The following is a 144179-nucleotide window of genomic DNA, read 5'->3' as shown; positions in this document are numbered from 1 at the left end:
TTTTGGGGTCAAATTAGAACCAGCACAATTGCGCTGGTCCGTCCTCAAGCCGGTCGGTGTTCTCTAAGTAATTGCTAAAAATTGCCAACTTTTAGGCGTTTTATGATACAGAAGATTTATTGTAATTATTAAATCAGTATAATTTCAAATCTAGGAACACGAGATCAGCTTGATAGGGTGTTCAAATCATAGAAGTGAATAAGAAGAAGATAATAAGAACAGCAAATCCGTGTACCAATCTAATTCACGATTTCGATATTGTGGATTTGGAAGAAAACCGAAGAATGAGCATCGCTCAAAATTCACTGCATTACTAGCGAACTTAAGGTGAGATGAGACGAACTTTTCAGTTTGCGTTTTCGAAAAAAATCAGATCGACATTACCAAAACAATTTGTCTTATTCACAGCGGCTAGCGTACCGTTTCGCCTTAATCACCAACACCACATGCTCACTCACGCAAAATTTGGCGCGCTCGCACTGACAGACGCCCAGGTAGGATAAAGTCGTGGTTGTCGACACGGCGTCGGACTGAAAACGAAAACATCAGGGATGCATGTCGGGTCGGATGAGGAATGACAGAAAGTTCGCTGAAAACTTCGCTTCGCTAGTCCAACTGGCGAACTCCGATTTGGTGCTGCGAGGTCAATAATATGGAGTAATATTATTCACCCAAGTATTCAAAGTTCTTTAAAAAAAACTCGTAAAAACTGATATCGTGTTCCTTGAAATAAAATTATACGTCTAAGTTTTTACAAACTATCACTTTGTAGTGATTTAATAATTAAAATCAATCTTCTATACCATGAAATGCCTAAGAATAGGAATTTTCCGATAGAATTTGGACCGCCTTGGGGACGGAACAGCACAATTGTGCTGGTCCCACTTTGACCACCCAGAAATATTGTGCTTTTCAACAAAGCACCGCTTTTTCTTTGCCGTTTTGTAGAACTACTCTTTTTCTATCGATTTGTATCTCTGCATACCCGGATTAAACTAATATTCATAAAAATACGACAGATAAAACTTTGTCAACTCCTAGGGTGATAGTTAACTTTTTGTTTAACTTATTGTGGCGTTTTTCATAAACAATTCCAACCAAAGCTGAGGCTCAGAAATACAAGTTAGAGTAATAACTCGATCATAAAAAATATTTACATCACATATTTTGAGGAAAAAACAATTGAAAAAAATGTGCAAAACCAATGCTGAAAAACAGCACGATTGTGCTGGTTCGTCCCGAAAGGGATATGAACTAAGCTTGTTCTAAGCTTAGGAGTGAGTAATGTACATTTCAGTGAATAATTTTAATCACTGAGTTTTGTCGTTTGAAATTTTATATGAACTAAGCTTGTTCTAAGCTTAGGAGCGAGTATTATACATTTCAGTGAATAAAGCATTGTCCAGTTAGAATCCGGACGCAAAGTATAATTTATTGTGACGCTCTCAATGATCATAATCATATTTTTTTTACAGCAGTCTGATCATAAACAAGTCCTCTATTGATGGTGAAAATTTCATCGATTTTCTTGCTACGAGTGAAAAGTTATTTCAGATTGAAGACATGTGAAGGAAAAAAATCTTGCACAAACACGCTGAAAATTAAGCGTGGTCAGGTACGACAGTCGCGAAAAATGTTAATGTCTCCATAACCATTATGTGTGATGTGCACAGATGTTGTTAACCATGTCATGAGGAAGTGCCCAAGGAAGATTGAAGTTTATGTTCATGGATAAATCTGCTTGGAATTCCAAGATTTGCCAGGAAGTTCGAGCTCTGGACATCGTTTTCTCACATCACGATTTTGACACCAAATGTGTACAAAGATGATAACCTCAAGAATCGCGTGCTGCTTTTCAAAAATGCACACAAGGGATCTGTAGAGGTTTGAGCTAATTTGGTGAGCTATCACGACAGCCTGAGATGTGTAGTGGTGTCATCACTGTTGGATAGTGTTTATTAACGAAAAAAACACTCAAATTTCGCTTCTTTGGAATTCACTGAATAGCCCATAATTTCGCAAGTAGAGAAATATTTGGCAAAGTTTCTTTGGAATCCTAATCAAATTGGTAGAGAGTCTCATGACACTACAGAGATGACCTGATTGTTAAACAAATCCGCCGAAGGGGTTGATGTTAAAATTTACTACCATTGTGCAGATTTTTAAGGAAGTTTTAAGGAATCACGGAAAAAATGAGAAAATGTATTAAAAATTAAATTAAATAAATTTAATGATATTTTTCCATGAAACTACAGTAAATTATCTTTGTTTTGAGGGCTTCACCTTTTCTGTATGTTATTCCACCTCTGAGATATAAGTGATTATCTGCGTCCGGATTCTAACTGGACAATGCTTTAATTTCAATCACTGAGTTTTGTTGTTTGAAATTTTATATGAACTAAGCTTGTTCTAAGCTTAGGAGTGAGTAATAATTTAAAAACCTCCTGGAGTTCCCCGGATAGTCAGAAACTTCTCCAGGAGTTCCCCGGAAATATCTCCAGAAGTTCCTCGAGAATTTCTTGAGCAGTTCATCGGCAATTCTTCCAGGAGTTCCTCATAAATTCTTCCACTAGTTCCAAATTGCTCCAGGTGTTCTTCGGTAATTCCTCCGGGAGTTCCTCGGGAGTTCTCCAGAAATATCTGTTGGAGTTCTTCGGGAATATCTCCAGAAGTTCCTCGGGCATTCCTTCATGAGTTCCTTGGGAATTCCTCCAGGAAATCCTCGGGAATTCCTCCAGGAGTTCCTTGGGAATTCCTCCAGAAGTTCCTTGGGAATTCCTCTATCAGTTCATGGGGATTCATTGAGGAGATCCTCGAGAATTTATGCAGGAGTTACTCGAGAATTTCTTCAGGAATTCGCCAGAAATTTCCTCAGGAGTTCGCCAGAAGCGGATATTTCAGGTGTTCGCCTGAAGCTGAAATATCTGAGTTCTTCGGAAATATATCCAGAAATTCCTCTGGAATTCCTCCAGGAGTTCCTTGCAAATTTCTGCAGGAGTTCCTCAAGAATTTCCTCGAGGATTGATCCAGGAGTTGCTCAGAAATTCTTCCAGCAGTTTCAAATTGCTCCAGGCGTTCCTCAGAAATTCCTCCTGGAGTTCCTCGGAAATTCCTCCAGAAGTTCCTAGGGAATTTCTGCAAAAGTTCCTTGGGAATTTTTCCGGGAGTTCCTCAGGAATTTCTCAAGAATTATCTCGAATATTCATTAAAGAGTTCTCGGGATTTTTTTCTCCGGGACTTCCTCGAGAATTCCTTTAAAAATTCAAGCGGAATTCTTCCAGGAGTTCCTCAGAAATTTTTCCAGCAGTTCCAAGTTGCTCCAGGGGTTCCTTGGAAAATCCTCCAGGAGTTCCTCGGGAATTCCTCTAGGAGTTTATTTGGAATTCATCCAGGAATTCTCCATTAGTTCTAACATGCTCCAGGAGATCCTCGGGAATTCCTCCTGGAGTTCCTCGGAAATTGCTGCAGAAGTTCCTCAAGAATTTCTTTAGGAGTTCTACAGAAATAACTTCAGGAGTTTTTCGGCAATATCTCCGGACGTTCCTCGGGATTTCCTCATGGCGTTCCTTGGAAATTTCTCCGGAAGTTCCTCTAGAATTTCCTCGAGGATTAATTTAGGACTTCATTAGAAATTCTTCCAGCAGTTCCAAATTGCTCCAAAAGATCATTGGGAATTCCTCCAGAAGTTCCTCAAGAATTCCTCCAGAAGTTCTTTGGAAATTCCTCCAGAAGTTCCCCGGGAATTTCTCCAGGAGTTCCTCGGAAATTCCTCCATGAGTTCATTGGGAATTCATTAAGGAGATCTTCGGGAATTTACGCAGGAGTTTCTCGAGAATTCTTTCAGGATTTCCCCAGAAATATCTGCAGGAGTTCTTCGGAAATATCTCCAGAAATTCCTCGAGAATTCCTTGATTTTTTTTACAATAGTTCCTCAAGAAAATCCTCGAGGATTAATCTAGGAGTTCCTCGGAAATCCGCCCAAGAGTTCCTTGGAATTCCTTCAAGAGTTCTTCGGAAATTCCTTCAAGAGTTCTTCTGAAACTAGAGACGAACCAGCCAAGGGCTGAAAGTCTCTTTAATAAAGACAAATCAATCAATCAATTCTTCTGAAACTCCTCCAGAAGATCCTCCAGGAGTTCTCCGGGAATTCCTCCATGAGTTCCCCGGGAATTCCTTCAGGACTTCCTCGGAAATTCTTCCAGGAGTTTATCGAGAATTTCTCCAGGAGTTCCTCGGATATTCCTCCAAGAGTTCCTCCTTCAGGTGTTCCCCGGAATTCCTCCAGGACTTCCTCGGAAATTTCTCCAGAAGTTTATCAGGAATTTCTCCAGGAGTTCTCCAAGAGTTTCTCTTAAATTTCTCCAGTAGTTCCTAGGGAATTCCTCCAGAAATTCCTCGGGAATTCCTCCAGGAGTTCCTTGGGAATTCCTCCAGGAGTTCCTTGGCAATACCTCCAGGAGTTCCTTGGCAATTCCTCCAGGAGTTTTTTGGAAATTCCTCCAGGAGTTCCTCGGGAATTCCTCCAGGAGTTCCTCGGGAATTCCTACAGGAGTTCATCGGGAATTCCTCTATCAGTCCATTGGGAATTCATTAAGGAGATCCTCGAGAATTTATGCAGGAGTTCCTCGAGAATTTCCTCAGGAGTTCGTCAGAAGCGAATATTTCAGCTGAAATATCTGAGTTCTTCGGAAATATATCCAGAAATTCCTTTGGAATTCCTCTCGGAGTTCCTTGCAAATTTCTCTAGGAGTTCCTCATGAATTTCCTCGAGGATTGATCCAGGAGTTGCTCAGAAATTCTTCCAGGAGTTTCAAATTGCTCCAGAAGTTCCTCGGGAATTCCTCCAGGAGTTCCTTGGATTTTTATCCGGGAGTTCCTCAGGAATTTCTCAAGAATTATCTCGAGGATTCATTCAAGAGTTCTCGGGATTTTTTTCTCCGGGTCTTCCTCGGGAATTCCTTTAAAAATTCAAACGTAATTCGTCCAGGAGTTCATCAGAAATTCTTTCAGCAGTTCCAAGTTGTTCCAGGAGTTCCTAGGAATGTCTTCCAGGAGTTCCTCGGGAATTCCTCAAGGAGTTTATTTGGAATTCATCCAGGAATTCTCCACTTATTCCAAGACGCTCCAGGAGTTCCCCAGAAATTCCTCCTAGAGTTCCTCGGGAATTGCTGCAGAAATTCCTCGAGAATTTCTTTAGGAGTTCTGCAGAAATATCTTCAGAAGTTTTTCGGCAATATCTCCAGACGTTCCTCGGGATTTCCTCCTAGCGTTCCTTGAAAATTTCTCCGGGAGTTCCTCTAGAATTTCCGCGAGGATTAATTTAGGAGTTCCTCAAAAATTCGTCCAGCAGTTTCAAATTACTCCAGATGATCCTTGGGAATTCCTCCAGGAGCTCTGACAAATTTTCCGGAAGTTCATCAAGAATTTCCTTGAGGATTCATCCACAAGTTCCTCTGAAATTCCTCCAAGAGTTCCTCTGGAATTCCCCCAGTAGTTCCTTAGTGAGTTCTATAAGAAATTCCTCGAAAATTCCTCCAGGAGTTCTTTGGGAATTCCTCACGGAGTTTCCTGGAAATTGCTCAAGGAATTCCTCAAAAATTGCTCCAGAAATCCTTGAAAATTTCTTGCTCTAAGAGATCCCCGAGAATTCATCCAGGAGTTCTCTGTAAATATCTCTAGTATGTCCTCAAAAATTCCTCTTGAATATCCTCGTGAATTCCTCCAGGAGTTCCTCTGGAATCCCTCCAGAAGTTTATCGGGAATTGCTCCAGGACTTTCATCTGAATTGCTACAAGAGTTCCGCCGAAGTTGCCTCGAGAGTTCCTCTGGTAATACTCCAGGAGATCATCAAAATTTGTTCCAGGAGTTCTACGGGAATTGATCCAAAACTTCCTCTTGTATTACTCCACGGGTTTTCAAAGAAATCCTGGAGAAATTCCTTAAGAACTCATGCAGCAAATCTCGAGGAACTCCTGGAGGAATAACCGAGGAACTTCGGGAAGAATTCCAGAGCAACTCCTGAAGAAATTTCCTCATGGGTTCTACTGGATAAATTTTTGAGGAGCTCGTGGAGGAATTCTCGAGGAACTCCCTTACAACTTCTGGATGAACTCCTGTATAAATTTGAGAAAGTCCCAGAGTAACTCCCGAGGAATTTCCGAGGAACTCTTGGGTGAATTTTCGAGGAAATCCCTAGAAACTCATTGAGAAATTTCCGAGGAATTTCTGAATGAATTTTCTAGGAGCTGCTGAAAGAATTCTAGTGGAACTGCTGGAGTAGTTCCCGAGAAACTACTGAAGAAATTCCCGAGAAACTTCGAAAAACTGGAGGGATTCTCGTGGAACTCTTGCAAGAATTTTCAAGAAACTTCTGCAGGAACTCCTGCAGGAATTCCCGAAGTCCTCCTGCTGGAATTCCTGGAGGATTCTAATACCTACATAATTGATTACTAATAATGTTTATATTTTTCCAGGGTGACAACGCAGCCATCTTCGAGTCAGTGTTGCATTAACCCTGGCGCCGTCGGAATAATCGTTTCCTTATTGTTTCAAAGTGTCAAGATGGCTCGGGGACCGAAGAAACATTTGGAGCGTATGAACGCTTCAAAAAGATGTTGGACCAGACCAGACCAGGTTAACTTTGCCCCGCGTACATCCATGGATCCACACAAGCTTGTGATTTTCTTTCGCATCTGAAGTACGTCTTGACCACCACCGATGTCACCAAGATCTGTAACGTCACATCTAGATCGATGACAAGGTTCGCACTGGCTTCAACTACCCGGTCGGATTCATGCGTTAGATCGGCCGTGGAAGGTGCCGTTCATCTTGATTGGATCCGAGCATCCACCAGAACGATTATTGTCACCGGTGATGGGCGTGTTCAAGCTCGACCACGAAGATCTGTGCGTGACCAACTATCAGAACGGAAGATGAGCGGTTTGCATGCGGGTAATCGCTTTTTTAAAAAGTGAGAAGAAGACCTGTTTTGAATGCTGAAAATACAAAAATCCGTTTATAATACCACTATGAAAGTAAACTGAAATATGTAGAAGAATACGAAAGCCCGCTTAGCCGAAGCGGTATGCAAGCGATGTTCAATTTCCGATCGATTTAGGATAGGGTGACGATGGATATTATCCGCAGGTTCAATTCGTCATGAAGGGATTTTGTCGGCCAAACTACCTGAAACTTGGTCGTTTAATTCAGCTTGGTTGGGAAGGATTTGAGGCCTAGGTACTCTGAGTTCAACAGCTTTTAACCGTTATGTGGCCGGCAAATTTTTTGCTTTTTTCTACACCGTGTATTTTAAATGGGTGCTGGGTACCCGGGTACCCTGCCGGCCACATAAGGGTTAAAAATCCCCCATGACGAAGAGAACAAAACTGCCAAGATACGCAATTTCCCCTATTTTCATATCCCAGTTGGGACGAAAACAATAAAGGAAGCAATACATATTAGTTCAACGCTTTATTTATTTTTGTTGTGTTTATTGATTGTTTATAACCTTCTCTTCTTTGTTCTCTTCTATAGCTGATTAAATTATATTTTTATTCTTTTTCGATTTGAATTTAGTATAGATTTAGTGTTTACTTCAGTTATACAAAATTCCGAATGTAAAGGGATGAAAAGGCAATTTAATCGGCTATAGAAGAGCCTTTGAAATCGTTTCCATTTAACGTCGCTTCATTCACATCGTACAAATGTAGGTACATCGAATAAATTACATCGCAAGAATTACATCGGATCTGTTTATTATATCAACAGCCGCCGAGTACATCGGGCTGTGTAATATTCATCAATCGATGTAACGACCTGGTTGCAGCGATTTCGATGTAATATTCAACAACTTTTTTGCTGTGTATAACATCCTAGTAGAACCCTATACATTTTATTAGGATTGGACATTTGGTTATCGAGATATCTTTCAAAGACTACTTGGGAGTAATACAGGTTAACCTTTTGAGAGATTTTTGACCAAGTGTATCATAATAAATATCTCAGCCGTTTATTTCGATTGGAAATTTGGTTACTGAGATATCTTTCGAAGAGTACTTAGGAGTTATACAACTAATCTTTTTGAGATTTTTAACAAAGTGTATCATACTAAATATCTCAGCCATGTGTCAATCGATTTGTGTTCTCTTGGTACCAAATGAAAGCTTCAACATCCTAGTAGATTGCTCAGAAATTTTATTAGGATTGGACATTTGGTTACAGAGATATCTTTCGAAGTGTACTTAGGATTTATTCAACTAAACTTTTTGAGTGTATCATAATAAATATCTCAACCGTCTGTCAACCGATTTCGGTTCTCCTGGCACTAAATGAAAGCTATAACATCCTAGTAGAACCCTATACAATTTTATTAGGATTGGACATTTGGTTATCGAGATATCTTTCAAAGAGTACTTGCACCAAATGGGAGCTGCAATATCCTTGTAAAAGGCCCTGAAATTTTATTTCGATTCGACATTTACTGAGATTACTGAGATATCTTACGTAGAGCATTTCAATAAATTCTTTTTTTTTTTATTTTATTATATTCACTTGTTATCTTGCATAAGTTTTTGACCATTATATGGGAAATTAGTTTTCAATAAATAATGCTGACCTCATATATAGTGTATACTATACTGCCCCCACTCGCAAAACAGTCCCATATGAATAGGAAACCCAGCAAAGATGGGACTGTTTTGCGAGTGGCGGCAGTATAGCAGGTTATTGTTTTCAACAAAATTATAAATAACAATTACAAATAAACAGGAATTCTATGAAAACTAACAATATGTTAAATGAAAGCTTTGAATTTATATATTGTGGGAAAAATGCAAGAACCGGACAGCCAAAATAATTAGCTAGTTAACTAGCTAATGCCAAAACTGATTAACTTAGTAGATATATCATTTTTGTCCTTTCTACACCATAACCATGAATACCAAGTACTTCGGAGCTAATTTAATAGACTGATTAAGAGATATTAGACAAAGTGTATCTCGGTGATTTTCTTATCCATTTATTTATCGATTCAAGATCTTTTGGCAGTTAACAAAAGATACAATACCTATTCCAGAATATGTAAGCTATTTTTTAAACATTCCATACAAGATTCTAGGAGGTGTCTGGCATTTCTGGTAGTTTAGCCCATGATCCATGATGATATTTTGGAAACCAATCTTCTAGATGCCAAATCCATAATATTTTCTAGAACTTTTGGTCAATAGCACGAAATTAATATGTTAAATACAAATAATACAACAATAATTTCAATAAGTGTAAGAAGGGTTCTGTTCACCATAGGTGGATTAAATCGGGTTTTTAAATTTATTTTTAATCGTAAATATTAACTAAGCTAATTTTTCACTCCTCTACGAATCCTATCTAGACTGCCAACTGCTCACACACGTATTAGTCATATGCCGTCTGAGCGATATCATCATGTTACATGTGATATACATATGTGGAATTCGACAGACTATTGTCCTCATTACAAATCTTAGAGAAGGACATACAGATTAAATACTGACATTAAGGTGAAGATATGACGAAGCCATACCTCGAATTTTCAAGAGCACAAATCTGAAGAACCAAATGTTGATTTTCGCTGAAAAGTCACCACCACCAGCGGGTAACCAATCTATCAATTTTTCAGCGCAAACCAACATTCAGTCCATCAGATTTGTGTTCTTGAAAATTCAAGGTGTGCGTGTGGCTTTGTTATATATTCACCTTAAAAACATCCTCTCAAATGACCCATCTGTAGAAGCAGCCCTGTTACTTTACTTGAAATATACAAAAATACGAACAAATTTAGTTGATAACTACTTAAAACTGAAGGCCCCGACTATAGGACTACAAAGATCACGATTCTCTACTAGTATCAGTAACAAAATAATATCAAACTCTAACTCTGTAGTAACCTCGTAACACCTCTCTAACTGGCCAAGGGACCCTCTACCGTATGCGTGATAATGTTTGCACCATCGTTAAATAACGTTCCAGTTTTACTTGTGAATACAATGTATTGGTTTTATTTGCAGGTGTTTAAGCTATAACTCATGTCATAGGGGCTGTCCATTAATTACGTAAGGGTTTATGGGGGGACTTTCTTTTATGGCGCTACTCGTAGTTCCTGGATGCCATTGGTAATAATGTAAGTTTTTTTTCTATGGTCGAAGGATCATAAAGGCCACCGTAATTTTTCTTTCGATATGCCATGCCATTAAGTAGCTGATTTCGCGTTTCTTTGCCATTTTTCTCATTGAGCGCATATAATTCACCCAAATCTTCTATTTGGTGGCAGCGATAGCCTTCTTAATCCATGGTAACCTTGGACGACCAGTGGACACCTTCGGGAATAGTTGCCCTTGCTTTTTTTTCGGTCTAAGGCCGTTTTACGGTTCTCCTGAACACTCCTGAAATGTCTTTTTTAACATTTGCGCGTGGACAAGTCCAGACTACCGCTGCCACCCCTTCATGGTGCAAATTTTAAACTTAAGAAATCGGATTTTTTTACCCGCAACCTACTGTGATATGAGTTAGAGCTTACGTGCATGCAATAAAAACCAAGACATTGTGTGTGCAGGTGATATGGGTACCTACCTTATTTGTACGATATGGTGCAAACATTATCACGCATACGGTATTGCGCTTCTTTTCCTTATAATCAAAAAGGCGAACCAGCCCCAGGCTGAAATCTGTATAGCCCAATCCCGCCGGTCCCCAAAACTTGCCTGATCCTTCATCAGCGTCAGGTTAACACCTAAATCCTCCAGCATGGGAACGCCCTACTTCAATTCGTTGAACACGTACTATTGCTGAACGCGCTCCATGTGCGAATCTCCCACCGGGAACGACGAACTGACTGATGTTATAGGTCAGCTTCGCCTTCATCATCTGATCGAAGCGCAGACCGTAGCACCAGTAGCCCCACCAGTCGGCTTTCTTGCGCATTTGTCGGTAGAACCAGTCGACCAGCTCGAACAGCTTGTAGCGACGTGGGCCCACATCCTGGCACACTTGACCCTGGCTGTCGGAATCCTTAGTGGCGTTAACGATACCCTGGGCCACGTCCGAGCAGTGGACCGGTTGCTTGACGGTCCTCTCTCACTTGTACCAAAGCAGCATTCCACGAAACTGACGGAACCACAGATGAGCGAGGTAGCGAAGGAAGCGATCTGCATGTCCATAGATGTCCGCCGGACGGAAGATGACGGCCTCGGGGAAATCCTCTTCGTGGTACTCGCTCTTGAGGAGCATGCTGCCCTCCTTGGTCAGAATCGGCTTCGACTGCGGGGTACAATTCAAGCTCGCGACCAACCAGATAGATGACGACGTTCAAATGCATTACTGCCTTGTAGATGGACTCATCGTCACACAGATGATAGGGAGTAAACAAAACCTGGCCCAGATCGCTGACCAGTTTCAGCAGGAAGGCTTCGTAGTGATTTGCCCGATTGGGAATAAGGGAGCTCGTCTTTCCCAACTTGTTGCTCGCGTAGCGGCCCAAAAATCCGGTGGCTCCGAAAACAGTTGCTACAACACCGTTGAAACTCGATCGACCACCAGTGCCACGCCTCATATCAGCCGGATTCGTATTCAAGAGCTCACGGGGGACATCCGAGCTGTAGTCTGCCTTTAGACAGATGATCCCCAGGGCATTGGTTTGCTGTTTGGAATAAATTACCGAGGCCATTATGACCGTCCTGCAATTACACTCGGGTGACGGAAGTATACTATAATATTTTTTCTCGAATATATTGTGCTGCTGCCGTTTTCCGATGTGGTGACAGATCTTTCCCGAAAAATAACCGCAGATATTTTTCGATATTTTCCACAAACTAATATTTATTAGAGCATCGCCACGGGAGTCCTCATCGCTATCCTTATTATACCACTCCTTGTCGGGTGCTATTTTAGGATAGCACCCCACCTTCCCACCAGTGGTTTCTATTTTGGGTTTGAGGCCTTGAAAAACATATTGATGCTCCACCGTGCGTTGCTAAACGTGGTCCTTACTTTTTATCGGACGTAGTACTAACTGAAACAAATTAAATATGTCCTTATGGCTTTTGATGGATCCTGCATAAAATCACAAAGGCATAAAGGGTCACAGACAAACGCACGCAACACTTCTAACGTTTCGTCACAGACAAGCAGACGTCTCCAGTGCCAGTCTCCCTCTAGTAATTTCTTATCGTTTTATTTTTTAAAGAATATTTAAATCAAATATTCTGTAGTTTGCAAATTGTTCGCAGACGGCGCTCACATAATTTTTGCTCCTGTTTGACGTTCGCTCACTACCGGCACCTACTGAGCGTTTTGTGAAATAGCATGTTTGCCATTGGGGATTATGTTTATATGACGATGATTTTAATAGCAATTTCTTTCAAGTGATACGTTTGCTATTCAAAATCATAGTCGCGGAAACATATTCACCCAATCTAAAAGGACTGAGTTTGACCAATGGAGTGGCCAGTCATAAACTAGGTGACAATAGTGAGCGAATGTAAAACTTGAACAAAAACGCTGCGAGCGCCACAGATGGGCAGTTGGCCAACTATTAAATTTTAGCACAGGTGATCCACTGCTTTGCACTGTTCGTACAAATACAGGATAAGTTAGATCATTTCCATTTTTTCGTCAGATGTTTGTATACGTTTAATGAACTATTATGCCAAGTTTGGTGAAAATTTCTCTGCTCGTTTTTGTTCTAGAGCTAAATGATTCAGCAAAAGTCGGTATTTTTCCTATTTTTCCTATTTTAATTCAAACAATATTTAGAGACGAACCAGCTAAGGGCTGAAAGTCTCTCTAATAAAGACAAATCAATCAATCAATCAAACAATATTTGAATATTCAATATTCCGAAACATGAACATTATTTTCAACGGAAAAAAATACCAGCATGCCCTACAGTATGCATATTAGCACAATCAAATACCGTTTCATGAACAAGTTCTTGACAACAAGATCCTTCTTGATCTAACCTGTTCTTTGTTAGCATGTTTGTTTACATCCAAGACATTTGCCATTACTATTAGTGTTTTATGTAAAAATGTCATTATTTCATATAATTATAATGTAATCTATTTAGCGCCGGCAATAAGTCGCAGATTAATCCAGGAGGGTTTATATGGTACGATGAGAGAAGCCATAGATTCGAAGCGAACCATGTCCGAATACCGAACTACTTATGATAACTGCAAGAAGTCCCACAAGTTTCATTAAGTTTTACAGAAGGGCTAGATAAGAATCTCGAGTTAAATAAAAGGTGTAATAGATGATTTATAAAAAAAACATATACAAAAAAAAAACAAAATTTATATATTTGCCTTCAGTGCATCCATCTTCCCAATGGATCACAGGTGATTCACCCCAAAAATCAATTTTTCCATTTCTAACGATATTTTGGAGTAAAACTATACATCTTTTGTTCTGGTGATTTGTTAAGAAACCATTTTATCTATTTTTAAATGTCAAAACACCTTGTGGGAAAGAAAGGGTTAAATAAGCCGTTGAATTGGTGTACGTGAGAATTATTAGTGTTGCATCTGTTTGTTTGTGATAGGGTTCTGGAAAACATATATAGTCACGTAAGACAAAGTGCATAAATATTCACCTTATGCTTTATTGATCCACTGCTGTTCATTTTCCATACCACTGCTCAGCTCACTTCACCGCAAAATATAAATAAGGAAAGTGACGTCACACAAACCATCGGAATAGCAACTCAGTGCAAGATTTGAGTGGGTCCCCAAATGTGGAAACCCATCGCTAATCCCATGTCGCGTCCTTATTTTTCATTCCCGTTTAGATACCACCGGTGTGAACATGGGTCCCTATTCAGGGCCCGGAAATAGGGATAGGGACCCAGATAGGGACGCCCGTGGCGATGCTCTTAGCCCATTATTGGGCCGTGCGTGAGAGGCGCGGTGATTAAATTTTCTGTAGTTTGTTGACGTACGGACAAATCATAACAGAGAACGCAAAATTAATATGACACCAATACCATCATACTCTCATATCGGTGAAACGATATAAACGATATTAGACCAAGTAGACAATTTCGTCAGTAGGCGAAAATCAGGGGGCCCCCAGGTAACCACTAAGCACTGATATAAGTGGTATAGAGGCACTTCAACAGCTTTTCAGTGCCAACAGGCTCTAAAGAAGGTTTTCAAATGCTTATAGGCCTTGTAAATCGTAAGCATTGAAATAAGCCGTATATGGGTATATAACGCTATCTTGTAGTGCTTGTTAGCCCTGTGCTTTAAAGCCTAGTTAGACAGCTGTCAGTGCTGTTGAACGGCTTGTCTTACATGACATTTGACATGACATCCATACCAATCAAAATAAATTTCAATCAAACCAAAACTAAAACCGATGAAAGTAAATCTAACATAGAAGAAAGGTCCAGGCCTTCAGGAATTGAAAAAAGTTATTGGCAAGCGGCAGCATGTAGTACACCATGGATTATGATCCCGGTCATAAATCTGACATCGAGATAGATCCCCTTCAAATTTCCAGATGATTCCCAGCGCAACTTCTATCTCCCGCGAATCTGCACGTCATCGATTAGCGCTTCCTCAACTTCAAACTTTAACACCATTGGATTCATCTGAATTAGCAATATCTTTTCCTTTATAGTACAAACTAATGAGTAGGCAGTGGTTCGAGTAACGTCTTTATTCAGTAGCGGTTGGAATAATAATGAAAAGAAAAAGTAGTTGTCACTTCTGCAGTGGTTGCTGTGATCGTGACCATCGACTTCCGGTTGCTGTGATCAACACCCCTGCTCAACCGAAGAGATTCAGCTTCTTCCGAAGATGTAGGAATGGTCCTGCAGGTAGCCCTTTCGTAAATATGTCAGCAACTTGCTCTTTGGTGGATATATAAACTGGCAGTATAGTTTTGTTCTGGATGCATTCTCGAATAAAGTGAAACCTGATATCCACCCACATGCTTCATTCTTCGATGATCTCGCGGTTCCTCAGCAATCCTTATACATGACTGGTTGTCTTCAAATATTTGTGTAGGTTCTACAATACTGACTCCAAATTCTTGTAATACATTCCGTAGCCATATTGCTTCACAAGCTGCCTGACTTAATGAAACATATTCTGCCTCTGTTGATGAGAGCGCTACGGTGTTCTGTTTCCTGGTGGTCCATGAAACGGTTGATCCATAGATTTGGAAAGTGAAACCTGAGACGGATCGTCTGTCCACGCCATCGTTGCCCCAATCTGCATCTGCATATCCTACCAATGGACTGGAGTCTGTTGCGCGGGAATACACTAATCCAAGATCTCTTGTGCCTTTAAGGTACCGCAAAATCCTTTTCAGGTGATTCCAATGTTCATCCGTTGGTGCTGATTGATATCTGCTAAACGTGTTGACTGCCGCTGCTATGTCTGGTCTTGTTGATAGCATTAGATACGACAGGCATCCAATTAGTTCCTTATACGGGTATTTCGTCACTTCCTGATTTTCTTGAAGTCCAAATTGAGGTTTCTGTTCCATTGGAGTTGATGTTGGCCGACAATCTTCCATTCCAAAACGTTTCAGCATACCATCAATGTATTTCGGCTGGCTGATTTTCAATCGTCCCTGGTTGACATCTCGTTCAACTATTATTCCAAGAAACTGCTTAATTTCTCCCATATCGGTCATTTCGAATTTTTCAGAAAGTTGTGCTTTGATTCGTTTGACTTCTTCGATATTGTTTGTCATCAGCAAAATGTCGTCCACGTACAGCAACAAATATACAATGACATCTCCACTTCGTTTCCAGTACAAACAGCAATCATGATTGAAGCGCTTGAATCCCAAACTCAGCACAAATGAATTGAATGCTTCATTCCAGCTTCGTGGCGCCTGCTTGAGTCCATAAAGCGATTTCTGTAGGCGGCATACCAAATTTCGATCTCCTTCCTCGAATCCATCTGGCTGATTCATATAAATTTCTTCCTTCAAGTTTCCATTCAGAAACGCTGTTTTCACATCCATTTGGTGTATGATGTACTTGAAATGGTTCGCAATACTCAGCATGATTCGGAACGTCGTGATCCGGGCCACTGGAGCATAGGTTTCGGTGTAATCGTAATTCTTCCTCTGGGAGTATCCTTTGGCAACGAGACGTGCTTTATACCGCTCAATATTTCCATCATCGTCACGCTTGATACGGAATACCCATTTGCTTTCCACGATGTTCTTTCCTTCAGGTCTGGGTTCTAGCTTCCAAGTTCTGTTTTTCTTCAAACTCTGCAGTTCACTTTCGATTGCTGCTTTCCATCGGTTCCAATCGTCCCTCTTCTTCAATTCAGCTATACTACTCGGAATATCTTCTACAAAAGCTTCTGCGTTCAAGGCATAGGCCGTCGGCGTTTCCACACTGCTGTATGACACGTGATAATCGTTCATCCAGGCGGGGGGGTTTGCAATACGTTTCGTCACGGGATGGTCGCTGAATGTTTCGTCCATTACATGCGTTCTTTTACGACTCGGGCCTTCACCAGCATCTTGAATGACATCGCCAGAATTTCCAACGGGTTCATCAACTTCGGTTCCATGAAAATTTTCGTTGTTTTCATTTCGAGTTTGAGTTCCATCGTCTTGCTCGTTATTGTTTGGTTCTACTTCAGGCTGCGGTTCCACCTCCTTCTCTAGTTCAAACGATTGTTCTTCCGATCCATCGTCAAAATAGGTTGAGCTTGTTATTAGTTTCCTGCTGTTCTCATCGAAGATAACATCTCGGCTCACAAAAACTTTCCTTCTCCGCGGATCCCATATTCTGTAGCCATTGGACGCATATCCTACCATGTAGTTCTTCTCGGACCTGGGATCCAGCTTTCCTCTGCATTGCTTCGGTACGTGCGTGTGCGCAAATGCTCCGAATACTCTCAGGTTGTCTATATCCGGCTTCCTATTGTACCATACTTCGTAGGGGGTTTTCTGGACATCCAGTGCGGTTGATGGACTCCGGTTTGACAAATACGCTGCAGTCAAGACGGCTTCTCCCCATAAACTTTTTGGTAATCCAGCATCAAACACCATCGAGCGAGCTTTGTCCAGTAGGGTCCTGTTCATACGTTCCGCAACTCCATTTTGTTGGGGGGTATACGGAGCCGTGAATTCCATGGAAATTCCTTCTCCACGACAAAATGTTCGAAACGCCTTGCTCGTATATTCACCACCATTGTCACATCGTATCCTCGCTATCTTCACGCCAAAATGAGCTGTAACCTTCGCATTGTATTCTTGAAAACATTCGAAAACTTCGTCCTTGCTTTTCAGTAAATACACCACGGTAAAATGACTAAAGTCATCGATGAACGTAACGAAGAATCTCTTGCGGTCATAGGTTCCTGGCGTGTAGGGTCCACTAACGTCGCTATGTATAAGCTCCAGTATCCTTGACGATCGTTGTCCTTCACCACTTCCAAATGGTTGACGAGCTTGTTTTCCACTCAGGCACACTTCGCACGGTTTTTGTTTAACTCCTGCCGATAACGTCGCTTTCGTACTCACCATTCCATTCTTCCACAGCTTTTGCAAATTTGCTTCACCCAGGTGACCAAATCTTCGATGCCAGAGCTCAAGTTCAACTTCCTTGGTCAGCAACGCTTCTCCTGACTTGTTCAAGGTGACATTCAGCTGATAGAGTCTTCCACATTTCCGGCCAGTTGCGACAGTTTGATTGTTCTTCTTGATTTCCACTTTTCCACCGGCAAATGTAATGGCCATACCTTTCTCTTCCAGACGACTGATGGAGAACAAATTCAGATGTAATCCAGGAACGTAGAGTACTTCTTCAACAACTGAGAAAATCTTCCTTCCATCTACTTCTCCACAGGTCCGAATAGTTCCAGCATACTTGGCGATTAGCGATTGGCCACTTTTTGCAACGGCGATTGTTATCTCCCTCGGCAAACGGTGTAGTTCTTCGAAATAGCTTCTCTCTTTCACCATATGGTCAGATGCTCCTGAGTCCAGAAACCACTGGAAAGAATCGTTGGTCTTCTCCGTAACTGCTGCTGCTAGCTCCGGCTCGCAGGCCGCAACAAAGGCAATATCGGCAGCTTGATCGGTAGCACAATTCACATTTCCTCGTCCTCTCCGTGTTCCGTTAAACTTCGAATACTCACGTGGCTTTCCGCAAACATCCGCAATCTTCGCTTTGCATTCCGAGCGTTTGTGCCCGACTCTCCCACAGTTGTAGCACTTGAACGAAAACCTCTTTCCAGCAAACGCAGATTCCGAGCCAGGTTCTTCGTCGAGACAATCGTTTTTCACAAAACGCTTCGCTTCTTCTTCAAGCAAACGGTTCTTGACGAATTCCATCGACAGCTTCTCAAATGCCATTGTTTCCAGCGCCGTGCACAGACCGTCGTATTGTTCCGGTAACGTGAGCAGTAGTTGAGTGATGGCATCATCTTCTTCAACCTTGGCACCAGTCATCTTCAGTCCTCGCAATAGCTTGTCGAACTCCAACAAATGATTCTGCATGCTCGTACCGCTCCTCAACTTCAGCAAACCAAGTCTTCTTCGGTAGTACAAACGGTTAGCGAGACCTCGACGTTGAAAAGTTTCTTGCAGGCTATCCCAGCATTCCTTCGCAGTTCGCCTTTCCATCACGAATTCCAGGTAGCTATCGGCAACGCGGTGTACGATCAGACTCTTGCACTTCCGATCAAGCTTCCATTTTTCCTCGAGTTGATGCTTCTTCCTCGCCTTTACCTCCGCAGTATCTCCAGGGCGTTCAGCAAAATCTTCCTCGTTAATGGATTCCTCGATACAACTTGCAAGGCCTTTTTCTTCCAACAATACACGCATCCGATACGCCCACTGATCGTAGTTCCTTCCGTCGAAAATCCACTTCTTCTCGTCCTCCATTTTACTTGGTTTAAAACTCGCTTCTCGTATCAGGGCCAATAACCTAATGAGTAGGCAGTGGTTCGAGTAACGTCTTTATTCAGTAGCGGTTGGAATAATAATGAAAAGAAAAAGTAGTTGTCACTTCTGCAGTGGTTGCTGTGATCGTGACCATCGACTTCCGGTTGCTGTGATCAACACAAACAAGCTCTCAGTTTGTTCTATGTAGTAGATTTCCCCTGATATTTCGCTCGCTGTCCTACCTTTCTACCGAAAACAACCCAAATTTATCATCACTCGATCGATCGAATGTGGCTTCGGATCCGATCGTCTTTGTATCTGATTTAAGATCCGTCTGCTACTCCTGGATGGAAAAATCAACAATGCATTGCTCTTTGCTTCAAATACCATTCTGAGCGTATGAAGTTCACGATGCATTTGTGGAGTATATGGTTAACACGTAGAAATTCAACGCAGGAACATTGAGGACATTGGCCGGAATCTGGATCAAGTAGCAAAAAGATGAACGTCGACGAGAAGTAGAGTATATAGATAGTAGAGTAAACATAGATCCGTGTAGATGAATCCGTTGTATCCAAACGAACTGTCAAAATCTGTATCCAAACGAGCATGACGTCACGATTTGGACAACATCAATGGAGCCCATGACGTCATATTCAACCGTTGCACTCTTGAAAATTACTACTTACACGCTTGAAACATTTTAGTCAGCGGTGTCCGCGGATCTATGTTTACTCTACTATCTATAGTAGAGTAGAAGTAGAAAAGCAAGACAAAAATAGAAGTGTTTTTTTTTCTTTTTTTATTTACATTTGACATTCCTCTCGCCAGAGACTCGGTACGGGAAGCCGCTTATCAGCCGAATAATACGCCAAAAGTGGCTTTTGAGCAGCCCTATTAGATGATATTGTTCCAATTAGCTCTGTTGAACATGTTCTATATTCGACTATAGAACCGACTTAATGCCATTTTTACGGCTTAATGGTTACTTGGGACAATATATGGTTCAAGAGTACATATTTACTCATTTTTTGACGTTTTTATTAACCATAGTTGAAAATATATATTTTTTATGTTTTTAGCCTTTTGTCTCCTCCCTAGCTTAAAACACATACTTTGAGTGTTTTTTTTTCACCGTGTATGTCAGATAGGAACATTTTTGAAATCCCAGTGCGAAAAATGTCGAGCTCAGTCACACAAGGTTGACCTCAAATGTCAAAGTAGAACTATTTACCATTTTACTTATTTCGAATTTTCTCATTATTCCTTTGTTTTTCAAGTTCGAGTAAAGTACAACTCCGATTAGAATACCATGCTTGATCGTATTGTGGATTTACCGGCTATTTGTATTCTACCGGTTACTTGGGTAGCCGTTACAAAGTAGCCGTTTTCATATAAAAATCAACTTGATTGTCAAAAAATGAATGTCGCTGAGTAGCTAGTGGCAAGGAGAAACAGCGCATACAATAAAAATGTTTAAAATAATTTTTAAGTTATTCTTTTTACAAAACGGCTACTTTTGAGGCCATACTAAAGCGACCGGTGGAATACAAGTAGCCGGTAAATCCACAATATTATTCAATATAAACGAGATTTCGTCTTTAATTTTAGGACCCTTGGAAATTCGGATTTTCTCAGCTTAAAATGCTTTCGTTAAGGATTTTGGGGATTTTATCACCAGGAACGCAAAGTACAGTCATATATTGTCGGGCCGCCACCAAACCGGACTTCGCACAATCAAGTCGCGACGCGACCCAACTCGCGACGTTTTTTAATCATGTCAAATGTAGTGCGCATCCTTCCCGTTGTTGTCAGCAACACAGCGCACTAGATGCGAAACAGTTGCGACACTTGTGGACCAAGAAAATTGCAATTTTAGATTGAATGTCGGTCTTGACTCCAACCGGATAGACAATAATATTATGCCTCTCAAGAAAAATCAGAATATGGCGATTATCTGCCTCTGGCTTCTGATATTAGCGCGACAGTCACTAATCATAACAGCGTCACCAAATTAAAAGTATATACAGTGACGATTCGTTCGTTGAGAGCTCGTTAGATGGGCTGTCTCGATGGTTGAATGTTCACTGGTTGGGGCAAAACCCAACTAAAAAGCACTGTCAATGTCAAAATAGATGTCAAAACGAGTTTGACGTCTGACCGCCGTCGCATCATAGTCCCGATTCGTTCGTTGGCGGCTCGTTAAATGGGCTGTCTCGATGGTTGGATGTTCGCTAGCTGGGGCAAAACCCAACTAAAAAGCACTGTCAATGTCAAAATCGATGTCAAAACGAGTTTGACGTCTGACCGTCGTCGCATCGCAGCTCCTGTATACAGACCGTTTGCGCAAGTATGTGAGTGTTTCGTGACGTATTTTTCGTCACTTGCGTGTGTCTAGAGCATTTTGATCAGTTGTCAGTTGCCCCAACGAACGAACACGATTCGCTAATCGGGGCGAAGTCGTGACCCAACGAGCGAATCCTCACTGTATACAGAACGTTTGCGCAAGTATGTGAGTGTTCCGTGACGTATTTCTCGTCACTTGCGTGTGCTAGAGCATTTTGATCAGTTGTCAGTTGCCCCAACGAACGAACACGGTTCGCTAATCGGGGCGCAGTCGTGACCCAACCAGCGAGTCCAGACTGTAATTCCATAATATGGGGTTTGACAGCAAGAACACTCATTCCACTGAGCCACTCTTGCCGTTCGTCACAAATACATTCAAAAACATTTGTCACTTCGCGAAATCCACGTGCTTTTGTTTTTGGCGGGAACACTTTTTCTTTTGTTTTGCCTTGCGACTGTCATGCGGCGGTATGCCTTGCGAGCGTACGTCCGCCGCAGGACTCTAATAAAAGAAGCGCGACAATAGAGCTTGCTGACGTTATTCACCTTTCTCTTTCAAACTTGCAGGCGGAATAGGATTTGTTGTCATCAGGAAAGGTTTCCCGATGAAAACAAATCCTATCCCGCCTGCAAGCTTGAAAGAGAGAGGCGAATAAACGTCAGCAAGCTCTATAAGTGCATTAGCACAGATAAACAGACGTCAAATGGCCACCCGCGGCGCTGGCATCATTTTTACCTTGATTTTTGCTCTTGTTTGACGTTTGCTTACTACCGCCACCTTGTGATGGTCCAGCCAAAGTTTTGTAAACAACAATGCCAAGAAACGTTAAAATCTTATACAAAATCAAAACAGTGCAGTGCCCTTTGCACGGATTTATGCTAGTCTGCTTAATTTCACAGAAAATGTTGACATTTTAGCTCAACTTTTTGTGAGGTCAGCAGGCCAGCATAAATTCGTGCAGGAATCCATGCGTAAAGTTTATGGTATTTTGGTACAGTGCATTTCGCACCCCCTATGAATCATCGACAAAGTAGAACCAACAAAGTGTCTTTTTCTATTTTTTTCGTTCGGCGACGCCGACGCTTGTGCGAAAATTCCCACCACAAGAAAACACAAAAAGGATTCAGCCCACACGCTCGCGTCAGAATACCCATTTTTTCATTGCTATCTCTGTCGCTCTTCAAGAGGCCCCATTTAAAAATACCCATTTTCAAGTTGGGCCGCCCAACTTGAAAATGGGTATTTTTAAATGGGGCCTCTTGAAGAGCGACAGAGATAGCAATGAAAAAATGGGTATTCTGACGCGAGCGTGCAGAGGAAAGTAAAAGTGAAAAACAAGGATATCTTTTGACAGTTTTCAGGTGAAAAAGGTGTTGTGCAAGCGAAAAATTCAACAGAAATGGGTAAATATTCTGTATTTTACATTGAATTTGATTAAATTTTTCTCCGTATGATACGGTGAACCGTGACCGTTGAAACTGCAAAGAGAAAGTTCAAATTTTGACGGAAAAAGCGAAAAATCAAACATGTTTTCAATTCGTTTGGGAAAAACTTGAAAACTGTTATTTTTATTGGGTTTTGCTCGATATTACTCAAGTTTGTACATTTCTTCTGCAGAAATCGACGCGGACTCCCAGAAGCTGGTTCTCGATTTGTCGAAAAAATGCCTAAAGAAGATTCCCAAAACGGACGACGCACAGCAGTACAAAGTGCTGATCCTGGACGACAATGAACTGCAGAAGATTGACAATATCGATTCATATCTTAAGATTGAAAAGGTGCGTATTTTCTTAATGCTAATTTATTTTAGTGGGTTTATTGATTTTTAATTGTTCTGGGTCAATGACCGTGTTATGACTATTCGATTCTTCTTTATTCTTCTAGTTATCGCTATGTAAGAATCAACTGCTCCGGATGTACGGCGTTTGCCGACTGCACTGCTTGCGGGAGCTGAACCTTGCCTATAATGGAATTTTAACCATCGAGGGACTGAAGGATTTGGTTCACTTGACGCACCTCAATCTGGAAGGGAATAACATTAAAACTATCGAGCATCTGAACACCAATACCAGTCTGGAGTATTTGAATCTGTCGGAGAACAGCATCGGAATCATTTCGGACATTTCGTTCCTGAAAAACTTGAAGGTTGAACACTTGAAATGACGATTTGCAAGAGAAGGAATCCTAATCATGTTTGTTTCAGGAACTATACTTGAATGGTAACAGGGTCGCTCACTTGAGACAGTGCGACAAGTATCTGCCCCATTCGCTGGAAACGTTAACGTTGGCAAAGAATAACATTTCCGATCTGAACGAAATGTGCACGCTAAGCCATTTGAATAATCTCAACAGCATCACGATAGCGGATAATCCCTGTGTTCAGATGACTGGGAATTCAATGTGAGTATACCTACTAAAAAGCTAGGATGTTGAATCAGTCCCAAGACATGATTTAACATGTCACGGCTCATTCATACAACGTTTCAAACTTTTCTATATAAAATTGTTACATGAGGAAGAGAGATAAGGCCCCTCTCTCTTACGTGTTTCGTAATCATTGCATTGTTTGTTTGCCTGGAACGCCATATCATTTACCCCTACTACGCCAATGAGGGGATCCAGAGTCTCGTGAGACGAGTTGGTTTTAAGTTTGCATGCTTTATACGAAACAAAAACATTTAAACTGGCATTGAATTCTATTAAAACAATTGGGCAGTACATATAATTAAATTGTCATTTATCTGTTTCAGTGGATTTGACTACCGACCCTTCGTGCTAAACTGGTGCATGAGCGTTAAGATGATTGACGGGTTCGTTGTGACGGCTATCGAAAGTTTAAAAGCCGAATGGTTGTACAGCCAGGGACGTGGTCGCCAGTTTCGGGTGGGTGAACAGGTCGCCTTGGCACGTTACCTGAGCACGGTTTGCCCGCTGTCCGGCGAAGCATTGGAAAACGAAAACGAACGCAAGCTGAGGCTGATTTTGAGCAAAGCTCAGCAACACCAGCGGCAGTTACAGGAACAAAGTTCCGGTGGGGGAGGAGATGGAACCACTACGCCCGTCAGTAACTCACCGTCATCGCTGAGGCGAAAAGGACAAAGCCGAATACAGTCCCCTAGAGGTACGTTGAAAAAATACACTGTGTTTTAAATATCAATCCTGATCACCAATCTGATTTCAGTGACTCGACTGAGCGGTCGTCAGCACTCGCCGGATACCATGTCCAGTAGCTATCACGGAAACACTTCCACCAACTTGATGACCTCCAGCACGATTGAAAACACCAGTGGTGGGAATCAACTGTTTGAACTTACAAAATCGCTTATCGACAACATCACGTCGGATAATATTATGTCGCAAAGTCTCGATCCGAATATGCTGAATACCTCCGGGAACAATAACAGTAACCCTATGACTGCTTCAATGCACGAAAGCATTGTTTTGTCGAAACAGCAAGTCAACGTTGGTGGCGCCAATCTATACAACGGTAGGTTAATTTCAGCTGCACAATTTCACATTCAAAAGATATACTATCTTTTCCAAAGTGCATATAAATTCCATTATACTAAAAACATTTTTTTGAAAATCAGTCACAAATCAACCTTAATCGAACCTCCTTCCAGATCAACCACCAGCCGGTCAGGTCATCATGGGTGGTCCATTGGCAGCCGCATCGAAAATGGTCCCCGTGCCGGAGTCGCTGATGAGTCCGGACTGCGGTCCAACCACCTCGCCGGCAACGATTGTGCAACGGAACATGCAGAATTGTGCCAACCAGCCGCAACCGCAAACGCCGCAGATTCCGAAGGCGATCAAAACCAAAGGTAAGACAGATTTTTTTTATCATATTGGATTGGCGTAGCTCGTTGGGTAATTCAAGTGGTGTCTCAACCGTCGTCCACAAGTTGCGGAATGTTCAGAAACAGGAAAGAGATGGTATTGTTTAATACACGAATTTAAAAACCTTTATATACCGCCATTTGGGGTGACATTGGGCCTAGAGGGTCACATTGGTCCAGTGATCCCACGGATTCAATATAAGTCAGAGAATGCGACGGATGCAAAGTATCTTAGAATTATGTATTCTAGTAGTTTAGCACACATAATGCATCCCCGTCGTATTCTAAACATGCGGAATAGTGGCCGAATGACACCCCGCACGACGGTATTCAATTACATACACTGAAGTTTTTTTTTGCGGCGGTAACGGTACCGCGTAAAAACCGCGTTATTTAAAAAACGTCGTAAAAAAACTGCGTTATTTCAAAAAACGTCGTAGAAAAAGTCAAGTCACGGTAGATGACGAATTTTTTTACGATGGTTTTTGAAATTACGGAAATAACAAAAAATCGAAAAACGTCAAGTCTTACCTCTTGATTCAATTGCTTTGGACTCCTAGAGGCTACGTTCAAAATTTGAACAAAATCGGTTAAGTTTAAAGGGGTGCCCATACAAGCTTGTATGGGAAAACTTGGCGAAATGTATGCAGAAATCTCCAATCAAAATTAAGCCATCTCCAAAGGATGTGCTTAAGGCAAAACTGGAAGCATTTCCTCATTTTTTTTTGGATTTTGATTTTTTATTAAAATACGAAGCAATATTTTCAAAATCGGGTTTCGTGCACATGTAGAGTATGGATCAGGGTATCTTCTGATTTTTTTACGCGGTAGAAAATGTTTTTCGTTTTTGCAGAAACCATTTTTAAGTGAAATTTTGTTCAACAATGGTTTCTGCAAAAACGAAAAACATTTTCTACCGCGTAAAAAAATCAGAAGATACCCTGATCCATACTTTACATGTGCACGAAAACCGATTTTGAAAATATTGCTTCGTTATTTAATAAAAAATCAAAAACCAAAAAATGAGGAAATGCTTCCAGTTTCGCCTTAATGGCGTAATGGCGATGTCTGGAGCGTTCTCTTCAACTTTTACGGCAGCGCTCGAAGTTCGCTTTGACGTTGCCCCACTACACATTCATCTCAAACAATAAGCACTTTCTTGCACTTACCGCTTATTGGTACTCGGTTTACTAGAGGAAACTCCTGTGAACCACAGTTCAACACACACGTCGTTGTTTCCACTTTTGATGAATTGGGACAAAGTTGTCCTTGTTCCAAGTGATCTTACAATTGCTTGTTATTTTCCGTACAGAACATTTCCCACGAAATTTTCTTCCCGCCAAGAGTGGACATCTGAATATCTGGAGAGAAGTATTTCAGACGGCATCGTATGTTACACTGATGGCTCCCTTCTCGAAGGTCGAGCAGGTGCTGGTGTTTATTCTCGTGAGCTAAGGCTGTATCAGTCTTACTCACTTGGTAGACACTGCACCGTTTTTCAGGCCGAAATCTTTGCTCTTATGTGCGGAGTGCAATCAGCACTTCAGCAGCACGTAATGGGCAAAGTAATATAATTTCGTTCAAATAGCCAGACTGCTATTAAAACACTTGCTTAAGCCAACTTCAAGTTGAAGATAGTTATCACTTGTCGAACTCAAATCGAGGAGCTAAATTCAGCAAACGCTGTTCACCTTGTATCTTGCTGGAAATGAATTGGCTGATGAGTTAGCTCGCACTGTAGCATCACATGATTCAGATTGATACCTGGGCTGCCACTCAGCACAAACAATACTGAAATAGTTTGTTGGAGTGATGTCGTCAAAAAATAAATATTGTGCTGAGCTATCTCTAGGGGTGGCGAAGTATCTAACAAATCTGTCAAAGTAGAATTGCAGCATTCTGGTCAAAGCATTGTCTGGCCACTGCCGACTCAGCTATCACATGGCGAATATTCAACAAGCTGATTCATTTGCATGTGATAGCTGTGAATCCGATTATGGAACTTCGTATTATTTAATATGTAACTGTCCAGTTTTTGCACAACTGCGTTTCCGAGTACTCGGCCAACGCCAATTTTTAACAACTTTTGAAAAAAAGACCGTACCCTAATTGGGTTTTTAAATTTTGAAAATTGTACTGGTATTTTGATTTTATACGAAAGAGTACCTATTTCTGAGTCACTATGATTTTTTTCAGATTTTTAGAACTTTATTTTGGTACCTAAAATCAATTTCTTAGAGATTTTTTGAAATCACCTTTTGACAGCTGGGCAGCTGTTTGACAGCTCCGCCCAGTACAAAATGCAACGAGGGGTGATCCAACAAATCGCTCCAATACAAACTTCAATCTGATTTTAAAATAGGTTCCCGGGCATCAAAATTCATGAAAATTTGGATTTCGGCTCAGTTTGACATGCAGATTCAGAATATGGTATGGTCCACTGCACGAATTATGCTGGCCTGCTTACTATCACAGGAAATTTGACGTTTGAGCGGTGCCGACACCGCCCAAACGTCAAATTTCGTGTGAGAGTAAGCAGGCCAGAACAAAATTCGTGCAGTAATCCATTATCTCAACACCGCTAAAGAAGGCAATTGACCTGGTCCGATCTAGTAGTCTGAAGTTACAGTTCTGTCATGTAAGAGGTTCTTCCATTTGGTTATTCAAACCATGTTTACATTTACTGTTTTAATAGATGGTAACATTCCGAGGTTTGTTAGCTGGATTTAAGAACTAATAGTCTTGCATTTTCATACACAGATAATACCCGTGCTGCAGGCATACCGACAAGTGCTACCAAGAGTTCAAGTCCGCGTCCAACAAAACGCAGCACTTCCACCAATAATAGCACTAGCAATAGTGTCAGCAGCGAGCGTTCCTCCCCTTCGCTTTCGCCTCGTAAGACTCTGACCAACGTCAGCAATAGTCACTCTAGGGCGCTATCGGCCCAATCAAAAGGTTCTGCTCACGGTGCCCAGGCCACTCCACCGGACGGTGGTTCCAGTAATGCCGTAAGCTCGGACGAAGACAGCGAGGCTATCAATATTGACAAGCTGAAAACTATTCGGAACAAGGCCGCCCAGCAAAGTGGTCAAACCTTCGTTAAAACCAAAGAGAAAGACATCTTGGATGGTGCCACGATTATCAACAACAAAACCACCGAAAACTCAGCCATAGTCATTCAGAAAATCTGGCGCGGCTATCGAACACGGAAGAGAGGCCAGAACATCGCGGACATTCTGCAGAAGAAGCGAACGCAAGATTACATTTTGAAACTGACCAAAGATATGGAAATGACGAAAACTGCGCTTGAAAACGAGCGCAAGATACAACAGCTGCAGATGCAAGCCATCAACGCGCTGTGGAAGAAGGTATCCGCCATGCAGCCGAGCCAGGCTGCCAACGGAACGACCGACACTATGAAGCTAGATGTGATCAACAACGAAAACAGCTCGGTGCTTGTGGTGCAAGATCTGACCAAGACGTGCTCCATGCTGATGAATCAGGTAGGAACTTCTGGGGAAGTCGCGAATTTATTAGGGAAAAAGTTTTTAAGTAACTGAACTGGATAACCATTTTCTCCCCTTTATTATAGGTGCAACAGTTACAAACATCCGTAAAAGACATTGTAACATGCATGCAGTTCTTTGCCAATGCCAACATGTCCGCTTCCACAATGGCAATGGAAACGTCGTCCAGCAGTCTCAAAGATAGCTGCGAAACGCAAACGGAAATTGTGGCAGTGCACACGCCGCAGGTGGAACAGTTGCCTGCGTTTCCTTTCAAAACGGTGGGCGCCGGTAGCAGCAAGCTGACAAGGCCTTCGTCTCTGCCAATCAGTTCCTCGGAAACATCACCAAAGATAACCTCCCAGGAGGGCAAACCAATCATCGAGGAAGAGGAAGGTGGCTCCAAGGAGGAGGACCTTGTGGAAGTGGTCGAAATCGAAGCGGATCCGGGCGACACCGAGGAGAACGACGACGGCGAACAGAAGGAACTCGACGAAAAGGAACTCGAAGAGACAGGTAAACTGGTGAAGGTGGTTAACTAACTTTAAAGAATTTGTAGTCGTCTAGTGGAATAGTAGGTGGCTTCCCTATCCTTACTCCCACTGCTCTCTGTGTATAATTGACTGTATGTTCTATATTTGTGAATGTGATTGCTTTAACAGCTCGACTTCCAGTTCAGTTCGAAGTGTCCTGAAAAGATGTTTTTATTTTATTGTGTTGAATAATTTTAAGTGTAAATGTAAAACGCAGATATGCCACTGATACCTACTCTGTTGCTCTAATGTTTTCGGATCTCTTAGGAAGTAATAGAATATATCAGTCATTCGAATAATGATCTATTGAGGTAGCGGTTTTTCGTTGAATACAATCAATTTGTTTTAGTTTGGCTAGATTTTGCAAAGTTTCACGAGGGCAGGTTGTACAGTTCGATCGTTTCTCTTTCATTGTTTGAAGCTGATTACACTGAATTCTTTTTTTACACGACTTTTTTTTTACGCGATTTTTTTTTGCACGACTTTTTTTACGCGATTTTCTCGAAATTACGCGACTTTTTTTTACGCGATTTTGGTCATTTGCGGAGAACAAATCGCGTAAAAAAAATTTCCTTTGGATTTTTTTGCGCGATTTCTCAAAGTTACGCGAACTTTTTTTACACGATCTTTTTTTGCGCGAACGCATCAATCGCGTAAAAACAGAATTTAGTGTATTTGCAGCTGATACATATGATTAAAAAAAAGGAAAACTGATTTTTGAATAAACTAGTTACTCATGGCGCCCATTAACATCCTTCGACAGTCCACATCACAACCAATTACGCAACGGAACTATACTAAACCATTAGTCTATCTCAAAATGAAAAGCAAACTTATGTGTCTAGTGTGTCTCTGAAAGACTTCGATCTGCTTGAGCTTGAGAAGAATAATTATAACCTGGTGAAGAACGTTGAAACCACAAGAGAATCATGGCTCCAGAAGGCTTTCCAGGATAACGATTTGATTCTTCGTTTCGGTTTGTTGGACAAACTAATGTCCGTGAAGCTCGAAAAGATTGGATCCGTTGGAGACTATTTTGACGAACTGGGAACGATGGCGCAAAATCTGGGCGGTTGGATTCGAGATACATTAAATGATCATTAATTTCTATCATTCATTGAAAGGATTACCGGATGCAAACTTTGGGCATCAATCTGATTGCTTCTTTAAATTGGTTGAAAATAGTTTCTCAAAACAAAATTAATTTCTAGCCAATCTTTTACATCAGTATATTGTAGCTATAATTTTTAAGATTTGCGTATTATCTAGGATATAAGACATTCCCACAACATAGCTTGATAATTTAACCTTTCCAACGTTATTGCTAGTGCGAATCAAATGTAAGTTTCGCAAAAGCAAGAATTTTAAAGTAGTCCCTTACAAATTTGTTCTCAAACTTGAGAATTAGGTACCTACCTAAAAAGTGCTCTCTTCTTCTCTGGTCGTAGCAAATTCAACGCTAGATATTAGTAAATATAGTAGTGAAATTAATCAAAATAAAAGCAACAAATTATCGCAAACCAAAAACGAAATATAAGCCAATGGCATAGCACCGAACATACACACTGATTTTTGTTTTCGACGAATACAGCATTCCATCAAATTCATGGCCTACACTTGACTTGATGTCAGTGTATGCAGATGATTTTCGATCGTAGATTGGTTCGTTCGTTTAACAATAATACGCGTGATTAGTAAACTTGCACTGAAAATACGCAGGATAATGAAACTTTTTGCTTGGCAAATACCTTACATTCCGATGTCACAGAATCAACTACTAACATGTACTTTAGAAGCATATGAATGCAGATTTTGGACAATGCCAAACATGGAAGAATTGCAACTTTTTTGAACTATTTATTCTACATAAAGAGACCGTTACATGACTTTAATGTATATATAAGTATAAAGCAAACAAAACGAAGCTTGTTTCTGCCTCTCTGTACAAGAATAAACTTCTTATATTTAGTTTGTGGAAATTATTTATAGAGAAATCCGTCGCACCTAATTTCGTTCATCCTCCTCGCTATCATCCGCGCTCTCATCTTCCTCCTCACTGGAATCGTCCTCCTCGACCATCTGTCGGTTGGTGTTCCGCACCAAGCCTTCCTCGTCCAAATCGTCTTCATGTTCACGTTTTCTGGTGAATCGTTTGGGCCACACACCCTCCTGCTCGAATACCTTGATGTGTTCCGGCGTAAGGATGCGACAAATTTCCGCCTTCACCTTGTTTCCCTCTTCTATCGGTTCAACGAGCACGAAATCGCCCCTTTTGATCCAAACATTTTTGCGGAACTTTACCGGCATCGATACGAGAAAGCGCTCGTCCCCCTCATTGGCCGGTTCCACCTCATGAAGGTTGTTCCCCCTGCTGGCCACCACACGGACAATGGTTTGGTTCTCCGTCGGGACATCGAATTCGTTGGCTTCCTGCTCCTTCAGGACGTGTTTGATGCGAGTAACGCGCGACATGATTCTAGTCCAGTAACCTCTCTGATGCTGTTAGTAGGAAAGCAATGAAAACTAAGATCTATACCAAACATAACCATATACTTACTACTTAAATCGGGCAAATAATCAATTTATAGCAGTTGAAAAACTTGTAAATCATTTAGAAATTACTGAAAAAGTTCGAGATCAACCGGATCAACACGCGAAACGAGTGTTTGTTTTGAAAGTTTTATGAGTTTTGTTCTGCTGACAGTTGGCGCGATATTTTATGATACAAAATTTCGATGTTTTATGCTATACACTAAAGCAAAACAGCGCGTTGTACTGGTTAAAGCCTCTGGCAACATTAGACCGGCCCAAATACAAAAATGTCGAAAAATTCCACACGGAACCACCAAACTACCAAAAATTGAGTTCTTTTGACGCAATCCCATAGTTCCGCCCAATAAGCCAAATTTGAGTAAATCGATTAAACTCACACTAGGTAAATTGCCTTTTCCTCCAGCAAAAAAATATACTTAAGAGTAGGTAAATTCAACCCAAGACCCCCCCCCCCCCTCATTCAACCCAAATTTGAGTAAACAGTAGACGTTCGCTCAGTGCAAACGGTTTAACTGCAATACTTTTTAAGTGCAAGTCCGCTAAGTGCAACAATTTTGCAGTTATCGCACCGCTATCTGTCAAAATGGAATGTCAACAGCTATGCGATATTTTTCGCATGCACTTTTGTTGCAGTGCGATGTTTTCTGAATGCACATTGACTGCATTCTGCAGCGACTGACAGTTCTTTGACGTCTGTCAGTTGTTGCAGTTATCGAATTTCATTCGGTAAGTGAAACGTAAACATGTTGCAGTTATCGAACGTCTACTGTACCTACATTTACTCAAAATTGGCTTATTGGACTCAAGGACCCCCATTGGGTAGACGCATCTCTGTTTGTTTTTGACAACATCGGTGGGGGAAAGAGGGAAAGCAACCTAATTTTGGGTAACTAGTTTATTCGATACACTTAAAAAAATCCGCACATTGGCAAAAATCCATCTCACTCCATTATTACAATCTATATGCGCGCACATAAACCTTCTCCACGCAAGGTTGCGTAATTTGAATTTATGTGCGATGCATTTATTTTTCGAGTGCAAAGCTTGATAGCAAAATTCTGTGTGGGCACATGGAAACTAGATGCGGATTTTTCTTAGTGTATACTCAGCTTTGAGTAAAATCGACCCAAAAATTAGGTAGTTTGATTTCTCCGTGCACGGGGCACCCTCTAGAATCGTGCCTTTGGATAAGAAGAACAATCTGGGAAAGATTCAGCTCATTCGGTTGAAAACTGAGCTGGCGCAAATGAGTTAAAGGTTTGTATGGGATGTTTAGTCCAAACGGTCCAAATATATGGGAAACTGGATGACCTCCGGCCTCTCATACAACACGCCGATTTGGCGAGTTCAATTTGACTCAGAATTGAAAGAATAACAGTTGATGCCCTAATGAACAACTTTGTAGAAGACCATATCATAATAAAACTTAATTTAGTTGCGGTTTTAGCCAAAGAAACCAGGATGAGGACATCTTCCCCCGTTTACTCTCGGTTGCTATATGCAGCACGTGTTGGTCGGCCGTAGCTTGCGCGTTACATCATAGGCAGCTATGTAATTCTACATTGTCTCGATACTCATCCACATGCGTGAGCAATGGAAATGAAGGACAAGGGTCCAATAGGGCACTGCATGAAATTCTCTCCTTCTCTTTCACTCTTACAGAAATTTTGTAAACAACAAGGCCATGAAACGTCAAAATCCCATACAAATTCAAAACAGTGCAGTGCCCTATGGAAGAAGGAAGGTTACACTCGCCGTCAGTCCCTCCGAACAAATGTATTTATTTCATCAAAAGATGCTATTAATCATGAAAAAGAGTTTGAGTATTTTATTAAAATAACAAATAAATTACAAAAACTCCGATTTTAAGCGAATAAATAATACACAAGACAGCATTACAACTCACTGAATAATTATCTAAGGATCACAAGTAATATCATGGAAATGCATTTAAAGTTTATCAACAAAATCCAATGTAATGTATTAAAATTTCACGTAATAATCTGTAATAATCATCTGACAGCTGTAGGTAATAAACTAGAAAATCACGTTATTATTATCTGGCAACTGTATATAATTAACCAGGATCTGGCTGGCTTTGCATTACTGGACTCCCCAGTTAGTTTAACGTGAAAAGTATTGTGGAAAAAATCTATGTATGCTTTCACGTAAACCTAAGGTGAATATTTTTTTGGGTGCAGGATTTTTTTCAGTGTTGAGAGGCTCAAGAAATTTCGATGTTTAATGCTGGAGGGTCCAAGGACGAGTTATTTCTGACGGGGAAAAAATGTAAATATTTTTATAAAAAAAAACAAGTATTTAGTCGCCAAACAACTTTTAGTAGTCGCGTCTTTGCATGAATGTTTTTGTAATTTAGTTGAAGAAATTGAAGTAAATTTGATTTATTTAACTGGAAATAAGCCATATGAAATGGACGAAATGGATGGGGTAAGCTATTTTTCACATTAGGATTATAAATAATATATATATGAACCTGTTTAAGCCTTCAGGCAATTTTTTTTCAATACCGTCAGTGTACCAGTAGCCGCTCACTGTTGTAAAAACCAAGTTTTGACGCATAAATACACTCTTTTCGGCGCTGATATTCTTGGACAATATAAATTAGATGAGAGCTAAGACATTTTATGTAAAGTTGACTGAATAACTTGAATGATAAAAACAAATAATATTTTTGGAGCGGCTATTGGGCCCAAAAAAGTTGTGGATAATTTCATGTGTTCCAACAACCGCTCACGCAAAACAATACTTGGGCAAAGTACGTCACGCTCTTTGGGGGGAGGAGGGAGGGGGTTGCTAAAAGTGTGACTAGCAATGTATTAAGTATACGAAAAACCAATACGAAGGGGTGGGTGGGGGTGGTGTTGAAAATTCCCAAATTTTGCGTGACGTACTAAATGGATGCCCCTACGTAAAAATCCGATTTTAGTACGCAGCGCATTTAATCACTATTATACGCTCTCACTGAACAGGAAAAAGTAATTGTAAAAACATAGAGTTGCAAAAATAATAAGGGTACTCACTAAACAGACTAAACTGCTGCGTAAGTCATGATTTTCTGCTTATTTGAAATGTTTCATGATTTTGCGAATGAAATAATCAAGATTGCCTTGGTGATCGCGAAGTTGATTCAGTTTAATCAATTTACGCTGTGAATCCCCTAATATAATTTTTCGGAAAAGTGTATTTAAAAGATGACATAAATTTGTTCGTGAGCGGAATTAGGACCACTTTGGTCTCATCAGCTGTATTAAAATCATATTTTTATGTAAAGCTCTGCATTAGTCTTGACATGTACTTAGATTGATCTAACATAAAATGCAATAACATTACATTTTACTTAACAGTCATTCAACAGATGATGTTTTTTCTGCGAAACTGGCTTTAGATGAGTGGAATCTGGTACCCTGATGGTACTTAAAAGATTCATATCGCCTTTCCCTGTTTCCTTGTTTGTATCACTTATTAACATTATCTATTAAAAGTATATTGGTGCCAAACAAAAACACACTCGACGCAGATTGAATCCAACCATTCGGTGGAACGAGATTCAAACACATGAACTACTAGAGCACGTTATAGAGGAAGTGGGCATTCACCCAGGCAGATTCGAGGTAAGCAGTTTTGAATGCCTAACCTTCATTTTTGTTATGTAGCCCGTGCTTATACTTTCAGAAACCTACAGCCCAGATTTTCTATGCCAAGATTTGTGAAAAGGCTTCGGCTGCTATACGACATCTTAGTTGGCAGATACTGAAAAATAAAATGCGAAATTTGAAGACAACATTTCTGGCCGCAGCAACATGGAAGGCACACGAGGGCGCTAAACTAATAGCAGAGGGCAAGGAATGTTTGTATCATGGTATGTACCATGTACCAACGCATTATTCATCTCATGTTTAATCCATTTCACTCCTTGCATCCCTTTTGTCATACATTTTAATTCATAGAGCAGTATGTTCACTAATGAAATTTCTCTAACCGATTCTTATTCCATGTTTAATTTAACATGATCTAATTTTAGATCACTTAAAAAGAGTTTGTCCATATTTTGACCTATTGGAGCGCTTATACGGACATTTGGTTCAAGCCCGCAGCGTGTCTTTATTAGGAGCAGCAATTTCAAGCGATCTAGACGAGTATACTGATGAAATGGTCACTAATGAAGTCCTTTCCTCGGAGCTGGATTCAATGTCCACTCCTAGTCATGCTCAAAGCGAGATGCCCACTGAAAATGTGTTCATCAAATTAGAGGAAACCGAACCCACCATTACACACTCTGAGTTACAAGAAACTAATTACACCGCTGGCAATGCGGATCCGATTGAAGACTACAATGCAATTATCAATCGGCCACGACTGGAATATACGCCTGAACCATCAACGGCCAGCAATAGCGAAACGGATTTTACAGCAAACCGGACGCTCGTGGAAAGGTTTCCGAGAAAAAAACCAGCCACAGAAATGTCATCCGTTTCGCAGCTGGTGACAATGCAGGAGAAGAAGCTTAAATTTGAAGTTATGAAGCTGCAGCAGCAGTTGAACTTGGAACGACAGAAATTAGATTTGGAGCGGGACAAATTATGCCTGGCCAGAGAGCAGAGTCATGTCGATATGGAGATGAAGCGGCTACAACTCCAGCACGAAATGGATTTGAAAAAGCTTGCTATGGAACGAGATGAAAGGATTGCATTGGCTAGAATTAGGCTAGAAGTTGAAAGCCAGGAACGTATTAGAAAGTATGAGTTAGATTTGAAGGCTACCAAAGAATAAATATGTGTAATAGATTTACCTTGTACAATATCTCCATGTTTTTATCGTTAATTTCTGTATCACATTCATTGAACTCGACGTTATTTGTTGCTGCTGTTCATATACGTTAAAATATCTATGTTTGATTGTTTCTGACTCTCTTCATGCAAATAATTGCAGTTGTTGACAAATGAAAACGACCGTTTCGGAGCTACAGCGAGAGTTGTTGCCTACTTTTTGGCGTAACGTATCAACTAGGACATAGCCTGCTTCACAGCTCAGTGTTCTATGAAGACTTCCACAGTTATCAACAGATGCCAATGACCATTTTACCAAAAATATCCAGTTAGATGCTTTTGTCGATCCATTAAACTCTAAAATATCCATATCAAGTCAAACTCTTCTAGTCAGGGGATATTGTAAAATTTTTCATAGTTTGCGACAACGAAATTTGATCCACTATTGTAGCAATCGAATATTAGACGCAGAAATTTGTCATCGTTTCCCTCCAAGAAGTGCAGAACTCTATCCAAGAGTCACAAAGAAAATAGAAAGTTAAGGTAAAACCAATTTAGGGGCTGTCCATTAATTACGTAAGGGTTTATGGGGGGAGGGGGGGTTTGAAAAATCTTACGCGCCATACAAAAATATTTGGGTTCTCATACAAAAAATCTTACAAGGGGGGGTGGGGGTGTCGAAAAATCGTAAAATTTCCCTTACGTAATTAATGGACAGCCCCTTAGGTTGGCCGACTATCTTGGTGTAACACTGGACCAGATGCTGAAATTCGACTGCTATTATCAATTACCGTCACAAATTTGACAAACTTATTAAAATGTTTTATCCGTTTGTCGGAAAGGGCTCTCGCTTTTATTCCAACATCAAAATCCTGCTAGGTATACAAAACGTTTTCCGGCCTACGGCTTCGGAAGAAAGTCCAAGTTAAGCAGAACCGCTTGCTCAAAAAAATTCAGGATCAAAGCATCTTCCAGCCACTACAGAGGTAAACTGTCTTGCTGGAAGGGTGTCTACTACCTGGAAAAACCTGGAAAACCGGAAATCCTCAGGGAATATCTTGAGTACTCAGGGAAATTTATTCCGACAAAAAAAAAACATTGGGTCGTATGAATAAAAACCTGGTAAATAGGTAGTAAAAATCAATATAGAAATTTCGCTACAGAAATTCCGTTAGGGTTTCTTTCTGTAACTTCGTTAGAAATACCTTCTGGAATGTCTCGCAGGATTTCTTATAAAATTCCTTCTGCCTTTTAGACGCTATTTTTCTTGGTACTCCTTTTTATTTTTTTCCGGAAAGGTATACTTCTGGATTCTTTCTAGGATTTCTGAATTCCAACCGATTTCTTCTGGAGTTTTTCACGGGGATGCTATTTCTTCCCGAAGTTCCTCCAGTGTTTTGCTCAAAGATTTCTACTAGAATTTATCCCGAATACTCTATAGGAATTTCTGTCGGGATAAATCGTGGAATTTTACGCGATTTTCCCTGCCATAATTCTGCAAAGTGACGTAAGCGACATTGATAGTTTTGGCCCATTTTTTGGTTATTATGCATAAAACTCTTGCTCATCCTCTAAGTTTCTTTCTGTTGAGTGGACAGTGATCGTGCCTCATTCGTGTTTGAATAACTGGCAGCACTGCCATCGATGACGAGAAACCCCATCGTGTACATTATGTGTTATTGTTTACCTTTAGTATTAAGTTATCAGTTTCAAGTGAAACATCGATTAAATGTTCTAGTGATTAGTAGCACCAATCTGTGTTTTTCTTTCGCGATTGAACAATTCCGTTGCATATTTTGAGGTCGGCAAACACTGTCCACATATTATAGATTACGACTAGATCTTGCATTCTAATACAGCAGGCATACCAAAGTGTTATTTTTACACCAGATATTATATATAATATACCCAAAAATATCGACATTTTTCATGGCGCTTACGTCACTTTGCAGAATTACGGCAGTTCCGGTGTTCCTCTTGGGACTTCCCCAGAAGATCTTCCCGGAATTTCCTTCACAGTTGCTAAAGGAGTTATTCCTGGGGTTTCTACTAAAATTCCTCCCCGAGTTTCTGAAGGAGTTTTCACGAATTTACTGTAAGAGTACCTCAAGAGATTTCTTTATTTTTTTTGCTGTGATATCCTCAAACAATTGCTTTGGGCTTTTTTCGAGATGTTCTTCCTGGTCTCCTACAGGAATTTCTTAAAAGTTTACGCGAGGTTTATTTTGAAGTTTTACCTGAGATTTCTCTCGAAGTATCTCTTGGAACTTCTCTCAGAATTACGATTTTGGTCATGAAATATCTCACAGAGTTTCTCTTAAATTACCTTGGACTTTCTTCTCTTTCATTCTTTCAGAGCAAGGCTGATCCTTGTAGTTTTACCGGATTTCTTGCAGTGATCAATGTGATATTTTTTTTACAGATATTCTCTGCATTATTCTCAAAATTCTTTCCGGAATTTTAACAAAAATTGTCCCGAGATTCTGGATACTCCTTTAGGGAGCCCTCCCAAAGTTATTACAGGGATTATTCTACGGGTTTTCCTCAAAATGTCTCCTGAGATAACTTTCGAAATACCTTATAGGAAATTCCTAGAGAAATAAAATCTTGCTAGAAACTCAGCAAAGTGTTATAGAAGAAATCTCGACAGGAACTTCAGGAAAAACCTTAGAAAAAAAATGAGAAATCTCGAAAAAAAGTTCTGGATAATAGTAATCCCGAGAAGAAATATTAAGGACATCCAAGGATTATTTCTGAAAACCTCATTGAATCCTGAAAGCAGCTACGGACGAAGTTCCGCAAGGAAAACAAGAGAAATATCGGAAAGCTATTATCCTAAGTCACCCTTTATAATTTTTAGAAAATGGGTTATTTTTTGAATAATAAACTTTCAAAACTTCATCTGGAAAAACCTGGAAAACTCAGGGAATTTTATTTTCAGTTATGAGTAGACACTAGGGCAGTTCGGACTTTAAACATGTCAAAAATTCAAAGCTCTCATATGTTCATTGCAATCCTTGGCGCAAAACTTGAGTCCTGTCAAATTTTCAGCCATTTTCTCTTCTATAATGTTTCCTACGCTATTTCAAGTTTTTTTTTCTATTTTTTTTACTTGTCTGTCAAAATTGTTGCTAGTCGTTTGTTAGTTTTCATCAGAGTAGTGCTTGTTCTATGTTATTGTTGTCCCAAATCTCAATGTTCAATTCCTGAAAACTCATGGTACGCACCGAAAACGAGAAAGTTTGAAATTCCATTTTGCGGGGCATTTTTCTACAGAGCTGCATGTCAAAAAATACAGTAGGCAGGCAGAACGACGTTTGCCGGGACAGCTAGTTAGAAATAAATATCTTGAATACTAGACCAATCTAGTATGACCAACAGAACAGCGGCAGAACCGGTTGTATCTCTCGATCGCCATAATTCAGTTCATGCTATGCAGTTAATATCCTCATAAGTTTATATTGACGGCATTGCCATTGGCGTATCTAGGATTTTTTCCTAGGGGGTGCCTAGGGGGTGCCAGTTTCAGGAAAACACCGATCCACTCTCAACTTCTTAGTACATACAGGGTGTTAGGTTCCTGAGTGCAAACTTTTTAAAGGGTGATAGAGGACCATAAATGGTGAAAAAAATTGTTCTACGCATATGGTCAAATCTCAACCGTTACGTAGTTATTGAACTCCCCATGTTTTTGACTCTTATTGCCTTAACTGGCTATAACTTTAAAATGGTCAAACTTATCGCACTTTTTTAACCCTTATTCGAAAGATTATTGAATTTTCTATCAAATGGCATCTTTGAACCGATCGGTTTAGTTGAATAACTAAGTTTCCTAGAGCAAATAGCCTAAAAGTTGTGTGTTTTAATTTGTTTTTGTCAATTATCTTTGAAAAATGCGTATTAATTTTTAATTCTTTATTTGGCAAAGTTGTGGCCCCTGTTTCACTCGACAATTCGTTCTTTGACATCAAACATCTATCTTTTATCGTTTTCTTGCAATTTCGATTTAAACGTCGCATTTCAGATCAGAAATTTGCAATCGTCATGGAAAGCACTTTTTTGCGCACTGTGCCGCACATTCAAATCAAAATTGCAAGAAAACGATAAGAGTTAGAAGTTTTGTGTCAAAGAACAAATTGTAGAGTGGAACAGAGGCCACAACTTTGCCAAAGAAAGAATTTTAATTTATTACGCATGTTTTAAAGATAATGGACATAAACGAATAAAAACACACTATTTTTAGCTATTTTGCTCTAGGAAACTTAGTTATTCAGCTAAACCAATCGGTTCAAAGATGCCTTTTGATAGAAAATTCAATAATCTTTCGAATAAGCGTTAAAAAACAGCGTTAAGTTTGACCATTTGAAAGTTATAGCCAGTTAAGGCAATAAAAGTCAAAAACATGGGGAGTTCAATAACTACGTAACGGTTGAGATTTGACCATTTGCGTAGAACATTTTTTTCACCATTTATGGTCCTCTATCACCCTTTAAAAAGTTTGCACTCATGAACCTAACACCCTGTATAATGATGCACTGCGTCGCGGATAAAAAAAATTGAACGGAAATTTAAATGCGCTATATATTAAAGAACAGTTTTTTTTTGGAAAATCCAAACTGTTGTACTGATGTGAGGTTTGGAAACTTGATATCTTGATTGCGTGTAACACATGGAATTTGTATTTTGGAAATTGTTCTGCAATTTATTTCAATTAAGACTTCTTTGGCAAACCTCTCAGTAATTCCTTTGGATTTGGCAAATTTCTTCGGTAATATCTTTGGATCCCCTTCGGAAATTTCTTTAAGAATTTATTTGATAATATGTTGAGATATTGATTCTAAACATCTTTCACGCATCTTTTGAAAATTTTATCGACAAAAACTTTGAAAATATCTTTGTCTATTCCATTACTAGTTTATTTTGGCTTTAATTACATTCGCAAATCCTCTGAAATGTTCTCTCGGGAGTGCGTTCTCCAATTTTTTAGTTGTCTTTCAAGCATTGTTTTGTTAATGTCAGCAATTCTATTTATATTTTCTTTTTTAAATTCTTTTAGTAAAGCCTTTGGTAATTCATTCGACAATGACTCTGGGAACTTCCTCACATTTTTTTGGAAATGTCTTTGGCAAATCATTCTACTTTTGTTTTGGGATTTTCGTCTTTTTTGGACATTGATAATCTATGCTATACGGTATTCATTCGCCAATTCCTTCGAAAACTTCTTCGGAAATTCTTTTAGAAATCGCTTCTATAATTTTATTGAAAATTATTTTTAAAAAATCTTCTAGATTTCTTCAGTAATTATTTAAGGCATTCCTGCAGCAGATAGTTTTGGAATACCTTCGGCAATTCCGATATTACTTGCATTGAAAACTTATTTGGGAATTTTGGAATCTTATTTAGAAATTTCGGAATCTTCGATTATTACTTTGAGAACTTCTTTTGTAATTCCTTTGGAAATTGATTCAGCGAATTTCTTAAAGATTTCCTTCGAGAATTTATTAGAAAAAAAAACTTTGGTGGTTCTTTAAAAGTTCTGTCACGGTGATACTACGACAATTACTTTTGGAATTCTTTCGAAATTTTATTCAGGAATTCCTTTGATGATTTCAAAAAATTCTTTGAGAATTTCTTCGAACATTTTTTTGTGAATGTTCGTGAAAATTTTTATAGAATACATTTCGGCAATTTATTATGAGATTGGATATAGCCAATATTTGAAAAAAAGCTTTCATATTTTCTTCAGTAATTCCACTGGTAATTCTTATATAAATTCCATTGCAGCTACTTTTAAAGTTCATAGGTAATTTTGATGGAAATTTTTCTAGAAATTTCTTTGGGAATTTGTCGAGAAGTTTTTCGTGAATTTCATAGGATTTTCTTCAAGCAAGCACCAGTTTAGAATTTCTGAATTTCCAATTCAGCAATTTTCGGAAGCGAAGATATAAATAGAAATAAATCATAAATAATTGCAAAATAAATCGCGATAAAATTGCCTGAGAAATTTGAGAAAAAAAAAACAGAAAAAAAATCTAAAATAATTTCAGGAGAATAGCTATTGAAATTATAAAAAAAATCCAAAGAAATTAAATAAATTAAATTTCAATGAAACTACCGCAGAAATTAAAAAAAAAAACATGCTGAAGAAACTCGCAAAGAAATAACCATACTGCAGTCTAGCGAACACGGAGTCGTGGATTCGAATGCAACCCATCTCTCAATTAGATAATTACACGCAGAAAAATGTTGCTTATTTGAAACAAATGCATTACCACTTTGATTCAAATTCAATACTGTTTTTTAAATCAAAGCAAATTAATATTTGATTCTAATACTAAGTGACTTTGATTCTAAAATAAATGTATTAGAAACAAAGTCCTTGTGTCTTTGATTAAAAAAAATAACTACTTCGAAATAAATATAGCATTTTTCACAAGTTTTTCCCTGCCATTTTGTTTTTGTTGTCATAAAGTGAAACAATAAAATACTCGCCGGACGAAATTGTTGAAGAAGAGGTCGTTGTTTGAAGACTAAAAACATTAAATCAATTTAAAACGTTTGGTTTCTCAAATGCTAGTGGGTGCCTTCATTATTGGTAAGTACAGTAAAGTGAAACTTATGGTTTATGTCTAAAATTCATACCTTTTCTTCTAGATAACGGCTACACAGCTAACCTTGCTCAAGTACAAGGAACTGGAGGAACTCATTTTGTAGCCGTTTTTAGGGGATAAGAAGAAAGTACATGTTGTCATAATGGAGAAAAGTCCTGGTAAGCATCTACTATTCATAAAATTATGTTTACTACGGAAACCCTTTTTGATTGATGGAATCTCCCTCCGCTATCCAGCAAACCTTCCACCAAATTTGCATCTGCAACTACACCGCCTCCTCCTCCACCGGCTATCGCTGATGTAATAAGAGGTAACTGCACAACAAGCTACAAACATCAGCAAAAGGCAGGTCTATCATCGAAAAATATAAAACTGCAAAATTCAGAAAACTATTATTATGATTATGTAATTAGGTAAATATAGTAAATATTGTTCCCCAAAAGTCTCACCCATTTTTATTGGATTATCTGCTTTGATTGAATGCGATATCATAACTAACGGGAGCATTTTGATCACATGCTCTCAGTATTTGTTATATCGCAATCAATCAAAGCAGGCAATCCATTCCAAACATATTTTTATGATCTTTTTGATATATATTACTATCAAATAATACTATTTTTAAAACAAAAAAAATGTATTTGATTCTAAAATATGTACTTTTTGATTCAAAAATAAATATTTTTGAAATAAAGTAGTAATATATTTGATTCAATGAAATTGAATATTAGCATCAAATATTTTTCACTTTGAATTTACATTCAGCCTTATGACAGCTTGATTTTAAAACAACCAAATAAATACTTTGAAACTAATACTCGCTGTTGTTGATTCAATAAAAATTGCACTTAGGCCGTGGATCAATGGTATTTTATTTTTGTTTCAAAGTCGTTTATTTTAGAATTTAATATATATTTTTCTGCGTGTAGCAATATTATGTGCCTTCTAATTTATTACAAGGTTTTCCCGTACATCCCTATACGATTTCACTAGAGGTTTTTCTAGTAATACTTCCTATGATTTCTCTGGAAATTCCAACTATTCCCGAAATTCGTTTAGGGAATCCTCGTGAGATTTATATTTATATAGCTGGAATTTCTAGAAGAAGGCCAAGAAGAGTTCCAGGAGTAATATCATGATTAATTCCTAGAGTAATCCATGAATAAAAACTCTAGAGGATCTCCTGGATGAGTCTTACGAAAAATCCCTGGAAGAATCAAAGACATTTCTGAAAGTATCCAAGGAAAATTGCCTAGAAGAATCCCAGTAAGAATGCCAGAAGAAATCCTTAGAGGGATTCCTGTAGGTATCACAATAAGAATTTCTGGAGAAGATTCCCGAATAAAAGTCAAGAGGGGAGGAATCCAATGATGAATATTTGGAGAAATCCTAGGAACCAAATGCTTTAGGATTTCCAGTAGGAAACACAGAAGGCAAGGCTCATATGAAGATTGCCTTGAATAATCCCAGCAAGTATTTAGAGGAATCCCTGGAGAAATTCTTAGAAGAATCCCTAGAAGAATTCCGGGAGGTATTTCAGTAAGAATTTCTGGAGGAGACCTAGGAGGAATTGCTGAAAGAAACATAGCAGGAATAGCTTGAGAAATCCAGCTGAAATTCCTGGAGGAAGAGTATGAGAAGCTTATGAGAGAATCCTTGGATTAAATATCTTGGATAAAAATTCTGAAGAAATCACAGGAAAAATCTCAGAAGGTATTATTAGAAGGATTCTGGGATGTATCATTGTAGAAATCTGTGCATAAATCCTAGGAAGAAATACTGGAGGAAACTATACAGGAAACGCCCGGAAGAATCCAAAGAAAAATCCTTGAAATACCTAGAACCGGCACCTGCAAGAACCGGTAAAGGTATTTTGAAAGAATTTATAACGAAGGCCCTGAATGAATCGCAGGAGGAATTTCTGAAGGAATCTCAGGAAGATTTCCCGAAAGAATTCCAGCCACAATGCTAGTATAAATTAAATATAGGAATCACTAGAAGAATTCCTGGACGTATTCTGGTAAGAATTCCTGGAGGAATTGCTGGAGGAACCGCAGGAAAAGTTGATTGAGGTATCCTTGGAGGAAGGTCAAGACGAGTTTCTGGAGGAATCTTTGAATAAAATCTCTGAGAGAATTCTTGGATGAGTCCTTGGAGAAATCCGTGGTAGAACAATCAAAGAAATTTCTGCAAGAATTCCAGGAAGTTTGCCTGGAAAGATCCCAGCCAAAAAGCTAGGAGAAAGCTCTAGAAGAATCCGTAGCATAATTTAAGTTCCACAGTTATCTAGTAGTCTTAGAATTCCGGGAGGTATCATAGAAGAAATTTCTAGAGGAATTCTAGAATCAGGAATGCCGGGGATATCCTAAAAGTAGTTCCTCTAACAAATACCTGGAGGAATACCTACAGTTCTCCTTCAAAGAATCGGTAGAAGTATACTGAAGGAATCCCTGATGGAATCGCAGGAGGAATCTTAAGAGGATTTCCCGAAAGTATTGCAGCAAGTAAGTATGCTAGGAGAATTTCCTAGAAGTATTCCTGAAGGAGTCCTAATGGAGATTGTTTGAAGAATTCCAGCTGGAATTCATGGAGAAAGGTCAATAGAAGATCTCGGAGAAAACCTCTGCGGAACTTCTGGAAGAAACTCTGGAGTAAGTTCTGAATAAATCCTTGAAGAAATTTCTGGAAGAATCACCGAAGGGATTTTTAGAAAAAAAAAGCCAGCTAGATTTTCCGGAAGAATTTCTGAAACTTCCCTAGTAGAATACCTGAAGGTTCCACAGTGAAAATTTTTGGAGGAGTTTTAAGAGAAATTGCTGCAAGAGTCGCAGCAGGAGTTGCTTGAGGAATCCTAGCCACAATTCCCGGAGGAAGGCCAATATAAGCTTTTGGAGGAATTCCGTGAGAAATTTCTGGAAGAATCTCTGAAGGAATTCCTAAAAGAATCACCGGAGAAACTTCTGAAAGGATGCCAGGAAGATTGCCCTGAATAATCCCCCAGGAATTCCTGAAGGAATCCCAATAGAAATTTTTGGAGGAATCCCTAGAAGAATTCCAAAAAGTATCAAAGTAAGAATTTCCGAAGAAATCCTAGGAGAAACTGCTGGACTCTGCAGAAATGTCTAGTCAACCCCATGAGAACTTTCTGGAGAATACTATGAGAAGTTTATTGAAAGAAAAATCGGTAGGAGTTCATAAAGAAGCCTAAAGAAATCACTGTATGAATAGATAGAGATATTTCTGGAGAAATCCATAAAGAAGTCTGTTGATTGTTCTTACCAATATCCTAAATGCTAAAACGTACAACAAGTATACAAGTAATTCTCGGTGTGCTTAAGTTTTGTTGAAATGTGCCATTAATAAATATTAGAATTATTGCGTCAAGTTTTAAATTTTAGATGTCTGTCAAGAAAAAATTCTAGGGGGTGCCAAATGTGTTCTAGGGGGTGCCAGGCACCCCTGGAACCCCCCCTAGCTACGCCAATGGACATTGCACAATAGTCCGAGGGTCGTATTTAGAAGGAAAAAAATGATTAGGTACGCCTAAACTATTACTTTTAGCTATATGATGTCTACGAACAAGATTTTTCATATTTTTTGAATATTTTTTCCAACAAAGTGAAATTGACCCTAATTTCCAAATGTGTTCTCAAGATCGCAATGTCAACTTTTCATTGTTTTCATCCTAGAGAAATAAAATGTTCTACAAAGTTGAAAATCACTTAATTTTAAACAACTTTGCCGAAGAAACCATATTAATAGTTTGAGAAATATTATTTTTTAAAGAAAAAAAAAAACTAGGGTGACACTAGAAAAAAGATTTTCTTTCGATATTTTTTATAGGGTAATGGTTCCCTTATTGAGCATGTGATGCCCATTTTCATCCTACCTTGCGAGCACCATATTATAGACAGCTCCATATTCTGAACAGTCGGCTAACGCAAAACAGATTTTCCTTTTATGAAGCATATATTGAATCGTTGAGGTGTTAATTTTATTAAGCCCCTCTATTATCCAATCATTACAAAACATATCGTTTTTGATTGAACTGCGAACGTAGATAATGTGTTTGTACATGGTAAGTAACACTATGTGTTCAGAATTAGGACCACGGCTTCTTATGGTGTTCATAATTAGGAACATGTCGTCCACAAACAAAAATATGTCTAGATCAGAGACTGGAAGTTATTATGAGATTTAATTTATTTTATACATTTAGCTAGACAACAAACACACTTGAAGGTAATGTGAAGCATTATCTCTAGCAACAAGAACTTCCATTTATTTTAGTGTTTGTTGTGAGATTCCCTCAACCGTTCAGAATATGGGTACGGCACGGTACTAAATACAAAGGATTGAAGCTTATTTTTGTTTTTTTTTGTTAGAAGTGAGCACGCATGAAACCAAAAACAACTAAATTAATCGGTGCCGTAACCTATTGTTTTCGAATAGGTAGGATGAATTTGGGAGCATGAGATTATTTATGGCACCCTACATTGAAAACAAAAACTTCGTTCTGAGCAGAGCGATTCCAAGCAACAGCATCAAAATTAAGGAAAATTTTTAATTCATGATTTTCTATTGAACTGAAACTTTGCACAGTTTTTCAGTTCCATCTAAATCGCCATTTTTCGATATCAAATTTTTATTTAGAGCCACGACTAACTTTTCAAAAGGGTGTATGTGAAAATGGTTCAAAAATATTCAAAAATATGCACAGCAAAAACGGATTGTTCGATTGTTATGAATTTTTCAGCAAAGTTAGATAGCTAAATGGTGATTTCTAAGAAAATATACACTGTGAAAAAAAATCTATTTTATCATTGAAAAACATCATTTTTGTCACAAAAACTCAAATATCTCAAAACCCTATCTTTTTACCAACTTGAATTTTTTAGGGAAAACGGTCCATTGTATTAGCAATCTACCATAAAAATTTGGTGATGGTAAACTAATAAACAAAAAAGTTATAACATTTCAAAAATTTCACAATTTTTACATTTAGTAAAAAAAATTTTTCTGTGTAAACTATTTCGGCCGGGAATCGCGATTTGATGGTGATTTTATTGTTCAGCAAAGTTAGATAACTAAATGGCGATTCCTAAGAAAATATACACTGTGAAAAAAATCTTTTTTAAAATTAAAAGGTATCATTTTTGTCACAAAAACTCAAATATCTCAAAACCCTATCTTTTTACCAACGTATTTTTTTAGAGAAAACGGTCCATTGTATTAGCAATCTACCATGAAAATAAACAAAAAAGTTATGACAATTCAAACATTTCACAATTTTCACATTTAGTAATAATTTTTTTTAGTGTAAATTATTTCGGCCGGAAATTGAAGTTTGATGCTGATTTTATTGTTAATGGCCTTGCGTAAGTAAAACAAGTTGTTTTTATTATATATTATATATACATATAATATAATATACTATGTACCGTAATGTTCCGATTTTATCACGCCCTCCGCGCATTAGTCGTTTATTCATTAATTTGCTGTTACATTTGAGGACAAGTGTTTTCCCTCTTCTTCAAGATGAATGTTGAAAGCGTGTTTTCAACGTTAAAAATATTGAAATGGGTATAGATGTTGAAGAATATTACAGGGCATTATTGAAAAGGGGCGTAATTAAATTGTTTAAACAGATGTCGCTGATGGCAATTTCTCAGTTGTTGTCGTTTTCGAACTTCCTGCGCCCTGCTTTACCGATGATATACAGATGGCTCGTTTGTCAAATTCTAGACGGCAGGACGTGCAAATGCGTAATTTTGTACACAATGTGGACATTTGGGCATAACCAGTCTCTTTCAGTTTATCTATGGTGCTTTCGGTGAGATTTCGTAACTCTTTTGAACATTTTTTTTCATCAAACGGTCTACAAGAGAGCGTTGAGTTGAAGACCTTTGAGAAAGCGACTGTTCATCTTGTTCGTTAGATTATAATAAACAAAATCACTTATTAATTTTAACTTACTTGTTTGGTGTTGGTGGCTGAAGAAAAAAAATACTATACAATTTTTAATATTCATAGCGGTAGTATTTTTTTGTTTTTTTCGTGAGCATTGTCAGGTATGTATACAGACAAACAAACGTAACACTGGCGAAATTTTCATTGACCACGCCTTCAACGATCATTTTGAATCTTGGTTGTGGCTTTCATAACAAGAAGAGCGCCCATCGTTTTTCTTTGCGTTTGACGTTTCACACTAGCGCCTTCTGATGACGATATTGCACAACGCAGTGTTTCGTGAAACATTTCCACCAGGTGGTGATAGTGTGAACTGGGCGATGAATTTTCACTAAAATTGTTCTAGGCGTTTCGTCTGTTTGTCTGTGGTATGTACCTCTTATGCATTTGTTGTTGTTGAAGTTACTCGCATTCTTCCGATCATAAAGTCTGTTCTCTACACACTTAATTTTGATTACCGAGTTCGGTATTTTTTTGACGAGATTAAAACTGCTGAGCACCGAACTCGTTCAGCAAAAATGCATTGTTTACCTTTTCCATACGATTTTGACAGTTGTTTTACTGAGCCTAAAATCGATTACCGAAACTACCGAGATCGTACTGCTGTTATAATCTCGTCAAAAAAGTACCGAACAGGCAATTCAGAAATAAGTGTGTAAGAGGGATTTTTTTTGCGGATAAACTAGACGTATACGCGTATAAAAAAACTTTTATTATACAGCTTTTTTCTTAAAAATAAATTCAATTCAATTTTTCTTATAATCAACAGCTTTTCAACACTATCAAGGGATTTTTTCACCAGTCACGTACAATAAAAAGTATGACAATCTCAATATTTTTGATCACAACACTGGATCGCGTCTAAGTTTCAAATAGATACTACAGTAATTACGAATAATCAAACTCAAGTATCATGAAAACAACTTGTTTAATTCAGGCGGTAGCCTTTACAATAAAATCACCATCAAAATATAATTCTCGAAATAATTTACACAGAAAAAAATTTTTTTTTTGTTACTAAATGTAAAAATTGTGAAATGTTTGAAATGTCATAACTTTTTTGTTTATCAGTTTACCATCACCAAAATTTTATGGTAGATAGCTGATATAATGGGCCATTTCCCCTAAAAAATTGAAGTTGGTAAAAAGATAGGGTTTTGAGATATTTGAGTTTTTGTGACAAATATCATATTTTTTCAAAGTAGAAAAAGAAATTTTTTACAGTGTATATTTTCTAAGGAATCATCATTTAGTTATCTAACTTTGCTGAAAAATTTATAACAATCGAACAATCCGTTTTTGCTGTACAGCTTTTAGAATATTTTAGAACTATTTTCGCATACACCCTTTTGAAAAGTTAGTCGTGAGTGAATATGAAGGTTTAATATCAAAAAATGGCGATTTATATGAAATTGAAAAACTGTGCAAAGTTTCAGATATTTTTGAAATGGTCGCTCAGGATCGACTGACATGACTCCGTGGAATTCCTCATTTTTGTCACAAAAACTCAAATATCTCAAAACCCTATCTTTTTACCAACGTAATTTTTTAGAGAAAACGGTCCATTGTATTAGCAATCTACCATGAAAATAAACAAAAAAGTTATGACAATTCAAACATTTCACAATTTTCACATTTAGTAATAATTTTTTTTAGTGTAAATTATTTCGGCCGGAAATTGAAGTTTGATGCTGATTTTATTGTTAATGGCCTTGCGTAAGTAAAACAAGTTGTTTTTATTATATATTATATATACATATAATATAATATACTATGTACCGTAATGTTCCGATTTTATCACGCCCTCCGCGCATTAGTCGTTTATTCATTAATTTGCTGTTACATTTGAGGACAAGTGTTTTCCCTCTTCTTCAAGATGAATGTTGAAAGCGTGTTTTCAACGTTAAAAATATTGAAATGGGTATAGATGTTGAAGAATATTACAGGGCATTATTGAAAAGGGGCGTAATTAAATTGTTTAAACAGATGTCGCTGATGGCAATTTCTCAGTTGTTGTCGTTTTCGAACTTCCTGCGCCCTGCTTTACCGATGATATACAGATGGCTCGTTTGTCAAATTCTAGACGGCAGGACGTGCAAATGCGTAATTTTGTACACAATGTGGACATTTGGGCATAACCAGTCTCTTTCAGTTTATCTATGGTGCTTTCGGTGAGATTTCGTAACTCTTTTGAACATTTTTTTTCATCAAACGGTCTACAAGAGAGCGTTGAGTTGAAGACCTTTGAGAAAGCGACTGTTCATCTTGTTCGTTAGATTATAATAAACAAAATCACTTATTAATTTTAACTTACTTGTTTGGTGTTGGTGGCTGAAGAAAAAAAATACTATACAATTTTTAATATTCATAGCGGTAGTATTTTTTTGTTTTTTTCGTGAGCATTGTCAGGTATGTATACAGACAAACAAACGTAACACTGGCGAAATTTTCATTGACCACGCCTTCAACGATCATTTTGAATCTTGGTTGTGGCTTTCATAACAAGAAGAGCGCCCATCGTTTTTCTTTGCGTTTGACGTTTCACACTAGCGCCTTCTGATGACGATATTGCACAACGCAGTGTTTCGTGAAACATTTCCACCAGGTGGTGATAGTGTGAACTGGGCGATGAATTTTCACTAAAATTGTTCTAGGCGTTTCGTCTGTTTGTCTGTGGTATGTACCTCTTATGCATTTGTTGTTGTTGAAGTTACTCGCATTCTTCCGATCATAAAGTCTGTTCTCTACACACTTAATTTTGATTACCGAGTTCGGTATTTTTTTGACGAGATTAAAACTGCTGAGCACCGAACTCGTTCAGCAAAAATGCATTGTTTACCTTTTCCATACGATTTTGACAGTTGTTTTACTGAGCCTAAAATCGATTACCGAAACTACCGAGATCGTACTGCTGTTATAATCTCGTCAAAAAAGTACCGAACAGGCAATTCAGAAATAAGTGTGTAAGAGGGATTTTTTTTGCGGATAAACTAGACGTATACGCGTATAAAAAAACTTTTATTATACAGCTTTTTTCTTAAAAATAAATTCAATTCAATTTTTCTTATAATCAACAGCTTTTCAACACTATCAAGGGATTTTTTCACCAGTCACGTACAATAAAAAGTATGACAATCTCAATATTTTTGATCACAACACTGGATCGCGTCTAAGTTTCAAATAGATACTACAGTAATTACGAATAATCAAACTCAAGTATCATGAAAACAACTTGTTTAATTCAGGCGGTAGCCTTTACAATAAAATCACCATCAAAATATAATTCTCGAAATAATTTACACAGAAAAAAATTTTTTTTTTGTTACTAAATGTAAAAATTGTGAAATGTTTGAAATGTCATAACTTTTTTGTTTATCAGTTTACCATCACCAAAATTTTATGGTAGATAGCTGATATAATGGGCCATTTCCCCTAAAAAATTGAAGTTGGTAAAAAGATAGGGTTTTGAGATATTTGAGTTTTTGTGACAAATATCATATTTTTTCAAAGTAGAAAAAGAAATTTTTTACAGTGTATATTTTCTAAGGAATCATCATTTAGTTATCTAACTTTGCTGAAAAATTTATAACAATCGAACAATCCGTTTTTGCTGTACAGCTTTTAGAATATTTTAGAACTATTTTCGCATACACCCTTTTGAAAAGTTAGTCGTGAGTGAATATGAAGGTTTAATATCAAAAAATGGCGATTTATATGAAATTGAAAAACTGTGCAAAGTTTCAGATATTTTTGAAATGGTCGCTCAGGATCGACTGACATGACTCCGTGGAATTCCTCAGCAGTTTTAATGTATTTAATATGCAACATTTTTCCCAAGACAACAAAGTTCCATATCCTCAATTTAAAAAGTTATTCAAGGTTTTTTTTTCTAAAAATGGCTTATTTCTGGCACTAAATATCTCAGAATGGCGCAAACCGATTTCAGATCTTAAAGTTTTGTTTAAGGACAAACGTCTTGAACCCCACAGTGCATCAAAACTTCAGACGCACATATCCCAGGAAGCAAACTTCAAACCATAGTGCATTTCATTATATCTTGCTCACTTGTAATAAGCTTAAAATAAGAAGCTCAGGTGCGCTGGTTTTGTTTAAGAAGAGATTTGTGCGCTCGAAATCGTGAGTAGGTGCCAAAGTCGACCATTGTGGCGGCCATTTTGGAATTCTAACAAGTCTGTCCTTAAGGCCCCTTAGCGTGTCAGCTCAAATTTTACTCTTCTTATTTGATTCTTATTCCAAACAATCATCAAGCACGATAGTAGTTGTGTAGCCTTTCTATACCAATTCCATAAACAAACAAAAATAGCACCTCTTTGTCTCGGTACCTCCAATGTAAACATTTCGAGAATATGAATCATTTGAAAGCAACTCAAGCAGTAAACCACTCTACTTCAATGAATAACAAGGAAACATATCCAAATTTCACCAAAAATGTTAGATTTTTTATGTAACAAGCTAGAAATGATCGAATTATTTTGGTACGCTCTCCCACTGTTTATGTTTGCTGCAACAGCAGTGCTGGCGGACCGCTTGGTGAAGATTTCGTAAATTATAATGCTTTGCTTATATCACTAACAATTATGGTAAAAAAGTTAAAAAATAATCAACCCACAAATTGTTTTTGATTTTACGACGCATAAGGGGCTGTCCATTAATTACGTAAGGGTTTTTGGGGGGAGGGGGGGTTTGAGAAACCTTACGCGCCATACAAAAATTTTTGGGTTCTCATACAAAAAATCTTACAAGGGGGGGAGGGGGTGTCAGAAAATCGCAAAAATTCCCTTACGTAATTAATGGACAGCCCCTAACCAATGTGTTTGACTGGATTTTTTAATTGATTTCGATTAATTTCATTGATGCTTTGGCCAGCAGGATCGACATCACTGCGTGCAATGATCGATGATTGTGCGCGCCAAAAGACACCACCGCGCTGCCGTCGTCGTCGTTGGTACTGCGGTGGGTGGTAAACACCGCCAACCACATGTCTAGTGCGGTCGAAACAAATCGTTAAAAATTTCTACTTTCGAGTGATCTAATGCTTTGAAATCGTGATTACTTGGAAAGAGGCTTGTATTTGAAGTAGTGTGAATACATTTTTATGCCGAATATCTCGCGTGGAATTGATTATTTTATAGAATAAGATAAGTGTCGATTTTTTTACAAATATGTATTGGTGCAACCCAAGTAACAGAACCAGCTGAATAACAGCTTCTTGAACTAAAGTTAGCTTGAGAGTGATTTGTTCCATTCTTGTACAGCAAAAATGTTTGTTGGGAATGTTGTGTAAAGTTGATTTCGGTCAATGATTTTGAAGAAGCCATTTTGCGATGACACGCTAAGGGGCCTTAAGAGATCTTATTCCCATCTTTTAATGATGAAAAAAAAAAATCAAAAAAGGGGTTTTCTTTTAAAGCGTTTAATTCAGGAAATATGTTTTTTTTTTTAATAGAAAAAAGCGCCCCAAGTACGAAAATATAAGAGATACGATTTCCATGTCAAATTTAAGTAACAATTAATTTTCGCCAATTGGAGCAGACCCTAAGTACAAAAAGTGTTCAGAACGAAGTATTCCGAAAAAAAAATGAACCAATCAAAGCATTTTGGAAGAATGCCGTTTCTTCTAAGGATTTTGTTCCTGGTGGAATTTCTTCAGAAGAAACGGGTTTCTTAAAATGTAATGATTTTCTTAATGAAGGCATGATTCACCGACCAGAAGTTATTGACGAAAGAAAAATTCCATGAAGTGAAATCGATCATTGCAGATACGCCCGTATGATCTTAAGCGCGAGAATTGTGCGTTTTTTTCCTCTACAGGGCACTGCATGAAATTCTCTCCTTCTCTTTCACACTTACAGAAATTTTGTAAACAACAAGGCCAAGAAACGTCAAAATCTCATACAAAATCAAAACAATGCAGTGCCCAACAGCTCTCAAGTGCAGTCGATATCCGCATTCCAACAGCTGTGGAAACCGATGTAGTCAGTCGCATTGTGCCATGTGACGTGTTAAACTTTGATGTACATATTCCAATGGTCCACTGCACGAATTTGTTATGGCCTGCTTACTCTTACACGAAATTTGACGTTTGAGCGGTGTCGGCACCTCTCAAACGTCAAATTTCGTGTGAGAGTAAGCAGGCCAGAATAAATTCGTGCAGTGGACCATAGTTTCTTTACTATAATCATTGAGACCTCATTTCAAGCCTAACTTTACAAAATACCATATGTAACAATTGCCTTGAACAGAGAAAATCGCCTCCAAAATTTTGGACTTAACCCTCTAATACCCAACCCCCCCTTTAGGCGGGGTATAGTTTGAGCATTTTTGTAATTTTTGTTTCGTCCCTAATAAAAATGTATTATACACTGGCGATTGAGTGAATAATTGAATCATTCGGTGTATGATCAAGATGATAGCCCGAAAGGGTTGTTAAGCACGTTGTAACATATTTTTCTATTAGGGGTGGAAAATAATTCCCTCCCCATGGATATTCGATCTTGACGCGATGGGAGGGCTTAACCCATTAGCACTTTGTGCGCCAATTTATTCATTTCTGATTCAGCCTTAAGATAGATCTGGAGCAACATTTGAAAAGGGCCCAAGAGGTCTTGTGTCTTTTTTCTAAAACGCTCCGTAGGGCATAACAGCAGCCCGCCCACGCAAATGCACACCGTTATCTGAAAGATCGATGTTTGCTCTATCTGATAACGGTCTTAGTTTTTGCTAATAAGCTGAGGGGGGCTCAGGAGCGACGTGTGAAGTCATTGTTTACCAATGCTTGTATGCCCTTTTCTAATGTTGCTCCAGAGATGTGAATCTGGTTTAAGAGCTGAGCAGAGGTGAAAAAATCGGCCGTAAATGCTAATGGGGACCAGAGGAGTATCCGCAGTGAGCCTATCACAATTTCCAAAGCAATGTCATAGTTCAGCTTGCATAGACCCAATATTTTAGGAATTTGCAGTTAGATTTTGAGGAGCGTTACGTAAAATTGGGTGTGGGTGGTATCTGCGTTACACTTACTACTCATCATTATTGCTCTAGGAATCTAGAAGGCAATTGACGCTAGAAACTGCACTACCAGTTGAGCCTAGACAAAAGTAGCTAGTAATAGGAAACTATGGGCAGGATAACAGTATTAAACATCGATTTCTTTTCATTATTATTTATACATATCTTCCAAACGGGTGCATAGAATTTGGAACCGTTTGAGCAGGAGCTCCTATTTTGAGTGTTAGTAATACCACGTAATACGTTTGTACAGGTCGGACTCAATTGTCCGGAGTCGGGTTCTGAAGCTTCGGAAACGTGTGACTGGGGAACGAAATGTTGTATGTATAAAGCTAAAATTTTGACATTTTGTCAAGCTAATTTTGATTAGTAGCCACTGGCTCTAGCCAGTAAATATTTCAGCTTTGTACATTATTCCGTTTGCCAGATGTGGTTTTAGGAGGCTTCAGAGTTTGAATCCGGATAGTCCAGTCCGACCTGTACTGTATTTTCAGTAATTTTCAACGTAATAGCCATCCGAAAGACCATACGTGTTTTTGTTTATCTCCTAGTTTTTATTGTGGCATAACATAACAGGTAGGAATTAGGATATAAAGACGTTAACGACATGCCAGGATTACAACACATTCAATTAAATTGGGATTTGAATTTTCATTTTTTTTTATTTTTAAATTTAGACAGCTAAAATGATTTCATTGTTTTGTTATTTATTTATTTTCAAGTCAAAATTAATTTGCATATTTTTCATCTAAAAATAACCAATCAAACCCTTCCCTTCCCACGACTTTAAACGACTATTTCTATGCCAAAAAAGCGTTTCCGAAAGAAGCGCTTGAACAAAAAATATTGCAAATTGGCTGAATTTTTCGCAATCAATGAACTTTGTTTTGTTGTAAACCAATAGGTCCTTGATTGTTTATCAATAGTTCTACTCAAACAAGTAGTTAGTAGTTGGGTTAAACTTATGAGGTTACAGTCATATTCTAAAAATTACTGCATCATATTTATCTAATTCCATTTGTCCAGATTTCGTCGAAAATCGATGGTGCTCTCTAGCTAGAACAACCATGGGAAGTGGAGGGTTAAACCCATGTTTCATTGAATTTCGCCGTATTATTTGCATAATTGTGTCAAGTCCACTCCAATTCCTTCCCCCAACCCATACCATTACCCCTCCGATGGTGTTCATGTGGTCCGCACGGACTATTACGGCCATTACCCCTCCTTGATCTTCGGCTTTGGATTGACTTGCGCTCTTATTGCCCCACCAAATGCTGCAAAATGAAAATGAAAATGAAATTAGGGGTGGAAAATATTTTTTTTTATATTTTTGGCTGATATGTAAGACGGTTTTGTATATCTCAAAATGGTTTTTGGTGTATTTTAAAGCGTATTTACATTTAAAAAAAACATTAGGGGGATTCACTTAACAGCGTTAACTGATTAAACTGATTAAACGACGCGATCACCGAGGCAATCTTTTATTATTTCATTTGCAAAATCATGAAACATTTCAAATAAGCAGAAAATCATGGCTTACGCAGCAATTTAATCTGTTTAGTGAGTACCCCTTTAGTCACCTTTTAGAAGTCATTGTTTATTTTGTATTGAATCGCTACAATAACCATATTTTATTTTTTTCTCAAATCATTCTATTCTAGTTTAATAGTTTAACGAAATCGAATACACTCTAAAATTATTTTCCTTAAAATTACACGGAAAATAAAATTTTATATGAAAAAAAAAATAAAAATAAAAATATTTCAACAACAATCATAAAATCTCAAAATATTTTCATCTAAAAAAATCCGTACCCAGATTGGCTTCCAGGAAAAATATAAAAGTGTGGGGGGGGATGTTCAAAAATAAAAATTAGAAAAATCAAAAACTGAAATTCACGAAATCGAGAATTAAAAAGAATCATCTTCCAAAACATGTTTAATCGATTTTAGATGACGAAAAATTATATTTAGATCAAAATCAAAAATTTGGGTATTAGAGGGTTAAAAAAATGTTATTAGTTTTTCCGTCTCGGGATAGCTCTACAGATAGACTCTATACCACTATATGCAAAATAATCAAAATGTCGATTTGTACATATTTGCGACATATTTGCGTACGGTGTTTTGTGAAGTTAGGTCTCAATTTGCGGATGGAAAAGGGATATTTCTCCCTAAGAGAACAACAATCAGTTTTAATTGTTTTTTTTTATTATTATCGTTCCACAAAATTACGTTTCTGTAAATAGTTTTGTTTCCATTTTGGTATTTAAGTTTTTTTTATTCATATTTACAATGAATAATATTCTGTTGCCATGCTTAGGCCAAAGCATATAAATCGATACACTATAAACTAATCTATCATATTTTCGTTGGAACAAGATAAAATAGTAATTACGTAGTAATAGCGATATTGTTATAATAATGATAAATATTTTTCGATTTTTAATAAATACATCTCTGATAGTTTTTCATCAATATGACGATACAGTAGTATTAACGATATGCTTAAAAACAATTTAATTTGATGCCTCTTTAATGGTTGGGAATAAGCGTAAGATCTCTATTATTACACTTTACATAACTTTTTCGTAAAATGTGGTTTGTGTGTGTCTGTTTTTGATAGTCAATTTTTCAATAGAATCTGACGAAGATTTAAATTATTGGTTTCAAACTATTATCCATGTACCAATTCCAAGTGAATGTGTAATTTCACTGTTTATTATAAAATCTTGTTTTATACAGGTTCTTCGAAATATGTTTTCTTTAAAATAAGATTTTGAGTTTTTAAGAACAGGTTTCGTTTTGTTACGACTTAAAAAACGGTCACGATGGTGTTCTTTTTTTCATTCTTAGGTATATGTGAATGAAACAATCCAATGTATAGGTACCCATTGTTTAGCTTTTATTACTCAGTCGCTTCAATCTTTCCTTCAAAGAACTTGTCTTCATTTTGCTGGAAGATGTCTGCTTGGTAATGCCATTCGTGGTTGGCGGCGGCCGCTTAGTTTTCTTCAGCCTGAAAGTAAAAGATGATACACATCAGAGCAACTTGTCCAATCCCTTCGAATGATAAATTCTTACAATTCAGTGGACAGATGAAGAATTTCTTTCTTGAAGATGCTCTTCAAATCATGGGTGAATGGCGCCCAAAGTTCAAAAAATTGCTCTGGTTTGCAGTCCTCGATGACGCCCGATTTTGGCGTGAATTTGTAGAAAACCATCGTTTTGAGGAATATCTCCCGGCACTCGTCCAGCTTGCGGAACTGCTTTTCGATTCGTTTGCTGGCCACTTCGATGAAAGCCTCCATCTTTTCCTTGAACGGCTGAATGTTGCTCTCGGCCGATTCTTGTATCACTCGTTCGGTTGTGCATCGACATTCTGTAATTTAAAAATTAATTCGTTGATCCGTTGATAATTCGTTGATCCGTTCTCGAACCAAATCGTGACATAAACCAAAACATTTCTAGCCTAACATGTACAAAGAGCCTAAGTGCTTTCTGTAAACATAGCGTTACGTAATAAATGGATGCTGCTTTATCCATTTGTCTGCAAATATTCAAAAGCAGGATGCAACAAGAAGGTTTTAACATTACCCCGCTTCTCCACTAGACAGAAATGGCTTGCCATTTTGCTGCCAGAAAGAGAAAACAGCGAGAGAACATTTCTGTCATGACACATCTGTCCAGCAAAATGGCAAGCCATTTCTGTGGAGACGTCGGGTTAGTACGAGATCCAGTCCATTTGTTTGCTTCTCGCGTGAAGTATTGCAACAAAAGCTAGTTTAACCGTTTAACTTCTAAATTACTTACCATCCGTTCTGGTTTTGAGTGAATTGAGCTGTGCCCGGCAGTCGTCGAAATCCACCAGTACAGCTCGGTCCAGATCGCCAGGATCCGGAACTGGCAGTTGCACCTCGTGTAGAAGCACACCCTGCTTCCTGCATTGGGCTATGTAGGTCTTAATGATGAAATGCAGCAACGTGACGTTATTGTCTTTTGATTTCACATCTTTTAGCTTTCCGAGAATTTCCAGTCCGAATCCGTCGGCTTGACCACGGGTTCGGTTACCGCCATTCATGTAGTTACCAAGGGTCAAGATGATCGAGAATAGGTGTTTGAGCTGTTCGCTTTCGATCAGAAACTCACAGGTGTGTTTGACAGTTTCGAGTTTCCTCGTGACCGAAATGTAGAGTTCGTCAAACTCTGCCTGGAATACGATGCATGAGATCCTTTCCGAAAAGGACGAGATCTCCGAAATTCGTAACAGGAATTGTTCGGGAGGATCTAACGGTATGTTTCCCTCGGCACATTCCTTTATTTGTGCCAGCTCTTCCTCCGTGGCTTTGATTTCGAGGATTTTTTGCAATGCTTCCAGACTGACCACGGATGTATCGCAGTGGTAGATGGCGAACTCTATCTCATCGAAATGGACGTGCAAACTCTTAGCGAATATGCCCACGTTCTGCGACCGTTTGCTGTCTAGTACCTTCACCGTTTTCTCCGGCTTCTCGACTTTTTCTTTGATTTTTGGAACTACCACCTGCCGGGAGAATAACTCAGTAAACTCGTCCATGTTATCTAGATTCGTTTCTTCTAGCTCTTGCCAAAGTGCAGGTTTGACCTCTTCGGGAAGTTCACATGGGGCGTCGGTTTCGGTGACCGGGCTCGTTTTAGGGGCTACTATCCTGGTCCAGTAGAGGGGTTTCATTGGCTTCGGGGGATTAACGGCAGTCTTACGGAGGGCTGCAATGATTTAGATGGAAAATCCTAAATCTATCGATTTGAACACCGAGTGTGAATCTATACAGTAAATGTGAGGGTGAATGTCATAGTTGCTGTACAAGTGGATGATTGTCATTGCTCTACTCTAAGGTGGTTCTTTTCTGATAGAAGGGCTATTTACAAAGAGCTGAGGATGCTAAGGGAAGCTTCTATATGATACACTCCATTGATTGTACCAGACACCACGTAAAGGAAGGATTGAGAAAAGAAAATCTATCAGATCTATCTACGTTAAAAGAAGAGGATAGGCGGTTTATTTTTCATTTTTGTTGTGCTAGTATTACTTTTTATAAGTTTTCTGTGTCTGCATTTTGATTATAAGGGTCTGTGACTATTTGGGCAGGAGGACTGGAAACTTAACGTTACATCTCTTACATCTGTCAGAATCAATGTAAGCAACTAACGCTGCGAACAAAAGGCAACCTGCCAGAGAAAAATATGATTACAGGATGGACCAAGAACAATTATGAAACCTCGTCATCTTGAGTTCACACTTCGTTATCCGTTTGTATAACTGAGCACAATTAATGTTATTTGTTGTATGTTGCTAGTTTGTGTTATGTTTTTGTGCATTTGTAATGTTCCATTTTTGTAAATTTTGTAGTCTTCTGCATAGCATTTTCTGTAACGGCACCCAACGTGGGGCGCGATGCATTTGTAAGTGTCCCTTTTTTGTTACACATGCCGAAAAAAAAACAGAAAATCAGTTTCGAATGAGTGTAATCAGTTATTGCAGTACTACCCAAACTGTGCGCCGCGGCGCTGTGGAGCGCCGTGAACATCTCTCAGGTGCGCCGCAGGCTCTTAAGTCAAAATGAAAAGAATAAACTTTTATTATTCAAAACGCGAAATCTCTGTTTTGCTGTTTGTTGTTTTGTTTAGTAAAACTAGTGTCGCTTCACAGACTTTTTTATATTACAAAGTCTTGCCTTTTTGAAGAAGTCTACGAAAGATAGTCGCTCAAAAAGGGCTTTCTTCTTTCCAAATATTCAGTTAAAAATAAATGTTGCGAAATCATCGGATGTTCTACGAATGTTGTTCCTGATATCCTCGTGGAACTTTAAGATAAAGAAGACCAAATTTTTGAATTTCCGAAGTTCTGACAATTTTAGTTAAACTTTTGAAATTGTTATTTGTACTTTTTAATGACGCAGCTTTGTTTTCGATTTCATCAATAGCTTGTAATTCAAAGTAAATATTTCAAAGTCCTACTTGAAGTTCTGTTCAGAATTATTGCTGTCAATGTCCTGGTCTTCATGCTGTCTCAAACGTTTCGGAACGACATTTTTACAAACATCACTGTTGCATAACAATTCTGCGGCAATTTATATGTCGATTTCGTGCATTATTCTGGACACCCTTTCTTTTGTGTTGTGTCGCTTTACAATCTATTTTTTTATCTATGTTTCTTGCAGTTTGACAAACCACTTCATTTTACAATTTTGAAGATTTTGCATTGCAATCGCGAAGAAATTTAAAATTGTTGTTAAGTTCTGTGAATCGTCAAGCCATTTTTCTTTCAAAAAAAAAATACATTTTAAGAGCCCATTTTTTCAGATTCTAAGAACGTTCTTGACTTGATATCCCAAGTGCTTGCAGGACATTTTCCCCGAGATTTTCCCAAAATCATTGAAAAACGCATGGTCCGGTTTTACTCAACGCCGATCATCTTTGTAAAAAGTTGTTGGTGCACCGCGACATTTTTGAAAATTTTGAAAGGCGCCGCGGTAGCAAAAAGTTTGGGAACATTTGAGTTATTGTACCATTTAATTCCACCCTTGTTTGCTTATCCTTTGACAGATACGCGTATTTCAACTATCACTATCCTCGGTGTCAGTTACAGATTACAAGTGGTAGTCGAAATACGCATATCTGTCAGAGGATAAGCAAACGAGGGCGGAATTAACCCTCTAATACCCAATCCCGCCTTTAGACGGGGTATAGTTTGAGCATTTTTGTAATTTTTGTTTCGTGGAAAATCATTTTTTTTTATATTTTTGGCTGATATTTAGGGCTGTTCTGTATATCTCAAAATGGTTTTTGGTGTATTTGAAAGCGTATTCACATTTTTTAAAAATCATTGAAAAATTGATGTTATAGTCACCTTTTAGAAGTCATTGTTTATTTTCTATTGAATCGCTACAATTAACATATTTTAAATTTTTCCCAAATCATTCTATCCTTGTTTATTAGTTTAAGGGAATCGAATACACTCTAAAATTATTTTCCTTAAAGTTACACGGAAGATAAAATTTTCTGTGAAAAAAAAAATAAAATAATAATATTTCAACAAAAATCATTAAATCTCAAAATGTTTTCATCTAAAAAAATACGTTCCCCAAATTGGCTTCCAGGAAAAATATAAAAGTGTGGGGATGTTCAAAAATAAAAATTAGAAAAATCAAAAACTGAAATTCACGAAATCGAGAATTAAAAAGAATCATCTTCCAAAACATGTTTAAATCGATTTTAGATGACGAAAAATGATATTTAGATCAAAATCAAAAATTTGGGTATTAGAGGGTTAAACATACACGGTGTAAAAAGGTGATATATTCCCGAAATCTGACAGCTTTTTGATGACGTAATTCAAAACGTTCATAGGTGATCTAGTACTCTACACCAATTTGCTCAACGTGAAAGACGATAAGAGCGACGTCACATGTTTACATCCAAAATAGATGTTTACATATGTTACTAGCCTGCCTTGTGATCTTTATGCCGTGCTCTTATACAATAACTGATTACACTCATTCGAAGAGGGTATTCTGCTTAGAGGGTTCGAAAAGTCGGTACATGAAAATCAGCTCTTAAATACACGGTGTTAGGTTCATGAGTGCAAACTTTATAAAGGGTGATAGAGGACCATAAATGGTGAAAAAATTGTTCTACGCATATGGTCAAATCTCAACCGTTACGTAGTTATTGAACTCCCCAAGTTTTTGACTCTTATTGCCTTAACTGGCTATAACTAATGGTCAAACTTATCGCAGTTTTTTTTACTCTTATTCGAAAGATTATTGAATTTTCTATCAAATGGCATCTTTGAATCGATTGGTTTAGTTAAATAACTAAATTTACTAGAGCAAAATAGCTAAAAATAGTGTGTTTTTGTTTGTTTATGTCAATTATCTTTGAAACATGCGTAATAAATTAAAATTCTTTCTTTGGCAAAGTTGTGGCCCCTGTTCCACTCTACAATTCGTTCTTTGACGCCAAACTTCTAACTCTTATCGTTTTCTTGTAATTTTGATTTAAATGTGCGGCACAGTGCGCAAAAAAGTGCTTACCATGACGATTGCAAATTTTTGATCTGAAATGCGACGTTTAAATCAAAATTGCAAGAAAACGATAAGAGATAGAAGTTTGATGTCAAAGAACGAACTGTAGAGTGAAACAGGGACCACAACTTTGCCAGAGAAAAAATTTTAAATTATTACGCATTTTTCAAAGATAATTGACTAAAACAAATTAAAACACACAATTTTTAGGCTATTTGCTCTAGAAAACTTAGTTATTTAACTAAACCAATCGGTTCAAAGATGCCATTTGATAGAAAATTCAATAATCTTTCGAATTAGGGTAAAAAACACTGTGATAAGTTTGACCATTTTAAAGTTATAGCCAGTTAAGGCAATAAGAGTCAAAAACATGGAGAGTTCAATAGCTACGTAACGGTTGAGATTTGACCATATACGTAGAACAATTTTTTTCACCACTCATGGTCCTCTATTACCCTTTAAAAAGTTTGCACTCAGGAACCTAACACCCTGTAGGGTGCCTGTACCAGTTATCGCACTACCTAAGGAAAACTACTTCTACAAAAATAAGAAGAAGACCGACGAATGTCGTCGATATGTCAAATGATAGATTTGCTTTCATACTTTACAGGAAAAATATAAAATCTGAGCCAACCCCACTTTTACTATTTATTACGGCGTGTGCCAATGATAGGAACCCTGTACCAGTTATGGACATACTTTTTAATTTCGGTTCCACTTCGCACTATTTACATGTATTCCTTATGGGATTTGCCATAACTGGTACTCTATGGCAAAATAGGGTGCAAGGAAGCCGAAATTTTAAGGAAAATGATTTATTTCTATCATAATTTGAGCAAAATGTGAACTTTAAATGAGTGCAATCATCTTTTATGAACGTGCTCTATTGTTCACATATTTTTTCTTGATGATTTGCATCGTTTAAGATTGAAAATCAACTATGGCGAATTTGAGGTACTATAACCAGAACTGGTACACTGAGCCTATATGTACGTCTACTTTTGTCAGAATGCTACCAATTTAACCGCTCTCATAAGAGCACCTTTGGCCGAATGCCGTTTGGCCGAACGGCATTTGGCCGAAAGGGTCATTTGGCTAAATGCCGTTTGGTCGAAAAATGAATGATGTAGGGTAAGTGTAACAGTTATCGCCATAGTGGTTCCCTATTTGGCCATAGTGGAAATTTAGAAAGTTTTTAAACTTTGACTTACTATGAACGTTTTAAGATCAAGAATTTAAATGTTTCTTGTCATTAAAACTCTTGAAATGATGCAAAACTTTGAATTATCTCAAATAATCACTATGGCCAAATAGGGAACCACTATGGCGATAACTGGTACACTCAGCCTACTCAAATGACCATACCATTGTTCTCAGCCTCAGTATAACTTGAAACAACAGTCTATGAGTCAAAGAAGAAAAAATCTGTGATAAAATAGACGCCAACGCCAACTAATCTCTGAATGTCAAAACTAAAAAGAATAGCCTAAGATTTAAAAAAGGTAATATTTCTGATGATCATATTGGCAGTTAGAATGTCAAAAATTTCTTCTGAATTGTTTTGATCACGGTTCGGCCAAATGGCGTTCGGCCAAACGGCGTTCGGCCAAACAGCATTCGGCCAAATGGCCGGACACCTTGACTTAGCCACCCTATTCTACATGGTTATCAAATTACTCGCTCTGATTCGTATCAGGGGAGCTGTAGCTGTCCTATTCTTATTTATATAGGACAGTTTCAGTGAACTGTCTGCATTAAAAATATGAGTTAAGTTGGTAAGTGTCCAATGCAAATTTCACTATTCTTAGCAATACTACAAAACTCCACAGATTCTAAAGATTATACCAAATTTTTGAAGATATAGCAATTATTTTATTCTTCTGCAGAACTTGTTATCATGTAGGGAAGTGGAACCATCGCGGCAGGGCTTCTATTTTGGGCACTTTTCCACTATAACTCAGTCAATTAAAAATCAATTGACACAATTTTTTGAGCGCGATGAGATACGTTTGTTTATCTAGCTGTGTACCAAATTTCAAGTCAATTTGTTTGGAATTTACTGAGTTATAGCGAAAAAGTGCCCAAAATACCAATCACTGTCCAAGTGGATGGGTACCCTTGCCTCACAATATACAAATTCATGCAATGGCAGGTCCTTCACTGTGAAAGTGCTCAAACACTAGGGGGATTCACTTAACAGCGTAAACTGATTAAACTGATAAAACGTCGCGATCACCAAGGCTTATTCAGCAGTTTAATCTGTTTAGTGAGTACCCCTACTGAGTTGAAGAAAAGGCAAGCAAAGTTTCAATGGGAACGTACAATAATAAAGAAGAAGAAGAATGTTCGGTGGAAATTACAAAAGTTTCGGTGATCGAAATTCTGATATTTTTTGGCTGATTTTCGACATTTTGAATTTTTCCTTGACAATTTCTTTCCCACGACTTTGAACGACTCTTCTTATGTTGAAAAACGTTTCCAAAAAATGCCATGAGAAGTAGAGGTTTGAATTCTACCTGCTGAACTTGGCACTATGTTTTTCGAGTATAAATCTTGAACCTTCTGATAGTGAACTTGCCGTTTCCGAATCAATTCCAGATACATTTTGGGCTAAGAATACATAACCTTAAATATAATAAGAACAAAATACTTTTGAAGAATTGATTCGGCCGATTCTCCAAGAGAGTGCAACCAAGTTTCGTTCATTTGGCTACGTTTAGGAGGGCTATGATTTAAGTAGGCGGCTGTTAACTGTGCTATAACCCAATTAAAACAAAGGCAAACGTCACTTTTTTACGTGAAGCACGATTTGTCGAAGTTGGTACCTCTGAATTTTTATTGTTAGAGATTATTTTATAATCTAAAAACTCAGCCCAGTTAGTTAAAGTCTTTCACTAACTGGTCTAAGAGCTTAGTACAACAAACGAAAGTTGACTGTATTTGTAAATTTCGAAAAGCAATAGAATATTACATAAGTTAACCTGTTTGACTCCAGGTAAAAAATAAAAGTTCAAAAAATCGCCAACAGCCCATTTCTCAACAGAATTCAACCAAATTTTGAACACAAACTCGCACAACACTATAGTCTTAGAAATATACGTGATCAACATTTTCTTGGACTTCTGGATGGAGTAAGGCCGGTGGGTCACTGGGTCAAGTCGGGCAAAAATAAGGCCAAGTACGATTTGCACCCCCATAACTTTCTTCTTAACGAAGTTTTCAAATGGGAGTTTGCATATTCCGTTGCCTAACGATAGTTGATGCTGCTACAGGTTCGAATTTGAGATTTTCCGATAGGTTTCTTTCGAGTTCTTGAGATGTTCAATATTGCTGAACCATCCAAGTCTTTATTTACGTTTGTTGTTTTCAAATGAAATAAAACACGAGATATTATTTCCTTATTGCCCCATAGGTCATCCGAGACATCTTTTGAACATGTGTTGCCCTTGTAGTACTATTAATATTTCCTGAATATCTCGATGGATTGTCCGAACCCGTCCTTACAAAACATGAACACTCGAAATAATCGCCAAGGACTATTTTCAATTATTATTTTTATCGCTTTTATTTGCACCAATGCTTGAGCATCTGTATAATGTTTGTTATATCAACGATCAATAGACATTTTGGACGATCTGATTGAAGTCATGCCTTGACTACAGAGAACCGTAAATTGATTATAATTACACCTATTTGTATGCGGAAAACAACGGTTAGCTCCAGTAACCAATACTACATCGAACAGGAGTAAGTGAAATCCTCGACTAGATTCCTAAGTACCAGCGATGGCCTGATTGAAGCCAGGCCTTGAATCATTTGACGGTAGATAAAACATGAGATAAACTGTAATCACATGTGGGCTTCGTGGTCGTGCGGCTAGAGGCGTCAGTCATCTAGGCGTTTCGTAAGCCTCGGAGTGTGGGTTCGATTCCCGCTCCAGTCGGGGAAAACTTTTCGTCAAACGGAAAATTCTCCACTGGGCCACTGGGTGTTATGTGTGTTGTCCGTTGTCATATGTTAGTGCTCGTTCAGTCTGTACAACCTCTGGTTGAAGACGGTGTAGTGTCTTTTTTTTACCTGTGGAACCTCTGTGCACTACATAAAATCATATTCTATCATGTGTCAATAAAAAAGTCTCGCACAACTATTCCTAGGAAAATTTGATGACCTAAACGAAGGCATGGCTTGACTTCAGAGAAACATAGACGGACAACAATGAGAGTTTTTTGCACGCGGATAACAATGGTTAGCTCCAGTAAACCAATACTACATCGAACAGGAGTAAGTCAATTCCTCGACTAGGTTCCTGAATACACGGGACATCTTGATTGAAGTCAGGCCTTGAGTTCTATGAGCTGTAGTTAAACTGTAATCACATGTTTTACCTATGTGTAACCACTGTACACTACATAAACTCATATTCTATCATGGGTCAATGAGAAGGTGTCGCACAACTATTCCTTGGGAAATTTGATAAACTTATTCGCTCATGCCTCAATTCGCTCATACCTTGACTTTTCCTACTCCTGTTCGATGTAGTATTGGTTTCTGGAGGCAATCATTGTTTTCCGCATGCAAATAGGTCTTATTGTGGTCCATCTACGGTTCTCTGTAGTCAAGGCATAAATTCGCTTAATTTATCAATTTTTAATAGGAATAGTTTTGAGAGACCTGCTCATTGACACATGATGGATTATGAATTTATGGAGCCCAAGCAGGTTCCACACAGGTAAAACATGTGTTTACATTTCATCAACAGCTCAACTGCCGAAATTCTGCAAAGTGACGTATGCGCCATTCATATTGTCGATATTTTCTGGTATATTATGTATAATATTTGGTGTAAAAATAACACTTTGGCATGCCTGCTGTATTAGAATGCAAGATCTAGTCGCAATCTATCATCGATGGAAAAAAAAACTTAGAGGATGAGCAATAGTTTTATGCATAATAATCAAAAAATTGACCAAAACTGTCAATGTCGCTTACGTCACTTTGCAGAATTACGGCAGTCAAGGCCTAACTTTAATCAAGATATCCTGAGTACTCAGGAATCTAGTCGAGGAACTCACTTGCTCCAGTTCGATGTAATATTGGCTTATGGAGCCAACAGTTGTTTTCTGCGTGCAAAAAAATCTTGTTGTTGTCCATCTACGGTTCTCTGAAGTCACGACATGACTTCGCTAAGGTCATCAAATTTTCCTAGGAATACTTGTGAGAGTGAGAGACCTTTTCCCTGACACATGATGAGATGTAAGTTTATGTAGTCAATAGTGATTCTACACAGGAAAAATATGTGATAACAGTTCATCAACAGCTCATAGAACTCAAGGCCTGACTTCAATCAATATGTCCCGTCGATATCAGGAATCTAGTCGAGGAATTCACTTACTCCTGTTCAATGTAGTATTGGTTTCTGGAGCTAACCATTGCTTTCCGCGTGCATAATACTCTCATTGTTGTCCGTCTATGGTTCTCTGAAGTCAAGGCATGACTTCGCTTAGGTCATCAAATTTTCCGAGGAATAGTTGTGCGAATCCTTTTTTGACACCAGATAGAATATGAGTTTATGTTGTGCACAGAGGTTCCACACGGGTAAAACATGTGATTACAGTTTATCTACAGCTCAATTAACTTAAGGCCTGACTTCAGCCAGGCCATACCGAGTACTCAGGAATGTAGTCGAGGCTTTTACTTACTCCTGTTCGATGTAGAATTGGTTTCTGGAGCTAACCGTTGTTTTCCACATGCTAATAGGTCTAATTGTAGTCCATCTACGACGGTTCTCTGTAGTCAAGGCATGACTTCAATCAGATCGTCCAAAATTTCTACTACTCGTTGATAAAACAACATTATACTGATGTTCAAGTACCTATAGGTGCAAATAAAAGCGACAAAAATAATTGAAAATAATCCTTGGTGATTATTTCGAGTGTTTATGTTTTGTAATGATCGAGATATTCAGGAAATATTAATAGTACTACAAGGGCAACACATGTTCTAAAGATGTCTCCGATGACTTATAGGGTTAATAAGAGAATAATTTCTCGTGTTTTATTTCATTTGAAAACAACAAACACATACGAAGACTTAAATGGTTCAGAAATGTTGAATATCTCAAGAACTCAAAAGAAACCTATCGGAAAATCTCAAATTCGAACCTGTAGCAGCATCAACTATCGTTAGGCAACGGAATGTGCAAACTCCCATTGGAAAACTTCGTTAATAAGAAAGTTATGGGGGTGCAAATCGTACTTGGCCTTATTTTTGATCGACTTGACCCAGTGACCCACCGGCCTTACTCCGTCCAGAAATCCAAGAAAATCTTGATCCCTTATATTTCTAAAACTGTAGTGTTGTGCGAGTTCGCGTTTTCAAAATTTGGTTGAATTCTGTTGAGAAATGGGCTATTGGCGATTTTTTGAACTTTCATTTTTTACCTGGGGTCAAACGGGTTAAGTGATACATTTATCCAAGTAACCACGGTGCTGAAGCGGTACAGCGTCCGTTCGCTCGTTGCAAACCCGCTCGTTGCAACGCTTTTGAGTTGCAAGTCCGCTAATTGCAAAATTTGACAAATTTTTGCAACTAAAAGGCAATCAAGTGTCAAAATTGTGCTGTCAGTCATGCTGGCAGTGCATTTCGATGCACTTTAGTGTCAAAATGACGTTGCAATTAGCGAATGGCATTCGCTCGTTGCAATGTAAACATGTTGCAACGAGCGAACGGCCGCTGCATTGCATGAAGATATCCGGTGTATTTAAATACACCGTATATCTGCATGCAATAAGTCTTCAGCGCCGTGATTACTTGAGATATTCCAAACCATCATGACCCACCAATAAACAGTTCGCGACCCACTTCTGTGTCGTGACCCATAGTTTGAGAAACGCTGATAGAGAGCATACTAGCTCTACAGTAGCACCATATGAGCAAACAGGGTGAATAATAGTGACACTTGATTAGTTGTGTAACGTGCTACTCAATTTTATGTGTTAAGCTCATTTAAAATCAATCACCACAACGTCTAATACCTTGTCTAATACACTGTCAAAGGTTCGTACTAAACTTAATTTTACAATTCTATCAGTGTTGTATACAATATGTAATCAAGCGCAAGCTTGTAACAGATCATTGGTGTAGTGTAATTGAGTAGCTATGTCAAACTAACGCTAGAATTATAATCCTAAAGTGGTTTTCAGCTGTACTGTTCTGTCTAAATGTAAAGAATTGCACACACAGAAATAATCCATTCTTCCGGAAAAAGGAAAGTATTAGAGAACAACTGAGGGTGACTACGAAAAAAAAGCTAGAAACATAAATTCCTGTGGGGATTGATCAAAAACGCTTACTATTTGCCTGATACCATCCTCCGGGCGTCGGTATTGGTAATGGTAATGGTTGTGGAGGGCCTGCGGTAGGGGCCGCGATAGGGCCGGAATGGGCAGCACTCGGAGAAGCGCTTGACGGTAATTTACCTGGTCCCAGGGTAGCTGCAGCGGCGGCAGTGTTAACCGGAACAATCATGCCCATGGGTGGAGGGGGTGCCGGTGGAGCTGGTCCAAGGGGACCTGGCCCAAGGACCGGCGGTGGTGGTGGTGGTGGCGGCAGGGGTGGACCACCGGAACCGGAACTACCCGGTGGCAACGGAAGTGGCGGGGCTGGAGGAGGCGGAGGGGGAGGAGGTGGTACAGCTTTAAGCATGGATAGTGGCGGAGGGGGAGGAGGAGGAGGAGGCGGCGGAAGTGGTGGTGGCGGAGGAGGTGGAGCTGCCGCCGGAACAGGTACATTATCGGTGAGCTTCTCTGGGTCAGTTTGGGTTTCTTGTGTTACTAGTTGCTTGGGCGTGTCGCGAACATTGGGTACCGGATGGTCATTACTGGTAGTGCAGGAACTTTGCTCACTTGTAGTCACTGCTTTGTGACAGCAGTGCTGGCAGACATAGATAGTTGTTTGAGCCTCATTAAGATTGTTATTGAACACGGTTCCGTTAGTGAGGTTACCATCACTCGTGTTAATATTTGGCGCGGAACAATCACTGCGTTCATCAATACTGTTAGGCAAGCTTGCGTTAATCATATTGGGATCACATTCATTCGATAAATTTCCATTAATACGTGGTATTTCAGCTTCCCCTGCTGAAATAACGAGTGGCGGTGCTTGAGGAGGTGTCACAATCTGCTTTGCATCTTGATTTCGTGCTTCGATAGGATAAATCGTCACTTCGGATTCATTGAGTAGGTCACTAAGTAGACACGTTCGATTATTCGCTTCTACGATTTCCACCGGATTAGCACTACCATTGTTCACTTCACTTAAGAATGTTTGGATAAGTCTTCTAACGTCACTTAAGTTTTCGCACTTGTTCACTTTGTTCTTCAGATCTTCGAGATTCGAGTCGGCCTTGGATTTGAACGCCTTCGGAGTGCTAGTGATGGTCATTTTGCCGTCTTCGCTTTCGCTATCCTCCGGTAGGCAGGTAGTTGAATGTGCCGCTGACTTGGTGGCGGCTTCGGCGGACGGCACAATGTGTGGCCAAACAACGTGGGGTTCCAAACGACCTGGAGTCAACGGCGCCGGCGATGGTACCTCTGTGTGAGTCCACTGGTACATTAGGTTGGGCTGTCAGGGTAGAAATGAATAGAGATGTTCGAGTTAGTGCATTACTTCATCGCATGCTTGGTCAGTTAGGTGGAATCGAATAATTTGTGGCTTTCGTGGTTCAGCGGCTGCTTGACGAGGAATGCATTGGGGAGAACCGTGCTGAACGCTTCAAAGATCAGTGCATATGCGTACATATGTGAATACTATATGTGGTAGCAGTACTGCACCGTGGAATTTTGTTTAACAAATTTCTGATACCGTAAACATGAAGCCTATGCATAACGATGCATAACGTAGACATTTTACTATCGCACTTGTTCTCTCTAACTTTTATAACTGGCGTCATCTGTCATAATTTAATGAAATCTATTCCATAATTAGAACGGAACTGCATTTACGCCCTTACACTGAGTAATCCTTAACTATTTCTTCAGCGATTAACAAAACAATCATTGAATCAACTAAGGTATCTTGTACCCTTACATTTCCAAAATTCCTCTAAGGATCTTCTCTTCTGATGTTATTCTATGGATCCTAGTGAATAACCTCTGATCAACATATCCAGAGTTTTCCCAAAGTTATTTTCTAAAACATTGAAGAAGTATTTCTGTAGTATTATAGAAATGTAAAATGAGTTTCAAATTAGTGCAGACACATTGAAAAAAACCCGATTTAATCCACCTATGGTGAACAGAATCCTTCTTACACTTATTGAAATTATTGCTGTATTATTTGTATTTAACATATTTATTTCGTGCTATTGACCAAAAGTTCTAGAAAATATTATGGATTTGGCATCTAGAGGATTGGTTTCCAAAACACCATCATGAACCATGGGCTAAACCACCAGAAATCCCAGACACCTCCTAGACTCTTGTATGGAATGTTTAAAAAATAGCTTACATATTCTGGAATATTGTATCTTTTGTTAACTGCCAAAAGATCTTGAATCGATTAAATTAGCTCTGAAGTATTTGGTATTCATGGTTATGGTGTAGAAAGGACAAAAATGATATATCTACTAAGTAATCAGTTTTGGCATTAGCTAATTATTTTGGCTGTCCGGTTCTTGCATTTTTTCCACAATATATAAATTCAAAGCTTTCATTTAACATATTGTTAGTTTTCATAGAATTCCTGTTTATTTGTAATTTGTTATTTATAGCTTTGTTGAAAACAATAACCTGCTATAGTATACACTATATATGAGGTCAGCATTAGGGGAGACTTGATCCCTGGGGAGACTTGTTCCCCCCATATTTGCTCGGAATCAAAAACATTTTTCTTCTAGCATATTTTTTCCAAAACTACTCTTGGACAAACGACTATGTTTTGGCTACAAGTGATTTCAAATGTACATTGCATTATTTTTTAATGGCTGATGGTTTGTTTTCAGTCCTTCAGAAATCTTTTAGGCGATTCCGAAAAATATCAATAACTTTGTGAAAATTGTACCAAATCGTGTCAAAATTTTACAGCACATAGTTTAAATAAAATACTTTCAAACTTATTTATCCAAATAAGGCTGTTGTTAACATATTTTAATTATTTCAGCTTAGTATACACAACAGTGACATGGGGAGACTTGATCCCTCGAGGATTACACACACATTATACATGTGAAAAATGAAATTCTATTCGGAAGCCTCTATTTACGTGGAATTCTAGTCTTTTCAACGATAAAATGTGTCAGATAATTATAACTTTAGTACAAACCAAGAAAAGGGGGATCAAGTCTCTCCGTTTTGAAAATACGGCATATCCTTAAAAAATTAAGGAAATCTTACAATTTCAAACACTCCATATTAGTCGAAAATACAAGAAAACTCGAAAAGAAAATGAATAGGAAGACTCTGGGATTATTTTACCTTTAAATAAACCATGTGCTCAAAGGGGGATCAAGTGTCACCCATTTTTTAAAAATACATTATAAGACATGTCTCCATAAAAACACAGTTTTGAAAACTTGAACAATAATTTAAAGGCCTTCTGTTGTGTATTAACTTGCAATAGATGTTTACCTGCCATTTTGTACGGAAATCGGATCTAGTTTTGTGTTTTTTCTTAAAGTTTCAGGTAAATTAAGAAAAAGGGATCAAGTCTCCCCAGTCTCCCCTATTTATTGAAAAGTAATTTCCCATATAATGGTCAAAAACTCATGCAAGATAACAAGTGAATATAATAATAAAATTAAAAAAGAATTTATTGAAATACTCTTCGTAAGATATCTCAGTAATCAAATGTCGAATCGAAATAATATTTCAGGGCCTTTTCAAGGATATTGCAGCTTTCATTTGGTGCTGAGAGAACCCAAATCGGTTGTCAGACGACTGAGATATTTATTATGGTACCTTTGGTCAAAAATCTCTCAAAAAGTTAACATGTATTACTCCCAAGTACTCTTTGAAACATATCTCGTTAACCAAATGTGCAATGCTAATGAAATTGTATAGGATTCTACTAGAATGTTGTAGCTTTCATTTGGTGCCAGGAGAACCGAAATCGGTTGACAGATGGCTGAGATATTTATTATGATACAGGTGGTCAAAAATCTAAATAGTTTAGTTGTATAAATACTAAGTACTCTTCGAAAGATATCTCTGTAACCAAATGTCCAATCGAAACAAAATTTATGCGCGATCTACTAGGATGCAGTAGCTTTCGTTTGGTACCAAGAGAACCCAAATCGGTTGACAAACAGCAGGGATATTTATTATGTTACACTTGGTCAAAAATCTTAAAAAGTTTAGATGAATGACTCATAAGTACTCTTCGAGAGATATCTCGGTAACCAAACGTCCAATCGAAAAAAAATTCAATAGCGTTCTACTAGCATGTAGTAGCTTTCATTTGCTTCCAAGAGAACTCAAATCGGTCAACAGACGGCTGAGAAACGTGCGTGACTTTTTTTTTGTAACGCACATACACACACACACACATACACACATACACACACACACACACACACATACAGACATTTGCTCAGTTCGTCGAGCTGAGTTCAATGGTATATGAGACTCGGCCCTCCGGGCCTCGGATCGAAAGTCGGTTTTTCGAGCGATATTTATACCCTTCTTATGGGTGTAAGAAGGGTAAAAAGGTGACGAAGAAAGGTTTAAAAAATCCTGTACAATATTTGGTAACCTTGTATATCGCTGGAAGAATATCTTGAAATATTTGGTTGAAACTACTCAGAATCTTCCTTTGAAAAATTTCTACAACATATCTTTCAAGATTTAAGATATTTTTGCATGTATTCTATTGTATTTTTCAAAATTTTCCGAAAAAAAAAATTAAAATTGTATCCAGGTATTCTATTGTGAAATATTTTCTAGGCATTATTTTGGCAAATCCTTCAGAATCCACGAGAAGATTTCTGTTAAGAAGTTGTCCCAGCTATCGGTAGACTTTCCAGAATGACTTACTTCTGTTTATTTCTGACAACATCAATTTATTAAAAAATAACCGGAAAAATGGTTGAGACAAAACCTTGAAGAAAACTTTTAAAATGTTCGCTTTAACTATCTCAAAAAATTTTAAAAACAAAAGGATTCTGTGCATGTAAACTACTGCAAATTCCTAGAGAACTTTCACAAGGTAACCCTCGAGAAATTTCAAATTAATTTACTGAATGAAATCTCCAAAAAATGAAAATTGTCAATATTGTCCACCTAGAATTTTCCCAGTGGGTACTGGTTAATTTGGTAATTTCCGCGAGCTTTTTTCCAGAATTATAACTGCGGAGGGAGGGGTCTTCTAGAGGTTTGTTCAAGTTTTTCCCCAGGAATTCATCTAGATATTTCTTCAATTTTCTTCCAGGGATTGCTCAGGTTTTTTTTCAAGAATGTACCATTGTGGGTTTTCGGGCATTACTCGAATATTTCCTAAAATAATTATTAAGAATTACTCCACAGTGACTTAAAATTCATGCTCATTATTTTAAGAATTTTCACAAAAATTTGTATTCCTTTTTTCAACCACATTTTAGAGAGTCTCCGCTTCAGAAAAAAAATCCAATGATTTTTCCAAGGGTTTCCTCAATCTGAGGTTACCCATAAAATTTCTCCAGGTTTTTTTTATATGTCTCCAGACATTCAGTAGCATGTGTCCTATTTCTCTTGGAATATTGTCTGACGGGATCTGACAGATATTCTTCCAAGAACGTCGTGTGGCAAATTTTACTAGTTGTGAACTCATAGTAGACAATATTTATGAATGGTGCATTTGATACCGCCTTCCTCATGCATACATATATTAATTCGATCAAACGAGATGAAAACGAGCTTAAAAGCAGTCAATCTTGGCGGGTCGCCTTACCTTCACATTGCACTCCTAAGAATGACGAAAGCCAAAACGGCTTGATCATGCATATGCAGCGTTATTGGGCTGCTGGTTGCCGACAACGACAGCACCAACCACGACGCCGCCGCTTTATTAGATATACATACGACGCGGTTAGAGCTCTTATGCGCGCGCGTAGGCCGTTGAATTGGATTTACCTATAATGCCACAGACTAGTGGATAGTCACTGGAAAACAAGAAATGATCACGAATAGGAAATAAACGCACCGATCGAGCAGGCATTGTCACCGGCATACATACGGCCGAATCTTTTGGATTGTAGGTGGCAGTAGAATAAATCACATTACTGTTAACAATCTCCGAATTCTCTTTTTGTTGGAAATGATGCAGATTTTACCAAATCCGTTTCGACATCTTATGGAAGCGACCCCACATTTAAAAGCGGCTATACAAAGAATGCTATCTAACTTTAGACCATTGGGATAACACCAATGTAAAGTTGTTTGTTTGTTTAATTTGCTGCAGTTGCATTAAAATATGCTTTAGTAAAGATGAAATAGTGAAAAAATATATTACCACTCATCTCCTGTTTACATAAATTCAGTTCAGATATCCAGCATTTCATCAAACTTCTTGTGTCTTTTTTTTTCAAAGTTACATAGATCACCAACAAAAGTTACCCGTAGAGCTTGTAAAAAATTTAGCCAAAATTATAAAAAAAAAATCAGCAAAATCACGTATATAAAAGAAAATTTCAAGAAGCAGAATTTTATCTCTTACAGTTTATTTATCCCTTACACAACACTTGTAACAATAATATAACAGCAATGTTACTACTCACCCGAAAAGTCTCCTGAATCGGCGCCAACTTGTCCGGTATTTGTTTGATCACTCCCGCCACCATTAGGTTGGTGCAGTACTGCAGCAACACTACGGTCAACTCCTGTTCGTTAACCGTGACGTTCGAGGTCTGAAGGGTCGATGCGAGCCAATTCATCAGCATTTGGCCTGGAATTCGGTTGAAAGAAAGAAAATAAAAACAACTGTAGATACCTGCTGCAAGTTCAATGCCAATTGGGTTGTTTATTGAATTGCCATTTCGAAAGAGCTCATTTTTCTGAGTATAACGTGATTTTAGTGCGTTCGAATTCCTTTGATTTGATGGTCAAACAAAACATTTTCAATTTCCGTGGATAGAATGACAGTTCAATCGATAAAGTGACAGTTCGCCCCGAACAAAAAAAAAAATCCCTATACAAACTTTAAATGTATTTTTGAAATAGTTCCCGGCCACCAAAAATGAAGAAATTTTGAATTTCGACTAATTTTTGGACGGAGATTTCGATTATGCAATAATCTAGATACCCCTAAAGAACCCAATTGTAATTGTTATTGCCCGGAAAGAAGTTTTATTTACCCGATACTGATAACCAAATACATTTTGGTGGAACCGTAAAACAGGGTGACTTTGTAAGTTCTGGTAATCTACAAACTTACATGCATGCATAATAATTAAAATTAAATTCATTCCCATTTATATATTACGCAGTAAATGGTTAGTCCGCAACATCGTCGCAAATTTTATTTTTTAAGGACAAACGTCTTGAAGCCGCGCGTCAACAGTGTATCAGAACTTCAGACGCACAAATCTCAAGAAGCAAGCTTCAAACAACTGTGCATTTTATTATTCTGTTCTTGCTCACATGTAATAAGCTTAAAATAAGACTATATGGGGTTGGGAGGGTGCATCAGGGCATCAATGAAGTTGTAACTGTACGACGGAGTGGATTGCCAGCCGGAGTGTGGTGAGAAGTAACTATAACATCCTTGTAGATGGGTTCTTCTATCCCAACAGTTGCAATGGATTTGACGCGCCCTTCTTGTGACAAACCATCCCGTAGAAAGCTTGACAAGTAATGTAAATTTCATTATTCACTCTTTTGGATCATATTGCTGGAAGGAGATTCTCTTAAACCCGCGGATTTCGCGTAAGTGTCTCTACTTACGGGTCCGCCACACCCCCTTTTGGCCCTTCATACAGCGGTATGTTGAAGTCAGGGTGGTAATGAAATTGATCTTTACTGTTAAGTGGAACTGCATGCAGAGCAAGACTCAAGCTAGGATGGTGGCTACCTACATACATACATACATACATACATGTAATAAGCTTAAAATAAGAAGCTCAGGTGCGCTGGTTTTGTTTACGAAGAGATATGTGCGCTCGAAATCGTGAGTAGGTGCCAAAGTCAGCCATTGTGGCGGCCATTTTGGGATTCCAACAAGTCTGTCCTTAGGCGATAATGGCACCTGCCACGTCAAATTGTAGGTCAATGTGTGGGACAGGAAGGAAGTGATGATGCAATCGCTTGACGATGTCTGACCGTATATTGTCGATTTTGCACCTTATCGAACGCGATGATATGAATCGGTCGCGGGTGAAACCATCGCTAGAGTCGTCGCCAACCAATCAGCTAGCGGGAGTCTGACGTTTCTCCGATCTCACTAACACTGGAGCTTGATTTGTTGCGATAACTCTGAGATGCCGTCAGGAAGTTGGCGGCGCGTTTAGTTGTGAGAGCAACATACAATATACACACCATTTGTTTTTTGAAATGCTTCCAGCACAAAAAAAATCTGCCAAATTAATTGCTGAATTTCTGCAAATTTTTTACTGAATTTCAGCACAACGTTGCTAATCAACTGTCAAAATTGCTGGATGGCTCAGCAAGTTGAAAAAATATTACTGATACTCAGTAAATTCATATTGCCGAATGCAATCAGCACAAAAAAAAAAAAATCAGCAAAGTTTGCTTAATACCAGTAAACAAAATTTGCAGTGTATGTATTGTCGTGCTGCCTTTAAACCTGACGTCACACAACTGAGTCGCGACCCGACTCTCGACGTTTTCTGAACCATTTCAGAAGTAGTGCACATCTATCTCCTTGTCATTAGCAACACAGTGCACTAGTTGCAAAAAAGTTGTGGGCTGTTTTGTATTCAAAAATTGAAATGGGTATTTGGGGGGAATTTTAGATAAGATTTTTGAAGTAAATAGGGTATATGTACCATTCCTTGGCATAATTTGCAAGCCGCCTTGACAATTTTGACCATAACTCATGAATTAATAGCACTAGAAATAATATGTCGACCCTATTACACACTCTAGGCAATGCATATTTCACCAATTGAAAGTAAACTAACGTAAATATTCAAGAATTTACTTAATTAAGTTCAAAAGATTCGATGCGATGGTATGCAACGTTGGTCTATGGTACAAAAATTGGCCTATTAGTGGATACAACGTTGGCCTATTGCTTTCCATACACTAGAATCACTAATTATCATTTTTTTTTTCAATATTTCCGCTGCAGTATTATCTCTGTTTGTTCACCAATCATACTTTTAAATTATATTTTCTGAGCCAAATTTTCAAAAATACTATAAATAAATCACTTTAACTAAAGTTCTTTCTTAATTTAGTAACGAAATCAACTCAACCCTATTATTGTGTTATATTTTTACAGTCACCGCACACAAAATCTTTCTTCCTGTTCGTTCTGTCTGGTTCTTACGCAAGAAATGTTGTTGACGTCTTTTTATCGCTGTTTTTGGCGTCACTTTACTGATGGGCCAATATTTGGGTACATAGTGAAAAAATGTCCTCAATATTCGGGCCACATTCAATTTGTAAAATAGTTATTATTCGTTGAAAACAAATATGTACACAAGTTTAAAATAGCATCTTTGACCGTCACATCAAATGTTCAGTTATTGAAAAGTCAATTCGAAATGTTCCAGAATCATGCAATTTATGATCATGTGTATAGACTACCCACTAAGCCGAAGAATCATGGCGTCTACAGAAGCTAAACAAAGTGGCATTTTCATTCAATTTTAATGTTCCAAAGTGCTAAAATTGAAACGAAATGTTACAGTTGTTTGGCACATAGCTTTTCCGATATCCAGTTATGCGTGTTTGTTTGAGTTTTTGGTTTACATTGATATAGGCCGAACAATGGGACTATGCCAACGAAGCATCCCGATACCCTATTCAGGGATTTTATGAAATGGTTTTCAATCATTTTATAGCAGAACTAGTAAATCTTTTAGTTCTCCTTCCTGTCATCACAAAAGAAGTTCTTTAAGCAATAGCTAGAGACATTTCTGCAGGAATATCACGAGGAAATCCTGTAGGAATATCAAGAGAAACCCCCGACAAATCCATAGAAGAAGCCCTTTTATAGTCTACAGATAAATCCAGTGATAAACTGTTGGATTATTTCTGGAGAAATAACTGAAGAAAATCATAGATTTTTACAAAAAAACCCTAGAGATATCCCCGGAAAAATCTCTGGATGAATCTTTGAAGGCAGAATTTCAGAAGAAATCTTAAGTTGAAAATCCCTTAATAAATTTATGGAAGAATCATCGGAGTAATTCTTGCAGGAATAATTGGAGAAACCCCCAAACAAATTTCTGGATACCCCTAGTGGACTTCCTGTGGAAATAAATGGGAAAAGTTCTGCAGGAATGTCAGCCAAATTTTCTGAAAGAATCCCAGTACGAGTTTCCGAACTTTTAAAAGACACAACCACCATCAGCCAGCCTGTACAAACTGAATGTAATTTAACAGTAGACAACGGACACGTCACATATTACGAGCACCAAAAGATACGAGGAATAAACATTTCTTGCGAAAAGTTTCATCTCTTGGAACGTGAATTGAACCCTCTTCTCATGGCATGGTAAGGTTATACGCTTGTGCCGTTTTTCTTTTTTATCCAGTTCCAACTTGGGTTGGAACTGGATAAGTTCACAGTTTCAACCCCTACCCTACGCTTACGCTGTAATTTGTTTGACATTTGTTTATACATTTTCCGTCAATCCAGTTCCAACCCAGGTTAAAAAAGAAAAACGGCCACGAGGCTTCACCACTCTGAAGGCACCACAGAGGAAAATATCTAAGGGAAGTATCTGAACGAATTCTTATAAAAAATCCACGGAAGAATTCCCGGAGGAACTCCTGGAGAATTTCTGAAGGAATGCCATCACGAATTACTGAAGCGTTTCCAATAGGAATTTTGGAGAAATCCAAGAAAAATCTCGCAACTCTTGAAGCTATACCTAAACTTTAGCATAAATTTCTAGAATAATCCTAGCAAGGGGCCGTTCATAAATCACGTACAACAAATGCTGGCTATCTCAGATCCTTTCTCTCGTAGACTATCGTTCAAACCAAACATTTGAAAATGTATATGGTGCCAGAGCCCCATTCCCTCTCTTCCCTAAAAGTCTAAGTGTTCCTGGAGGCAACTCTGGAAAGAATTGTAGGAAAGTAGAACCATCTCGGCAGGGCTTCTATTTTGGGCACTCTCCTGCTATAACTCAGTCAATTTTGCATCAATTGACATGCTTTTTGGAACACAGTGAGATACCTATAGTATTAAGATGTACACAAAATTTTAAGTCAATTGGTTTTGAATTGACTGAGTTATGGCGAAAAACTGCCCAAAATACCAGCCACTGTCCAAATAGCTCGGTACCCTGCTAGAACTATTTGAATTGTTCCATATTCGGACGACATTCAATCAACTAAGTATATTTTACCGTTTTCGAAAGTTACGCGAAATTAAACTTATATATGGAACCAAAAGACATCACCTAAAATAATATTGATTATAAGAAGGCAATGCTGAGTAAAACACTTTTATTTTCCTTGTTAAAACAAGGCTGCCATAATCGGGGCTGACAAAATCGGGTCACCACTGCATATGTCATGTAGCCATTCTGAGTCATGCTGATTTACATGACATACAAGGGGTGGCCAAAATGTTTGGGATAGGCAACTTATTTTTCTCCCACAAAAAAGTTTAACGAACTATAACTTTTTATAGTGCATTAAACATTCTTAAATTTTGACTTTGTGTCAACCTATTACTCTGATCAGAGTAACAAATAACGTTTTAGCTGGTTTTCCGACTGCAAATGCTGAAAACCATTCCAATATGACTTGATATTTAAAGTATTACTCCAGATTTGAGTTAAGACAAGGACCGCAACAATCGATTTTTTTTTCAAAAGATGCAGCAAACATAAGCAAACAATATCTCTGAAGAAACCAAACGCCTAACATTAACGATAATAGAGATAGGAGGTTTTTTCCTGCTAAAACATGGAATCGGACCATTGTGCATTGGTACAAATTTGAGATTGAAGAGGCCGATCAAACCGATCTCCGACATGAGGAGAGTTATTGAGATGTAAAGCACCGCGAGATGGAGGATCGAGATTAAGGTGGCCCACACTTATATGAAAAACAAAAATTTCGAAAAAATGCCAAGTCTTACCTCCTAAATCAATTGTTTTGGACTCCCAGAAGCTACGTTCAAAATTTGAGCAAAATCAATTAAGCCTAAGGGGGCGCTCAAAACGCTTGAAGTTTGTATGGGAAAACTTGGCCAAATATATGTAGAAATTTTAAGTTTTAGAATTTTGCCGCTAGGTGGCGCTGTAAGCGTTCAATAATCAAACCCTTTGGTATTATTGTAGGTGATTATATGCCAAACAACTTTGTCGAAGACTGCAAAGTGATCCGACGTCTGTGAAAAAAGTTATACCCTAGGTAAAGTGAGGATAAACTTCATTGTTGTTTTTCCAATACATGTAAAGGAATAATATCAATAATGAAATCTCAATACTTTGCCTCACTTTGCCTAGGGTATAACTTTTTTCTCAGCCGTCGGATCACTTCGCGGTCTTCGACAAAGTTCTTTGGCATATAATCACCTACAATAATACAAAAAGGTTTATTTATTGAACGCTTACAGCGCCACCTAGCGGCAAAATTCGAAAACCTAAAATTTCTGCAAATATATTGCCAAGTTTTCCCATACAAACTTCAAGCGTTTTGAGCGCCCCCTTAGGTTCAACCGATTTTGCTCAAATTTTGAACGTAGCTTCTGGGAGTCCAAAACAACTGATTTAGGAGGTAAGACTTGACATTTTTCAAAATTTTTGTTTTTCATACAGCCATTCCATAGAAAAACGATATAGTGCATCTCCGATTGTCGTGGAACTTGGTGGGCTTGTTGTTCTTCGTAAATAATTAGACCCGTAATTTTTTATTTCGTCATTAGGGTGACCAATTTTCATATAGGGTGGTCCAAAAAATCAAGGTTTTTCAAAACTAAAAATTTTAAAAAAATCGTAACTTTTGAACCATTTGACCGATTTCAAACTTCTTTTTTTGTTTGAAAGCTATTAAATTGTAGTTTTCAGGAAAAATACGTTTAAGGGGCTAAAATGTAAAAAGTACTATAAAATATGCAAATGTATTAGTTTTTTCACGTTTTCATGGTCTCGGAAAAAAAGAGGTACCCTGGTTTCATATTTTTATCGGAAAATTCAGTAATTTGGCGTAACATATAAAAAAATCAGAAATGTATGTTGTTTTGTTTTTGAGATATGATTTTTTTGAAAATAAACCTCACGCAGCAGGCGCCATTATCGCCTAAAAATATAAGACCACCAACGCTCACACACTGAAGATGCCTGTTAGTCCCAAGCAGCTATCTCATTGGTTCCTTGTGTGAGTGTAGCTGATCTGGCGATACTGGAGTAGCAACTGCGGGCGGTCAATGGTCTATTTTACGAGCCGATTTTATGAATGAATTTTGACAGGAGGTAGTGTCCAATAACCCGTGAAAACCAATATCATCATCAACATTGTTGTCACTTCGTAAAATGGCTCATCAAGCTCAACTGCCCATGTTCGCCTAGTCGACGTAACCACCATTGCCAATGTCTGAGCTAATATATAACGCATGTGCATATTCCTGACCAGTTTTATTAAGAAGAATGCAAGATTCAACCGTCACTTAGATGTCAACGAGGAAAAAATCTTGAATTTAATCTTTATTCATTGTCAAAATTGCAAATGTGTGTTGAAAACTACAGTGGCGCTTACATCGACTATGCGTATTTGGGCAGTCAAGCTCAAGCTCAAGACACACACAAACGGACAACATGCCCCGCCATCAGCTACACGGTAAAAATTCTGCACGCTGGATGTAAGGGAAAAATCCCTTAACTATTCAACGTCCCAATCAACATGATTAGAAATTGTTTTCCTTTTAAATCGCAATGCTGTCAGTTTTGATTTGAGAACCAAATCAAACCCACCAAAGAAATCAACTGAAAATCACTTCGATTTGCACTAATGTACATTGTATTCAAAGTGAAAAGCTGTTGATTTGGTAATGACTGTTTTGGGCATGAAAGTAAATATAGATGACATGTGGTAGAAAGTGTTTCGCTTCGATTCGCACCTCATTATCAGGTGTGAAGTAGTGTAGTGGTAAAGCAGTGGTGAATCTCAAGGTCCTGGTATCGAATTTTGGTGTTGCGGGGGTACACTTTTTTATTTTGAAATCAGAACATTGTCAACAATGGATTGAAGTGCACTTCCAGTAAAACCGAAGAGGCATTGGATGTTGCAGTGAATAAAATACGGTAACGTATGCAGAGATATTCCAATTATTCTCTAAGGGGGACAGATTATACCTGTTTACCCTATCTGACTTAGACTTGGTGTTGTTTTTCAATTTTATTTTCGTATTTTTATTTTCGTAGCTGAAAGATCATCATGGTCAAAACTGCCATTTACACAATTTTGTCCAAAACTCAGATGGGAATTACTTGCATCACGTCAGCATATTTGTCTAAACATTCATTTGGATGCGCTATTTGCATCTTAATCCAAGGTATTTTTTAAAAAATATTTTTAATGGCTCAAATAAAATACCATTGAATATTTTTATTCATATCGAAGGCCTCAAGTACACAGGGTCAAATATTTGACAAGGAAACAACTCAATAAACAACATCTGTTCAACACAAGCTTGACAGTTTGAGGTTGTGATTTTTAGGCATATCATGGCGTCTTATCCCGTTGCACCCTAGATGTTAAAATTCCTAGATTTCTAATTTCAGAGTTTCTTATCAAGTTTCCCTAGTCTTTCCTACTGAAAACAACCAAAGTTACCCCACTTCACAATCACTCGTAGAAACATACTCATATCCACCGACGACACCACGCTCTTATCTCCGACGGACAGCAACTGATAAGGGCCGTTGTTGTTTTCACACTTTCGCCGATGCCACTTGTAGCATGGACGTTGGTCATCAAACACTACGATCACTTCGCGCGTTTCGTAGATCAGATACACCCAAAATGTGCCCTGTCGGTGCCGGCCGAGAGTCAGCTTTTGTCGATAGACCACCAACCGAATCAGAGCATTGAAGGTTTCGCAGCTAATTGTGGAGGATTTTTTCCACTCCAGTTGATGGGGCCTGACGGTGGCGGTGGCACCAGATTTTTTCCGGTTTTGATGGTGCCGCAGCAATTGGCGAAACCTTTCTCTGCGATTGGCGTCGTCTTCGTGGATTGCGTGGACTTTGACGGCGTGCCAAAACAGTTTGTGCGCGAAAAGTGGCTCGTTGAAAATTTTTGATTGCACCTTGACGGCGGCGTCGGGGATCATTTTTGGGTGTAAAATTAACGCGCGCGGACGATTGAATGTTCTCCGGGGTAGTTTCGCGAAATGACTGGCGACTGTGGAGCGGTGACACACAGGACAAACGCATGGCTGCGGCGCTTGGTGGTTGTTCTCCCTCGTGCCTACGTTTCAAAAATCGCGATAAGTGGGTGTTAATTGGTGTTTGGACCGGTGGAAGGTGTGAGCGTTGCCGGGGGATATTGAGCTGAAGATTGTCTTTTGAATGGTTGATGGTGTACATTGCGAATAAATATATCTGAGTGGTTTGCATGCACCGATTGAAAAGTGGTTGTTTCAAAACAGATCATTATGGGCTTCAACAATGAAGAGAGCTTATAATTGGAAATATAAGTAACAAAATGAGTAGGAGCGAACAGAACACAAACCGTTTCGAAAAGATCATTTGAATTGGCAATGAAAACTCCCAAACATTTGTCAAATATAGTAAAATTTTCGCATGAAAGGAAGTAGACACTTCGGACACGTTTGCATTGGATTATGTTGCTGATATACAACTGGCCTCCAATGAACATATCTCTTCACTGATATGGTAGTACGCTAATATATTTATTTATTTAATTTCAACTGACCTACCTGGTCTCATTGAAATACTTATAACTAATTGGACTGGACTTATACAACATTACTTGAATCAAAAATACTAAACTCGGGAACAAACATCGTTACAACACGCGGACAAACTTAATTTAACAATCAACATTCGTAAATTTACAACACAAAAACAGAGAAGTGAGGTCAGCAGCATATTCGGTTATGTACATTTTTTACATTATTATTCTGGTGCCCAAACAGTGAAACGGTTCTTAAATTCACGATACTTAAGTCCTACAGGCCAAGATCAATCGATCCATTGCCAAACACTTATGTTTTGAATCGAGTGCAACTTTAAATGAAATATAATCTAAATCATCCATTGAACATCCCTTGGGTAGCAATTCCCTTATTTTCATAGTTCTCCTATCACTGATTTCAAGACATTCACATACAAGTTGAATTATATCCTCATCCGTTGCGCGACAATCGATATGAGTAAGAAACAGAGAAAACGTATCATTTAGTTGGTAACTATGGTTCGCGATCTCGCTTGTATCCCTAGCAGTGCGACTAGTTTTTGTTCCATCCAGTAGATGAGTGCTTGCGTTCGGAGATGATGATACAGCAGTTGAGTGCAGTTTCTCGCTGTGCTGTGTTTGATGATGTGGTCCTAATGTAGCAAGGGTGTCGAAGATCTCTTCCACTTTAGCTTTCAAGTCCGCAATATCTGATTCAATTTGATTGTTTGGCCTAGTTGCGTCGTCATCGATCTCTGCTGGTATGGAGTTATCTGCATCACGGGTCGCGCAATAATGATCCAAACAAGTATCACACATCCACAATAGTTATTTATGTAACGAGTTGCAAAAAGTTGATTTTTTTCAGCACGAGTTGTACATTTATCCAACGAGGCTTGCGGGATTTGTGGGGGCTCCTAAAATGTGAGGGCACGGGGCCCTGACCCCCCCCCCCCTCCCTTAGATCCGGCCCTGGTTACACCCAAATGGCCATGCAATATCCGGAACCATTTCGGAGATATTCCGGATTGTACTGAGGTCAGGGAGGGTGCCGAACAGTGTTGGTAAAATCACACTCAAAGCACACTCATGAACCACTCCTGCGTGACCAAACTCGCGCGCGATTATGAATCATTTTCTCACGCGCGAGATTTTCATGCAAAATCTCGCTCTCACGAGTCAAGCGCCGCTTGTAAAATCAACCGAAATCAATTTGAATGGCATCCAATGTTGTTGTACGATAAGTTTGCTTTTGTTCTATCATATAATCCTAAAAACATCGAAGTGAGTAATAAGAATACCAAGAAATAAAGCAATGAGTGAAATCGCGAGTCAACACATGCATGATTTTTTCGGCGGTGAGTTTGGCGAGTCAAGAATCGCGCGTGAAACAACTCAGGCATGAGATTTGAGAATTTGAGTTTTTACCAACACTGGTGCCGAAATGGCTAATGATTTTTTCGTGTGTTATTGTGTTTGAACAATTGATTTTCAGCTGAATTTTCATTGCGAACAATAAAACACAACTGCAATAATCAGATTTGGATAAGTTGACCCATCTGGATCACCGTGACAGGTTCCGCGGGAGCCTCATTGGGAACACTTCTGGTTTTCATCCAAAACATGTCGTGCGACATATCAAACTTCATGATTTCGAATGACTAAGTCAGAAACGATACCCTGAAGTCTGTATCAACTAATATGGCCAACCCGGAACATCTAGCATAGGTTCCACGGGGGTGACATCGGGGGCATTTCTGGTTTGCATCCAAAACATGCCGTGCGACGTATCAAACTTCATGATTTCAAGAGAATGGGACAGAAAAAATTGACTGAAATATGTACCAACTGATATGGCCGCTCCGGAACACCTAAAACAGGTTCCGCGGAAGCCTCTCAAACACAATACACACTAAGATCAGCTCGGTATTTTCCCCATCTTTTTACTGAGTTCTCAACAGCAGATTTAACTCGGTACGCTCGGTTATCCCTTTTGCTGAATACTCTGTAAATAAGTTAACGAGTTCTGCAAATGAACTGTCAAAAATTACAGATGAACGGTAAATATCGTTACTGACGAACGGTAAATATTGATTACCGAGTATACCGAGTTAAATCTGCTGTTGAAAACTCAGTAAAAAGATGAAAAAATTACAGAACTCAGCGAAAATTTTGCTGAGCTGGAAAATCAGAATCTTAGTGTGTACCACACGAAATAATCACTTTTAGCCATTTGACAAAACAGACCACCCACTAACCCCAGTAAAATCCGAAATATCTCCGGAATGGTTCCGGATATTACATGACCACTTGGGTGTAATAAACTTGCACCAATTTATGATCGATTAAGGGCGACTTAAAAAAAAAACGGTTGAAAATTGACGAAATGCCAGCATTTTGAAAATGAGTTGTCGGGGGCGGGTATGTGAAGGTTAATCTAGTATCGTAGCCGACACAGCCAAAATGCTCTTTGATTTTGATTGGCAAAAGGGCTGTTCAATTTCCAAAGATAACTTGTTTGAGTGATATCTTTTTTATTTTTCAGCAACATCTTCAGTATTTTTGCATAAGTTTGAGAACGTTATATTTTTCTTACATTGTAGAATGGTTGTAGAATTCTATAATGTAAGAAACATATAACGATCTAAAACTTTTACAGCTCGCGACCCACTATTGATTCTAATAAAATTTGGCGAGCCACCAGTACGTATTTTTATAACATAAGAATTTTTGGAAAATTTAAGCTAATTGATTTAGCACTTCTTCTTCTGTTTGTGATTAAATGTATAGACTGTTTCAGAAATTATAAATACACTAACGATTAACTGCCATTTCAATTTGAGCATAATATCAAAAAAGTTTCTTCTAGCTCTTATAGTAAACATGCTAACGAAGCAAATAATACCAATTTTGTTGATGTTTCTAGTAAAATTTAAAGAATAGGGCTCTTTAAACTAGATGATTAAAATTTGAAGTTGCACAAAGTGGTCAAAAAATGTAGCATAGCAGCAAAGAAACAAATCTCACAGATAAAATATTTAATTTCCAAACACAATACAAATGACTGTATCGATAATAAAAGATATTTCTCGATTGGTAAGAGTAATTTTTACTGGAATATTTGATCAAGAACCACCATTACCATTAAATTTTTTTGTTTCAAATTTCTCAACAACACTAGTAGCAACAAACGTTAAGCAAACGAATGTCTTAATTACTGTTTACTACATTCGTTTTTATGATATGACAAGCTTTGCCATCTGAAGGATCGGATGAGCTGAAAAAATAAGTTTGTTTAGATTAAATGCGTTCAGGAAAGCTAAGAAACTGTGTGGTAGTTCTTATGTTCCGTAGAAAACCTTAAAAAATAAGAAACTTGATCTCTGAAAAAATGTTGTGGGAATGCCTTTATCGATTTTTCCCAAATTTTGATCAAGGCATTACTTTGACAACTTGCTGAAAAAGCGAATGTGATAAAAATTTAGATAATTTTTGGTATTTAATGATAAATAATGTTGAAATCATGAAAAACACCTTTGTGCAAATGCAAATTTGAAAAATTAAATTATTTTTTAGAGAACTCGACTGTTCTTTAAAATATCAAGACAAAAGGAAATATAAAAAAATGGAGTACAATATGCTATACTCTGAAACAAGTTGGTAAAAATCATTAGAACAGTTCATATCTCCAAAGCAACTCGAGCTGGATTAATTTCAACAGGATGTCTAGATTGAATCCCAAAATGGTTTTCTTAGCCCACCTTGTGCATTGGGGCCATTATAGACCCAAACTGTACACAACGTCAGCGAGCTGTTCCCATCATAATGCATAAGGAAGGTTAATAAATTCCATTTCCTGGTGGGAATATTCGAAGGGATCCCCAAAGAAACTCCAGGAGAAATTAAAAAAAAAGACATCTAGCTTGATCCGAGAAGGAATTTCTGAAGGAATCATAAGGAGCAAAACTTCTTTTCTCTAAAAATTCTTATCGAATTCCAAAAAATAGAAAAGCGGCATGGTACAATGTAACCTAGAAGAATTCTGGAGGAATTTCTTGGGGAATCTAATATTCTGGAGAAGTTATAAGTGCTTGCTTAGAAAAATTCTTGGAGATTTTCTAAAAGTATCATAGATGAAACTTTTATAGGAATCTGTGAAGATGATACTCGTGGAAAAATGCCTTCCGGAAGGAAGTAAACATATCCGTTTTTGTTAGGATATCGAAATTATGTTCCTGGAGATAAATAATTCTTGGAAGTATGTCACATTTTAAAACGTCGATCCGGGTACTGGAACTATAATATCTGTCATTTTTGCGTTCAACGAAAATAAATTTCCAAAAATGTGGTCGCAAATGTTATGAAAACCTCTTGTCGGCGTGACAGTCAGAAAACTGTAATTTGAGCTGGTTGCAGATATGCTAAAATTAATGTATTTAGCAATTAAATTTCATAGTAAACAGCATATTTTTACTTTTGGAATGTGTTCTACAGTAAAACTTCCAATTCATATTAAAATGTTGCAAAATATTTTGTTAAAGAAAATTATTCCGTTTTCATCACTATTCCGTTTTTGTCAACTGAAAATCGCGGACCGTGTTGATAAAAACGGAACATACCTGTACCTCAAACCACCATTTTAGTAAATATTATCGCTCCACCGAGGTTAAGAACAGTTTATTTTGAGTTCTTACAAGGCCCTAACTACATTCACATGAAATAAATATTTATTTGTAAAATTTAATACCTCTTCGAAGCCGACTACAGTCCTGATTCGTTCGTTGGCGGCTCGTTAGATGGGCTATCTCGATGATTGGATGTTCGCTAGCTGGGGCAAACCCAACTAAAAAGCACTGTCAATGTCAAAATCGATGTCAAAACGAGTTTGACGTCTGATCGTCGTCGCATCGCAGCTCCTGTATACAGACCGTTTGCGCAAGTATGTGAGTGTTTCGTGACGTATTTCTCGTCACTTGCGTGTGTCTAGAGCATTTTGATCAGTTGTCAGTTGCCCCAACGAACGAACACGATTCGCTAATCGGGGCGCAGTCGTGACCCAACGAGCGAATCCTCACTGTACAAATTTGTCACCTTCTTTGTTTGTGGTGCTTTTCCGTGCGTTTCATTGGAAGTGAAAACATTTTCTCTATTTTTGATACTGAAGAGCATATTTAACTGACATCCAAAATAAATGTCATCACCTAGGTCATCCCATAATTGAATGCTTTTCGTGTTCCAATAAAAAATTACCAAGATTTAGTAGAGATTATGTGATAAATATCATAAAACTCCCTAGGTGGGCCAGAACACCTGCCCGGTCCAAAATACCTCCCTCCACTACCCTAAATGATCAAAAATTCATTGCATTCGGTTCATTGAATCCGGAGGTATAACAGCTCAAATTTGGCTATCGGATAATTATACCTTTTTCTAGAATCTTTCTAACTTCGTGTAGAATAGCACGATCTTTTTCAAAATTGAACCACTGATACACAACTATAGGTGATTAACTTAAAGTAAAATTTGAGAATATTTGATGCTCTTTTCGAAAAGTTACAGCTAGTTGAACATTTTTTGAAAAGTGAAAATTTTACCTATCCCAGTTATTTTGAGTATCTACTGTACTTTATTTTCTGAAGAAAGTTAAAATAATGTGAAATGGGACTCCCGGCCAACCATTTCGTTACATATCTTTACATTTCTTTATGAAGATCTTTAAAGACGATCATACGCAAAATCAATAATGATAGTCAAAGAAATTTAAATAAAATTGAAGCCTCGTCGATAAAGATGAATAAAGACCTGTATCGTTTTTTCGATACTAAAATAGTGGTTTCTGTATTATCGACCCACAAAAATTTAGCTATAAATATAAAAATAGCAACCACGCTCTCCACCACCCCTTTGGTGTTCATGTTTATCATGAGTTTTTTTGTCAACATTTCTTAAATTGGAAATTGAACTTCTGGATATCTGGTGTTTGGAGTAGGTTCGCTAATACTTACTTACTGAGCCACAGATATCACATTTTCAGATTTTGTTTCGCAAAATATTCAAAGTTATTTCTTTGTTCAAAATACAATAATATTCAATTACACGACATTGCCAGTTTATCCGTTTCGCTGTAAGCGGATTTTGTCGTTTACGGCGAGATTGGTGGTTTGGAAAATCCAGCTGGATCTTGAATGTATTTGGCATTTTCCAGCTCCAAAATTTGTTCAAAATACCTACCGATAACATAATTTTTATCCTACTGCCGTAACATCGCGCGTAACATCCGATCCAATCTGGATATGTACGTAAAACTCCTCCTGAAATTGTTCTGGATTTCATCCCAGTCGTTCTGAATCAGAATATCAGAATACCTTTGTTCAGCTTTACCCATCGATACCGAACAGAACGATAAAGGTGTCTCGTGATCAATCTTTGTGTTTCGATATCAATATGCAACGATTCTTTGGTATCGAAAATTGAATATATTCCGATAAATAATCTTGAAGAAAATCCCTGGCCAAGTTCGCAGGGGTTGACGGTATTAAAGTGAAGGAGTTTCATTTTGATTATTGTAATGTAGTGTTCTTTAGTGAAACATATCACCTTTTTAACACTTTAATGCGCCTCCAACGGTTCATCACGAACCGGCTGCTGCAGATGGAGTATGGCTGATCATATGCATCAGACATGCTCGATAAACATGGAGGATCCGCCAGGGCTCATTAGAGTCTATTCCCAAGCAATAGTTCCAAGTCGGTTGGATTTAAGAAGGTTTTGATGATCGTTACAAATCCTAATAAAAGTATTGTAGGATTTGTGACAGGTTTTGGAACCTTTTACAGCCAGCTGACTTCAAAATGTTGTTTGGGCTCTATTTCCCACGTTTCTCGGTTGATTTTGATTAGTAATTTATTAATGTCATACAGTCGAACCTCCATGAGTCGATGTCCCTTAACTCGATATCGACTCATGGAGGTAAATTTTTCCATACTGAAAAATTATTTCTGGATTATTATGATGTTCCCTCCAAAATGCCTCCAAAATATTTCTGTTCCACTACTCGATATTTCCATGAGTCGATGGTCCCTTCGATATCGACTCATGGAGGTTTTACTGTAGTCGCTTTTTCGAATTTTTAGAATGTTAGTTGGTCATATTTTCTTTAAATAAAGCAATTAAAATCGACCGAAGAATTCATGGGAAAGAGATTTGCAGCACTTAATTGTGCTGATAGATTCGAAGCTAACGTGCGAACACTTAAACGCATTGTTGACGTCAATGCGTTCGACGTCACATTTTGGACAAAAACTGACTGCTTTTTATTAACTGAACAACGTTACTTGTGTATGACTAGGATGACATTTCTAGGCTACGCTTGAGAAAATGACATGGTTTATCTAGGTAGGACCGATAGGACAATTGAACGAATTTGAATATTTTTCATAGTATTTATAGAGAGATGAATACATAATAGTTGGCAAGCAATCTTTATTATTTTTTTTTTTTAATTTTATTGCGATCAACTGACTGGCGTATTTTTGTTTATCTCTTAGCTGGTATTATGACACCAAAAGAAATTCAGTTACATGTTTCTGTGGGTTTTGGACCGATGACAATTTAAGGACACAAGAGATGAACACAGAGAAGCAGAAAACGATTAGCGAAATCAAGAAATCAATTTGACACAGGATCGACTATATTTTAGCATACGGGGTTCGATTAATTCGATGAAAAAAAAAAACAAACATACTACAACTGACTTAACGAGGAGAAATACATATTGAACGGAACCATACCACAAAATCAAACAAGAAGACAAACACAAACCGTGAGACCATAACACTACATAGGCAAATCCTGACTGACTGACCAATTGAAAACTTTCCAATCTTCTACCGTATATTTCTGAGTCAGTTGCAACAGTGTCTTAATGGATATCATTTTCCGCGTACGGCTGGCAAACTGCTTCTGAAAGATTACGTACTCTTTTCTATCTTCGGGTCTAGTGTAGAGGTTTCAACTCTATTCAGAGTGCAAAAAATAAATAATCTTGAAGAAAATCAAAGTTACAGCGACAACATGTTATTTAACGAAATTTTGATAAATTTCGATAGAGATTTTTATCATATTCACGATAACGAATATTTTTCAAGACTAGTTATCGATCGATAAAGTTGTGTGAATATATGTAACGACATAACCAGTAAAGAATAGTCGACAATAATCTTTATATGTTGGTAAAGAAATTTAAAGAAGATCGTGGAATGGTTGACTGGGTGTTTTTGTTTCGCAGTACGATCCATGGAAATCGTAACACCTAATGATAGATAAAATATGAAAAATGATTTCTTCTGCCCCAACTGAAACTTACCTTCGAACTTCTCGTACGCTGAAAAGTTCAGTTTTTCCGGCACAAACGATGGCCGCAGGATTTTGCTGCCCACCGGTGCACTGTCCGAAGCCTTTCCGGACGACAGTGAAACCACTTTCCGAAGGACATTCCCTTCACCGACCGGCAGCTTAGGAGTTGTCCATTGTTCATTGCAACCACCGGTTCGGGTGGAGTCCGGTGTTTGGGTGGTGGATACTGGAATGTAAAAATTAAGGAATTAGTAAAGGTTTACATAATTTCTGTAAAAACTTTGATATCAATATTTGTTTTCAGGCGTTGTGGTAGAATTTCCATGAAGCTAATCGAGCTAATCATATTAAAAACGTGACAACAAACTGCTTTTGAAAAATAGTATGTCATAGATTGACACAGCTGTTTCGCAGGAGTAGTTTTTTGTCCACGGGGTGTGTATGATATTTTTGAGATAAATAAGTGAAATTGTAGTAGGAGTTTCAAGATTTTCAATTTTCAAACGCTTATTCTGAAAATTCACATTTTTTTAGTTTTGTTTTTGGAAAGGTTCCTAGCGGCACGCCGACGGACGTAGAAACCTCTCCTATCACTGTGCGCACAAGCGTCTCGTGTTTGCGCGGACAACGACAGTTCACTAGGCCTTTGGATAGGATAGAGAACGTAATCCTTCAAAAGCAGTTCACCAGCCGTGCACGGAACATGTCGTCCAGTAAGACACTGTTGCGTACTGACTCAGAAGGTTACGGTAAAAGGTGTGAAAGTTTCGGTTTTGTCATATGGTCGATTTTGTATTAGTTTTTTTGTCATGTCAAGGTTTAAAGAATGTTATTGTTCATATTTATGCTGTGCCCTATAATTCAGTAATCTTTGGTGTGCCTATGATCTGTTAGATAGTTGATGTGTTTGTTATGTCCATTTTCGTTGATTTTCGTTTTAGTATTGTTTTTATTATCTTTGAAAGTTGTCTTTCGTCCACATCCCTAGCCCTATCAGCATCGGTCCAAATAAGTCCATATTAAAGAAAACCTTTCATACACTCAGTCGAAAAATGTAAAAGTATCTAATTTGTCATAAATAGTCTACGTTAGTCAAAGTCGAAGTAGTCAGTTTTTGTCGATTTCGTCTTGTCTTGATCACACGTTAGCTTCGAATCTATAAGCAAGCACTGTTAAATGCTGCACTTCCCACTATAAGTTTCTTAGTTATTTTAAATTGATATTAAAAATTATAGTGAAAATTGAATCACGAAAGCACATCAAATGTTGAGAACTATGTATTAGCAAATCGAGTACGCGAGATACTACTAATTATTTCATATTTGAATTAAATTTGTATGTGTATGGTGTATTTGTAAAAAATAATCGAATAGTGGGAAGCCCAGGAAACAGTTCAAAGTCTGCTGACTCAAAAAAGATTCCGAGATTCGTCACAAAACACAAAAATTTGTATTATGATTCACAACGACTCTCGGAACCTTCCCAGACTCAATCGACCGGAACTGTTTTCTGGGTATAGAAACTACTAGGCCCCAGCAGGTCCCTCCTGTTTATCGAGCATTTCTGAAAGATCAGCCATACTCCATCTGTAGCAGCCGGTTCGCAATGAACCGTTGGAGGCGCATTAACCTTTTGGGGCCGATTTTTTCGCCGCTGTCGACGCAACCTCGCTGGTGTCGAACACGTTTGTTATGCTCGGTTTCATCACCGGGGTCATATATGACCCCTCCGGCTCCAAAGGGTTAAAGTGTTAAAGGTGATATTTTCATTACAAGAATTACAATTAACATCCTTCACTTTAATACCGTCGAACCCTGTGATCTTGGCCAGGGAAAATTCACATTTTTTTAGTTGTGCCCTTATTGCAGGAAACCGACGATATATGTACAACTATTGGATATTCATGTCGGTCGTAGCGTAGCCTTGGTAAGAGTCACAAACGGATTGAAAGAGCCGTTTCCCTTCCTTCCAATTTCACAGTACAGTGTCAATCTATTAAATATATGACGCCTACAAGTACTATGCAACCAGAGAAATGTTTGGCATCATCTTCAAAGTAATAGACAAACAATCTATCACCTTACTGTTAGCTTGACATCTATGCACAACATGTGGGACCTTCGCAACAAAATCATTTCCTTCTCAAGACATACTGACCCATATGGCCACAGCTGTAAGGGCGTGGGTATCCAATCCAGCATGATCAGTAGAAGAGGTTAACAAGGTCAATTTTTTGGAACCATTCGATTCCTTTTAGCATCCAAAATAACTGTGCAAAATTTGGGAGCGATTGGTTGTGTCCCCGTATTCCGCATTGCGATTGAAATTTGTATGGGGTTTTGTATGGGAAAACGTACTTTTTGTATTTTTCTCATAAGTTGATAAAATTTGTCTAAGACCATATAACTTACGACGTTAAAGTATAGGCCAGAATATGCCGAAAAACTTCTTCGAAGACCGCAAATCGATCCGAGGTTTGTGAAAAAAGTAAAATTCTTGGTGTGCGGAAAACCACAGGGCAGTCTAGTGACAGTGACGGTCTACACAATAACGTAGATCGTTGATCGCTCAAAACGAGGAAAAGAGGAATAGATAAAAAAAATATTTATAGAAGCACTCGAAATCCGTAAACATTTTTTCTTATGAATATTTCCTTAAAACGTTGTGAAAATCTTTCTAATTCAAAATTAATATTAGAATCGAACACACATCGAAGAATTCTGATTATATTTGGTAAATTTATTAGCAGTTGGCTCTTCAGTTGATATATAACTAACACTACTTATTCTGTACGTTATACACTCCCGTTCAAAAGTTTGGGGTCACCCCCTCAAAAACATGTAATTTTTTTAGGCCCATATCTCCGCCAATTTGCGTCAGATTTCAAAACCCTAGGTTTCATTCAGAAGATAATAAGTCAAATAAACTTTGAACATGATTTAAAAGAAACTTTAAAAAAAAAAAAATGTATGTAAACATACCCCAAAGTTGTCAAATTTTCTAAAAAATGAATATGAACTTACGGCAGTGTCACTGGAAATTGGGTCGACCAAATTTTAAGATGAGAGCGGTAATATAACCCATTTTCTATTAGCTTTCAACTGCTTTTTACAGAACTTAGCTAAAAAATCTAGGAAAAAAGTTATTAAGTAAATTAACTCTTCATGTCATCGACCAAGTTTGGGGTCACCCCTCAATATGATGTATCAGCCAAAAGTTTGGGGTCACTTTCGTTAAACATGTAAAAGTGATTTGGTGATATCTTCGTCATCTATATTTTAATTTTAAATCTTTTTGGCTCATTTCAAAGATAATTAACTAAATTTACGTTTGATGTCTTTAACTTAACGTATTTAACGATTTTTGTATATAAAAATGTTATGTAAAGTTAACACATTTCACCACACTTAAAAAAATGAGGCAACTTTACGTTAAGTTTTAGTATGTAAATTTCAACAAATATGTGTGGTTCAATGTCTATGCAGTGAGTATCATTCATTTTGTTTCAAATAAGCCAAGAAGAATTAAAATTGAATGAAAGATGACAAAGATATCAACAAATCACTTTTCCATGTTTTACGATGTGGGGTCACACTTTTGGCCGATACAACATTTTGAGGGGTGACCCCAAACTTTTGGTCGATGACATGAAGATTTAATTTACTTAATAACTTTTTTTTTCTAGATTTTTTAGCTAAGTTCTGTAAAAAGCAGCTGAAAGCTAATAGAAAATGGGTTCTATTACCGCTCTCAACTTAAAATTTGGTCGACCCAATTTCCAGCGACACTGCCGTAAGTTTATATTCATTTTTTAGAAAACTTGGCAACTTTGGGTTAAGTTTACATACAAAATTTTTTGAAAAAGTTTCTTTTAAATCATGTTCAACGAGGACAAGGAGTGCAGAGCGGTTCTGGAGGAGAAGGATGCAGCGCGGGCGGTAATGCTGCAGCATGGAACCCGACAGAATGTGGAGCGATACAGACAGAAGCGGAAGCAGCAGACCCGTCTCTTCCGGGAGAAAAAGCGCCGCCTGGAAGAAGCGGAGTGCGAGGAAATGGAACTGCTGTGCCGTTCACAGGAAACACGGAAGTTCTATCAGAAGCTCAACGCATCCCGCAAAGGCTACGTGCCGCAAGCCGAAATATGCAGGGATAAGGAAGGGAGCCTCCTGACGGACAAACGTGAGGTGATCGAAAGGTGGAAGCAGCACTTCGACGAGCACCTGAATGGCGAAGAGAATGTAGGCACGGAGGACCAAGGCAGTGGAGGAAATGACTATGTTGGTGCAGCAGAGGACGGGAACGAACCAACTCCCACGCTGAGGGAAGTTAAGGATGCCATCCACCAGCTCAAAAACAACAAAGCGGCTGGTAAGGACGGTATCGCAGCAGAACTCATCAAGATGGGCCCGGAAAAGTTGGCCACCTGTCTGCACCAGTTAGTAGTCAAGATCTGGGAAACCGAACAGCTACCGGAGGAGTGGAAGGAAGGGATAATCTGTCCCATCCACAAGAAAGGCGACAAGTTAATGTGTGAGAACTTTCGAGCGATCACCGTTTTGAATGCCGCCTACAAAGTGCTATCCCAGATCATCTTCCGTCGTCTATCACCTAAAGTAAATGAGTTCGTGGGAAGTTACCAAGCCGGTTTCATCGACGGCCGGTCGACAACGGACCAGATCTTTTTCCTCCAGAAATGCCGTGAATACCAAGTCCCAACGCATCACCTGTTCATCGACTTCAAAGCGGCATACGACAGTATCGACCGCACAGAGCTATGGAAAATTATGGACGAGAACAGCTTTCCCGGGAAGCTGATAAGAGCAACGATGGACGGTGTGCAGAACAGCGTAAGGATTTCGGGTGAGCTATCCAGTTCATTTGAATCTCGACGGGGACTACGACAAGGTGATGGACTTTCCTGCCTACTATTCAACATCGCCCTGGAAGGTGTTATGCGACGAGCCGGGCTCAACAGCCGGGGTACGATCTTCACGAAATCCAGCCAATTTGTCTGTTTTGCGGATGACATGGATATTATTGCCAGAGCATTTGGAACGGTGGCAGAACAGTACACCCGCCTGAAACGTGAAGCAGCAAAGGTCGGACTGGTGGTGAATGCGGCTAAGACAAAGTACATGCTGGTAGGTGGGACTGAGCGAGACAGGACAAGCCTTGGCAGCAATGTTACGATAGACGGGGATACTTTCGAGGTGGTAGAAGAATTCGTCTACCTCGGTTCCTTGCTAACGGCTGACAATAACGTGAGCCGTGAAATACGAAGGCGCATCATCAGTGGAAGTCGTGCCTACTATGGACTCCAGAAGAAACTGCGGTCAAAAAAGATTCACCCCCGCACCAAATGTACCATGTACAAGACGTTAATAAGACCGGTGGTTCTCTACGGACACGAGACATGGACGATGCTCGAGGAGGACCTGCAAGCACTCGGAGTTTTCGAGTGACGGGTGCTAAGGACGATCTTCGGCGGTGTGCAGGAGAACGGTGTGTGGCGGAGAAGGATGAACCACGAGCTCGCTGCACTTTACGGCGAACACAGTATCTAGAAAGTGGCCAAAGCTGGAAGGATACGCTGGGCAGGGCATGTTGCAAGAATGCCGGACAACAACCCTGCAAAGTTGGTGTTTGCTAACCATCCGGTTGGTACAAGAAGGCGTGGAGCGCAGAGAGCACGATGGGCGGACCAGGTGGAGCGTGATCTGGCGAGTGTTGGGCGTGACCGAGGATGGAGAGCTGCAGCTGCAAATCGAGTATTATGGCGGCAAATTGTTGATTCAGTTTTATCATGAATTTGATGTGAACTAAATAAATGAAATGAAAAAATCATGTTCAAAGTTTCTTCGACTTATTATCTTTTGAATGAAACCTAGGGTTTTGATCGGACGCAAATTGGCGGAGATATGGGCCTAAAAAAATGACAAGTTTTTGAGGGGGTGACCCCAAACTTTTGAACGGGAGTGTAACTTTTGTCACAAGTGTCGCATCACTTTGTGGTCTTCGATAAAGTTTTTGGCACATATGTACACAGCTAGTCGCGTTCGGTAATTTTTACCGAAATCTCAACAGCTGAGCGATCGGTAATGGTTTTTTACCGAAATCCTGTAAAAATTACCAAATTTCGGTAAAATGTTATCGTTTATCTGTCAAAATTTAACGAATTTCGGTAAACGTCACCGATTTTTCCGGTAAAAAACTTAACGGTTGAGATTTCGGTAAAAAAATTACCGAAGTCGGTGATTTTTTCCAAGTGTGTACATAGATATCTAAGACTATACCCGAGCAAAGTCTAACAGTAAATTGAAAACACATTTTGATGTTCTAATATTGCAAATTTTGATTACTCAGGTTGTTATCGTTTTGGTCGTTTTAACGGTTAAAATATAAAAAGTAAAAGCAGAAAAAATGTTCCTGTGACAGCAAATTGATAACAATTCCTGCTATCGATGATGGCAAATTGATAACTGTTTTTGTTATCAGTGCAAGAAAACTTAAAAATCATTGAATGTAGAGTTTTTCGATTGTTGTAAAAACATAAATACAATAATATAATTGTACTAATGATATATTCAAGGAATTACTATACATAGTTTATTAAAAAATTAAAACTATTCTAATACTAAATGTTTGTAATAATTTAAAATTACGCAAAACGAAAACAAAATTTGAAATCAAATTTAATTAGGATAATTTTCCAATTGTTGCACGGCTAAAAATTCGCCAATTGTTGCACACCTCATAAGAATAACATGGAGTGTGCAACAATAGGCGAGTTTTTAGCCGTGCAACAATTGGAAAATTACCCTTATATAAACTGATATCAAAATATGATATCTATTTGTTGCTGATTACAAATCATGTTTTCGATTAGCTATAATTTTGTTGTTGAACTTTGCTCGGGTCATCGATGGTGTAGTTGAAGCTAAATTTAAGCCCTTTATGATAAAACATGCAGGAAAGTGAGTTTTTCTATACTAACTCCCATACAAATTTCAATCGCAATGCGGAATGCGGGGACGAAATCAATCGCTCTCAAATATTGCACAGTTGTTTTGGACGCTTACTTGGATCAGGTTGATGCGACTAATTTTCATTTTTCCCAGACAACATTGACCCACTTTAAGGTGAATATATGACGAAGCCACAACTCGAATTTTCAAGAGCACAAATCTGAAGAACCGAATGTCGGTTTGCGCTGAAAAGTTGATCGATTGGTCACCACCAGGGGGTAACCAATCGATCAACTTTTCAGTTTAAACCGACATTCGGTTCTTCAGATTTGTGGTTCGATTCACGGTAGTTTCAAGAACTTTTTGTAAAGTAAATTTCCTTGGGCATAGAGTATCTTCGTACCTGCCATGCGATATACGCGCGCAAAATCATTGGCAGAGAAAGCTCTCAGTTAAAAACAGTGGAGGTGCTCATAGAAGACTAAACTAAGAAGCAGGCTTTGCCCCGGTGGGGACGTTACATCAAGAAGCAGTGTTGGTAAAAACTCAAATTCTCAAATCTCATGCTTGAGTTGTTTCACGCGCGATTCTTGACTCGCCAAACTCACCGCCGAAAAAATCATGCATGAGTTGACTCGCGATTTCACTCATTGCTTTATTTCTTGGTATTCTTATTGATTATATGACAGAACAAAAGCAAACATTGGATGTCGTTCAAATTGATTTGGGTTCGTTCTACAAGCGAAAGAGATTTCTGCGCTTGACTCGTGAGAGCGAGATTTTGCATAAAAATCTCGCGCGTGAGAAAATGATTCAGAATCGCGCGCGAGTTTGCTCACGCAGGAGCGGTTCATGAGTCACACTTTGAATGTGATTTTACCAACACTGTCAAGAAGAAAAAGACATTCCGACATCCCAGCATAAACTTCTGTAGATAAAGTGGTATATTATACGGTCTTCTGTGGGCCAGCGATTGCAATCATCACTTCGCTTCTGTTTCCCACATTGATCTGCAATCTGACGTAGTAGACGCCACAAAATGGATAGATATTAGGAAAATTTATATTTATCCAAGGTTTTACTATAAGAGATAAGCGAATGTGTCTTTTTAATCGACAAATTTCAAGTTTATCTAAACTTCTATTTGTCCAGAAAATGCTACTCCAACCAAATAATTCGACAATGATTTTTCATAAGGGCCTAATTGACTTGATCGATTTCTCTTCGTCGACTCTCTCTTTCGCTAATAACTTGATCAAAACAAACAAAACCATTATTCTTTTTGTTTCTATAGCAACATGTAGTCGTCTTCTTCGCATTTCAACAAAAAAATCTTTGGAAAACAATACACATTCTGTGATAACACAAAGAGAAGATCGATGAATAGAACTCGAAAATGTCAGTTACGCCCAAATGAAAAATCAGCGTCGAATCACATCATTTCATTCGTTCCAAACATTGTGTTTCCATTTTTTGGGACACCCTAAACAAATTTTATACTTACAAGGAGTTGCGTACAGCGAGTTGGGCGTTTTGATCTCGGACAGTTCGACTTTCTTCACGCGCGCCACATTGAAGATGCTTTTGTCCTTGCACTCATCGGTGGGCGTTCCGAGTCGGTCGGTTTGGATCTGCACCGTGCCACAAGGATTGACCGTATTGTTCCGAAAGTTGAGCTCCATTTCTTCACCCTCGGTTTGGGACTCTACTTCGCTGGTTTCCACTACACACTGAAACTGGCGCCCATCCAAGCTGATGTTGTTCACATTTTCCACCGCACACTTTCCCAACCACCACTGCTGTTGCTGCTGTTGCTGATCGACGCCACTTTTCACACTTATGTTCGAAACATTGGCGACCGTTAGTTTTTCCCTCCACCGCTCCTCGGTGTCTTTAACACTGTTGGCATTCAGATCGATCGAATCCACCTTATGAACACTAAGTTGTTGCAATTTCTTCGCTATTATAGCTTCCAACGATCGGACGGGCGTCGATTCTGTTTCTCCGTTTTGGGCCCCGATCAGATCCTCCTCCGAGTAGTAGGCCTCGTTGATTTCGGTGGCGAATGGTCCAACGGGCGTGCATGGATCCGTAAAGATCGAATCCGAACTGGATGATGTGGTGTGCTCGACGAGATGTATTACCTCGCCGGATGGCTCTATGGAGAATGCAAAAGAAAAATAACAATTTGAGCGATTTTTTTTTCTCTTTTGGAATGGAAAAGTGCAAGTTGTTGGACCCTTGCGTGCAGACACTACTAACTGGTGTGGCCGAACACACCGCCCGGTTATAGCCCTTTGCATTGTGTTGTGGTATGTTAATATCTCCATCTCCTATATTTGAATCACTTTTATTTTTCTAAATGAATGTATAACGTAGTCTGCGATAGGCCTGTGGCGTTATTTAAATTAGCGATTGTGGCAGGTTACTGCTATTGTCTTACACTCAATTATTCATGGATGCATGCACTGCCTGCAATCACACATTCGTTTCATATAGGTAAAAAATCTAGTGGGACTGATCTGCGATCGCAGGGAATAGGGTAAGATTTAGATTTTCATTTTGATTATAGTAACATATAGTTACAAAATGACAAAATCTTTCAAATTCATCGTAAATTTCGACAGAAGATTTTTTAAAGCTCATCGTAGGGAGTTATCTAAAAATGTATCCCAAGTATTTCTGATCTTGCTTTTGTGAACAAAATTGAAGGTTATGCATTAGAAATGTAATTTCCAAGTACCGTAATCCGGGGTAACATTGATCAGAATTTTCGATCTTTCTTGAATAATTCCCTTGTTAAAGCAAATGTTACATGTTTTATATTTTTAAAAGAAGTACTGGCCCTCTGAGTTTGTGTTAAGCTACTCGAAAAAGTATTGTAAAACTTTAAAACATGTTTAAAAGGGTTTTTAAATCTAATTTTTGATTGTGTTGATTTGCGGTAACATTGATCATGTCAGTGATCAATGTTCATTTGTGTTGAAAATATCCTTACTTACTAAATTCGGGGTCGCTGATTTCGAATATGTTGTCTAAATTCTTACAAATAATGTACTTTTCAAGTTATTTTAGGATTAAAATCCTCTAAACCACGAATAACGCCTAAAGGTAGGCAATTGCTTAAGGAATTGATAGTCGACTTTTATTCATTTCATTTATTTAGTATTACATCAAATTCAAGATAAAACTGAATCAACAATATTTCTCCATAATACACGGTTCGTGGCTGCCGCTCTCCATCCTCGGTCGCGCCCGATGCTCGCCAAATCACGCTCCACCTGGTCCGCCCATCGTGCTCTCTGCGCTCCACGCCTTCTTGTGCCAACCGGATCTGTTGCAAACACCAGCTTTGCAGGGTTGTTGTCCGGCATTCTTGCAACATGCCCTGCCCACCGTATCCTTCCGGCTTTGGCCACCTTCTGGATGCTGGGTTCGCCGTAAAGTGCAGCGAGCTCGTGGTTCATCCTTCTCCGCCACACTCCGTTCTCCTGCACACCGCCGAAGATCGTCCTTAGCACGCGTCGCTCGAAAACTCCGAGTGCTTGCAGGTCCTCCTCGAGCATGGTCCATGTCTCGTGCCCGTAGAGGATTACCGGTCTTATTAGCGTTTTGTACATGGTGCATTTGGTGCGTGGGTGAATCTTTTTCGACCGCAGTTTCTTCTGGAGCCCGTAGTAGGCCCGACTTCCGCTGATGATGCGCCTCCGAATTTCACGGCTCACGTTGTTGTCAGCCGTCAGTAAGGATCCGAGGTAGACGAATTCCTCCACCACCTCGAAAGTATCCCCGTCTATCGTAACATTACTACCCAGACAGATCCGGTCGTTTTCGGTTCCGCCTACCAGCATGTACTTTGTTTTTGAGGCATTCACCACCAGTCCGACCTTTGCTGCTTCGCGTTTCAGGCGGGTGTACAGCTCTGCCACCGTTCCAAATGTTCTGGCAATAATGTCCATGTCGTCCGCAAAGCACACAAATTGTCCGGATTTTGTGAAAATCGTTCCTCGGCTGTTGAGCCCGGCTCGTTGCATCACACCTTCCAGAGCGATGTTGAAGAGTAGGCATGAGAGTCCATCACCTTGTCGCAGTCCCCGGCGAGATTCGAATGAACTAGATAGTTCACCCGAAATCCTTACGCAGTTTTGCACACCGTCCATCGTTGCTTTAATCAGTCTAGTCAGCTTCCCAGGAAAGCCGTTTTCGTCCATGATTCTCCATAGCTCTGCGCGGTCGATACTGTCGTATGCCGCTTTGAAGTCGATGAACAGGTGATGCGTTGGGACCTGGTACTCACGGCATTTCTGGAGGATTTGCCGTACGGTAAAGATCTGGTCCGTTGTCGACCGGCCGTCGATGAAGCCGGCTTGGTAACTTCCCACGAACTCATTTGTTTTTGGTGACAGACGACGGAAGATGATCTGGGATAGCACTTTGTAGGCAGCATTCAAAATAGTGATCGCCCTGAAGTTCTCACATTCCAAATGGTCGCCTTTCTTGTGAATGGGGCAGATTACCCCTTCCTTCCACTCCTCCGGTAGCTGTTCGGTTTCCCAGATCCTGACTATCAGCCGATGCAGACAGGTGGCCAACTTTTCTGGGCCCATCTTGATGAGTTCAGCTGCGATACCATCCTTACCAGCTGCTTTGTTGGTTTTGAGCTGGTGAATGGCATCCTTAACTTCCCTCAGCGTGGGAGTTGGTTCATTTCCGTCCTCCGCTGCACTGGCGTCGTCGTTTCCTCCGTTGCCGTGGGCTCCCGTGCCTACGTTCTCCACGCCGTTCAGGTGCTGATCGAAGTGCTGCTTCCACCTTTCGATCACCTCACGTCCGTCCGTCAAGAGGCCTCCGTCTTTATCCCTGCATATTTCGGCTCGCGGCACGAAGCCGTTGCGGGATGCGTTGAGCTTCTGATAGAACTTCCGTGTTTCTTGGGAACGGCACAGCAGTTCCATTTCTTCACACTCCGCTTCTTCCAGGCGGCGCTTTTTCTCCCGAAAGAGGCGGGTCTGTTGTTTCCGCTTCTGTTTATAACGTTCCACGTTCTGTCGAGTCCCTTGCTGCAGCATTACCGCCCTCGCTGCATTCTTCTCCTCCAAAACCGTTCTGCACTCTTCGTCGAACCATTCGTTCCGTCGATTCCGTTCCACGTACCCGATGGTGCTCTCGGCTGCGTCGTTGATGGCTGCTTTCACTGTACTCCAGCAGTCCTCTAGAGGGGCCTCTTCGAGCTCACCCTCGTCTGGCAACGCGGCCTCGAGATTCTGCGCGTATGCTGAGGCGACATCCGTTTGCTTCAATCGCTCTAGGTTGTACCGTGGCGGTCGCCGGTACCGTACATTGTTGATGACGGAGAGTTTTGGGCGCAGTTTGACCATCACCAGATAGTGGTCGGAGTCGATGTTGGCGCCACGATAGGTCCTGACGTCGATAATGTCGGAGAAGTGCCGTCCGTCAATCAGAACGTGGTCGATTTGAGATTCCGTCTGCTGTGGTGATCTCCAGGTGTAACGATAAGGGAGGCTGTGTTGGAAAAAGGTGCTACGTATGGCCATATTTTTGGAGGCGGCGAAATCAATGAGTCGTAGGCCGTTTTCGTTCGTTTGCTGGTGGGCGCTGAACTTACCAATCGTCGGTCTGAATTCCTCCTCCTGGCCTACCTGAGCGTTCAAATCACCTATGATGATCTTGACGTCGTGGCTTGGGCAGCGATCGTACTCGCGTTCGAGCTGCGCGTAAAATGCGTCCTTGTCATCATCAGTACTTCCGGAGTGTGGGCTGTGCACGTTTATTATGCTGAAGTTGAAGAATCGGCCTTTGATTCTCAACCTGCACATTCTTTCGTCGATCGGCCACCAACCGATCACGCGCCTCTGCATATCACCCATCACGATGAAAGCTGTTCCCAGCTCGCGTGTGTTGCCGCAACTCTGGTAGATGGTATGATTACCTCTAAACGTTCGCACCATGGATCCTGTCCAACACACCTCCTGCAGCGCTACGATGCCGAACCCGCGGTCCTTCAGTAGATCGGCGAGTATGCGGGTGCTCCCAATGAAGTTGAGAGATCGGCAGTTCCACGTACCGAGTTTCCAATCGCAAGTCCTTTTTGTTCGCTGGGGTCGTTGCCGTTGGTCTCGATTCGTATTATTCTGTTGCTGATTTTCCGTTACAATGGTTTTTTACGGCTGGCTCGTAGGGCCTGACACCAACCCCCTACTTTCCGGAGGACCATAGTGCACAGTTGAGCTTAGAGTCCTTCCCTGGCACTCGGACGTAGATCAGCCGCCCCTAACATGGGGATCAGACGCTGTTGTGAGCCGCTCCTCCTGGAGAACAGACGCTCAGGTTTGCCGAAGCAAACCCCCCCTTCCCTGTCAGCCTATGACCAAAGTTCCCACCGGGGTTGGTTACCCGATCTTCCCTAAGGTTGCTCATAGTTTCCGGCCGGTACCGCGTGGAGGTAGGGATAGGAGTTGCTGGGCAGAGGCTAGTGGATCACAATGGGATCTGAATTGCGCAGCATACCCAGCCTTTACCGTGCCTAGTCGACTTTTAATAAATCGTAAATTTTACTGAAAAATAGCATTTTCATAAAAGTTTCGTTTATTAAATCAAACTCTAGGATATCATATTGAAGTAATACAGTGATTTCGAACCTCATATTATATCTAGTATTCACGCCAAGCATGAATGTTTGACAGTGTATCTCATTGCGTTACGAAACACAGTTATGGATAAATCGATTTAATTCAATGTTTATGAAATTCAATTTTCTTAAATTGCATGTCATTTAGGGTAATTTGCCAATTGTTGCACGGCTAAAAACTCGCCTATTGTTGCACACTCCATGTTATTCTTATGAGGTGTGCAACAATTGGCGAGTTTTTAGCCGTGCAACAATTGGCGATTTACCCTAATAGCTAAATGATAGCAGATTACGATATACCATTCCATAGTAGAAACTGATTCAATGTAAAATGCTTGTTTGAGGTGGGTCAAGCCGATCAATGTTACCCCGCTGATCAATGATACCCCGGATTACGGTACTTAAACCCGTTGGAGCTGGAGGGATTATATGGGGTCACATATAATAGAATAATAGAATAGAAACGGATGTATCAATTCACACATTTAATAAAACAGCACAAAACAATGTCTTCGGCAAAGTTGTTGCAAATTGAGTCTCTTATATTATGACAAAATGGGAAAATATTTGAAACTCTATTGACAACCTAGAACATCCTGAACACCATGAAGTTTGGAGAAACAAAATAATTTACATACCAATTGTTCTAAAAGCTGAATTCGGATATGGGTTACGTTCATATGTACCTATTCATTTAACCTTCGCCAAGAATATCAAAAGGTGTTTTATATTCAGGGATGTTCTAGGTGTTCCAAACTGTGCTATAGTGTAAGTCTCTTCAAATCTACAAGAATAATTTTATGTGTTTTCGCCATAAATAAAAACATTGAATAATCTACTGGGATCCGTGAAACTCTTGAAGTCTATAATACCATTTATAGACATTATAGAGATATTCCAGGTCAGCCAAACTACCTTGTAGTTCAGAACTTCAGGTCTATACTCGTAACAGTAGCCATATCTGTTATACTGAGAAATGTTGCATAATCAACCGAAATTACTAGACCAATCTGATGACTACTAGATATTATTAACAACTTTTGGGACATTCAGAGTCGTTCAAACTGTCCTATATTGAAGTCCTTGGAATCTACAATAATAATTTGTTGTGTTTTCTCCATAAATAATTGCATTGCCAGGTGATCTGATCATTAGTCCATTGAACATTCAGAACATTTACTGGACATGATAGATTACAAATCGTAGCTTTGTATCATGAAGGAAGCTACCGTTACACTCGTATACTTTAGGATCTGAACTCAAGAACAGTTTGGATGACCTGGAATATCCCGACTGATGTGATACGGTCTCTTAAACTTTCAGAAGACTTGCTGGACATGATAGATTACAAATCATAGCTTTGTATCATGAAAGAAGTTACCGTTACACCCGTAGACTTAAGGATCTGATCTCAAGAACAATTTGTACGACCTAGGATATCCCTACTGATTCGACTGATCGTGACTGTCTATTGAATTTTCAAAAGCCTAACTGAACATGATGGATGATGAACATGATAGATTACAAATCGAAATTTTGTATGCGTGATAATGTTTGCACCAGCGTACAAATAAGGTTCACATATCACCTGCAGAGCAGACACAATGTCTTGCTTTTCTTTGCATGCACGTAAGCTCTAACTCATATCATAGTTGGTTGCGGGTAAAAAATCCGATTTATTATGTTTAAAATTTGCACCATGAAGAGGTGGCAGCGGTAGCCGGGATTTGTCCACGCGCAAATGTTGAAAAAGATATTTCAGGAGTGTTCAGGTGAACCGTAAAACGGTCTAAGACCGAAAAAAAGCAAGGGCAACTATTCCCGAAGGTGTCCACTGGTCGTCCAAGGTTAGCATGGATTAAGAAGGCTATCGCTGCCACCAAAAAGAAGATTTGGGTCAATTATGTGCGCTCAATGAGAAAAATGGCAAAGAAACGCGAAATCAGCGACTTTACGGCATGGCATATCGAAAAGGAAAATAACGGTGGCGTTCTTCATAAGGTTTTGGACAACCGTTCCGACGATGGTTTTGCTTACGTTGACCCAGTTTTTCTTGAATTTTGTGACGTCCTCTGGTCCTCTACCCTTTTTCCGTAGTTTTCTTTTCATCAAAGTTAACTATTTCTCAACGGACCTTTTATGCGGGCAATTTAGAGGATTCATTGCCTTTTCCACAAATTGAACATTGTTTTCTTCATACCAGTCCAAGGTGTCACGCGCATTGACCAATCCAAATGTCTGTGTGGTAGTGGTTTGTGTTCAGATTTCCCGTGTTAATATATCTGTAAGAATTTTGTAAACATCTTTTGTTCTCACGTATATGGATAGGCTTGCAGTAGGTTTCGTGAGACATTTTTTGGACAACTCAATAGTGGCAGGATGCCAAATCTGGCCAAAATAATGTAGGACATTTGTGCTTTCAGATGAGTGGCAGAATAAGGTTCTGCAGATATTCCTTCTGGTATATTTCGACGTTCATACTTGGGACGGTGAAAAAAGGTAACGATTTCATACCACATTGACAAATTGCTTGCCAAACCAACACATTTTCCCATTTTTTTTTTCAAATAATCGATTTCTCCTAATTCGGAACATCCGTGCCACGATACAGTGAAAAACTGTGCCCCTAGAAGTGCCTTGTAGTCCAATTTAACATACGTTTCATCATCCATGATTATGCACATGTAATTTTTGCTCAGAACATCGTCGTACAGTTTCCAAGCTCGAGTTTTTACATAATCCGCCAGAATTTCACTGCGTTTGGGACATTTCTGTTTCGGATAGGTCTTCAGGGAATTATGCTCCTTGGCGCGCTTAACCATACCAACAGTCGTTCCACACTTTTTTGCGCAATCTCTGATGGATACCTCCTATTTTCTATCATCGAATTTGCAAGTTTTGCTGTCCAAATTTGACTTGGACGCACCTGTTTTTTTTTGCCGCGTCCGGGTGAGTCTATCAGTGTGTTAATGCATACCGAAACATTTGATAGCATTTTGGACAACAAAAACCCTAACACATTCAACTTTTGCTAATTTTCTTAGGGATAATCTTTTTTCATTGCTGTATCTGGTCACAATCGATTTTCGCTTCTCTTCCGTAAACCCTCGCATTGTTCCGCTTGAGAAAACTTTAACTTTTAACGAAGGTTATCGTTTGTTTACAACGTTAGCAACACATAGACACATAGCAAAATAAGGCATAGTCTTTTTAATACAGAGCTCCACAGGTGTACTCATAATTAACGATAACAGTCCTTTGCTAGGTTCTTTGTTTGTGTGTTAATGTCTACACCATTTGGCAATGTCAAAATAAAAATAAAAACTCATTTTTTTATCTTGACTGTGACACTACCACTGACACTTTTCGACATTTGCGCATGGACAATCACGAGTTAGGTTGCCAATTGGGTTTTTAAATTGAGAAAAACGTATCGATTTTTTGATTTTATACACGCAAAACAAGAAAAGCTACCAAAAATTGAGATATGCCTTTTCTACCAATTTATGTATTAAAAACGTACAGAAAATGTGATAAATCATAATCCATTCGTTGTATTAAGATGCGCTACACGGTTTCAAAGCTTCCATACCACTACACACAAACACCTCCATTCAAACCCGAGAAGTTGAACCGGGTTGCGTCTAAAAATAACTTTCGCTTCGCTGCTGAGCTTCGCGTCCTATTGTCTACATGGAATTTTCCACTTGCAAACAGCAACCTGCTGGATGCGGGCTTTTCAGTGCACAATGGGTCTAGAGTCGTATTTACGAAGACAAAAATGTTTCTGCCAAGTTCTGCCATTTCTTTTTTTTTTCATTATTGTTTTTCATTATCCAAAAATCTGCTGATTAACTATTCTCTATACAATATCAGAATGTTTTACAAAGTTATAGCAAATTTACAAAAATAAAACATTCGATTGATTTGATTGATTTGTCTTTATTAAAGAGACTTTCAGCCCTTGGATAAAACATTCGAATCATAACAACTTTTCGAAAAGTTTTCAATAAATTGCAACTTTTTTGCCTTTGGTCATATTTTAGTCGAGTCCAACGATACATGAAGACCAATACATTAGTCATGAACTTTCAAAATTTAATTTAATTCGGTTCGCTTAGTCCTAAGGTACAGTAATTTGATAAACGGAAGTCAAAAACTAGATATAGATAGAAGGGCTCTAATTTCGTGTAAAGTTGAATAATCAATCAAGCCCAAATTTGCACCAATTAAATCAAACTCGTTGAGGAATAAGTAATCAAAATAGTTTTGGTGGACTTTATAAAAGGATACAACTTGCTAAAAATGTTTTAGGCAATTTTTAAAACTTAGCATGCTTTTGTATATACCACTAGGCGGTGCTAGAGGTCAAGCAAATTTTAAATTTAATATATCTCAGAATTCTGGTCACTTACAAAGTTGGTGTCTTTGACAATGTTGTTTGGTAGGTCAAGGGCTTACAGTTAATGGTCCACTTGTTTCGAAATTTTGCCACAAGGAAGCGCAAGTTACACATTTGCAAAATTATGGAAATGAATGTTTTTTTTCGTAAAGCAATCAAAAAGCTGTAATTTAGTTTTCTTTGAACATATTTAAGTCAAGTCAAAGGTTTTTCAAAGAGCTATATATTAGTCATAAATGTGCAAAATTTCATTTCATTCGGTTCACTTAATCCAGAGATATAGCACTTTAACGAACAACACTTAAATATGAAACATTTTACTAGAGTCGCTCCAACTTCATGTAAAACTAATCAATCGAGCTCAAATTTGTACCATTTATAGCTAATTAGTTGTGCAACTAGCAGATAAAATTTGAGAATATTCCCTACATATTATAGAAAGTTACAGGTTGCTGAATATATTCGAGATAATAAGTAAAAGATACATGCTTCTTCTAATTTGCAACTAGCGCCGTCTACTGGCAGAATCCTGAACCAATCAGCTAATCAACTGAAACGCCTTAATAAACCAAACAACATTGCCGAAGAAACCAATTTTCTAAGTAATCAGAGTTCTGAGATATATGGAATATAATAATTAATTTATCGTCAGCGTGGTGGAATTTTGAATCAAACTGCCCATCACCAGTAAAACCTTGGCTGGCCTAACAACTTTGCCAAGTATACCGAATATTTTAGTAATCATGGTGCTAAGATGTACGGTACGTGATATCTGTCATACCAGAGACAAACAGACGTAACACTGATGAAATGTTTATACCAAATATCTCATCATCCTGGTTACTTAGAGAGTTGGTGTCTTCGGCAATATTATTTGGCTGGTCAAGAACTAACAAATGATGAGTCGTTTGATTCAAAATTCCACCACAAGGCAGCGCTAGTGAGCAAACAAATATTATATTCCATACATCTCAGGACTCAGATCACTTAGAAATTTGATGTCTTCGGCGATGTTGTTAGGTTGGTTACGGCCGCTCAGTTGATTAGCTGATTGGTTCAAGGTTCTGTCAGTTGGCGGCGCTAGTTACGAATTAATTGAAGCATGCAACTTTTATTTATTATTTCAAATATATTCAGCAAGCTATAACTTTTTCAAAAATGCACCAAACATTCTCAAATTTTTCCTGCCAGTTGCACAACTAGTAAGCTATAAACGGTACAAATTTGGGCTCGATTGGATAACTTTACATAAAATTGGAGCAACTCTAATAAAGTAGTTCATATTTGAGTGTTCTTCGTTTAATTGCTATATCTCTGGATCAAGTGAACCGAATGAAATGCGACATTGCACAATTATGACTAATACATAGCTATTTGAAAAACCTTTGACTTGACTTAGACACGTTCAAAGAAAACAAACTTACAGCTTGTTGATTACTTCACGAAAAAATATCAATCATTTGAATGATTTAGCAAATGTGTAACTAGCGCCGCCTAGTGGACCATTATAACTGTAAGCCCTTGACTCACTTAACAACGTTGTCGAAGACACCAACTTTCTAGGTGGTGAGAGTCCTGAGATATATGAAATTTAAAATTTGCCGTTTATTGTTGGAATTTCTAATTAAACGATCCATCACTATCCATCATGGCATCGCACATAAAATTATTAGAAAGCAGATTTTTGAATCAGTTTAACCAGACGAACCACCCAAACATAACAATAATAGGGAATAGGGTCAACAATTGAAAATAAACTTTCTAAAACACAATATGTGTCTTAAAACTTAAAGCTGAAGCTTAAACAGTTTTGTCTTCGCAAATGCGGCTCTGGACCCATTGTTCAGTGTGGCGGCTGTATCACTTCCATCACCAAGCCACGTTTGTGTTGATGATGATGGCTTTCAGCCTCGTGTCTATCCATGTGCAGTTGTAGCCGTGCTGGTTAGAGCGCAGGGTACTGTGAATCACCATTACAGTGCCTCGGTTCGATTCCCGCCGCCGCCCGTATTTCTTTTTAAACATGTATTGGTATTTGATGCCGCCGCTGCTGCCATGATCAGTCTAAAAATAGAACAAATAATGAGAAACCAGTGCGACAGAGCACACGCACACATGCGAAATTTTCCTTTTCCAGATTCTAGGAAGCCAATACAATTTTTGGTATACTGCCACCTACCAATTTTTGTATTTGTAAGGCCCTAATACAATATTTGTATATGTTTCATACCCAACTGTATTAGAATCTGCCAATCTCAGGTTGCGTGTACGAAAGAGCACCTTTTTCTGAGCCACCATGATTTTTTTCAGATATTTAGAACTTTATTTTGGTACCTAAAATCATTTTCAAAGAGATTTTTTGAAAACACCTTTTGACAGCTGAGTAACTATTTGACAGCTCCACCCAGTACAAAATGCGACGAGGGGTGATTCGACAAATCGCTCCCATACAAACTTCAAATTGATTTTTAAATAGGTTCCCGGTCACCAACATTCATGAAAATTTGGATTTCGGCTCAGTTTCGCATGCAGATTCAGTATATGGAATTATCTCAACACCGCCAAAGAAGCCAATTAGTCATTATGCAAGTGTTAAACTAAGAAAATCAACATTTTTTATTCACAGCCTACTATGATATGAGTTAAAGCTTAAATACCTGCAAATAAAACCAATATATTGTATTCACAAGTAAAACTGGAACGTTATTTAACGATGGTGCAAACATTATCACGCATACGGTATAATGAAAGAACTCCCGTAGACTTTAAGGTTGAAGGATTCGTCATTGATATCATCGTAATCATTGAAATTTAAAAAGCAGTTTTCTCCTTCAAAACACAAATGTTCGTTATGAAAATGTATTCACCGCTTTTCAGATGTAAAATGGAATGCAGTGAATACATTTTCATAACGAATATTTGTGTTGTGCACGAGAAAACTGCTTTCGAAATTTCAATGATGACGATAATATCAATGACGAATCCTTCAACCTTAATATCTAAACTCATGAATAGTTAGGATGGTCTAGGATACCCTGACAGATCCAATACTGTATAATGTTTTTCACAAGCGTCGGATCACTTTGCGGTTTTTGGCAAAGTTTTTCAGCATGCTAGACTTTACTTCAACATCATCAGTTACATGGTCTTAGACAAAAATCGACTTATGGGTGAAATGAAAAAAAAAGTACGTTTTTCCCATGCTTAATCCTATACAAATTTCAATCGTAATGCGGAATACGGGGACGCAACCAATCGCTCCCAAACGATTTTGGACGATAAAAGGAGTCGAATAAGCATCGTTCCAAAAAATCGACCATGCGTTGACCCAGTCTAATGAATATCTACTGCTTGACCATTTAATCACTTCTGACGAATTAACTTTCGTTTTAGTAAACAGAATTTAATCAATTTAACAAAAATCAAAATCCACGTAATTCCAAGGCGATAGTCAGAATTTCAACCCAATCAGTTCGCTAGTAACCGAGCACACCGTATCGTCATACATAACCATTTTGTATGAAAAAAAAACGAATGGTAGTCTTATTGTTTTGTTCAACACTGTATGTTTTAAAAATAAAAGGATTTCTGAAATACCGCAACAAAAGGAACAACCACTACTGAGGGTAACGTGTTCGGTTCTCGGTCGGTCTAGGACCTCTTTGTAAAGCAATTTTCTTGACTTCTTTGAGCATACCTACTCATGCAACATTGATCATTGGCAGAGGAAGGTCTCGGCTAAGGGGCTGTCCATAAACCACGTGGTCAATAGGGGGGGAGGGGGGGGGGGGGTGGTTCGGCCAATGACCATTTTGTATGGACAAATAATTTTTTTTGTATGGACTAATGACCACGGGGGGTTGAAAAGTCCCAAAAAAATGACCACGTGGTTCATGGACAGCCCCTAAGAGCTGTGGAAGTGGTCATAGAACACGAAGCTGAGAAGCAGGTTCTGTCCCAGCTAGGACGTTACACCAAAAATAACAAGAAGAAGTAGAAAAAAAGAAGGATCTACTCCAACGATCACTTATCCTTTTGAATAAATTTTCTTAAGAATTGATCACAGCAAAACTTGATGGTAATCTATCGGTCTCATTCATGACCCTCAAGATGTTACAACTTTTGTCTTTTCCTGAGATACCATCAGTGAATAAAATAAAAAGCTCGTCGCGCTATGGATAGTGTTTTTAATAACATTTGTTTCCATTTTCACTTAACTGTAAATCATAACACCTTAATGAATTCCAGTATCGTCTTTAAATGGACCATAAATGCAGTTCACTTCACTCCACCATGATAAACCAGTGCCACTTTTGTGCTCTCTTTTCCAACACCGTTAGCTAGCTTTTGCTCCATTCACAAATTTTGGATGAACTGAATCTACTTAACCACCACCGCAGATCAGACAAACCTTCTTCCCACTTTGATAGTTTAAACAAACCTAACTGATAACACCGCACGATTAGAGTCGTTCCAGTACTTCACTCGGTCACCGAATTACGAAAAATGAACCAAATCAAACCACTAACTTCACTTGAACCGCGGCCAGGCGAACCGCGCGACTCCGACGCATAAAAAGTGATGTTATTCCTCGCTTCGAAGCGCAAAGAGAGTGGTTGGTTGATGATGGTAGCAGCAGCAACACGATCAAGGTTAAAAACCGTAGAACAACAACCACTCGGCTTCATGAGCATATCTCCACTACCTATACCTACCTAACTACCGACGATGGCATGGAGAGCACAACAACTCGATTTGCTTCCTACTCTTTCACTATAGGTAGCTATGCCTGAGCCTGAGGTCGTTGCGCAGCCAGCGTACATTCTGAACTCCGTGGATTTATTGGTTGGATGGGCTTTGGTGCCTTGCTGCTGTTGAGTGTAGGAAGCTATCTGTGTAGGTACTACTTACAATTCGGAAAGGTATTTCCAGATCGGTGGAGAGAAAGGTACTCAGTCGTGCGGCAGTCGTTCCCAAACGTTTGATTAGGAACGACGGTGCCGATGAGAAGAAGGTTTCCTGTTCATCTTAGTGATAGAAGATTGCGTTTATTCGTTTAGTATTTAAGGCCCGAAGTACACAGGGAAAGAACTCAAGAAACAACACTGGTTTCACGATAATGAAAATTAGATAGAGTCAAACAAGATGTTTAAGCATTGGTTTCTTCTTGGACAAAAACTAACAGACAAACAGACGTAACGCTTGCAAAATTTCCAACCACCACGCTTTCAACGGTCATTTTAAATGTTCATAGTTGTAGCTTTCACAACCAGAGGCGCGTGCATAGTTTTTCCTTGCATTTGACGTTTCACACTACCGCCTTCTGTTGACGATATTGCACAACGCAGTGTTTCGTGAAACATTTCTACCAGGTAATGGTAGTTTGAACTGGGCGATGGATTTTCACAAAAAATGTTCTAGGCGTTACGTCTGTTTGTCTGTGGTACACACAATCAATTGCTCTTCAACTCCAGGATTCAATTGGGCACAGAGATACCTACAGTAATACCAAACATATTATAAATTCGGTTGGAAATAAAAAAAATATTAAGACAAATATATTTGCTAATTTTGGGTTGTTAACAACATACATCGGAAGTGACATTTATGAGAGTGTGTCATTGAACGCACACAGCGCACTATTCCCTAGGGCCCATATAGCCGAGGCGGTAAACGCACGGGTATTCAGCATGACCATGCTGAGGGTGACGGGTTCGATTCCCGGACGGTCCAGGATCTTTTCGTAAAGGAAATTTCCTTGACTTCCTTGGGCATAGAGTATCTTCGTGCCTGCCACACGATATACACATGCAAAATGGTCATTGGCAGAGGAAGCTCTCAGTTAATAACTGTGGAAGTGCTCATAGAACACTAAGCTGAGAAGCAGGCTTTGTCCCAATGAGGACGTTACGCCAAGAGAGAGAGAGAGAGAGAGCGCACTATTCCCGGTACTGAAAAAAAGTGTCGCTAGTCAAAACGTCGCTATTCGGTTTGGTGCTGGCGTGATAATAGCTTACAGCACGACAAACAGACGTAACACTGACGAAATTTCCATCGCCCACGGTTTTAACGATCATTTTAAATCTCCGCAGTTGCTATTTTCACAACCAGAGACGCACGCATCGTTTCAGTTCGCGTTTGACGTTTCACACTAGCGCCTGTTGTTGACAATATTGCAAAGCTCAGTGCTTCGCGCAATATCGTCACCACCAGGTGCAAGTGTAACTGAGCGATGATTTTTTAAGGAATTTGTTCTAAGTGTTACGTCTGTTTGTCCGTGCTTACATCTGGCGCAAAGTCCCAAAGCTCAAGTTTTCACCAGCAACAACGACAGATTCAGGGGGTTGCACTTTTAGTGTTACATGCATCTATAGGTTTGTAAAAAACTCGGATGATCATCGTTGAAGGATCCAAAAATCTCTTGTTTCTCAAAAACGTAGACGTCAAATATCATTTTCTGAGAGATTTGGTAAAGCAACGGTCGATCTTCTTGATATCAATAATCAACAAGCAGATATGATGGCGCAAAGGCTCCCTACGTAGGCATTTCAGCCGTTTCTGCAATATCGGGCTAACATTGGGTTGAAATGATCCAGTGATTTAATAGGGGTGTTAGGGATGCTTCGCCTGATATACTGGAAACCCTATACCTTTTCTATACGTGCGATTACGTTCGACGTGCGACTAACGAGACTTTCATTCGATGTAAACAAACTAAACTGATTACATGCGCCTTTTCTTTAGTACTACTTGTCCACACAACGCAAATTTGAAATTTCCACGCATACTTTTCGCAGTTTTTGACTGTATTTCTTTAAGTGGGACAGATATGCTTGGAAATGCAACAATGGGACAATATGACTTGGTATTTATTTTCGAAATGTCAGAACAAACTAAGGACTTTTACAAGTTTACATAAAAATACACATACATTTATGCCGATAGGAGGAAAAAAGTGAAAAATGCTGAAAATCAACATGGGACAGATATGCTTAGAACGGCTCTTCTGGAATTCCTCCAATAATGTTTTCGGAATTAAATCTCGTAGGTTCCGCATGGTTGGCTATCCCCTAGAATTCGCTAAGAAGTTCTTTTGGGTCTCCAGTTAGTTTAGTGGTTAATGCTATGGATCGCCAATCCGGAGACGGCGAGTTCGGTTCCCGTTCCGGTTGGGATAATTTTCTCGACTCCCTGGGCATAATGTATTATTGTACTTGCCACATTCATGCAATGGCAGGCAAAGAAAGCCCTTCAATCAATAACTGTGAAAGTGCTCTAAGAACACTTAGTTGAAGAGAGGCAGGCCAAGTTCCAACGTGAACGTGAAGAAGAAGAAGAAGAAGAAGAAGAAGAAGATATTTTGTAGAGATTCCACAAACAGTTTTTTTTAACGTAATATTATGGGATTCTTCTACGTAATTTTAGGAGTCCTCCAATATGATTCCTGTAACAGTTTCTTCTAAGACTCCTTTAGGTTATCTAGCTTTTTGGATTCCTCAAAAGATTCATTCTGAGTTTACTCTACGCATATTCATGACATTCCTCTTGCAAATTAGTGCATTATTTGGCATTTCGGTCTGGAGTTCGTCCAGCTCATCTTTTGAAATTTCTCTAGACAATGTTTCGAAATTCTTTTAGCGGTTTCTCTTAGGGTTTTCGCAAAAGATTTTCTTGAAATGGAATTTTCCTGTGTAATCTCTTAAAATTCTGGAGCAACATTTGAAAAGGGCCCAAGAGGTCTTGTGTCTTTTTTCGAAAACACTCCGTAGGGCATAACAGCAGCCCGCCCACGCAAATGAACACCGTTATCCGAAAGATCGATGTTTGCTCTATCTGATAACGGTCTTAGTTTTTGTGAATAAACTGATGGGGGCTCAGAAGCGACGTGTGAAGTCATTGTTTACCAATGCTTGTATGCCCTTTTCAAATGTTGCTCCAGAATTATTCCAGAACTTTTTTCAGGTTCCTTCAATATTATTTCTGAGATTTCTTTAGATTATACCGATCGATTTAGATTGGTTATCTATTGGAATTTGATGAAAAGTTTTCGTTTGGATACCTAAAAGAGTTCATGATTCGGGATGTCTTCAGGAGTTCCGTTTTAGAATTACTAGAATTAATCCAGCGATTAACCCCATTAACCTTTTTTGAAACCTAAGAGTTTATACAGAGATTTCTTCAGAAGTGCCACCAGGAATAATAAATTCTTTAATAGTTTCTCCGGGATTCACTCAGAAGCTTTTTTTTCAGAAGTTTTTTTTTCTGAAAATCCTGCAAATATTCATTTTGGGTTTTTTCCAGAAATCTTCCTTCTAAGATTCTTCTAAGTGTTTTTTCAAGGATATCCGTCTAGGATTCGTCGATTTTTTTCAGGTGTTGTTTCTGGGATGTTTTCCAGAAGTTTCTTTCATTATTTCTGTACTAGCTTTACCTAGAATGCATGACTTCGTTCTTGGCGGGCACATAAGAGAAAATCGAAATTTGTGTCAGCCTATTGTGTATTTAAAAAATAGCTAATTTTACTGTTATCTTCCAAAAGTTTCTTCTGAAAACACTCGCGACTTTCTTCTGAAAAAGTTTAGTAAGTTCCTTCTGAGAATCTACTTGTAGTTTTTGAAAATCCTCCCTCTAGGGAATTCTCGAAGAAATTTTAGATTGAGCTTATTTTGGAATTCCTGAAAAGGCATCAGGAGGATTTCCTGCCGAAGTCCTACAAAGAAATCTAGAGAAATCCACAAAAGGTATTCGTGAGGGTATCCCAGAAATAATTCCTGAAGAAATCCACAGACGTTGTTCCTGGAGGAAGCATTCTCCAAAGGAACTGATGGAATTGGGTTCTTTAGGGGTATCAGGATTATTTCATAATCGGATTCTTCGCCCAAAAATTAGTCGAAATCCAAAATTTCATAATTTTTGGAGTCCGGGAACTATTTTTAAAATTTATTTAAAGTTTGTATGGGGAAATTTTTTTGTTCGGGTCGAACTGTCACTTTATCGATTGAACTGTCATTCTATCCACGAAAATTAAAACTGTTTTGTTAATTTAACCATCAAAACAAAGGTATTGCAATGATTGCAATCCAATAAAATCACGTTATACTCAGAAAAATGAGTTCTTTCGATTAGGCTATAGAAAATAGCAATATTTTATTCACTAAACAACCCAATTATTGAGGGAATCCAGTGGAACTCAGACTACGCACAGAGAGCGAGACTACATTTTTTTTTAATAAAAAAAAATCCTCAATATAAAATGCAGTAGAACATAATAGTTAAAAATTGTTATCTTTTGAACTTTGAGAAACACTGCACCCATACAAACTCTGCAACCGTGGGTCCATTGCAAAATGGAGGATCATTCTACTGATCTCCAGAGGTAGGTATATGGGTCACCGAATCGGAAACCTGTTGGAATGCGGTAGGTGATCCATATCCAAATTTGATCCCATTGACGTACCTTTTCCTGATTGTGGTGCGGACTTTCCGTACGCTGCGGTCACGTTTTCACTCAAAGATTTGGCCCTTTTCCACGAGTCGGTGGTCACAATGATCGGCGATCCGGACGATGATGGATCGAAAGTGCAGCGATCCAGCTGTTTTGCTGTTCCCTCGCCCAGAACCAGTTTACTACTGACGACGGCGGGGCTGTTTGGGCTAGGCTTCGTTGCTATAGCAGCAGCCGCGTTCGAGGAAGCCGGCAATTTGTTGTTCCCCGTGGGTTTCTGTGTTGGTGGTGCTGGTGCTTTGGTGCTTTTTCTACTTGGTGGTGGTTGTGGTGGTGCTTGTGCTGAATGATGGTTTGCGTTGATCGGTTCGAAGGGGGTCACCGACTCGCGGCCACTACTAGCGCCATCCGTTTTGGGATGTTTCGGGGCTTTGTTATTGTTGGAGGCGGTTGATGTCGTCATCGTTGCTGCTTCGTTGCTTCCAGTCGGTGCCGGTAGTGGAACTGTGGTTTGTTGACCATGAGTCGGAGCTATTGCATCATGACTACTAGCGGTATCTAATGCGATCGTGATAGGGTCATTATTATCGTTACTGTGCTGGGGCTCATGTGCTCCTGTTAGGTGAAAAGATCAAATAGAAGAAAGAGTGAAGAGTGAGTGAGTGATGATCGGTAAAGGGCAAATACATTGTGAAAAGTGAGATGAAGAGATAATGGGATCCAGTGCAGATGTATAAATTAGTGTGCTGGTGGGATACCGTGAGGTCGCCACTCACCGCTCATTTAACGGCATTTTCGTAAAATATATGACATTAAAAATCGACGTTTGCGAATATTTCACTTTAATTTACGTTAACAACTTAACAATTATGTGGTTATTATAGAAACAATATAAAACGATTGTAAAATATGTTTACAGCCGAAAAAATAAAAATTCAAATGTGTTATCTCTTGGCTCCTATTACCGCTCATGCATCCATTCACCGCTCATGATGGATCCATTCACCGCTCACTGGATTATTTTTTATTGGAATCACAGAAACTATTCATTTATAAAAACAAAATAACTTTTATTTACCAATCAGGGATAGGGTGCGACTCAAAACTCTTTGCGTGCTGCACACTCTGCTACGAGACAGCACAACAAACTAGAAGGAGACGAGTACGCGCAATCGGTTGTGTGTTGCTCGCTTGCTTTGCCGCGCGCTGGAGCTCGCCTGTCTCTCACGCTGCACTCTCTCGGTGCTTGTCTCCGTACTTTGCACTTGGCTTGATACTACGCATGATTGCAAAAATTTCGATTCAAACGACCCATCACTTGTCAACCCTTGACAAGCTTAACAACTTTGCCGAAAACACAAACTCTTCAAATAATTTATTAATTGATTTTTTATGTTTGGAGACAAGCGCAGTCCCAAGCACCGTGCATTACTCCCTGCGCCGTAGAGCTAGTGCTGCGATTGTCTCTCGCACAATTACGAAAGCTCTCACTCATACGTCTCTTGTCTCTCGGCAAAACGGGAGACGAGCACTTGCGATTGTGTGAAGCACACCCTTTTTTCGCACCGCACGGTGCATGCCGCCAATCCCTGTTACCAATGTATTGATGATTCATGACGTTCAGTTCATCCTGTTTTGTCAAAATGGAATCTTTAACGGGTTTTACCTGTTGGATATTTTTTCCGCTGTTTGTCCTGAACAGTTCCCATGTTGTCCTGCAGCGCAGTGTCAGAAATATTTTTTGAGAACGTGATTTCAGGTACACCCATATAAAAACTTGGTGAAATGAAAGTTTTTTAATGTGGCAGCATGTTACATTCACTTTTGTTACGATACTTTACTAACATTTGATCATTTTTGTATGATTGATCCAAAATGAGCGATGAATGGGGCATGAGCGGTGAATGGCGACCTCACGGTACATACATTCATAATAAACTACTGTTATCAGAATACCTATCCTAAAATCCACTGGACGATCTGTATCGTGGATATCAAAAGCGTGGGTCATCAAATTTTAAAAAGATCCTGACTTGATTCATCATTGTCATTGGGTAATGGAGGTATTTTGGACCCCTTTCGGAAGTTGATGGGCTAACGACCGTTTTGATGATACATAATTAGCAATTGCTGGCGCGTTTTCGGTCATCGAGTTACAGTTTGGCACATCTCCCATGAAAAATGAAAGACACTTCTTCGAAATTATGTACGTTAGGACCTATCGTGGCGTTAACATCGTCTTTAACCATTATCTGATGATGGCCAAACTGCGGCCAAGATGAAGCAGAGCTAGTGTGATGGTTAAAGCACCTGGCTATCACGCCAAGGACCTCGGATCGAATCCCACTCCTTACAAACTCACAAAAATACTCGGTCTATGGTTGTGTGTCTCCAGGTTCGCACTCTGCGAAGGTCCACAAGCGTCCTCCACTTGATCGACCTAACTCGTTGCGCACCATGTCTTCTTGTACCGGTTGGATGACTCTCAAGAACCATTTTAGTTAGGTTGCTATCCGACATCCTGATGACGTGGCCCGCCCACCGTAGCCTGCCGATTTTCATGGTGTGGACGATGGTTGGTTCTCTCAGCAGCTGATGCAGTTCATGATTCATTCGACTTCTCCAAGTCCAGTCTTCCATCTGCACTCCGCCGTAGATGGTACGTAACACCATCCGCTCGAAAACTGCAAGGGCGCGTTGATCCTCTGCACTGATTAGATCGCGTTTTGTAGATAGTTAACTTCGTGTGACGGCGAACTTTGTTCGATCGTAGAGTTCTGTGGAGTCCAATGTAAGCTCGATTTCCTGCTACTATGCATCGCTGACCAGTGAGCCCAAGTACACGAATTCTTCAACCACCTCGATTTCATTACCGTCGATAGAAATTCGGGGTGGCGGGTGCGGAGATTCCTCCCTGGAGCCCTTTGCCATCATGTACACAGCAAAAAAAATTCTTGTGATATCACATCATTTTCGCTGCACATCAGTCGCGTCGTAAAAGTGATGTAAACAATTACATCATTTTCACGCAACAAATTAGCCGCCGCAGCTTGAGAGTGGGTCTAGCAATCGCTAGAACCGGATCTTTAGATGAATCATATATAAGTAAAATATTGGCATGGATTCGTATACTGATCCGTTGATTGAGAGGCATATCTCTTACCTCTCAGCTATTTCACCGAGTTAGAAGGATGGTGATAAATATGATACTGCTTCTCTGGGTATCTGCTGGAGTGGGTTTGTTGATACTTTCCGGTGCCAACCAGAGTGTGCATGGTGAGTGTGAAAATTGTTGGAAAACGATGTATCCTAGTGAAATTACGTTCGAAAATGGATACATCGCCAAAAATTACGCGCCTGGAAATTACAAAATTATTTGCTGTGTACTTTGTCTTCGACACAACTATAACTAATCCGATTCGCCTGGCTTCACTCTTTAGTCGGATGTACGTTTCCGCCATCGTCTCAAATTTACGAGCTATAATATCAACATCATCAGCGTAACCATTAACCAAGCAGCTGCACGGACGTCGTGAAAATCGTTACATTCGTGTTTATCCCCGTTCTCCTTGTTACACCCTCTAACTAAAGCAATGTTGATCAGCAAGCACGAAAGACCTGGTGTACCTGATACTAGAACTACGAACATCACTCGATTCATCGTCGCCTTGATCAATCGTAACAGTTTAACCGGAAATCCGTATTCGTGCATAATCTGCCATAGCTGTTCTCGATCGATTGTATCATACGCCGATTTGAAATCGATGAACACGTGATGTGTGGGCACGTTGTATTCGCGGCATTTCTGCAACACCTGGCGGATGGCGAACATCTGGTCCGTTGTAGCGCGTTCACCCGTGAATCCAGCCTGATATTGGCCCACGAACTCTCTTGCAATCGGTGATAGACGGCGGCATAAATTTTGAGAGAGTAGTATCTTGTAGGCAGCGCTCAGTAGTGTGATCGCGCGGTAGTTCCCGCAATCCAACTTGTCGCCATTTTTGTAGATGGGACACACGATACCCTCCATGCATAAATAACCTGCATAAAGTAAAGGATGCCAAGTACAATAAGGCAGCTGGAAAGGATGGTATTACAGCTGAAGTCAACAAGGTCCGGGTCCGGGTCTGGAAAAGTTGGTACAACAATTGGAACGGTAATAGATCTGTATACTCGTTTGAAAAACGAAGCAGCAAAGGTCATACTGGTGGTGAATGCGAAGTACATACATGCTGGCAGGTTGAACTTATTGAAACAGGACAAGCCTTGGCAGTCACGTTAAGTTAGACGGGTTTCTTTGCTAGCTATTGATACAAATTTGAAATACGACGCAAGCGGAAATTGTGCCTACTATGCTGCCCCCACTCGCATAACAGTCCCTAACAGTCCCATCTTTGCTGGGTTTCCTATTCATATGGGACTGTTATGCGAGTGTGGGCAGTATGGGCTCCATAAAAAACTTCTGTCGACACGCTAATGAAACCGGTGATCCTCTGCGATCATTAGACATGGGCCATGCTCGGGAAGGACCTGCAAGCTATCGGAGTTTCCAAGCGATGCATGCTTATGACAATCTTTGGCGAAGTGGAGCACAGCCTACAAGGTTGATTTACCTGATCGAGAGTGGTTTGGAGAGTCTATAGAACGTTGCCGAGGTTAGAAAGAAGCTGCAGCGAACCGAAATTTGTGGTGTCGAATTTTGGACTCAGTCTTATCTATGTAAAGATGTAATGTTGTACTAAAAATATGAAATGGAAAGAAACTGTACAGTACTATATTATCACAGACAACCAGACGTAACACCTTGAACGATTTTCATGGAAATCCATCGTCCAATTCACACTACCATCACCTGGTGGAAAAGTTGCACAAATCACTGTGTTGTGTAATATCGTCAACAGAAGGCGCTAGTGCGAAACGTCAAACGTATAGAAAAACGATGCGCGCGCCTCTAGTTGTGAAAGTCAAAACTATGAAAATTTAAAATGATCGTTAAAAGCGTGGTCGATGAAAATTTCGCAAGTGTTACGTCTGTTTGTCTGTGATATTATATTAATAGCCTTTTTGCCAAATTATGATGGTGGTTCACTTTGTATATGCAAATAATGTTAATTAAATACGATACAACTTTTTAAACCCTGAAGAAGGCACAAACTCCGTGTCGAAACCTCAGACACTATTCAAATCGTTTGCTTCAATAATGACTGCGTAGTTGAAGACGTAGATTAGTCAAAGAATACATACTTCATTGTTTATGCAGGGTGCCAATCCATAAGTAAAGAAAGTTCAAAACTGCATGTGTCGCATGCTTATCTTCCATCGAGCATTAGGTATGTCGTGCTCTGTTACGCGCTCACACTACTGTTACGGCGGATGACTATCACCACTTCAATGTACACAAAATAAACTAAGGCGGTTTCCAGGTGAAGTAAAATTAAATGAGGCACGGTATGTATATAACTTTATGTGCACATGTTTGAAGCCGGGAGAAAGTAACCTGCCGGAATTGCCCAAAATTTAATCGCATTTGCATACATTTCCTTGTTTTAGGTCGTCATATTCGGCTTGGCTCGCGTTTGGGCCATGATTATGTCTACCAGTCAAGTCAGTGACGTTCGGCTAGGTTCCACCAATCATTCCAATTTTTACTACCAAAAGTAAACGCTTCATGCATGGTGGCCTTGCTACGGTTGGTGTAAGATCACATAATAGAGTTTTAATTAATGAAATAATGAAAAGTAACGGACTCCGCAGTCATAAATCGGACGGGTGAGATGCAGTATGGTGGTAAATTAGTGTTTGTGCGCTGTTGCTTTGCCTTACCTTCGTAACATTTGGCGGACTTTTCGTCGGTCTTCTCGTGGCCAATGGAGATGAATTCGTTCTCTCGTCGTTGGGCGATGGCTCCTTCCGTCAGCAGCGAATCAGCTGATTTCGACAGTTGCTGCTGCTGACCTTGGCCGGTGGATGTTGATGATGCGCCGTGTTCGATCAATATGTGTGAAAATCCGTCCTCATTTTCGGCATCCACGTCGGACTTGCTGCTGCACTCGATGGCCATCGTCGAAATACCATCGTGTTCCACTAGGAGCTGCTTTTTCTTTCCAAACTTCATGAAACTTCGACCTTTCACAAGGTTCTGCTTGGGCAACCTGGGAAGGCTGCCCTTGCTATCACCAGCCGCTTGGGTGTTTCCCATGGTTTTCAATCCAATAGCTTTCTCCAAAACGCGATGCACTGTATGCTGTCTTAAAAATACGGTCAGGCCATTAACTTGGCTTGCCAGAAAATTTCCATTTCTCCAAGATTAACTTGAAGGCTATTTTTAGCACTTTTGTTTTCGATTAGACGCACTCCCTGACGATGCTATGTATCGTATGCTGTCGTTAATCACTGGGGTTCACCGCATTCTTATGTTCAATTCGCGGTGCTTTTTTCTACATTGCATGACACTAATCAAACTACAATCTTAGTCATTCTAGATGACTCACTAACCACTGCAAATCTGAAACATTTAACTTAACATAGCAAATGCCAACAGCAGCGTACGCCTCAAAACACACATTTCACAAATCGATAGCTTTCACCAGAACCAACTGCATCCAGCTGAGAACGCCAACATAAACACCGAACCGAGATGGCAACGACGACGACGAGTTTCCACATTTCCACGAGAGTCTATTCTTCGGAGTGAGAGCGCGCGCGCGTCTGCGCTTTGATCACTTGAGGAAAGCGCGCAATTTTCCCGCTCCCAGTAGCTAGTAACTTGCGTATGGCGGCGTATGCTTCCGATCACGTTGGCGGTTGCTTTGCCTTTGACTTACATCCAACGACGGCGGCGACGTCTTGTTGCACATGTTGTACTATGGTCGCTCGTCGGTTGATCGTATGTTTGAGCATCTTGGTAGTTTGTCTTAGGTGTAGCATGTATGCTGTGTCATAGCGATTTTATTTTCTTTTCTCTTCCTCTTATGAAAAGGCGATTCCGTGGGCATATTGACTTTATGCTCGTGTGATATGTAAGAAATGTTAATTTGTTATGTTGATACATATTTGTCAGTGAGTTAATGGAAAAACAAAATGTTGCGAACGATTTCAAATTGGTACAGGTGATAAACAAAATGGGGTTCGCAGTTCCATTCACTTTTTGTGGAGTGGACCTGTTGTACCGATAAAAGCACGTGACTATCACGCCGCACGGTGTCGAAATTTCGATTATTATCGAACATTCATGTACCTCGGATTTTTCTTCGAAAATGATTAGTATTTGGGCTATATATTCATAATCGGAAAACTAGAAAATATTTCATCGGCGGAAATTTTTCCATACATTTTGTATGGGACGTTTTTTGGGCTAAAATAGTAATTATTGATTTTTATTATGGAAAACGGCTAAAAACTCATCTAACTCAAATTTTCCCCGATAGAATATTTTCAAATTTTGCATTTATTAATTATAGCCGAAATTCTAAAATTCTATGAAGAAAAATTCGAGGTACATGAAAGTTCGATAATAATCAAAATTTTGACACCGTGCGCCGAGAACCTGGAATCAAATCCCACCCCAGGCAAACTCCCGTATGCGTGAGCTTCGTGGCCGTGCGGTTAGAGGCGTCAATCATCTGGCCTTACCGTAAGCTTCGGAGTGTGGGTTCGATTCCCGCTTCAATAGGTGAAAACTTTTCGTCAGACGGAATATTCTCCACTGGACCACTGACTGGGTGTTTCGTGTGCTGTCCGTTGTCTCATGTTAGTGATCGTTCAGTCTGTGCAACCTCTGATTGAAGACGGTGTAGTGTTTTTTTTATTTCGGCCTTCACTCCCGATCAAAAGCTTGGGGGCATCCCCTAAAAAAAATGTCAATTTTTTAGGCCCATATCTCCGCCAATTTGTGTCCGATTTCAAAACCGTAGGTCTCATTCGAAAGATAATTAGTCAATCATGTTCAAGATTTATGTCAAACTTTTACAAAAATATTTGTATGTAAACTTATCCCCAAACTTGCCAAATTTTCTAAATAAAATGAATATAAACTTACGGCAGTGTCGCTGGAAATTAGGTCGACCAAATTTTATGATGAGAGCAGTAACATAACCTATTTTCTATTAGCTTTCAACTGCTTTTTGCTGAACTTGGGTAAAAAATCAAGGAAAAAAGTTATTAAGTAAATTAACTCTTGATGTCATCGACCAAAAGTTTGGGGTCATCCCTCAATCATCCAAAAGTTTGGGGTCACTTTCGTAAAACATGGAAAAGTGATTTGATAATATCTTCATTATCTATAGTTCAATTTAAAATATTTTTAGCTCATTTCAAAGATAATTGACCAAATTTACGTTTGATGTCTTCAATTTAACTTAATCAATGATTTTTATATATAAAAATGTTATGTAAACATAACTCATTTCACCACATTTCAAAAAATGAGGCAATTTTACGTTAAATTTTAGTATGTAGATTTTAACAAATATATGTGGTTCAATGTCTGTTGCGGCGGTATATTGGTGAAACTGGCAACTGTATTGTCTAATAGGAATTCATTAATTAGAAGATTCAGTGTTAAGTTGTGCAGTTCGTCCCTCTGGGAGTTTGGATTAGAAAACTATCAACATTGAAGCTGCCGTGAAATACGCTGCTTTCAGTATGTGTTCCCATTCATTATGTTTCGAATAAGCCAAGAACTGCCAAGAGGAATTAAAATTGAATGAAGGATGACAAATATATCAACGAATCACTTTTCCATGTTTTACGAATGTGACCCCAAATTTTTGGTCGATGACATTAACAGTTAATTTACCTAATAACTTTTTTTTTCTAGATTTTTTAGCTAAGTTCGATAAAAAGCAGTTGAAAGCTAATAGAAAATAGGTTATATTACCGCTCTTATCATAAGATTCGGTCGACCCAATTTCCAGCGACACTGCCGAAAGTTTATATTCATTTTTTTAAAGAAAATTTGGCAACCTTAGTTTAGGCTTACAAGGCTGTTACAGATGGCGCGGATTTTGCGTTTCGCGCGGATTTCGCGCGTTTTTTGCGAATTTCGGCGCGGATTTTGCGGAAATGGTTTTCAAATGCACTTCCATCAAACATTTAGACAAGTAGCTCAACGAAACCAGAAAGAGAACGTTTTTAAATTAGTGTTATGAAATGTTGTGTTTAATTAAAATTATTGTTACTAAGAAGATCCTCTTCTGAATTTCTTAGTCAAACTATTGAAGTTATTTCTGTCGTAACCCCGAAATTATTTTTTGGCTAAAATTTTGGATAGAATGGCAAGATTTCTGAAATAGTTGTTTCTTTGTGATCAAAATAAAAAGGATACAGGTAAGACGTCCTGGAGCTTTTTATGATTGCATTATTAGATAATTCTATGGAGAAAACTTTAAAAACTGAATAGAATATTATTAATTAGAAATTTCTAGCGATTTTTTAAACATGCATCAATTTCTTAATTCATTATGGATGAGTTTCAGAATGACGGAATTGACGAAATTCCTGAATCAGTTATTACTACTTGCGAAACAATTTGTTTTGCTAATACTATGATTCCTTTTTTTGCAAAATACTTGAACAAACATCTTGAAGCTTTCGAAATCCTTAGAATAAGAACATTTTGCTGAAATATCCATCCAATCCTAATTTTAAGGGTGTGGTGTGACCAGAAACTCTTATCATAAATTATTTAATGAATTTAAAGACACGGACACGTTCAATGCTTCCAGTGAGCTATAATGCTCTTTGAAGGAAGCACGACACTAGATAACGGACTAGCATGCAACGCCCAGTGGCACAGCCGAAATTTTTTCCTGACAGCTGCGGCGGGAATCGAGCCCACGCTCCCCAGCACGGTGCGACTAAGTGCTTGGTGACATTAGCCACACGGCTACGAAGCCACGTTTAGCCCCATTTATACTTTTTCAAGTATCTCTTGCCTAATGTTCAGAACATTTTATAAATATCGCCCTAAAGAATAAAATTTAGTGGCGATTCAATCAAAAATTTCACTAATATTACCCCATTTGTTTCTGCAAAAAATAATCCTTGAATTTCTTAAAAAGTTTCTGAAAATGCTCAATCTTTTGGAAATTTGCTGCCTTTTCCTCGTAAAATAGTAGGCACTGATTGATAGGCAATCTGATAAGCAATCGAAGAATATTGATCCAAAACTTATTATTGCAATTAAAAAAAAACAAACCTGTTTGCAACATGTTAAAACTTTAAGTAGAAGTGGTTATACAAAGTCGTGGATTAGTAATTAAAAGTCAATTTATTAATTGATCAATTGATTTTCTCTTGAAAATTTTGGCTTGTAATAAGTATGAGTCATCAAAGCCAAATGTTTTGTACTGGCGCGGATTTGATGACCTCGGCGCGTATTTCAAATGGCTTGGCGCGGATTTTGCGGTTTTGAAATCGACACTTTTGTAACAGCCCTGGGTTTGTTATTATTGTTATTGTTTATTTTAACTTCAAATTTTGAAAGAGGGAAAAACCCCTTTGAGTGATTTCAACATTACAAAAACGAAATCTTTCTCAAAGAGGCACAAAACCTCTTTTATCTTTTCAAATAACATTACAATAATAACTTAAAATTAAAGGCTCACACGGCAGTTGCCATAGCAGAGCCGCAATCTTGAAGGAGGACAGCATGCCACATCGTGAAACGAATCTTCAGAAAACCAGAAATCCTTGTGGGGGGAGGGTAGGGGTCAGGGATTCACCAAAAACGAATCTTCAAGGCTGAAAATAAAGTATACCAAAAAAAAGGGAAACAGTATCAAACGAAATATGCAATATCATTTAAAAATTTGAATAAAAGTTTTAATATGGTTTCATTTTTTGTGCCCAAAATATCCCGTATAGATACAGGAATTGGAAAACCTGCTGTAATAATGCTCTCAAACAATATTTTCCTCGGTACAATAAACCGAGAACAATTAATTATAATATGATCAATGTCTTCATAGGTTATGCCACATTCACATAAATTTGTATCATTTAAATTGATACGATACAAATGACTATTACAAATATAGTGATTGGAAATCAATCTTGAAAATGTGCAAATGAAATTTCTACTCCCAGATACATTTGTGAACCAAGGAAAATTATTCACTTTGGGACATATTGAATGACACCACCGCCCTTTATCACTAGAATCCCAATTGATTTGCCAGGTATTTAAAGAATAATTTCTAAGATTTGGAAAATATTCAGAAGCAGAAATATCACGATTATAAAGTGTACCACAAGTAACCCCAAATTTTGCCAATAAATCCGCCTGTTCATTGCCATAAATATTACAATGTGCAGGAATCCAAACAAACTTAATAACATATCCTCCAGAATGCAAATCAAATAATATTTTTTTCAACATCAACATAATGTGATGTGATTTGTAATTGAACTTGATAGTATTCAAAGCACTCAGACAACTGAAACTATCAGAGCAAATAATATAAAAATTTGGCGGGCAATCCTTGATCATGCTACATGCAAAATACAAGGCAATGAGTTCTGCTACAAAAATAGAACACGGAGATTGTAATTTATAAAAATGAGCTAAAAATAAATTATATATTCCAAAACCTGCGATGTCATTAATCAAAGAACCATCTGTGAAATACATTTGTGAAGGGCTGATTCCATCAAATTTACGTTCAAACAGTAAATTTGCAAAATGCGAATGTAAAAATTTTGGTATTTGCCGCAATTCATAGAATAGGGACAAGTCAATTAATGGTTCATAAGTATGAATATTTAATTTAAAATCATAAAAATCATTCGAATGCACATGTAAAAGATTTTGATTTAAACAGTGAGTAAAAGAATACAACATTCTATTTGTAGGATTAATTTGGTATAACGACTCCAAAGTACTTATGATTTGATGATTATTCGCAAAACAATTTATCAAAAATTTACAGTTCATCTCCTGAAAACGAATTTTTAGTGGAACAATACCGGCAAGAACTTCTATAGATTGAGTATGGGTGGAATTCATTAACTTTAAACAAATTCTCAAACAACGGTATTGTATTTTTTCAAGTTTGGAAAAATGAGTTTTCACAGCACTACCAAAAGTAAAACAACCGTATTCCATTACTGAACGAATAGTGGTTTTATACAACGTTATTAAATCAGAAGGATTTGCACCCCACCAAGTGCCTGTAATTGTACGAAGAAAATTAATTCTTCTTGAACAAACTTTTTGAATGTATATAATATGAGTGTTCCAATTCAATTTAGAGTCAAACCAAATACCAAGATATTTATATTCATCAATTTGATCTATTTGAAGTCCATTCAGAAATAAATTAATATTTATGGTAGAATGTTTTCTGGAAAACACAATAAATTTGGTTTTTTGAACTGAAAATGAGAATCCATTGTCATGAGCCCACATATCCAAATTATCCAAAGCACATTGCATAAAATGTTCAATAACATCTCTATTTTTTCCACGTATGGAAAGAACATTATCATCAGCGAATTGAAGCAAAAAGCAACCATTAGGAATAATGGATACCATATCACTAGTGAATAAATTGTATAAAAACGGACTCAAGCACGATCCCTGTGGAAGGCCAGAGTAACTATATCGTATTATTTTGGAAGAGTTATTATGAAAAAAATGCATAATTTTAAATGAGAATAAATTATATATAAAATTTGAAATCATATTTGGAATTTTCAAATTGTTCATTTTATTGAACAACAAATCAATCAGGATAGAATCATAGGCTCCAGAGACATCTAGAAAAGTAGACACTACATCTTGTTTTTGATTAAATGCAAGTTGAACTTGCGTTGCTAAAAGTGAAACACAGTCACGCGTACCACGACCCCTTCTAAATCCAAACTGAGACGGAGAAAAAATATTATTTTCTTCAGCCCAAAATTCAAGACGATTTAAAATCATTCGCTCCATAAGTTTGCGTAAACAAGATAACAAACTGATAGGTCTTCTGCTATCAGCTAATGAAGGATCTCTACCAGGTTTAAGAATACTTATTACTTTGATTGAGCGCCATTCAACAGGAATGATATTTTGAAACAAAAAGCTGTTGTATATCGAAAGTAAATGAAGTTTACCTTCATCAGGCAACATTTTCAAAGCAATAAATTTCATGTTATCAATACCTAGAGCTGTATTTTTGGTAATAGATAAAGCCAAATTGAACTCAGCCAAGGAGAATGGATCACAAAGCTCAGGAAAATAATTTAAAGATTTTGATTTATAATTTACTAATGGAGCAACAAAGTCAGGACATTTTTTTGAAGCGAACTTTTCAATCCATTCTTCTGAATATTCCAAAACAGTAGGAACATTAGAATTATAATTTCTTAAATTTCGTGCTACTGACCACAAAGTAGACAATGAAGTTTCACTGTCCAGATTTGCGACAAAATTTTTCCAATAATTTCTCTTTTTAAATTTAGTGAGTCTGGTAAACTGGGCTTCAGCTTTACAATACAACAAGTAGCTATCTCTGGAACCTGATCTGCGAAAAATTTTAAAAGCATTGGATTTATTTTTCAATGCATTGGAACACTCACTATCCCACCAAAAAGAAGGAAGTGTTCTTTTGACAGTACCCGGAACATTTTTTTTTAGTTTGAGATTTATGTAAACTATCAATAATTAATTTTGAAAACCTATTATAATTATCAAGTGGTGAATCCGAATCAACTCTATTTATTAAAGATATGGAAATTAAATCAGAAAACTGTGTCCAGTTTACATTTTTACACAAATCATAAATACATGGTTCGTCAATTGAATTATTTCGAACAGGGATGTGCATTCGAATCAAAATTGGTAAATGATCACTACCATTCGGATCATTGACTGTAGACCAAGAAGATTGCAAAGCCAAATTATTTGAGCAAAGTGATAAATCAATACACGAATGATTACTAGGAGGCACAGCAACCCTAGTAAATGAACCATCATTGAGAATATTCAAATTTAATTCATCAATCAAATCCATAATTAAGGAGCCCCTACCATCAATTTTGTCACTTCCCCAAGCAAAGTTATGGGCATTGAAGTCACCTAATATATAAAATGGAGTAGGAACCTGCTGCAATATACATTTAATTTGCGCCACACAAAAGCTAGTATTTGGAGGAATATAAAAACAAACAATAGAAAAACTATGTTTTTCCTTTTTGATAGAAACAGCAATAAATTCTATCTGTGATTGAGCTTGTAATGGTAAATCTAAATATTTAAATTCAATATTGTTACGAATTCCAATCATAACCCCACCAAATGATAAATCTCTGTCTTTACGCAATATATTAAAATTAGGAATACTAAAATATTTAGCAGATACTAACCATGTTTCATTTAAACAAAATATGTCAATATTATAATTAGTTAATAATGCTTTTAATCTATCTACTACTACTTTTTGGGATGACACTACGACAATTCCATTGTAGAATGTGAAGTTCATCACTAATATTATTGGACGCCATTAAGATGAAAATAATGAAGAAATGAGGGGTCCAAATGTATTCAATTTATCCAAAAGGGAAGCCAAAAATGGTAAAACTAATTTAATGATATTTTTCCAAAAATCACTTAATCCCAAAAAATTAACAAGCTCTTCCAAAATTCCCAGAATTGAACTCTTAGGATTTTCATCAGAAACATCATTTGAATTTTTCTCATTTGTGTTATGCACATTATCAGAATCAATTTTCTGAAACCCAGGAATATTCTTTGAAGAAGTACGAAGAGGTGGAAAGTTTTTATCAAAAGAGGTAGATGTTTGGGGCTCAATATTATCTTTATTGGTCGAAAAATTGATGTTCGATCTTTTTCGTTTACTTGGAGGTTTGTAAACAAAATCATTCACGCCATTTGATGATTCACCACCTTCATCATCTGGTAAAATTTCAAATGTATTGGGAGTAGAAATATCATCAAAAGTTTTCATTATTTCAGCATATGAAATATTATTTTTATGTCTGATTTTTTGATTGAATTTCTTTTGATTTTCAATATAAACAGCACATTCTTTTAAAGAACTGTGCTTTTGTTTGCAATAAATACATGCATCAGATTTTTCAACACAATCGGATGACAAATGTTGCTCCCCACATTTTGAGCATTTTTGTTTATTCGAACAAAAACTCGAAGTGTGGCCAAAAAGAAGACATCGATCACAATGCATGAGCTTTGGATAATAAAGTCTCACACTGAAAATGACCTGTCCAACTTTTACATAGTCCGGTAGAACGGATCCAGAAAATGTAATTTTAATGCAATCAGAATGTTCATATTTTGAATCATTCCCAGTAAAAGATAATTTCGATAAACGAACACAATCCAAAACCGTAACAGGTGTAATGGATTTGTTCTTGAAAAAACCTGAACCATGATTAACAACATCTTCGCAATCCAAAAATTCATCATAAATTATTCCATTTATTTCGCATGAATCACTAGGAGCATACACACGATAGGAATTAGCAAATAATTTTTATTCCAGAAGAGCATTAGCTTCATCTCGAGATCCAAAAATGACACGCAATTTGTCTAGTGAAATTTTTTTAATTTCCTTCACAGATTTGTATTTTTTGTAAATCTCGGAGGAAATCAATAAAACATTAATTGGTCTCTCTTTCTTTCGAAAAAAGACAGCAAATGGCCCAGGAAAACTGGGTGGATAAACCTTAACACGAAAAGGTTTAACCAATGAAGAGGTTTCAATCAAATGAGCATTATCTTTAGACCCCCCCTCCCCCTCATCAGTCTCCATGTTGGAAACTCAAAAATGAAGATCTTTTTTGCCAATTGTAAAATCAGGATACAATAAAGTAAAGGATAATAAATAACTTATACTTGCGGCTCTTCTATACAAACGAACAAACTTCAACCAATCCAACGTCGAACCAAAACGGAAAACTTGAAACAAACCACAAACCGCAACACTTGAATTTCAAAAACAGGAACACTCCACCGTACGCAAACGCACAACAACGGAGATGTAATCCCAGCAAATCCTTGAATGATTTCCAAAACGATGACGATCCAGGAATGAAAACTTGATTAAACTTCAAACACGTAACAAAACCTTGAACCGCAACACTTGAACAAATCCAGCAATGGAAAAATATCCTCCTATCGAATCCACAATATCGCAAACGCCTCAGGAAATATTTGTATCTCGGAAATTATTCGGGTCTGAAAATAAGAAAAAAAAATGACACGAGAAGAAAAAACCGTTTAACCTGGTCAAGGCCTACTTACCGAGTATGAACCCTGGGTTTACATATAAACATTTTTGAAAAAGTTTCATTTAAATCATGTTCAAAGTTTCTTCGACTTATTATCTTTTAAATGAGTCCTAGGGTTTTGAAATCGGACGCAAATTGGCGGAGACATGGGCCTAAAAAAATGACATGTTTTTGAGAGGGTGACCCCAAACTTTTGATCGGGAATGTACATACGTCTCCATTAGAGTGGGTCAACGTTGTATGGAGAAAATTTAAACTTGATCGCATCAATCCGGAACAAAGATTTTTCAATCTTAGCGTACAAAACAACTGTGCAAAATTTGGAAGCGATTGATTGCGTCCCCGTATTCCGCATTGCGATTGAAATTGGTTTGGAAGTTAGTATGGGAAAACGTACTTTTTTACATTTTATTCATAAGTTGAATTCTTTTGTCTAATACAATGTAACTCATGACGGGAAAGTATAGTCTAGGATATGCCAAAAATCTCCCAAAAAATGACCACGTGATTTATGGACAGCCCCACATAGGATTTAATAATTGACTTGAAGCAAGATACAGTTTTCATACATGCAGATGCTTTTCTACCGTCACGGTGGGGGCTCCATTCACCGTGTGCCTTCGAATATTTTTTCATTATTTCCATATTACGATTGAATGATATGACAATTTCCCTTCAATTTCACCAATACAACACTAATGTATTGTTACCATGTCAAAACGCTCATTAGAAACATTTAAAAGTATTCTTTTGACACTAAAGAGTGTTTACATGAAGCGGGTTTCTGCTCGTTCACTGCATTCATAGTGAAAAAACGAAAACTGCGCTAAGGTGATTTAAGCGATAAACTAAATGTAGTAACGTTTTTATTCCACCAAGAAGCAATTAAATTCACATATCAGGTATGTATTTTGCATTTCCGAAGTAAGTTTAACAAGAAAGTACGATTACTCGTACTTTTTAATTTAAACAAAAAGGCACGGTAAATGGGTACCCTAGAAATCAATGGTCTCCATTCACCGTGCCTTATATAGTCCCATATCTAGAAAAAAAAATGAAATTTGGAACATTCGTTTTTCTAAGTTATTAGTTGAAATAATTTAAACGAAGAAAATTCCCTTGGGTGAGTTGTTTTGATCATTTTTAAACAAAATAGAATAAAATTTCTCATACACGGTGAATGGGTCCCTACTACCACCTTCCACGGAATCAGGCGACCTTACTACCCTCTACTAATTGTACTATATCACCAAATTTTTTGAAAAATTTTCTACTTCTGTGGATATTGCTTTAATTTTAACCTATAATGAAAGCAATTAAAAGCGACACCAACAATGTTTATAAGACTGGTGTCAAATGACAGCCCTTATTTGCCCCGAATCCTCTTAGATCCACGGTGAATGGTACCTTGGCGGTATATAACGTACAAATATTTTTTGTTTGTACGTTACGTCGAGGCAGACATTTTTTTTTGATAAATTAGACTAAAATTCACAAACACCAATAATGTGATTCATGAGTTTTCACCAGGAATTCATTTCGTTTTTTGTGCTTCTAAAAAACAAGCACTATTTTATTCTTAATTTGTGCTAATTCTGGGTAGCAGTTCACGAAGGCGGTGCCATTCAATGGCAAAGCACAGTTTTTTTTTCATTTTCGAAATAATTTGAATAGTTCGTCGTCTTTATTGACAGTCATTGAGAAGAAGAGGTGATCTCGGTCTCTAGTAGTAACGCACGTCATTCTAATATTCCTTCCCTTCCTCGATGATCATAAGGACGTGGCCTTGACTTAATAAGGCTGACACAAATTTCGATTTTCTCTTATGTCACCGTCCCCTCGGAAAATTTTGGTCGAAATTCAACATTTTGAGGGGGACACCAATAAATTATTCAAGAAATTTTAAAATTTTAAAGTGAAATTAGAGTTGCACAGAAAATTTCTTAACAAATCCGATGAGTTTATAGATTTTGCCGAATTGTTTGGGTATTTCTTCGTCAAATACATTTATTATTTATTGTCCTCCCCTTAGCGAGCCAACGAGTATTGTGACAAAAGAAGAAAATGGGATTTGTTCCGGCCTAAAGCTTGGAATTCTTGAAGGTGCAAATTGAGAGCGGTAAGCTACTCCCAAGCACCGTTCATGGTTCCCTGCGCAATTTCGATTGTTTTGGTCCATCACGGAGTAGCAACTACGAATTGTACGGTCATCTATGCTTTATGCTCTGTGCTCTGCTATCAGTTATACACACTTTTCACTAAACATATTTTAACGGAAAATATTTATAATTTTGCAACTAAATGGTGCAATATCGTGGCACACATGATCAATTTGCACGAAAAAATTGCGAATTACCCCAACTGATCAAATTCAAACTTTTTAATGTTGTATGTTATATCGAAGCAAAATGTACGTTAAATACTCCTCGCTATGCACATTATATCGAAGTAGAGGGTCTCGCTTCCCAGACTGAAAAAAATCCCGGGATTCGGAATTTTCATTATTTAAATCCTGGGATTTCCTGGGATCCCGGGATAATTCCAATTTTCTGAAAACCGATTAAAAAGTAATGGAATGCATTTTAAAACATTTTAATCAAATATCATCAACCATCAAAAACGTTCAATTCACCTATGATCCGAACTACACTATCAATCAAGCCCAGAGTAAATTGTTTTCGGTAAAAATGGTAAAAATGTTAAATTGTTTTCGATAAATTGGGTTATGAGTACCCTTTATAATCCTAGGTTCTCATCCTATGTTAAAAACAGTTTGTTTGAACTCGGCAGAAACTGCAAAAAGATTTCTTATGAAATTTCTGGAAAAACCTCTAATAATTTATGTTGACATATTTTAGGTATCAACAAGTCCTAGGTGAAATTCCAAGAAAAGTTTTTGTCGAAATTCCTCAAGAAAATACTCATGGGACAACTCCAGGCATTCCTCCGAGAAACTGCTCCGAGACTTCTCCAGAAATTATTACATAAATTCCTCCAGGAATTTTTCCAAGAATTTCTACAGTTATTCCTAAAAACAATCTGCTACGAATATATCCTATAATCCGTCCAGGAATTCCTCCAGAAATTCTTTCAGGAATTCCGACAGTAACTCTGTTAAGAATTTCTCCAAAACCTGCTCCAATGCTTCTGTCAAAAATTCCTCCAAAAATCCATCCAGGAATTTGGGCAGGGATTCCTTTATAAATTACTCTAGGAATACCTGTAGGGATTTTCCAATAAATACCTTCAGGAATGCTTCCAGGAAATCTTTGTGAAATTCCTCCAGAAATGCCTACAGGAAATTTCCCGGGGATTTCATCAGGAAATCATCCAAGAAAGCCTCTAGGAATTCCTCCAACAATCCAGAATTCCTGCCAAAATTCCCTTCCATAAATTACTTCAGGAATGCCTTAAAGACTTCTTTTAAGAATTCCATCAAGGTTTTCTCTTGGAGCTTCTTCAGGAATTCCTTGAAAAATTCTTTCTGGAATTCCTCTAAGAATTCCTATAAGAATTCTACCAGGAATTTGTCCAAGAATTTCTTGAAGAATTTTCTGTATGATATCCTGCAGGAATTCCTGGAGTACTTTCTGGAAGAATTCTTGTAGTGTGAAGGAATTTTAAGAGAACATCCTGGGGGAATTATTAGAGGAACTTAGAGGGTTTACTTGAAATAGTCCTGAAAGAACTCTTGGAGGAATTTTCGAAGTTTTTTCTTGTTATTTTTATTTCCTGGAGTTATTTCAGGAGAAATTCCTGGAATATTTGTTGTAGGAATTCCTGGAGTAGTTTCTGGAATAAATCTGGAGGAATTCCCGGAGAAAACTTTGGAGTGTTTTCTGGAGAAATTCTCGGAATATTTCTTGTAGGAATTCCTGGAGAATTTCCCAAATTAATTCCTATAGGAATTCCTGTAGTAATTCCAGGAGGAATTCGTAGAGTAATTCCTGAAGGAATTCCTGAATGAATTATTGGAGTACTTGCTGAACAAATTTCTGGAATATATCCTGGAAGTATTCCTGGACGGATTTTCGGAGAAATTCTTAGTAGAAGTTTTGGGGGAATACCTGGAGAAATTTGCTGGAGGTATTTTTGGAGAAATTCCTGATGGGATTCTTGGAGGAATTCCGGGAAGAAGTCTTGGAACAGTTCCTGGAGAACTACCTGAAAAAAAAATCTCGGAGAAATCCCTGGGGTTGAAAAAACATCCTTGGATATATTCCTGTCGAAATACCTGAAGGGATTCTTGGAAGTAGTCTTAAAGGGACCCCTGGTGAAATTCTTGGGCAAGGCCCTGTAGATTTTTTAGAGGAATTCCTGGAGGGAATCTTGAAATAATTCTCGGCAGATGTCTTGGGGGAATTCCTGGATGAATTCTTGGAGATATTCCTTGGGGAATTCTTCTAGGACTTCCTGGTGGAGTTCCAAGAAGAATTTATTCAGGAATACCTGAAAGAGTTCCTGGAGGAATTCTTGGAATAATTCCCAAAGGAGTTTCTTGAGAAATTTCGGGAGGAATTTTTGGCGTAATTCCTCAACAGTTTTCGGAGGTATTTCTAAGGAAATCCCTGAAGGAATTCTCGGACGAATTTTTAGAGCTATCTCAGGAGTTTTTTTTTGATGAATTAAAATAATCTCGGATGAACCCCTGGACTAATTTTTGGAAAAATTTTTGAATGATTTGATTCTTTGGGGATTTTCTAGAGAAATTCCTTGAGAGCTTATTGAAAAAAAAAACCACAATTGAATTCTTAGAGGAATTCCTGGAGAAAGTCTTGGAAGAATTTCTGGAAGAATGTTTGGAGAATTTATAAGCAAAAGTCTATGAGGCATTCCTGGAGAAATTGTTGGAGGAATACCTAGAGGAATTCTTGGCAGAATTTTTAGAGTATCTGGAGAAATTCTTGAAGAAATTCCTGGTGGGATTCTTACA

The 144179-nt window shown here is 38.5% G+C and overlaps 4 protein-coding genes and 1 pseudogene across 8 annotated transcripts; 2 read left to right on the top strand and 3 right to left on the bottom strand.

Moving 5' to 3' along the window:
- Positions 1 to 10550: 10550 nt before the first annotated feature.
- Positions 10551 to 13906, bottom strand: LOC115263271 (NADH dehydrogenase [ubiquinone] 1 alpha subcomplex subunit 9, mitochondrial-like; annotated as a pseudogene).
- An 8626-nt stretch (positions 13907 to 22532) lies between these two features.
- On the top strand, positions 22533 to 31090 carry LOC134287980 (uncharacterized). The gene is made up of 9 exons (XM_062851403.1): positions 22533 to 22644; positions 22859 to 23019; positions 23126 to 23386; positions 23445 to 23641; positions 23992 to 24362; positions 24423 to 24728; positions 24865 to 25065; positions 27841 to 28586; positions 28676 to 31090. The coding sequence occupies exons 1-9, from the start codon at positions 22641 to 22643 to the stop codon at positions 29129 to 29131; spliced, it is 2703 nt and encodes a 900-aa protein (XP_062707387.1). The 5' UTR covers positions 22533 to 22640; the 3' UTR covers positions 29132 to 31090.
- LOC134287982 (probable RNA-binding protein EIF1AD) lies at positions 30960 to 31813 on the bottom strand. Its single transcript, XM_062851405.1, has 2 exons — positions 31680 to 31813; positions 30960 to 31621 (listed from the first exon to the last, which is right to left on the bottom strand). The coding sequence occupies exon 2, from the start codon at positions 31592 to 31594 to the stop codon at positions 31127 to 31129; it is 468 nt and encodes a 155-aa protein (XP_062707389.1). The 5' UTR covers positions 31595 to 31621; positions 31680 to 31813; the 3' UTR covers positions 30960 to 31126.
- A 2155-nt stretch (positions 31814 to 33968) lies between these two features.
- On the top strand, positions 33969 to 36494 carry LOC109420073 (uncharacterized). Of its 2 annotated transcripts, XM_019694377.3 has the most exons (4): positions 33969 to 34123; positions 35179 to 35307; positions 35369 to 35555; positions 35718 to 36494. In XM_019694377.3, exons 1-4 carry the CDS (start codon positions 34106 to 34108, stop codon positions 36464 to 36466), a joined length of 1083 nt encoding a protein of 360 aa, XP_019549922.3. In that variant the 5' UTR covers positions 33969 to 34105; the 3' UTR covers positions 36467 to 36494. The 2 variants fall into 2 exon arrangements, with proteins under 2 accessions (XP_019549922.3, XP_062704757.1); XM_062848773.1 differs by lacking the exon at positions 35179 to 35307 and having other exon boundaries at positions 33972 to 34123.
- A 22456-nt stretch (positions 36495 to 58950) lies between these two features.
- Positions 58951 to 129804, bottom strand: LOC109420070 (protein cappuccino). Of its 4 annotated transcripts, none has more exons than XM_019694372.3 (9): positions 128813 to 129804; positions 123002 to 123604; positions 103998 to 104651; positions 95536 to 95751; positions 77882 to 78048; positions 71613 to 72756; positions 59882 to 60814; positions 59153 to 59450; positions 58951 to 59087 (listed from the first exon to the last, which is right to left on the bottom strand). In XM_019694372.3, exons 1-9 carry the CDS (start codon positions 129186 to 129188, stop codon positions 58967 to 58969), a joined length of 4512 nt encoding a protein of 1503 aa, XP_019549917.3. In that variant the 5' UTR covers positions 129189 to 129804; the 3' UTR covers positions 58951 to 58966. The 4 variants fall into 4 exon arrangements, with proteins under 4 accessions (XP_019549917.3, XP_062707378.1, XP_062707379.1 ...); XM_062851394.1 differs by having other exon boundaries at positions 71487 to 72756; positions 128813 to 129803; XM_062851395.1 differs by lacking the exon at positions 123002 to 123604 and having other exon boundaries at positions 71487 to 72756; positions 128813 to 129800.
- Positions 129805 to 144179: the final 14375 nt, after the last annotated feature.

This window comes from Aedes albopictus, chromosome 2 (genome assembly GCF_035046485.1).
Source record: "Aedes albopictus strain Foshan chromosome 2, AalbF5, whole genome shotgun sequence".
NCBI classification, from domain to species: Eukaryota; Metazoa; Arthropoda; class Insecta; order Diptera; family Culicidae; genus Aedes; species Aedes albopictus.
This window is presented reverse-complemented; position numbering and strand designations above follow the sequence as displayed.

Excerpts from the sequence above, each read along its gene's own strand:
- LOC109420070 (XM_062851394.1), bottom strand. The coding sequence starts at position 129,188 with ATGGGAAACACCCAAGCGGCTGGTGATAGCAAGGGCAGCCTTCCCAGG. Across the intron at positions 95,752-103,997 it reads CTCGCTGTACGCAACTCCTT|TATCCACCACCCAAACACCG; the intron begins GTAAGTATAAAA and ends TTTACATTCCAG. Across the intron at positions 78,049-95,535 it reads AGCGTACGAGAAGTTCGAAG|GCCAAATGCTGATGAATTGG; the intron begins GTAAGTTTCAGT and ends ACCGAATTCCAG.
- LOC134287980 (XM_062851403.1), top strand. Across the intron at positions 23,020-23,125 it reads CATATCTTAAGATTGAAAAG|TTATCGCTATGTAAGAATCA; the intron begins GTGCGTATTTTC and ends TTATTCTTCTAG. Across the intron at positions 25,066-27,840 it reads GAAGGCGATCAAAACCAAAG|ATAATACCCGTGCTGCAGGC; the intron begins GTAAGACAGATT and ends TTTCATACACAG.
- LOC134287982 (XM_062851405.1), bottom strand. The coding sequence starts at position 31,594 with ATGTCGCGCGTTACTCGCATCAAACACGTCCTGAAGGAGCAGGAAGCC.
- LOC109420073 (XM_019694377.3), top strand. Across the intron at positions 35,308-35,368 it reads TTCACCCAGGCAGATTCGAG|AAACCTACAGCCCAGATTTT; the intron begins GTAAGCAGTTTT and ends TTATACTTTCAG. Across the intron at positions 35,556-35,717 it reads CAAGGAATGTTTGTATCATG|ATCACTTAAAAAGAGTTTGT; the intron begins GTATGTACCATG and ends ATCTAATTTTAG.